The 143,284-nt window shown below is 44.8% G+C and overlaps 5 protein-coding genes and 1 long non-coding RNA gene across 16 annotated transcripts; 3 read left to right on the forward strand and 3 right to left on the reverse strand.

Moving 5' to 3' along the window:
* Positions 1-36,334: 36,334 nt before the first annotated feature.
* On the forward strand, positions 36,335-40,638 carry NXT1 (nuclear transport factor 2 like export factor 1). The gene is made up of 2 exons (XM_002830018.4): positions 36,335-36,921; positions 39,847-40,638. Exon 2 carries the CDS (start codon positions 39,908-39,910, stop codon positions 40,328-40,330), a length of 423 nt encoding a protein of 140 aa, XP_002830064.1. The 5' UTR covers positions 36,335-36,921; positions 39,847-39,907; the 3' UTR covers positions 40,331-40,638.
* Positions 40,639-42,426: 1,788 nt separating this feature from the next.
* LOC129052089 (uncharacterized) lies at positions 42,427-44,139 on the reverse strand. Its single transcript, XR_008516847.1, has 2 exons — positions 43,795-44,139; positions 42,427-42,976 (listed from the first exon to the last, which is right to left on the reverse strand). It is a non-coding gene; the product is annotated as an uncharacterized LOC129052089 (long non-coding RNA).
* Positions 44,140-48,225: 4,086 nt separating this feature from the next.
* Positions 48,226-58,551, forward strand: GZF1 (GDNF inducible zinc finger protein 1). Of its 8 annotated transcripts, none has more exons than XM_024238594.3 (6): positions 48,226-48,490; positions 50,618-52,005; positions 53,265-53,359; positions 55,035-55,202; positions 55,862-56,019; positions 56,370-58,551. In XM_024238594.3, the coding sequence occupies exons 2-6, from the start codon at positions 50,639-50,641 to the stop codon at positions 56,715-56,717; spliced, it is 2,136 nt and encodes a 711-aa protein (XP_024094362.1). In that variant the 5' UTR covers positions 48,226-48,490; positions 50,618-50,638; the 3' UTR covers positions 56,718-58,551. The 8 variants fall into 8 exon arrangements, with proteins under 8 accessions (XP_024094362.1, XP_024094365.2, XP_063576754.1 ...); XM_024238597.3 differs by having other exon boundaries at positions 48,258-48,490; positions 56,416-58,551; XM_063720684.1 differs by having other exon boundaries at positions 48,259-48,490; positions 55,841-56,019.
* Positions 58,552-60,709: 2,158 nt separating this feature from the next.
* Positions 60,710-107,643, reverse strand: NAPB (NSF attachment protein beta). Of its 3 annotated transcripts, XM_054541396.2 has the most exons (12): positions 107,480-107,551; positions 91,940-91,991; positions 89,085-89,164; positions 83,192-83,308; positions 81,260-81,306; positions 81,043-81,120; positions 76,347-76,402; positions 76,084-76,168; positions 67,402-67,506; positions 66,028-66,096; positions 65,606-65,656; positions 60,710-63,654 (listed from the first exon to the last, which is right to left on the reverse strand). In XM_054541396.2, exons 3-12 carry the CDS (start codon positions 89,131-89,133, stop codon positions 63,544-63,546), a joined length of 768 nt encoding a protein of 255 aa, XP_054397371.1. In that variant the 5' UTR covers positions 89,134-89,164; positions 91,940-91,991; positions 107,480-107,551; the 3' UTR covers positions 60,710-63,543.
* Positions 107,644-119,445: 11,802 nt separating this feature from the next.
* Positions 119,446-124,991, forward strand: CSTL1 (cystatin like 1). The gene is made up of 4 exons (XM_003779295.3): positions 119,446-119,868; positions 120,206-120,548; positions 123,991-124,101; positions 124,827-124,991. Exons 2-4 carry the CDS (start codon positions 120,330-120,332, stop codon positions 124,908-124,910), a joined length of 414 nt encoding a protein of 137 aa, XP_003779343.2. The 5' UTR covers positions 119,446-119,868; positions 120,206-120,329; the 3' UTR covers positions 124,911-124,991.
* Positions 124,992-130,431: 5,440 nt separating this feature from the next.
* Positions 130,432-132,902, reverse strand: CST11 (cystatin 11). Of its 2 annotated transcripts, XM_002830019.3 has the most exons (3): positions 132,610-132,902; positions 131,839-131,943; positions 130,432-130,607 (listed from the first exon to the last, which is right to left on the reverse strand). In XM_002830019.3, the coding sequence occupies exons 1-3, from the start codon at positions 132,835-132,837 to the stop codon at positions 130,524-130,526; spliced, it is 417 nt and encodes a 138-aa protein (XP_002830065.2). In that variant the 5' UTR covers positions 132,838-132,902; the 3' UTR covers positions 130,432-130,523. The 2 variants fall into 2 exon arrangements, with proteins under 2 accessions (XP_002830065.2, XP_009231644.2); XM_009233369.3 differs by lacking the exon at positions 131,839-131,943.
* Between the last annotated feature and the right edge of the window lie 10,382 nt (positions 132,903-143,284).

Raw genomic sequence — 143,284 nt, forward strand, 5'->3', positions numbered from 1 at the left:
TCTCCTGCCTCGGCCTCCCAAGTAGCTAGAATTATAGGTACACACCATTGCTCCCAGCTAATTTTTTTTTAGAGACAGGGCCTTGTTATGTTGTCCAAGCTGGTATGAGACCTCAAGAGATCCTCCTGCCTCAGCCTCCCAAAGTGCTGGAATTACAGATGTGAGCCACTGTGTCCGGGCAACAGCAGCTAAATTTAGATTGTCATTTATTTACTTACTCTCATACAGAGTAGTTGATGCTGCTGTCAAAGTAGAAGAAATGGCCCCGGAGAACCTTTCAGCCACTCTCAATAAGTTGGTCTAGTGTCTGTCTGTTTCAATTATCTATTGCTGCGTAACAAACCAACCCAATGCTTGTGGCTTAAAATAACAATGTACTATATATATCACAGTTCTGTGGGTTGCCTAGGCAATTCTCCTGTACTAGTCAGGGCTTGCTGCTGTGGCTATCTTCAGCTGATGGCTGGGCTGGGCTGGGCTGGACAGCCCAGGATGACCTTGCTCCCACGTCTGGCTGGCACTGGTGGTGGCTGCTGGCTGGAATGTCTCAGTCTTCTTCCCACAGGCTGCACCATACTTCCACCTGTCATGGAGGTCTCAGACTCCAAGAGAGTGAGAATGGGAGTTCTCGAGACCAGGACTAAAATGTCATTCCTCTAGTCTGCTGGTCAAAGCAATTCCCAGGGCTAATCCAAATTAGAGGCTTCACTTCTTGCTGGGAAGAGCAGCAACATCACGTCGCAGAGGGGTATAGCCCTAAGAGGCTTCGCTGGGAACCATTTCACTATAAGCATGTGTCACAGTGCCAGGAAAAGCACAAAGGAACCTCAGGATGTGCAACATTTAGACCTCTGCTAAAGGTTGAAAGGAAGGCAGATATTCCCCAAGAGATCCTCTGATGCTCAAGGGGACAGGCTGCTACACGTGGGAGGGATGCCTGGCTCCCGTGTCAAAGCTGCACATTTGCTATGTCTCATTAAGGTGTTTCCTTCAAATTCCTGGGGAAATGACCATCGGCATGTCTCCCTATGGCCTTCGCTAGAAAAGCTTTTTCACTCAGAAATACAATTACAAACAAGCATGCACCCAGGGAGTACAATCCCAGCCGGCATGTGTCAATGCATCAGCCGCCGGTTCAGTGAATAGAACTATGAGAAAACGTGTTTTTCTGGTCTCACTTTGGGCTGAAGGTCAGTTTCATTCCTATTCAAAGAGAGCGTCGGGTCACCCAAGGCTCCTCCACACCCTGGCTGATTCAAACAAACATGCTGTTCTTGGCAGACCAAAACCCCTGTCTCTGCAGGATTGCTCTCTGGAGTCCAGCATTTTCATGCTCCATCTCCAGACTGGGGCCACGAGGGAAATTGCTCAAGACACAGAGTTTTGATCAGCACAAAATATACCCCTCCTGAGAACGTGAGCACACATGGAGAGCCATGTATACCAGGTAAGAACCAGCTTCAGTCCCATCTCCGTGCCCTTTCCCATCAGCCAGCCCTGCCCAAGCAGGGACATTCGCCCCACTTTCCAAACAAGCTAAACTGAATTCAACAATATTCTGGCAAGTCATGAAGAGCCGGTGTCTCATTCATTTTGGTCCACCATCACCTGGCAAAAGATTTCAGTGTGCTCTAGCTGCAGGCTCCTCCTGCTGAGATCATTCCTGTGTATCCCCCACACATCCACCCTCATTCGTTTCCCCTGTCCTCACAGACCAATCCAGGGTACCTGGAACAGTCAGGGACCTTGTTTGCAAGCAACAGAGTCTGAAGCTGTCTAATGCAAGCCAAAAGGGAAATTTCAATAGAAAGCAGCCTAAGAACTCACAGAATCAATGCACAGTTTGGCAACCAGTCTTACATGCTCCTCTGGGTATATCATGCACCCCTAATGTGGCTGAGAGGTTCCAAGAAGCCTCTGCTGTTTAATAATATCTACACTGAGACCTGGGAGATATATAAGACTCACCAATGCAAGGTATCAGGAGGATCCAGCAGAGCCACTCCCTGCCAGCCTCCCTCAGTTTCCATCAGCTCTCTTGCACTAGACTTCACTAGGCTTCCAGACCTGACGCCACATAGGGATGTCCTAGTCTGGTCTTGGGGAAAGAGCGCTCCTTTGGGAGTCAGGAAATGGAAATATTTTTTCCTGCCCCAGGATCCAGGGAATGACACTGCTCAGCTATGGGCTTAGTTCCTTCCAGATATGGAAGCATGTGGACTTCGTGACTTTGAAGGCCCACCCAGTCTTATGTTCTATTTAGGAGCAGAGAATCCCAGCTTCTCTGTGTTCTACCTCCAGCTTTATAGAATCATGGCATGTTTTGCAGAGTAGTCACTGTGACTACTACTGCTTACTTAGCACCTAGTCAACCACAGGCTGTGCCCTGAGCTTCACAGCAACCCTGAGCCAGAGGACCCTGGACTCCTGTTTACCTGTCCCCCAAATGTCTCTGGGCTACTAAACTCTCACAGTACAAATTATCCCAATGTGCAAATAAAATGGTTCCAATCCCCACTCCGCTCCCAAATGGCAACCATACCTGAGTCCACAGGCTATTCAGCAGCCAGCACAGAGTGTCCACGATGCTCCCTGTCCACTCAATGGCTGTTCCTTGTTAACTTCTGCTGTCCACAAACTACCTGCCACTTGTGCCTGTCACAGGCACACCACGCTCCACATCCTGAGCTCTCCCAGCTATTTGGATGTTGAGGCAGGGCTGGGCTCTGTGTAGGGTGAGGGGTTCTTCCATCATGTATGTGGTCCCAAGGCAACTTGGTCTTCATCCAGATGCCTTGTGGGGTTATTTTCTCAAGGCCCATTCTTCCAACTCCGCCTTGCCCAGACCCTGTCCACAGCACTGAGTTCAAATGTCCTGCCATCTTCTCTAAGGGCCACCATGCACAGTCACGTTGCTTTTTCCTCCTTTGAGTAAAAAACCAAAGTTCCAGACAGAACAAGTCACATAATCTGCAGGGCCCAGTGCAAAATGAAAATGCAGGTTCCCTTGTTCAAAACTGACTAAGAATTTCAAGACGATGACCACAAAGCATTAACCTAGCATGGGGCCCTTCTGAGCCCTGTGCAACTGCACATACCATGTGCTGGGAAGTCAGCCCTGGCGCCAGGCACCTGGGTGGCCATGCACGGGTGGTGAGGAGGATCTAATGTGCATGTCAGAGGCCAAAAGGTCCCATGAGGGAAAACCAAGATGCTCTATGTTTGTGCAACTTTCCCATGGCTTTCTTCCACTCCACCCCTCCAAAGTGCTCAGCAAATGAATTTAACAACTGAATGAAAGCAGGGAGGAACAAACCTATGAGTTGGCAGGAAGCAGGACTGGTGCTTGGGTTTTCTGGCTCCTTCCTCATTGTTTCCATTCTTCCCAACTGCCAACCCTGTGCTGTAGGAGTTGTTTGCCTTAAGGGAAAGGTATAATTTTAAATTTATAACTAGGTCAGAGTAACCCAGAAACTTTTTCTACCCTTGCTAGGGAGCTCGTGCCCCACCCTCTTGAGTGACCTTCTCAAAATATTTTGCAAATGTCCTCTCCAGTTTCCAGATTCGCCTGTGTCAATACAAGATTGGTAAATTAACCAGAAAGTATAGGACCCAAACTCAGATGCTCAGATTTGAGGTCCCTGCTTGAAAGTGAGAACTCAAGCACCCTCAAAAGGGTCATAAAGCAAAATCACCCGGCTGTCCTTCCATCTCCATGGGGGAAGATATTTTTGGAAGGGCTTCAATGATTTCCCTACAATATTTTTGCCGTGTCACTACAGGACTGTGTCCTAAGCCCAAGCAGAAGCCCCTGTGAGAAGCTGCAAGAGCAAAACTATATGGTATAGAGGGAACCACTTGCAGACAGGCTTGTTTTGCAAACTACTTGTATTTGTCTTATTTTTTATTTATTTTTTTCACGACGGAGTTTTGCTTTTGTCACCTAGGCTGGAGTGCAATGGTGCGATCTCTGGTCACTGCAGCCTCAGCCTCCTGGGTTCAAGCAATTCTCCAGCCTCAGCCTCCCAAGTAGCTGGGATTATAGGCATCCTCCACCACACCTGGCTAATTTTTGTATTTTTAGTAGAGATGGGGTTTCACCATGTTGGCCAGGCTGGTCTCAAACTCTTGACCTCAGGTGATTCTCCTGCCTTGGCCTCCCAAAGTGCTGGGATTACAGGCATGAGCCACTGTGCTCAGTCCTTTTTTTTTTTTTGTCTGCCCTATTCCTCTACATAAACAACAATTAAGCTAACAGCAGCGAGAGGATAAAACCAACATAATCTCTTCTGTGTTCTTGTTGCATCCAGACCTTGCAGGCACCATGCACCCTGAATTATGCTTCTTCATCCACCCCTCACCCTTACCAACTGAACACATTATTCCCCAAGGTGAGATGCAATGTTGTAAATGGGTCCTAGAGCGATGAGCGGCTGAGCTCTGCAGGAGAAGCCCACACAGGGAGCTGTGCAGAGGGCGGGGGCCAGTGCTGGAAGAATTCTGGTTTTCATTAAGTTTAGGCAAAGTTAACCACATGGACGTATTCTTTTCTGCCAATTTCAGACATTCTGAGTTTTAAAGTGTGAACTAAATGCATTACATATCTAGAAGATACTGGAAGAAGGCAGAAGGGATATAGTCTGTTGTGGAAATCCAGTAGTGGACTTCCTCAAAGGGCACATGGCAATGCAATTATGGCAAAGCATGGCTGCTGGAGGATGGAGCTCTTTAAAGCAGTCCCATGAATCTTGCTGTGCCAATGTCAATCTTCACCTGCCTTCTTTCCCCGCCCCAGCCCTGCCAGGTGTGTTTTTGTAAATCTTGATTTTCGTGTGAAGCAAGACCTTGTTAATTAGAATGGAAACAGCAACAATTTTCAAACGATATGTTTTTTGGTTATTCATCTATCAGAAAGAAGAGAAGTTGACATCTGGGAATAACTGGGAACAATTCATGTTTGGGTTTTCCCTATAAAATGGAAGAATAGAGCTTCAGTTAAATAAGCCATCGTGGAACGGGAAAGGCCATGGTGAATGCTGTGTTGTGGTTTCCCAGACTCCCCTCATCCCCTAACAGACCACGATGGTGGCTGCCAAAGGCTCCCTGCTAAGCCCCTGTCTGGGAAATTTCCTTGGTCCAAAGACAGCCACATGGCCCAACGCCCACCCCTCCACCTGAGTTCCATGTTGTCTACCTTCTGATGTGAATTTCCTTTATTCATTCTTAAAAGAGGTTTCACGGTAGAGTAAGATTACAAAAGTCCAGTGACAAGGCCTAGAGGTGGGGTGTGGAGGGGAGCAGAGGTGGAGAGAGAAAGAGATAAGAATGCAATAAACCAGTACGCCACACACTTGGGATACCCAGTAAATGTTTGTTGGGTTATTGATCTATTTATGGAAACACTTGTAAATAACTAAGGACTGATGATCCCGAAAGCAAAATATAGTCTTCCTCCCACTTCTCCTGAACTTGAAGAATCTCACAGAATTCTGTATTCATACCAGCAGCATATAATATGATTTGCATGCTGTGATTTCATGAGATGTTTAAACCAGACTTTCTCAATCTCGGCATGATTGACATTCGGGGCTGGCTAATTCTTTGTTGTGGGGTATTGTCCTGTGCATAGAAGTATTTTCTAAGTAATGCCCCTGACCTCTACCCACTCAATGCCAGCAGCACCCCCAGTCCCAGTGTGACCAGCTGTCTCCAGACACTGTCAAATGTCCTCTGGGAGCAAAATGTCCTGCCTTGAGAACCACTGATTTAGAGCAATGACCCAGAAGAACTAAATAATTATTCAAGAAAAGAACTCTGAATTATTTTGACTCAGCTCTGCAAGAAACTTTTTATTTTTTTATTTTTTTATTTTTTGAAACAGGGTCTCACTCTGTCACCCAGACTGGAGTGCAGTGGCATGATCTTTGCTCACCACAACCTCCCCTCTCTCAGGCTGAAGCAATTCTCCTGCCTAAGCCTCCTGAGTAGCTGGGATTAAAGTTGCATGCCACTACCACTAGGCTAATTTTTGTATTTTTAGTAGAGACGGGGTTTCACCATGTTGGCCAGGCTGGTCTCGAACTCCTGACCTCAAATAATCCACCCGCCTCAGCCTCCCAAAGTGCTGGGATTACAGGCCTGAGCCACCATGCCTGGCCTGCAAGACCCTTTTTCAATAAAAATTGGCCAGCTGGAAACAAGATCCCAGACTCCACAGTGATCTGTTCCAAGCATCCTGGTTCTCCACGGTTGTTGTGTCCTCCTCCCCAGAAAAGCCAGGAGCCCCTCTCATGCTGCTTATTTGTTCCTGCATTCATCTAGCTGAGCACCTGTTGCACATCAGGCACTGCTCTGAGTAATGCGGATAAAGCTGCACACAAGATGGAGGCTAGCCCAGCCTCAAAGAACTTTCCCTCTAGTGGAGAGGAAGGGGACAGCACACAAGGAAATGAATATACAACTTCAGTGGGAAGTCCACGTGAAATGGAAGAGTTCCCTGACCCCCCTCGCATGACACACAATAGGGGTGTGGCTCATCTGTTTGGCCAGCTCACCTGCGCAAACCCCTTACAGGAAGGGGAGCATGCAGACGAGTAGGTGCAGGAGCCAGGGCAAGCATCTTGGGGCTCCAACCCCATGGTAGCTTCTAAGGGTGGGTGCCTGCAACTCCCAAAGCCCAAGTAGGCATGTGTTACAGTGCATTCTTTTAGCTTTGCTGCCTGCAGATAGCTTAAGTGTTAACCAGCTCAGTGCCCTCTTGGTACCTAGGTCCTCCTCCGGCATCCAGGAAGAATCAGGTCACACACAGACTTGAGGATGGTGAATGCAGGGTTTTATTGAGTGGTGGAGGTGGCTCTCAGCGGGATGGATGGGGAGCTGGAAAGGGGATGGAGTGGGAAGATGATCTTCCCCTGGAGCTTGGCTGTCCTGTGGTCTATGTCCTCTCTGACCTCCCCCAGCTGAATTTCTCTTGGCGTTCAGATGGTCCCTCTCTTCTCTCTGCCATGCCATTCTGCTGTTCTTCTGTTCTGCTCGTTCCCTCATCTGCTTCTGGAGCCTGGGGTCTGGGGTTTATACAAGTACAAGATAGGGGAGCATGGCAGGCCAAAAGGCAATTTTTGGGCTTGAAAATAGGAATGTCTGTTCTCATTTAGGGCCATGGGTTTCCAGGCTTGAGGGTGGGATCTTTGCTGGGGAACTGCCCACTTCTACTCGTATTTCCCTGTCTCCTGTCCTTATCACATGTAGAGAAAAAAGGCACTCAGCTAGAGAGGGATGGGGAAGGTGTGAGCTGTTTTAGGTAGGAGGGTCAGGGAAGGTCTCTCAGATGAGGTGACATTTGAGCAGAGACTAGGATGAAAAGAGAAAGCCAGCCCTGTCAGTGTCCTCTGCAAGAACAGCTAACCCCTAACCCTCAGCCCTGGGAAAGGAGCAAACACAGCTTGCTCTGAGAACAGCAAACAGGGCACTGGAGCTGAATTGGTGTGAACAAGGGTACAAGGGGGAGAAGATGAGGTGGGGAGATGGGGGGTGCATGCCATGCAGGGACTTGGCTTTGATTCGATTTTGGCTTATAGTCAGGGTGAGTGGGAAGCCATAGGAGGGTTTGAGCAGGGGGGGACTGACAAGTTTCTAAAGAACCACTGTGGTTGCTGTGTTGGAAATAAACAGTGAGGGGGTTGGGTAAGGGCAGGGGCAGGAAACTATATCAGAGATGTAGCTAATTAGGATCAGCTGCATGGGGCCAAAATTCCCAAATAACAATGACTTCAGTAACACAGATGCTTCTCTCTCTAATGTAAACCAAGTATACAGATAGCCCAATTGAGGCTGGTAATAGAGACCTTAAATTTTCTTCCAGCCTGCTTCCCCACCATCCAACATTGCTGCCTCACAGTCCCAGAGGGTGGTTCAGTCCCAGCCAGCACGCCTGCATTCCAGCCAGCTGCCGTAAGGAAAGGTCAAAGAAGAACCTGTTCTGTCCTTTTAAGTGTATTTCCTGGAAGTCGTATAGGACACTTCTGTTTATTTCCTATTGGCCAGAGCTCCAGGAGAGGCTGGCAAATGCAGGTCTGTATTCTGAGCTACCATGTGCCCTCCCACTTCAAAATAATCAGGAGTTCTGTTCCTAAGGAAAAAGGGAGATGAATGTTGGGGAGACCATTAGCCATCTTTACCTTGGAGGAGACTGCACCAGTCCAGGTGAGAGATGATGGAGGGTCAACTGGGACAGGGAGAGTGGGGGTGGGGGTGAAAAAAGAAAAAAACTTATCTGAGGAATATGAGTCTTTTTAAATGTCAAGCCCACAACAAGCATGTTAAAAAAAATGGTTAACATCACTAATCATCAGGGAAATTCAAATTAAAACTGCAATAAGGTACCACCTTACTCTGCAAGAATAGCATTAAAAAGTCAAAAAACAATAGATGTTTGTGTGGGTGTGGGTGAAAAGGGAATGCTTATACACTGCTGGTGGGATGTAAATCGGTATGACCTCTGTGGAAAACAGTATGGAGATTTCTTAAAGAACTAAAAGTAGATCTACCATTCGATCCAGCAATCTTACTCCTGGGTTATCTAAACAAAGCAAAATAAATTATTGTATCAAAAAGACACCAGCACATGTATGTTTACTGCAGCACAATTCACAATCGCAAAGATATGGAACCAACCTAAGTGTCCATTGACCAACGGGTGGATAAAGAAAATGTGGGATGTATGTGCCATGGAATATACTACACAGGCATTAAAGCCAACAAAATACTGTGTCTTTTGCACCAACTTGGATGGAGCTGGAGGCCATAATTCTAAGTAAAGTAACTCAGGAATGGAAAACCAAATACCGCATGTTCTCACTTATAAGTGGGAGCTAAGCTGTGGATACGCGGAGGCACACAGAGTGGTGTAATGAACACTGGAGACTCAGAAGGGGGAGGGTGGGAGGGGGATGAGGGATGAAAAACTACATATCGGGCACAATGTACACTACACTACTCAGGTGACAGGTGCACTGAAATCTCTGACTTCACCACTATACAATTCATACACGTAACCAAAAATCACTTGCACCCAAAAGCTATTGAAATTTAAAAAATAATTTTTAAAAATAATCATAAGTTGAGGGTAAGGGAGTACATGGATCTCACTGTACTTTCTGCTCAGTTTTGTTGTGAACCTAAAACTGCTCTATGTAAAAGAATAAAATCTATATAAAAGAATTTTTAAAATAAAAATAAAAATAAAAAATAGAAATAAATAAACATCAGGCCAGAGAGCTATTAAAATGAGACAGCAATCACGTGCTACTTCTGCCTTGAGCTATGAATTTATCTCCTGAAACTGCTTGCTATTGCCACAAGTAGCTATAACGTCTTATGTAGCTAATTAACATAATAATGCTTCAGCAGACACTATAACCCACACTCTATAGCTTAACAATGTGTAGCCAATCAATCACTAACCAATATTATTGCAGTTAAACCAATAAGAATTCCTAACAAACAACTTTGTACTGGCCCACTCCCTGTCCCCCTTTTCTGCCTTTGAAAATCCCCTTGTGAGTGCTGCTAAGGGAGTATATGTATTCAGGCAACTTGAATCAATGCTCCCAGGTTGCAATCCTCAAGGTTGGCCCGGATCAACTCTACTTATATAAATTGTGCCCCAGCTTCTTCTTTTTAGATTGACAGTGGATATTTAGAAGTGGTGAAATTCTGGAAATATCCCGGAGGCAGAGCTGACCTGTTTTGCTGATGACTTAGGTGTGGGTGTGAGTGACAGAGGGGAGCCAGGAACCAAAATTGTTTTCGGTTTCCATGGCTGCACAACAAATTACCAGAAACCAGTCTCTTGAAACAACACAGATAAAGCAAACAGTCCTCTAGAAACCTGGTGCAGGTCTCACTGGGCTGAACTCAAAGTATGCATGGGGCTGGGCTTCTTCTTTGGGTTCTAGGGGAGAATCCTTGCCTTGCCTCTTCCAGTTCTAGAGGCTGCTTGCATTCCTTGGCTCATGGCCACCTAACTCCAGCCACTCCTTCTGTAGTCACCTCCCCTTCTCTGACTCTGATCCTCCTGCCTCCCTCCTATCAGAACATCAGGCCCACCCAGACTGGGAAGCCAGGATCATTGCCCCATCACAAGATCCTCAACTGAACCACACATGAGAGGTCTCATTTGCCATGTAAGGTCACGTAGTCACAGGTCCCTTGGATTAGGACATGGTCATCATTAGGGGGCATTATTCTGCCTCCACAGAAGTTTTAGCTGAATAAACAGAAGACTGGACTTGTCATTTAGTGAGATGGAGAAGAAGGTTTGTGGGGAGGGGCAAGAGTCAAGCCCTGGTTTTGGCGGTGTTGATTTGGGACATCCTACTAGGCACCCAGTGAAGAGAAGTGGAGCTGGCTGGTGGGAGGTTGAATATGAAATTCAGGGATCTGAGCAGGAAATGTAAGTTGTGGGGTCAGCAACAATTGGATAGGATGTGCGACCCCAGGACAGGCTCTGTTTATATTGGGAATGGAAAGAAAGTGGTATGGGAACTGAACTCTGAATGCCAGTGCTTAGAAGACTAGGCCATGAGGAAAAACCAGCACAGGAGACTGAGAAGGGGCTTCTGGTGGGGAGAGGGAGACCCAGAGAGTGTTTCTTGTTCCTTTTATGAGTTTCACTGGGAACAGTAAGAAAAAGGGCTCCCGCTCTGGCTTTTGCCCAATACCCTGCCACTGCACCCCCTGCTCAGGAAGAAATGCAATAGGTTGAGGCAGCAGAAACAGGACAGAGGGCAGCTGGGAGGTTGAATCCACCTTAGGAGTGAGAAGGGGTAACAAGGTCCTTTGGGACTGACAGCTCCTGCCTTTTGGGTGGCAGCAGCGTCTTCCCTGGCACCAGGTCCCATCCTTCTCTGCAAAATAGCTCTTTCTGTAGGATGTTACCTTTCCTGCAACAGTGGACCTCAGCCTCAGCTATGCAGCTTTGAAAAATGCTTATGCTTGGGAACCACCCCAGAATTTTGGATTTAATTGATCTAGGATGAGGCCCAGATAGGGCAAGCTTAAACGGCTCTCCTGCTGATTCCAGCATGCAGCCTGCTCTCCAGCTACAGCAAACTCTCCATCCACTGCAATCCCTGCAGGAGACTGTTTTGCTAGCTTATACCTCAGATAAAGTCCTTTGTGTTTTAACTGTTCCTATGAAGTCCTGGTAAGGACGTGGAAGAACAAGAGCTCTCATGCTGTGCTGGTGGGATGTAAGATGGTGCAAGTGCTTTGGAAAACTGGCCATTCCTTAAGGAGTGAAATGTTCACTTAACCACAAGATCGCAATTATACCCCTAGATACTTACTCGAGGGAAATAAATGCTAGGCACGGTGGCTCATGCCTGTAAACCCAACACTTTGGGAGGCCGAGGCAAGTGGATCATTTGAGGTCAGGAGTTAGAGACCAGCTTGACCAACATGGTGAAACTCCATCTCTACTAAAAATAAAAAATTAGCTGGGCATGATGGTGGGCGCCTGTAGTCCAAGCTACTGGGGAGGCTGAGGACAGCAGAATTGCTTGATCCTGGGAGGCGGAGGTTGCAGTGAGCCGAGATCGTGCCATAGCATTCCAGCCTGGGCACATGGGCACAGAGCAAGACTCTGTCTCAAAAAAAAGGGAGGGTGTGTGGGGCAGGGGAAATAAAAAGATAACACCACAAAAAGGCTTCTAGACAATATCCCCTAGAAGCTCTATTTGTCCAAAACTGGAAACAGCCCACAGGTAAATAAAGAGATTGTGGAACAGCCATACATGGAACGCTACTCGGTGATGAAAAGAGACAGACCATCAATGCACTGAACATGGATGAGTCTCGAAGATATTATGCTGAACAAAAGAACCCAAGTGCAAAGGATCACATATAAATGCAATTCCCCATGGGAAGCTCTAGAAGAGGCACACCCAATCCACAGTGACAAATGCAGGCTGTCTATCAAGGAAGAAAATGGTCCCTCAATATCCATTTTCTCCATCTCCAATATTCCTCTGAGCACATGGCCACTCAGCATAAAAGCCACATTCCTCAGCATCCTTTGCAGCTGTGCATAGCTATGTGCCTAATTTCCAGCCAGCAGGAAGTAAGCAGGAAGAAGTGTACAACTTCTTTAAAAAGAAGAGTTAACAATTTTGCCATCTAAGTGATGATGAGGACGTTTCCAGCCGCCAAGAATGCTGATGCCGAAAAAGAAGAGCTGTCTCCCCTTTCCTTCCCACCTTGGTCAAAGTATACCATCTTGCTTGGGTCAAGAAGATAAGGAATAGGACAAAAAAGTACCAGACACCGTGGACCATCACATTTGCCTGGGCTTCCTACACCTGCACTATTACATGGAAAGAATGCAAGTTATGCAAGTTATTTCTTTGTGGAACCTCTCTTATTTGGGGTGGCTATCAGAGCAGACAAATCTAGGTCCTAACCAATTCAGGTTCAGGGGATGAAGGGGACTGAAATCACAGATTCTCAGGAGGTTATCACAATGTAATTCCTCATTCAGAGGACATGAGGAATTAGCAGACAAGCTGTGGGGAAGGAATGGAGCCTCCCTGTCTCCAACCTCCCTGTCCACCAGGGCAGCCACTGGAAACCCAGGGCTTGGTATATCCCACAAGTAAGAGAAACACATGGTGTCCTCCCTCCCGAGCCAGGCCTCTCGCGCGCGCTGATGATGGCAGCAGCCATACTGCTCTCAGGACCAAGGAATCCGTCCCACAGCCGCTGGGAGGTGTGTCGGCCGATACCTTCAGCTGTCAGCTCTGTCCAGGAGCTGCCTCAGCCCAGCTGAGTCCACATGAAGTCTTGTCTCTCCTGGGAGCAGCTGCACCCAATACTGATCCACCTGGAGGGTGGAGGCCCTCCCCTGAGCTGACCAGCTCTGAAGAGCCATTATAGCCTGACAGGTCCCCAGGGGGTGGCTGAGGCCTCTGTGGAGACACCTGCAGTCTTGTTTTTCCCCGGTGAACCTCCTGCTCTCCAGTCTCAACGCAGAGCTGCTCCCCCTATGGAACCAGCCAGTGACAGGCAGACAGCTATGTGTGGAACACAAGAACCACTTGCAAACATTCTCTCCACACATGCCCACAAGACCCCACAGGCCACTGCTACTGAGGTCAACAGTGGGTTCTACCAGTTTTTTAAAAATTAGATGAGGCTGGGCATGGTGGCTCACGCCTGTAATCCCAGCATTTTGGGAGGCCAGGGTGGGCAGATTGCCTGAAGTCAGGAGTTCGAGACCAGCCTGGCCAACATGGCGAAACCTTGTCTCTACTAAAAATACAACAATTAGTCGGGCGTGGTGGTGGGCGCCTGTAATCCCGGCTACTTGGGAGGTAGAGGAAGAAGAATCGCTTGAACCTAGGAGGTGGAGCAGTGAGCCGAGATCATGCCACTGCACTCCAGCCTGGGTGACAGAGCAAGACTCTGTCTCAAAAAAAAATAAAAATAAAAATAATAAATAATAAATAAAAATTAGATGAAATGAGGAAGAGCCAGTGTCCTGGGTTGGATGTCATCCATATCCCAGATGAGGCACATCATCTTGGGGGCACATCACGAACTTACCCACAATCTTTGCCTAAGTCACAGGAGGGCTGTAAAGAGAGCCAGGAGAGCCCCAGACACACAGAGGAGGCTGCAGGCTGGGAAGGCTTGAGGGGAGACCCTCAACCAGGGCCACGGGGCAGGATAGTGGGGATGGCTTAGACGGCTAAAGCCTGCTGAATGACAGAAACACCCTTGTCTCCCCAGACGGCCTCAAGAAGATATCATTTCTCAACAGTGCCATAGCAAGGAATTTTTTTCTGGGAATTAAGCAGTGCAGCGCAAGGGAAGAGGGAACCGTAGGAGGCCATAGGATCCCAGCAGAAGCCTGGGGATTTCAGCATCACCTGCATCTGGAAGGCAAGGACCTGAAAGCTGTATACCGCTCTGGCCGCTGGCCACCATCCGAAGGTCTCCCCAGCAGCCAGCACCCTGCACAGGGTTCACAGGAGGCTCAGTGTCTGCACAACACAGACTGCGGCAGGATCAGCGGGACACCACACTGGCACCAGCCACTGGGCCTCAGTGGGCCCCTAGAGATTAGATTTCTCCCTTCTGGCAAAAGAGCAAAGTGGCCGTCTCAAGCTGCAGGTCAAAAAGTTCTCCTATGTAATTGTCCATTTCTTATATTTAAGAACTCAAGGTAAAAACAAATTCTGCTGTAATTGACAGTCAGACCTCAGGCTGCTTGATGTTCACAGTTCCCAGACCTGAGCCACTGCTGGTCAGCACGGTTGGTGGTTAAGAGGACAGGCTGGACCTGAGCAAAGGAGGGCCATGCCACGCCGGGACCTGTTGGACATCTCTGCATCTGTCCATCGCCATATCCGACCTCAACCATGCTTGAGAGTGACTACTGCCACCTCACTGCAGCCTCCTGGATCTCAGGCAAGTTTTTCTTTGGCCAGCTGTAACCTGGAGCCATGCAGGGAAGGGGTTCAGGTCACAGAGCTTGGCCAGGTCGAAAGACACCATCCAGCCAGAGGCCTGAGGTGTAGCTGGCTGGTTCTTCAGGTGTGTGCAGCCCCTCCCTGGAGTCCTGCCCCAACAAAGAGCATGACGCTGCTTCTCACAGTGCCCCAACCTCATCTCTCAGCCTTGGTTTCCTCATCTGTACAATGGAGAGAGTCATAAAACCCACCTGACAGGACCATTGCAAAGATCTTCAAAAACTACAAAGCCATACCCAGATGAAAGCAGTCATCACCATTTAAGATGAGAAAATCAGCAATTAACTCAGAATCTTAAGAACAACGTTCAGTTTGGAGCATCAGTTTGCTTTTCCCTCCCCCTAAAAAAACTCCACAATTTAGGAGCTGCTGCCAATCATGAATCCTGACAGTGAATAATGATAATTTTGCAATTGTTTTACACAAGTTATTTAAAATAAAATATCTGATGTGATTTCCAAATTACAGGGCTTGTTCCTAAGCAACAGCACAGGCTTTAAGAAATATGCACAAGAACAGAGAGAATCCAGGGCTGTGTTTTAGCAGCAGCTGTGCTGGGTGAGGGTAAGCCTTGGCCGAGGATGTCTGCCTTTCCCTCACCATTGCCCTCTGCCTTAGGGATCTCAAGAAGAAAGTGGCCTTCTCCTCTTCTCTGGGGAGGCAGTTGACTCCTGACACATTGGCCTGGTGGGCTGGCTTCTACCCTGGCTGCCCTACTGCTCCCAGCCATTGGGCCTTCATGAAACCCCCAAGGTTCATGTACCACATTCTTATTCAGGGCTGGGAGTGCAACTCTGCAGGCCCTTGCACCTACAAAGGGCAGGTGGCCAACTTCTGGCTTGTTGGGGCCCCTGCTCTGCACACACACATGTGGGTGTAACTGCCCTCCTGAGACCTCTTGGTTTTCATGGACCATGGTACCACCAAGGCATTTCCCCTTCTCAGCCCAAGCCTTTAGAACCCCACCTCTTCCTCATGCCTGTAGTTGCCCAGCAGGCTCTCATTCAGTCCTTGTCCACTCTTCTTGGTGGGCCCAGACCCATCTCTTCAGTCTTTTTCCTTCATGGTGCAGCCCATAAGACATGGGGCCAACTAGACCCCACTGGGGCTTGCTGTTGCTATGGTTAACAGTGGGCTCTATCAGTTTTTAAAAATTAGATAAAATGAGGAAAGCCCAGTGTCCCTGGTTTGGATGGATACCATCTCTTTTGCTGAGCTGCTACCTAAACGAATGCCTTTATTTGCCATCTGCTAGAAAGATTAGGTCCTTGAGAGCTGAAACGACTACCCTAGCTGAAGAATTGTATCTGATAAAGTGAGATGCTGTTCTTTGCTCCATAGTGCCTATTGGAGTCATTCCTTGTTGCCACCACCCAATGATTAAGATTGGGATAATTTCTCCATCAAAGGCAATTTGTGGAACTCAGTCTGCTTTTGCATGGCTGCACCCTATTCTCAACAGTCAAGGATATAATAAAACTTCACCAAGTGTGATGGTTGTTTTGTGTGTCAACTTGACTGGGTCACGGGGTGCCCAGATAGCTGGTTAAACATTTTTCTTGTGTATCTGTGAAGCTGTTTCCAGAAGAGACCAGCATTTGAATTGGTGGACTGAGTAAAGCCGATGGCTCTCCCCAGTGTGGATGGGCATCATTCAATCTGTTGAGAGCCAGAATAAAACAAAAAGGCAGAGGAAGGGCAAACGCTTTCTCTTCTGAAACTGGGCCATCCATCTTCTCCCATCCTCAGACATTGAAGCTCTTGGTTCTCGGGTCTCCAGGCTCAGCCAGGTCTTAGCACATTGGCTTCTGAGTTCTTGGGTGGAAGAACTGCCTGACTGCTTGAGTTGGGACATGGATGTTCTGCCCTCTGTGCTTCTAGTCCTCAGGCTTTCAGACTGGACTGGAATCCACACCATTGGCTCTCCAGCTCTCGGGCCTTTGAACTACAGCACTAGCCTTCCTGAATCCCCAGCTTGCAGATGGCAAATTGTGGGACTTCTTGATCCCCCTAATCATGTGAGCCAATGGCTTATAATAAATCTCCTTTTTCTAGATATATATCTGGAAATATATTTATTCATATAATTCTTATATTTATAATTTATATTCATATATCATATTATTATTATATATTATATAAAACAGCACCCATTGAAGATATATAGATTTATATCTCCACTATCCTATTGGTTCTGTTTCCCTGGAGAACCCTCACTACTGTACCAAGTGTAGTAGCATTCTGGGTAGCTGACCATATCCCAGGATGATCACCCACATATATGCTACAACTGCCCCTTTCTTGGCCTTATTTTTTTCTCTCTTTTCTTCCTTTCTTCCTTATCAAATATTTATGACATAGGATTACTTATACTCAGAGATAGGGCCAAGCTTGTCTCCCACAAAGATGAAAGAGTTGTATAAACTCACCTCAAAGATGCTCCAGAAAGGAATCAAAACAGGTTCAGAACTTGAATAGGAACCAGGAAAGAATCAGTGTTAAAGTATATTTCTCAAAATACAAACCACCTAGGGTGGGAGTGGGGGCTTGTGGAAGTGCACATTACCAGGTCCTGCCCAGATGGACTGAATCAAAACACTAGGGATGGGTCTTGAGTTCAACATTTTAAGCAAACTTGCATAATTTGTTTGCTTGTGGTCGCACACAAGTTTGAGAACCAATGCCATAGATATTCAGGAACAAGGACATATGCAGGAGCTGCATTTTAGAAAGCTCAGTCCAGCAGTTTATGTAATATGCACTAAGGGGAGGGGGTGCTGGACACCTGGAGAAGGTCAAAGAAGGATGGAGGCACTTGCAGTAATCCAAGTGTGAAGGCAGAGCCTCGAGTCAGGTCTTGTAGAAGCAGAGCCAGAGACAGGGGTGTGGGTGCCCATGACTGGAGGGAGGACTCAGGAGGAAGAGAGGGAGGGAAGCAGAACAAGTCAGGGAAGGAGTGAGATGGCCTCATATCCACTGCAGTCACACCTCAGCCTGGCTCCACTGGGGGCTCTGGAGCAGGGTCTGCACTGTAGCATTGCTCCACCTTGACTCACAGGCACCATGTTGGTAATGTGGCTATTTCCAGCCAGCACACACAACAGCTGGGGGTGTGACCACTCAGTAAAACGAATTGGGCAGGGCACCAGCAGAGTTATAATACATCAAACCTGGAACAATACACACCCCTTCGAATTTACTGACAGGCCAAGTTTCAAGCCAAAAATACAGTCCCCAAAAGGGTGTCAGTGGCTGGCCAAGGGAGGTATTATTGGTGTTAGAAGGAGAAAAGGAATCAATCCCTAGAGAAGATGCTGCTTCTTCAGGGTCTGATGATTTCATTTGCAAGCATTTTTATTGGTGTTTTTTCTAAGCAAAGTTTACTGGAAAATACTAAAAGAGACCCATGGCAGGGACTGGAAAGGGAAGAAGAAGAAGTGACTAAGCTGATGTTTTACACATGACTGACTGGGACGATAACGGTATCAGTAACAGAAAGGACCACATTCAAGTCTTCTTTTCTGTTCCTCAGATGTTCGCTAGAGCCATATCTGACCAACCAAGGTTCTTCAGGAGGGACTCAATCCTGAGATCGTCAATTCATCTTTCTCTCACAATAGCTTCATTAAAAATCACCACAACTCAATGCTGACAAATCCCCATTACTTCCCATTATAAATCTTAAAACCATAAGAATCAGCGTCTTCCTTACTACATAAACTTCCAGCCCTCAAATCTCACCTTTTTTGGGTAAGGGTGAGCTATTTGTTGACACTTGCACAAACCTTTGCCTGGCAGAAAATTTTTAAATAATTTCTAAAGAATCATTCAAATAAAACACCAGACCCAGGAAGAAATAACCATTTCACTCACTAGCAACAATAATGTCTCCCTCAACCATCTATCCACACACGTCCAGGCACATCCCTTTTTGGTTTGGAACCGATCAGGTGTGCACTGTGAAGGCATGACAAGTTGCTTCAAGAAAAGGAAGATCAGGTGCACAGGCTGAGGTAGGCAGACAGGCTCTGATCTTTATCCCCAGTAGATCCATCACAGGGCATAAGTGCAGCATAGCTCTTTGAGTAACTGGTTTCTGTGCAAGCAATATATGACATTTCACAGACATTAGGCTCCCTCTGGGAATTCTTCTTCTGCATGGCTCCTTTACAAAACGAGATCCTCTTCAAGACTGGTTGGTGCATCTTGGTCAATAAGAAGAGCATCAGCTCTATCATCATCTAATCCTTGAGGGTTTTCATTTAAATTATTGATTACTACCCACTATTGTAAAACGGCCTTACTATATCTCGAGTAAAATGCCACTTTTACAACCCTTGGTCTCTACTTTATATTTTTATTGTGAGCTTTTCAGATCCTCCTGATATGGATTTAACTTACAATGGTCAATGAAAAACAACCCAAACAACCAACACGTATGAATAAAGACAAAACAAAAAAATTTAGAACCCAGAAGTCATTTGGCTTTCACTCTGTCCAGTGCCAGCTAAGTCCATTTTTCTTGTCCTATTTTCTCTGCTAAATGAGCCCCCAAAACTTGTTACAGAGAAGTGAATAAAATGCATGACTCAGGATTCCCATCTCATTTATCTGCTGCCTCATGGAACCAGAAACCCCTTTTGTCCTCCATCAACCCCTGGTTAAATAATATTCCCACCTGCAATAAACTCTTTCTTCGGTCTCCACCCAAAGGCCAACCCGCTGCATGCACCAAACTTCGCTGAGGGGTTCGGGGTCTGAGAAGTGACTGGCTTTGCCCTTCTATGCATGCTTGCTTTATTACTTAATATTATGACTTAATGCTACTTAATGAAAACCCTGGCTGGCGGGTCTGCACAGCAATGCTTCAGAAAGGGCTCTGGATAGATAATCACCCTTTGCCAGAGCCCCTCAGCATTCCCAGTGCCTCCTTTCTTTCTTTTTTTTTTTTTTTTTTTTGAGATGGAGTCTCACTGTCGCCCAGGCTGGAGTGCAGTGGCACGATCATGGTTCACTGCAACCTCCACCTCCCAGATTCCAGCAATTTTCCTGCCTCAGCCTCCCAAGTAGATGGAATTACAGGTGTGCACCACCATGTCTGGCTAATTTTTGTATTTTTAGTAGAGATGGGGTTTCACCACGTTGGCCAAGCTGGTCTCAAACTCCTGACCTCAGGTGATCCACCCACCTTGGCCTCCCAAAGTGCTGGAATTATGGGCGTGAGCCACTGTGCCTGGCTGGCCTTTTTTCCCTTCCGTCTGCTTTCCCACTCCCTACTGGTGCTCCTGAGCATCACCTGCAAAATGATTAAGTAGTTCATTGTTAGGTCAGGGAATCCATTCTGAGGTCAGGGAGTTCATTCTGAGTTCAGAGAGTTCATTCTGAGGTCAGAGAGTTCATTCCTAGGTCAGGGAGTCCATTCTTGGGTCGGGGAATCCATTCTGAGGTCAGGGAGTCCATTCTGAGGTCAGGAAGTTCATTCTGAGGTCAGAGAGTTCATTCTGAGTTCAGAGAGTTCATTCTGAGTTCAGAGAGTTCATTCTCAGTTCAGAGAGTTCATTCTGAGTTGAGAGAGTTCATTCTGAGTTCAGAGAGCCCACTCTGAGGTCAGGGAGTCCATTCTGAGGTCAGGGAGTCCATTCTGAGGTCAGGGAGTTCATTCTGAGGTCGGGGAGTTCATTCTGAGGTCAAGGGTCCATTCTGATGGCAGAAAGTTCACTCTTAATAAAGAAGTTCATTCTGAGGTCAGGCAGCTCATTCCTAAGTCAGGAAGTTCATTTTTAGGTTGGGGAGTCTATTATTAGGTCAGGGGATTCATTCTTGTGTCAGGAAGTTTATTCTTAGGTTGAAGAGTCTATTCTTAGGTTAGGGAATCCATTATTGCTTCTGGAGTTCATTCTCAGGTTGGAGGTTCATTCTTAGGTGGGGAATTTATTCTTAGGTCAGGGGGTCCATTCTGAGGTCAGAGAGTCTATTCTGAGGTCAGGTAATCCATTCTGAGGTCAGAAAGTTCATTCTTAGGCCCAGGAATTCATTCTGAGGTCAGAGAGTTTATTCTAAGGTTGGGGAGTCCATCCTGAGGTGGGGGGTCCTATTCTTAGGTCAGGGAGTCCATTCTGATATCAGGAAGCTCTAACCTAAAACAGTCTTTAGCTGGAATCCCAGTGTGGCTACTTAGTAGCTGAGTGGTCTTGAGTAAGTCAGGACCTCCAGGTCCACATGATGATCCCACCAGGTAGGCTCGTTCCCTGGGCAAATCTCTCACTACTCAGCACCTGCTCTGCAGCAGAGATCCTGAAAGTGCCCACGTGTGGTGGGTGCTCAGTGCCCTCTTCAGATTCTGCTCCAAGGCCAGGGTACCCTTTCCCTACTGGTGGCTGAGCCCCTTCTGCATCCTCACCAAACCCCTGCTGGTCTAATGAGCAGCCTATGGAAGGGACATGGGGAACCCTTGCCTCAACTCTGCAGGCTTCCAAAGCTCCAAGCTCCCCAGGGGCCAGTGGAGGCCTCTGTTGCAGCAGCATCAAAGCCCCACTACTCTCTTACCCTTCCCAGGTGGGACTCCCAAGATCCCCTCCCCAATGAACCCCTACATGCAAATCTCCATCTCAGGGTCTGTTTCTAGGGGACCCAACCTGAGACGTACTTCATAATGTTGCTGCAATCATCTAGGACAGAATAATCATAAATAGCAAAGCTCTGAAAAACGTTAAAACATAAGTAGTAGTAGTAGTAGTAGTATTTTGTTATTGTCAACATTCTCATCATCAGGGTCTTATGGCCTGGACTCTGGCCTGTGGGTCTCAACCCTCCCATGGCCTCCTGCAACCATCTCTCTCCTACCCCTCCACAGCACATAGCCTTATAGATTAAAATGTTCCTAATGGCCCCCAAACTGGTTGTGGCTCCCCCAGTGCTTGGGGGATTTCAGAGGGGCTGGGGAACAGTTTGGCTTCTGCAGCCATTTCTGAATTTCACTTTTGGTTTGTTCATGCTGTGCTGATGCTTCAGGAGTTGACCACAAAGTAGCCACCAGCCACCAAAGTGGCACAGGCTGGCCTGAGGGTCATGAGCCGACCCACTGGGCCATGAGTAACAGAGGCGAGCCGGCTACTTGGTTTCCCCTCACATTTCAGACCCATTAAGCCAGGCAGGGGTGTGGGCATGCTGAAAGAACGCTCTTATTCTCAATCTCTTTTAACTGGTGATGCCAAGAAGAAACTTAAAAAAAAAAAAAGAAAAACTGACCAGGCGCAGTGGCTCATGCCTGTAATCCCAGCACTTTGGGAGGCTGAGGCGGGTGGATCACTTGAGGTCAGGAGTTCGAGACCAGCCTGGCCAACATGGTGAAACCCCCGTCTTTAATAAAAATACAAAAATTATCTGGGCATTGTGGCAGGCGCCTGTACTCCCAGCTACTCAGGAGGCTGAGGCAGGAGAATCACTTGAACCCGGGAGGTGGAGGTTGCAGTGAGACAAGATCATGCCACTGCACTCCACCCTGGGCGACAAGAACAAGACTCTGTCATAAATAAACAAATATATAAATAAATTAATTTAATTAAATTAAATTAAACTGAGTTGGGCCAATGTGCAGCTTGAGGCAGTATTTCTCTGAGCCCTTTGTTCTCTAAGGATAAATCTTCCAATGAGCGGCCCTCACATGGGTGGTCCAGATGAGGTAGAAGAATAGGGTCTGGAGGCAGGGAACCTAAGGCCATTTCAAGCTGACTTCCTAGAACTAAATTCAAAGCAAAGCCCTAACTTTCCACACCTTAGTAACAAAAAGATCAGAAACTATTCCCTTTGCAAACCCTCACCTTTTCTGTGCAGCAGATGCGAAACCGAAAGTACCTCTGATTGGTTGCTTTTTGCAACCAATCAGATGTTGCATAGGAGTGTAACTTTGTAGCTTCACTTCAGCCTCTGATTGGTTGCAGAAAGCAGGCCGCCACTTCATTTACACCGGGTGAACACCAAGTGGCCAATGGGAAACCTCTAAGGGGCATTTGGACTCTGTACATTTTATATCCTGGACCTTGAGCTGCTGCTCCACGCATTCCCACACTGTGGAATGTACTTTCATTTTCAATAAATATCTGTTTTTGCTCTTTTGTTGCTTCATTTTTTCCTTGCTTTGCTGTGCGTTTTGTCTAATTCTTTGTTCAAAACACCAAGAACCTGGACAACTGGCAGTCAAGACCAAGACCCTCTACTGATAACACAGGTCAGATATTTCACAGCCTGCTACTGAGAGATGCTGTGGAGCTTCCTGGGCCCAGGATCCTTGTTGGATCCACAACTTTCCAAGTGGCCCTCAGCACTCTGCAACCCCCACGTGGCAGCCTCCTCCCAGGAAAGACTTCTAGCCTGTATTAGCTTCATGCCAGCCTCCCTGTGTGGCTGCTCATACAATATGATGGCTGTGTTCCTTACCCAAAGCCTCTGTTCCCCATGGGCAGGAATGCCCTTGGAAGAGGAGCACCAGCAGGGGACAGGCCAGACATAGGGCAGCAACCTCATTAAATCTCATCCTCAGGGTCTTTGCTTTCTCTCATTTGGCACTTCTTCTACCCAAATCTAGTCTCACTGGTAGATCCTGAGAAGACACCCATTTTTACATGCCACAGAGCCCTTTCCAGCACATTATTCTTCCTCTGAACCCCCTGGGGTAGCTTTGGTTTGGCATGCTGACCCAGCACCCCATCCTTTATCTGGGATCTGAGTTGACTCCACTAGTCACAGAGGTGGTTGCAAGAATGGGTCTCACCAATTAAATTACTTCATGCACTGTCACAGCTTAGTGCTTGCTGCCAACTCTAGCTGCATAATAAATATGCATTTGAAAAGGGCACAGCAGAGCCTGCTGAAGTCTCATCCATTGCACATCTGACAACTGATGTTTGCTGTCACTGGGGCCTCACTCAGCTCGTCCCCAAATAGGCCTGTCCATGTCCTCTTTCCAGCTGGCCTAGTCCAGGTTTCCTCACAGCATGGTAGCTGCATTCAAGGGTGAGCAGAGAGAGACAGAGATGTGGGGAGTTGGAGGGAGAGAGAGAGAGACAGGAAAAAAAAGAAGAGGGAGTGAACACAGGTGAGCTGAGTGGAAGCTGCATCACGTTCTATGACCCATCCTGGGAACTCCTCTCTGCCCAGATTAAAGGGGAGGAACATAGACACCACCTCTCAGTGAGAGCAATGTCAGTCATGTTGTTAGAGCAGGAGGTCTGGGACATCTTTAATTGTGCAGACGCCTTTGGGCAATGCAATCTGCCACCAGTGACATGCACTCAGTACCTACCTGAAGTCAGGCACCATGTGTGCATCAGGTCATAGCAACCCTTTGATCTTGCCAAAGCCTTGAGGCAGATTAACTAACTTGCCCAAGATCATGCAGCTGGTAAGTGGCAGAGCCAGCGTTTGAACTGAGGATGCTCAGCTCCAGAGGTTTCTATGGACTTGAGTCTGTTCTCATAAATTTTGAGAGGTAATTGCATTCCTTACATATAAAAAGGAACAAGGCAAAAAGTACAATAGAAGAACAGAATACTAGAAAAAAGGACCAGTCAGGAACATGAGATCATGAAAGGAAGCTTAGAAAATAAAGATATAATTGGCAAGATAAGGCAAATAATAAGTCAATAGAAAGGATACACAATAAAGTTGTTTGTTTTTAATTCCCAGGGCACAGGCAAAAAAAAAAAAAAAAAAAAAAAAAAAGAAAAGAAAAAAGAAAAAAAGAAAGCAAGCAAGAGAGAGGCCAAAATTGCAAAAACAAAAGAAAGAGGAGAGAAAGTAAATGGGGGAAGCCATAAAAAAAAATAGAATAACTTTTCCAGTGGATGAAGGAAACCCATACAGACTGGAAAGGTCCAAGGATCATTAGGGAGTGACTCCAGGGCTAAAGGGCCTTTCAAGCAATGAGGGGTGCTCTGGAAAGGCTGGCCCACGAGATGAAGGGATTAAGGCACATTATTTTGTCAACAGCAAAAGCAACAAAGACAAAAACAATTAGGAACTCCAAGAAAAACAAGATCCTGTTCCATAAAGATATAGCCGAATAGAAAGTAAACTAAAATAAGCATGGTGTAAGGAGGGTTGGAAAAGAGAAGGCTGTACACTGGACTTTGAATCTGGGAAAGTCACCCTTTAGTGGGTACAGACATCGTGGGACAGAACAGAGCGAGTCCTACATGTGTGTGGTTCTATAGTAATCAACAGTTAGGCCTAATAGTGAAAATGCTGCTTATTTCTCTTCAATGCTTAGACTCAATCTAGACAAAGAATAAACCTAATCATCGCTGTAGAACAGAAGGTAAATGTAGTCATCCTTGATGTTGTAAATGTGAAGACAGTTCTTACTATATTATCTAGAACAGTTTTGATGGCATCTAACTGATGAGCTCAAAATGATGTAAACAAAATAGACTTGTAGTTCTCACTTGCCTAAAAGAGAACTTATCATAGCTCTATGAAATAAAGGGAGCCAAGTCCTTCCACCCTCCTCTCCACCATCCCTAGGATCTGGCCCACATCTGCATGGTCCAAAATAGCAGCCAAAGTGCCAGCCATCACATCTGCATTTCAGGCAGTTGAATGAAGACATGGGAAATGGCCCAGCCTCCCTAGTTTTAGGAAGTCCCACACAACACTTCAAACTACATCTCATCAACCAGATGAGGTATATGCCACAGCTAGTGGGAGAGAAACTAGGAAGCATGGTCTTCAGGCTGAGTGGCCACACGCAAGTCAGGGTTCTATTTCCGCAGGTGGAGGAGAGCATGGAGGTGACAGTGGCTCAAGGGTTAGTCACAGAGATGGGACTTAGGAAGAGATGGTTGAGAGAACTGTTATTCCCATCCGAGAGGGCAGAGAGTTAGACAACAGTCTCTATCACTGATGGAATAAGAAGCAGAGAGGAATTATGTATTTAAAGCTATAAAGGTCATCACTAGAACTAAATCTAATGAAATTAGCTGAGACTATTTTGTAAGATTCCATTGTAACAGCCATTGAAGACTGTCCAAAATTGATAAGTCAAGCAATTGAATTACAAGCTCATTATTTAGAATTACAGAGGTAACTGCCAAAAGAACAAAAACATAGCAACAGTTGCAAGTGTTTACCCCACAAGCCTGAATGTGAGGGAAAGCAAGGGGCAGGACAAGAGGTACCTGCTCTCCTTACAAACCTTCTATGCTCTTGGATTTCTGTACCACGAGTTGGAACTTTGGCTTAAATTTTTAAATTAAATTAATGCAGCCTCTGCTTCCACTCGAGGCTGGGGACAGAAGAGTTGCCAGAAAGAAGAGAGAACCACTTGGCCTGTTGCTGACAGCTGCCATCCCCCATCCCCATGAAGCCAGGGTCCCCAAGGAATGCAGAGGGCAAGGCTGGGGAGGCTTGGGGCATGGCCAGCTCTCCTGTCAGGGTGCCCCTTTCAAACCCAGCAGGGATGAGAATCCTCATCACCCGGAGTGCCCTCCAGGGGCCCACAGCTGGGAGCAGGAAGGGAGACTGGGAATGTTCTACCTGGGATGACCCTCTGACGTCACGGGAGAAGGGGCAGGGTCGTGGGGAGGGGCAGGATCTTCTCCATGTCCCCACCCCTCGCTGGTTGTAGGCACTGGCTGGCAAGACCGGGCTGCCTGGGGCCCTGCGCCGGCACCCTGAACTGATCCCCCCACCTGCCATCACGCTCATCCCATTGTACACTGTACATTCATCGGAACCATCCCGGGACCAAGTGCCAAAGTCAGCCATTAGACCAAAATGCTCACCAGGAAGCATTTTTGAGACAGCACCTCAGAATTTGAAAATAGCACCACACTAAAAGCTGTGCTGCTTTGGAGAGGCAGAGACATCTGCTTTCCCAAACCGTTTCTAAAATCTCCTAGGGAAAAACAAAAAAGCCTCTCTGAGCAGTCACCTGTCAAGACAAAGATTTTCTTGGACTTTTTAAATGCCCTATGTTTGATATAGGGAAGGAACACTTTGGTTTCTTGATCAGAAAAGATGTCACTCAGATCCTGTCTACAACGCAAGCAGAGCGGCTCTTGTCAAAGGCTAGACCACCCTCGTGTGGCTGCTTCTGTGAATGGCAATTCAGATTCGAAGAGCAAGACAGATCAGACAGCTTCAAAAGCGGGAAAACTGGCTGGGCGCGGTGGCTCATGCCTGTAATCCCAACATTTTGGGAGGCCGAAGCGGGCAGATCACCTGAGGTCAGGAGTTTGAGACCAGCCTGGCCAACATGGCAAAACCCCATCTCCACTAAAAATACAAAAATTAGCTGGGCAAGGTGGCACATGCCTGTAGTCTCAGCTACTCGGGAGGCTCAGGCACGAGAATTGCTTGAACCCAGGAGGTGGAGGTTGCAGTGAGCTGAGATTGCGTCACTGCACTGCAACCTGGCAACAGAGCGAGACTCCGTCTCAAAAAAAAGGAAAACTAAGCTCAAGAGTCAAGCCTGAACTAATTGCAGAAGAGTGTAAAATAATAATTTACTTCATTAAATAAGCTGCAGAGCACTTTTCAACCCAGGCTACTTTTATTCTCTAGTCAAGAGCAGTTGTTTTCAAAGTGGGGTCCCGGGTATCCAGCATGCCTAGAAATTGGTTAGAAATGCAAATTCTGGCCTTGCCTGGGCCCTGCTATGTCTGAAACTTTGAAGCTAAGGCTCTGGCACCCTAGTGTTAGCAAGGATTCTGACGCTCCCTCACTTTGAGAACTGTAGTTAGCATTAGATTTGTTACTGTCTGGCACCAAAAGAGAGCTGTTAGCCAAGGCATTGACCCTTCAAGGGACCAGGAAAACCCATCTAGACATTCTTCAGGCATTTTAATAGTGAGAGAAAGTCCTTTCTTTGCTCCCTAGCTTAGAGAGAGTCCCCAGCAGCAGCCCCTGAGACAACAATTGCATTGCAAGCCACTTATTTGAGAGGTGATCCCAGGGGCACCTGTTGGGGTGTGGGGATGTGAGGCAGGGCAGGGGGAAGCCAGTACAGGGGCAGCACTGCAGGTGCCTGGCTCAGTCCCTGGGGAGCTCCGGGATGATGCAAGGTGTGCCTCAGAGATGTCCTGCCTGAGGGGTTGGAGGGGTTGGAACCCTCCAATTCCCATCTGTCCTTATTGAAGGATGCTCTTGGGTGTTAACTCTGGGCATTCCTGCCCTGCCATGAGTAAGGTCCAAGACTGTGGCCAGAAAACCCTGGTCTGGAAAGGAGTGAAGAGGGTACCTCACTGTCTGCTCCACTCAGCTTTCCAAGGCTGCAGGGGGAGACAAAAAGTGCTTGCCGCTCACTTCTGAGCTCTCAAGACTATTTGATTCCTTATTCAAAGCCCACTCATCAATCAAGGCCTCTCTCAAGTCCCATCTTTGCCAAGCACCTCAGTGTCTCCCACTTGGGAGCAGCCTCTCTCCGCACACAGACCAGCCCTCAGATCCATGCATCACTAAAACGTCTCTGCTGATGCTGTGCAAACCAGGGCCTGGCCCTGAGCCCACACGGCCTGGCTGAACACTGGAGACAGAGCGAGAAATGAATGCCACAAAACGGGCACAGGAATGTTCAGAGGGGGGAACACCACAGACCTTTCCACAAAGTGGGATGGCTGTAAAGAGAAGGTGGCATCTGAGCCAGTTCCCGTAGGATAGCGGAAATGTGTGCAGAAATGGGGGCAAGGTACACAAGGCAGAGAGGGCAGCCTAAGGACTGGGGCAAGCAGCATGGATTCAGCGTGGCCGAAACATGGGACGGGGGAGAAATGGTGAGAACTCAGCTCATGTCTCATTATGGAGGGCCTCGGGTCTGGGACCCTAGTCTAGGATATGGGGAGCTCACAAGTAGGGATACTGCAGAGTGACAGTTGTGCCCCAGCCAAGTCCCTTTGAGGAGCATGTGTGGATTCAGGACCAGAAAAGTCAGTGACCCGTTAAGAGAGGAAGAGAAGATGGGAATGGAGTTGGGGTAATTGTGCCACAAGAGCTGCACCCACTACTCAGACATTGTTCAGCTATCTACATGCCAACATTAGGGAGCAGGTACTCTGATTTTACAGGCTCAGAGGGTTAGATCATTTACAGGAGGTCACGCAGGTCTATCTGACTCCAAGTTCACATGCTCTTCCTGCACTATCCACCAGGATTGTTCAAATGGCCCCAGAGAAAGAGAGCTGAGCCCAAACTCCAGACCCATAGTAGGAGCTGCAGGGGCATAAGCGACTCAGCAAGGCTGAAGTAAGTGTGAGCCTCAGAGTGTGAGAGGAATGGCAGGCCCCAGCCCCTAGTCCTGAATCAGGATGAAGGGACACAGACACTGGCCCCAGCCCTCAGCTCTCAGAGTCAGGAGAAAGGGACATATGGCAGCTGGGAGACAAAGCATCTAGAAGCAGAAGAACCCAGTGGCCATGAGATCACAAAAGTCACCTCCAGTTACTTGGACCAGAAGACATGCCTTTGGGCAGCTGGCATGTCAACTAAGCCTCGAGGAAAGAGAATTTTTTTTTTCTGTTTAATAATTTCTTGAGGTGAAGTTTATATAAAATGGGCTATTTTAACACAAACAATTCAATAGCTTTTAGCAGTTTCACAATATCATCCAACCTCTATCAGTTCCAGAACATTTTCATTACTCAAAAGCCTGGTACCCATGAAGCTGCTTCTCCCCATTCCTCCCTGCCCACAGCCCCTGGCAAACACCATTCGGCATTCTCTCTGCAGATTCACCTATTCTGGATATTCCACAGAAATGGAATCCTACAACAGGTGACTTCTGTGTATGGCTTCTTTCACCACATTTTCAAGGTTCATCTACATTGCAGCATGTATCAGTACTTCATTTATTTTTATTTATTTTAGAAATGGGGTTTCTGTTGTCCAGGCTGCAGTGCAGTGGCATAATCATCGCTCAATGCAGCCTTGAACTCCTGAGCTCTAGAGATCCTCCTACATTATCTTCCCAAATAGCTAGTACTACAGGTGTGACCCACCACAGCTGGCAAGTTTTTTTTTAATTTTTTGTAGAGGCTAGGTCTCATGATGTTGCCCAGGCTGGTGTGGAACTCCTGGCCTCAAGCAATCCTCCTGCCTCAGCCTCTCAAAGCACTGGGACTACAGGCATGAGCCACCACACCTGGCCAGTACTTTATTTTTCATGGCTGAGTAATATTCCATTGTATGGGTATACCATATTTTGTTTATTCATTCATCCATTGGACATTTGGATTGTTTTCAATTTTTGGCTATTATGAACAATCATGCACAAATACTCACTTGGGTACCTATTTTCGATTCTTTTGGGTATCTACCTAGAAGTAGAATTGCTAGGTCATATGGCAGTTCTATGCTGAATTTTTTTTGGACTCATCAAACAGTTTTTTACAGTGACTGGACCATTTTACATTCCCAACAGCGATGCACAAGGGATCCAATTTCCCCACATTCTCACCAACATTTGTTATTTTCCATTTTTTTATTCTAGGCATCCTAAGATTGCAGAACGGCGCCTCATTGGGGTTTTGATTTGCACGTCCAGAGGGCATTCCTGGTAAACAAAGCAGCACAGGCCATTTTACAAGGCCATCATTCCCTAAGAGCCTCGTGTTTGTAAGTGTCATGCCCTCAGCTCAAAGCTCAGCTCGAGAGCAGGGAGATCATACATCTTACCTTTCCTTTGTGTCATCAGCTCCGAACACCCATGGCTTAATGAGGTTCACAGGCCCTTTCCACTCAGATCTACAGTTGGCCTGCATGGTTGGATCAATAGGAATAGCCACCTCCAAGGCTATGCCCAAGGTCACCACAGGGTTGCTTGTGAAGCACACTGAATGTGCCGGGTCCTCCAGAAGCTGCTTGTGCAACCACTTACAATGCCTGCTATGATTGACACCTTCAGTGCCTGTCTGGGGCCTGGTACTTCCCTTTCAGGGGGCTCCAGCTGATTTCCAAATGACTAAGGGCTTCTTTTCCAGGCTAGTGGAAGAAAAGCTTCTCTGCCCCTCTTGCCAGACAAGAAAACAACACCTCCCCAGCAGCCCTCAACTCTCAGGAGTTGTGTGTAAATTCCACAATTCCCACACGCTCCGGCCCTCCAGGGGGAATAATTCTGAAGCATGTGTTCTATGCTGTTCTATGAGGAGCTGCACAGCATGATGAGGATCCAGTCACCCACAGTGGTAGCAGCCTGGGTAATCTACTCCTCACCCATCCCAATTCCCCACACCCCTATGCCTAGCAAATCAATGACTTGCACCAAAATACTTGCTTCGGATCAGCTTCTTGGGGAATCCAAACTAAGACATGTACCATGTGCTAGGCACTTCCTACACAGTATTTATAAAACTGGCTTAGAAGCAGAGAAATAACAGTGTCCTTGAGAGTTAAAAGTCAGTAAGACTTGGAACATACTTATGCAATGTCACCTTTAAGAGAAAAGAGGCTCCCAGCCCATGAGGTGAACAAATTAAAATATCCACCACCAGAATGTGGAAACACCCAAAAAAAGGGGTGGGGTAATTCACAGGGGCAAATGTGGGCAGGGCTGGTGGGAAAGGAATATGGTCACCAGACTCACTGTGGGGTATCTGGTCTCCCCGGTGACCACGTTCCTTCCTGAGAACGTAGATCCTTCAGGCCCTGTCAACTTCTGCCCTTGGCCACTGGGATCATGCCATCTACTGTGTTTCCTTGTTCTGACCCATGCTCTTATAGCCACCCGCACCTGCTCACATAGAGAGCACACGAACACATGCTGCTTAGTCCCTGGGAAGTTGGTTCTGGCTGTAGATGAACCAACCAACACCCGCTCTGGAGCGCAGCCTTGTGAGGTTCTTCCTGTGACTGTTCCTAGCCAATGGACCCATTTTCAGAAATCAGGACAAAGCCAGCCTCAGGACTGTGGTGAGTTCGTTGAAGTGGCATCACTACGTAAGGCATTGAGGGGCCTCCTTTTCTTTTCTTTTTTTTTTTTTTGAGATGGAGTCTCGTCGCCCAGGCTGGGGTGCAATGGCGTGGTTTCAGCTCACTGCAATCTCCGCCTCCCGGGTTCAAGCAATTCTCCTGCCTCAGCCTCCTGAGTAGCTGGGACTACAGGCACATGCCACCACGCCCAGCTAATTTTTGTATTTTTAGTAGGGATGGGGTTTCACCATGTTGGCCTGGCTGGTCTCAAACTCCTGACCTCATGATGTGCCCACCTTGGCCTCCCAAAGTTCTGGGATTACAGGCATGAGCCATTGCACCCAGCCGAGGGGCCCTATTTTCAAGGTTCCATTAGCAGCAAGTGGCAAACCCAGGTCAGACATAAATTAAAAAGGAGTTATTGCCAGCACTAGGCTATTCCCTGGAGCCTTGGGGCAGGACCACAGCAAGGACTTGGAGAAGGAAAGTATTAAGAACTCTGTCTTGCTGCATAGCAGACCACTACAAAACTTAGTGGGTTAGCATGACAACAATCATTTATTTTGCCCACAAATCTGCAGTTTGGGTGGGGCAAGGTAGGCTCATTTCTCTTCAAGCCTTTCCAACCTAGGACCACGGTGCTTCACACAAGCCACACAACTGGCTACTGCTGTGGGGTGGCTCAGCTGGAGCTGGGCTTTGCTTGCAGCACAGCACTGGACTCCAGGCACATGTATAGCTAGAGAGCAGCACCAGCCGTATCTCCTTTTACAGGCCAACCTTGGCAGACATGTAACACCATTTAGCCTGAGCTCACACAGTCACAAAGGCCTGCCTGATCAAGGGAAGGACTCAACACCATCTCCTGATGGGGGGTGGCAAGGTAAGGTTCCAGATGAGGACATGGGACCAGAAATTTATTTTATGTCCATTTTCAGAAAATGTAATCCATCATAGTAAGGAATCAAGGCAACCACTCTCCATAGCTCGTGTGTATGCATGTGTACATGTAAGTGTGCATGTGTACATGTAAGTGTGCATGTGTACATGTAAGTGTGCATATGAGTGTCCATGTGTGCATGTGTGTGTGCATACATGTCTTGCTCCAGTTCTCTCCTCTCTCTGGTCACATGACGTTGACCTCTGCTTCATCCTCTGTCTGTGCTCATGGCCTCAGTTATTCCTGCCTTCTCAGAATCCCCCCTCCTTCCTTTGGGAACAGCTCCTCCACACTACTTCTTTTGAGAAACTTCCTCCCCAGGTGTTTTTGGCAGGACTGTCCCTCAGGCCACCCATCCCTCCTGGGCAGCAGAGGGGTGGCACATGACTGAAGTTGGGCCAATCCAACTCTCTCCTGAGAATCTGACTTTAGTGGAGAATCCCAGGTGCTAGACACTGGTCACAGCTCTGTCAGTCCAACTCAGCCCCTGAGGCATCCACTGCCCAGTTCTTGCTCCCAGACTAAAAGAGCCACCTTAACAGTGCCTTCTGTAGACTCTGCAAACATCCTGCAGTCTTCCATTAAATACTGATAAATATGCGTATTTAGTTCCAATTCCACATACAGGCTTTGCAGCCGTCTGACCTCTCCCACAATTCCAGATGGCTGGTGGCTGAGCTGGGAAGAGGGCTGAGATTCAAACCAGAAATGATCCGTACAACCTTCTCAGACAAATGGCATCACTGCGGGCTGGGCAAATGCTCCAGATGGTGCCTCCTTTATACACTGCCATTTAATGTCTACAGTGTCCACACCCCCATTTTACAGAGGCAGTAACTGAAGGACAGAGAAGGCAGAGCTCAGATTTCACAAAACACTGTCTAACCCCATAGGGTTTGCTCCTTCGGTAAACCTCAGAATCTCCTCAAAAGTCAGGTCCCCAACTGCCCTCCTGGAAAAGCAGCCCCAGCTCACTTTGAACTGGCAGTGGCTCAGATGATCCTGCTAAGGCTGAGAGACAGAAAAAAAAGTGTTTTTGGTGGCAGTACATTAGAGTCACAACTGCTTTGCTGTCACCGTAGATTGACTGGCTCCAAGTCATGCAGCCTCTCATGGCAAATACTGTTAAGATCCTGCGCCAGAGAACAACATTGACAATGAGGGAAAAGATCAATTCTGTGTTTACAGACTTAAAGATCCTTAAGTCAAGCCTGTCATCAGAGCTGCCAAGGACTCTGCCTGTGTGACCAGATGTGCCCTTCCTCCCTGGACGGACTCCACGCTGCACATGGGACCACTGGGCTCATCTTCAGAAGGGCCCATGCAATTTGGTGACAAATCCCACCAATTTGTCAATACACTTCTTCCAAGTTTAAATGCCAGTCATTGGAGGGATTGTTGGCAAATAAGGAAGTTGCTGTAGATGCAAAATGTCAAAGCATGATTCTGCTTTCCTAACGCTTTCTGGATGCTACTTCATGCTCGGCCCCATATGAAGCACTTAGCATGCATTGTTTCATTCGCTCCTCACGTCAGCCCGAGGAGATGGATATGACCGTTGCCCCTATTCTACAGAGGAGGCAGCTGAGCCTCAAAGAGGCTAACTCACTTGCCACAGCCACCCTGCTAATGCTTAAGCCACACTAGTCAGGTTGCAAATAACTTTATATTTATGCCCAATTTTAAATAGTATAAAAGATAAAAGGATTTCCTGGCTCTTGAAACTGAAAAGTCCAAACTTGAGGGATGGCCAACATAGTCACCAAGAGCCTGATTTCTTCCCAGCTTTCCTGTCTGCCTCATCAAGGGTCTACCACTCAGGGCAGCAAGATGGCTGCAACAGTGCTATCCACACACTGTGAGTCCAGAAGGAAAGGGAGAAAAATCTCCTTCCCCAGAATCCCTCAGCAAACACCTCCAGGCTCAGTGGCCCTAATTGGGCCTCCGACCACCCTCAGCTGTGCTCAATGCACACAGTGCCAGTCGTGTGTCCTGTGGAACCAGGGATGTCTCTGACCTCCCCAAACTCTAGGATCATAGTAAGGGAGAAGACCACCCCTCATATTGTCTTATGCCCAATTTCTGCCTCCAAAGAAAAAAGTAGTAAAAACTAAAAGGCAGAAATGAAATCCACAAGCAGACAGCCTGGTGCCACACCTGGGCCTGGTAAAGATTGACTCCTGACCTAATTGGTTATTTGCATAAAAAAGACACTGTGAAGATCCCTGTCCTGTCCCGTTCTAATTACCTGTGCATGCAGCCCCAGTCACGTACCTACTGCTTGCTCAATTGATCATGACCCTCTCACGAGGACCCCCTTAGAGTTGTGAGCCCTTAAAAGGGACAGGAATTGCTCACTTGGGGAGCTCGGTTGTTGGAGACGTGAGTCTCCAGGCTGAATAAAGCCCTTCCTTAACTTGGTTTCTGAGGGGTTTTGTCTGGGGCTTGTCCTGCTACAATAGGGGGAATAAAAGCCAGGGCTGCTTCCAAAGAGAGCAGGGAGTGAGTGTTGAGGACAGATCATCACAACTATGCAGTTGAGGAGCAATGATTTGAACCCAGGCTTGTCTGTTCATTCAAACAGTATTTATTGAGCCCCTGCTTTGGGTCAGGCATAATTTTATATGCTAGAGACACAAACCTAAAAGGACCCTAACCTAAAAGGCAGACCCCACAAACCTAAAAGGCAGAACAGCTGCCTCTCAAGGCTAAAGTCTCGCATTTTTAAAGGGCCTTGGAGCTGCATTAATGTTCTTCTAACCAGCTTTTCTAGGTATGAATCGCCCCTGTGACACCAGGATGGTTCTTTGTCAGCCTCCTTGTCTATAAAATCAGAAATAATGGTACCTCCCCCAATAAGTTATGTGAAAGAAATTAAAGGGGCTTATTATATAGGAAACAAAAGCAGAACAACATCCAAACTACTGAGCATGCAGTAAATCAACTCATTCCCACTTCCATTCCATCCACGCTGATTTAGATCAATCCAAGTATCACTGCCTTGGGGTTCAAAAAGCCATTTTAGTTCATAAAGCCCCGAAAATGCTCCTTCACCCACTCTGCTCAGCCTCCAACGTGTCTGTTTAATAATCCAAACTTTCCACCTACTTAACTGAAGTGTGTGTGTGTGGGGGGGGGGTGCGGGGGGAAGGGGTGGCCTATACTAAATAGCCCAACTGTTTTCAACTTATCCTGAAATCTGAGACCAAGATTCTCTTAGGAATGCAAGCAAAGGGAGCCGACGGGACGCCAAGAAAGCACAGGTTAAACTACCTCACTTCATCTAGCCCCACTTCTCTCCTCGCTTTGCAATTAATTATTCAGCCTCAGACCAGCAGATGGAGCTGAAAATGTTGTCTAAAGAAATGAGGTTTTTCTTTTAATTTACAAGCTATAGTTTCTCATGCTTCCACACTGAATGGTTACATCCTGTTGAGCCTGTTCGTAAAGTTCAGTAAAAATCCAGTTCTCATTATAGAACAGCTGAATCGTAGCTAGGGACGCGGAAGAACAGAATCCCAATCCCAGCCGGGCCCGGGTTTCCCGGGGCCCCTCAAGCCTCAAGGCAGTGGGGAACCGCCGTCACGCCCCCGCCTCACCCACGTCCCACCCTCGCCCCAGTCTCCTCCCACTTTTAGCTACTTTTCCCATCTGATTAAAACTGGCTCCCTCCGTGTCCACCAGGACGTCGCCTCTAAGTGGCCTAAGCTCCTAAGGAGCGTGATCGGCTCAGGCACTCCGCCACGCGGATTCCACGGGGCGCGGCCCGCGTTGCCCTCGCCGTGGCCTCAAGCATTGCGGCGCCTCACATGTTGCCGGACGGAAGGCCTCGGCGGGGTCAGGCAGCTGCTGCTGGCCGTGACTACATCAACTGGTGACGTTTCACGAGACTTTTAACTGAAATCACTCCAATACAGGCGCATGCGGGACAAGGGGAAAGCATCTCACCCGACCCCACAAACCTTCCCCTCCCTCTCCAGACAAGCGGCTTCCGCGCACCGGAAAAAAAAGCGGACGCCACTCCCAGCTCTAGGTGCGAGACCTGAGAGGTTTGGCCCAATCAGGCATCCCACCTAACCAGACGGGCCGGGTCTGTGACCCGGTTGGACCAACGAAAACTCTACGGCGGATTTGCCGGGATTTCTGGGAAAGTGACACTCCCGGAAGCTACCGCCTCTTATAAGCCACACATGGGCGGAGTTAGCCTTCCGGCTCGCAGTCCCACTGACTGACTTCGCTGCCCGTCACGGGAATGGGGGAGAGGGCGGGGCCGGGGCGCTCGCGTCTGCGCGGAGCCCGGCTGGCCGCGCGCGGGAAGCCGCGGAACTGCGCCGCAAAGTCCCCCGGCTCTGGGGCCCCGGTGATCCAGAGTAAGCCTCCAAGAAGGAAGAGGAGGGGAGAAAGGCGTCTCTTCCCGTACCCCTACCCGAGGCTTCGGTGGACCCACCTTGTGACCTCCGCGGCCAGCCCCTCAGTGGAACTGCGGCCCGCGCGGGGGGCGTCCCGACCGTGGGGGCCGCGGCCCGCCTGACCCTGGACGTCGCCGCGCAGGTAGGTTGCCGTCCCCCGGCGGCCTGACCCCCGAGATAGCCCCTTGTGCATACCCCACGCCCTCCTCCATTGTCGAGAATGAGACACGGCTGTGCCTTTGTCCACGTGGTAGAGTTGCCGCCGGCGTGAGGCTCTCGTCTGTGCAAAAAGCGTGGCAGCGAATTCTCGTCAACGAGGAGAGGCGCGTCCCCTCACAGAGCAGCTCTCGGGTCTGAGGAGGGCCGGGCAGGGCGTGCGTTTGTCTAGGTTTGAATTAAAGGCGACTCACAGCAAATAAGGCCATGCCACTGTGGCAGCTTCTCCCGTCCATCTCTGGACACTCGACGGTGTGGGCCGTGCGAGGAGGCGGCGGTCTTCACAGCCTCTTACTCTAATCATCACGGTCAGGTTCTTTTTCTGATTTGACACAGACAGCGGGACTGACGGCCCCATAGGTAGCTGAGAACCATAAGTGGAGATGGTCCTTCTATGGGGTGTGGGGGCGTGGCCAGTTGTTAGATTGTGTTTGGAAAGACAGCCAGGGGCGGAGAAGAGGGTCATTTCTGAGATGATGGGGGGGACTGGTGCCGTGGAGGGAGGAGGAGTGAGGTGGAGATCGGGAATTCCAGCCAAAGAGAAATGGGGTCCCTGGGAGAAAATTCCCACTCCAGCAGTCCTGGAGTCGGGCTCATGGAGACTTGCTTACGCGAGTACAAACAAGGACAGCGTCGTCTTGACAAAATTTCAGCCCTCAGTCTAGTCTTGTAAATGATAGATCAGGAGTGTACTTAACCGTCGTTACCTTGATCCAGCCCTAGGTTTCCCTTTTCTCATTTGTAAAATTGTTATAGTAATACCTTTTTCATCCATTTGTGGTAACATTTAAATGAGGTAATTTATGTGAAGCCCTTAGCAAACACAGCGCTTCTTATTCGTGGGTTCCGCGTGGGGTGGACTTAACCAACCTCAAATCAAAAATATTCTTCAGAAAAAGAAAAATGTGTTTGTACTGCACATGTAGAGGCTTTTTTTTTCTTGTCATTATTTCGTAAACTACACAGTATAACAACTATTTACATCTCATCTACATTGTATTAGGTATTATAAGTTACCTACAGATGATGAAGGTATATAGGAGGATGCTGCGCATAGGTTATATCAAACAGTACACCATTTTATCAGGGACTTGAGCATCTGCAGGTGTTGGTATCCTCGGGGATCCTAAATCCAGTTCCTCACAGATACCGAGGGACCGCTGTACTCAGACCAGAGTACAGTTGAGGCTTAACTATGAGGTCTGTGGAGGGCGTGGAAAGACCCACTTCTGAAATTGGCTCTTAACTGCTCATTTTTAGGACAGCTTCCCTCCCAGCCAGCCCTTTAGCAGAGGCAATGCACCACCTTTGCAGCCGTTATAAGTACCTGGCTCTTTCCAGCCCTATGTGGAATGTTTTATCTATTTCATAAGCTAATCATTATATATAAAAAAAGTGTTTTTTCTGAAATGAAAAAAACTGTTCACTATTTAAGTTTGTAAGTATAAACTATTTTAGTAATGCCCTCTATTTTAGTAATGTCCTCTTTTTTTAAGTGAAATATTTTAATTATGGAGAAAAGAACATAACAGTTGTACCTGTACCCTGAAAAAAGTAAATGTCAATTTTTTAAATGCTTTTGGATTTTTTTATTTGGGGGACAATGTGACATTTCAGCTATAGTTCATATTCTGTGCCCACACACCCAAGAGCTTTGAAATCTAACATGCCTTTCTGTGGAGGCACTGTGGCTCCACAGGACTTATCTGGTGGATATTAGTACCTGTGTAAGCTGGGTGTCCTCCCTTCTAATCCCCACTCACCCAAGAGGTTTGCTGCTTCCAGCTTATCATGGGGATTATGGCTGCCATTTTGGTTCTGTCCTCATGTCATTTGTGTTTCTACCCTCTTAAGAAACCTGCCTTCTCTGACTTCCCAGTTCCTCCTGAGTGAGCTCATGATAGACTTTCCCAGACTCAGCAGCTGAAGAGTATTTCATTGGTTTGGTTGGCCTTTATTGGGCCAGTGACCACTCTTCCCTTCAACATGGTCCACTGTCTTTACCAAGGGGCTGTCGTGTCTGTTGCAAGCATTCAGGAAAGAGTGGCCTTCCATAGTCAAATGTACTCTATTTTATAAAATGTGATTTAAAAAATCGTGGTCCAATCAGGCCTCCTTATCCTCTGGGAATTGATTCCAGCAGCCCCCCTACCCCCACAACAGACCAAATCTGCTGATGCTCCAAGTCCTTGATACAAAATGGCGTTAAGGCCGGGCATGGTGGCTCATGCCTGTAATCCCAGCACTTCGGGGGACCGAGGCAGGCAGATCACCTGAGGTCAGGAGTTTGAGACCAGACTGGCCAACATGGCGAAACCCTGTCTCTACTAAAAATACAAAAATTAGCCAGGCTTGGTGGTGGGCATCTGTAGTCCCAGCTACTTGGGAGGCTGAGGCAAGAAAATCGCTTGAACCTGGGAGGCGGGGGTTGCAGTGAGCCGAGATCACACCACTGCACTCCAGCCTGGGTGACAGAGTGAGACTCCGTCACAAAAACAGAATGACGTAGCACAGTCAGCCCAACGTATTTGCAGGTTTCGCCCTGAGGTTGGCTGAATCTGTGGATGCAAAACCCTCAGATATGGAGTGCTGACTATAACTAAATGTTTTTAACTAAACACTTAAGGTATACTGTCTCAGTTTGCCACAGTGGGAATCCCATCTTAACAATGAGCAAACTGAGTCTTAGTAAAATTAGGCATTTAGGCGTTGGGTACTATTTGAGCCTACAGTCATTGTTCTGCAGTCTGTAACTATTTTGCCAGTAGTAGAAAAGGAGGAATGTTCTATTGTCAGGGCAGAATGAACTTTGGCATTCACATGGCGTCTCTTCAACCTTACTTCCCTGCAGCCCCTGGTTCCCCAAGGCAGAGGAAATACCCTGGTGGAGCCCTCCTTCCATAGAACCAGAGATGGCATCTGTGGATTTCAAGACCTATGTGGATCAGGCCTGCAGAGCTGCTGAGGAGTTTGTCAATGTCTACTACACCACCATGGATAAGCGGCGGCGTTTGCTGTCCCGCCTGTACATGGGCACAGCTACCCTGGTCTGGAATGGCAATGCTGTTTCAGGACAAGAATCCTTGAGTGAGTTTTTTGAAATGTTGCCTTCCAGCGAGTTCCAAATCAGCGTGGTAGACTGCCAGCCTGTTCATGATGAAGCCACACCGAGCCAGACCACGGTCCTTGTTGTGATCTGTGGATCAGTGAAGTTTGAGGGGAACAAACAACGGGACTTCAACCAGAACTTCATCCTGACCGCCCAGGCCTCGCCCAGCAACACAGTGTGGAAAATCGCAAGTGACTGCTTCCGCTTCCAGGACTGGGCCAGCTAGTGGGGGTGGCAGAGGTCTCTTTGCTTCATTCAGCCCTAGCTCTGTAGAGAAATGCAAACCTTGACTCTCAAGGATGTGAGGAACACAAGTTCATTTCTGTTGTTGCGGAGACACTGCAGACTCCACTGTGCTGAGGTTGAACTCTTTTTTTGTTGCTCAAGTTCTAGGAGTCCCTTTCCTGAATATATACTTGTTTGTCATAGTTTCCTTTTCAAAGTAGTAAACTTTTCTATTTTTCTACTTGCCCAGTAGAGACTCTGATTCTGGAAATTCTGACAAATAATTTAATAATACACGTTTCTTCTTTCCCCCTGTCTGATGTGTTTGATCAGGTTGTGAGGGAGGAGGAGGGCTAAAGGCAGAAAGCATAATAGGAAGCACCCGCACAGGGGTGAGGATCAGGGCTTAGTACCTACCCCAGGCACCAGTGTGCACATAGTTGACCCACCTGGAGCTATGATTCACAGCCCCATGCACACTAGAATCCCTTGGGACACTGGAAATTACCTATGCCAAGGCCATACTCCAGACCCAACCATGCTTGAGTCTATGTGTGTGTGTGTGGTGGTGGGTAGGGGGGTTGGTTTTGTTCCAGGCTGGAGTGCAGTGGCATAATCTCGGCTCACTGCAACCTCCATCTCCCGGGTTCTAACAATTCTCGTGCCTCAGCCTCCTGAGTAGCTGCGATTGCAGGCACATGCCACCACATCCGGCTAATTGTTTGCCTGAATCTTTGAGGATAGGGCTGGGCATGGGCCGTTTCTAAAAGCACCCTAGGTGTCTTTTAGGATAAATCACCTTAGGATACAGCAGAATCACCTAACAGATGGCTGGGCCCTACCTTAGCACCTTAGCTGAGAATTAAATGATGAGAACACATGAAATACTAGAGTTAGCTAATAATTGCTTATAAATGAAGCCACTATATTAAACTCATTCATAAAGAGAAAGTGAATCAGCACTGATTCTGAGAGGAAGAAGCACTGAAATTGGGATGGAGGACATCAGAACTAGAAGCTGCTGTTACTGATCCTAAAGGCCAAACCCAGTTGCATTTCTTCAATGTGAAGAATAGAAAACCCTGTAGTAGTTGGACCAATAGATGATGTGCCTGCCATGCTGCAGCTTCCCCAGTTAAGTTGTCTTTGGTAAGAGTGTGCTAGGTTTGGGATAGGGTAGTCAAGATACTGGAATGGGAAATTTTGAGAAGGGTAAGAATCCTGATAAGCACAGTGACACAGGTAGCCATTTCCCCTTGACACCCCTTCCCTTCTCTATTATCTGAAGCCCAGTGTTTTGAGAAAAAAGGGACCCACCTTAAATACTTGACTTTCTCATTCAATTTGTAGCTAGGCCTGACGTGATTAAGTTCTGGCCAATGAAGTAGGACTGAACTTGGGGGAATTTTCCTTCAACAGACCCTTCTTTCTTTCCCACTCTATCCTGCTGCCTGGAAAGGTTATGCTGGCCTGACCACAGGCTCTGGCTCAGTCTTGGCCAAGAGAACAGCTCAACTATACCCTAGAAGTAGGATAGTGCTGAGCTAAAAGGAGCCTAGGTCCCATGTGGAAACACCAAAATAGCCCCCGCTCACTCAACCAAAGACTTCTTTTTAAATGAGAAATCCCATCTTAAGCCATTATCAATTTGGGGTGTGTGACACTGACACACAGCAGTAATCCTAAGTGAGGAAAAGGATTTGAATGGGGCAGACTGTGTTCACTATAGGGTCCAGAAGACGCGGGGACGGCCCCAACTACTGCTCCTCAGGTCAGGGCCAGACCCACAGTGGGCAGGACGGGTAGGGTACAGGGCGTGTGTCCCTACCTACACTAGCCTGGTTGCAGGCGGCCTCCAAGGGCACAGCGGGAAGCTCCGCCCTTGCCACGCCCCCGCCACCCGGGAAGGCAAGACAAGTGTGCGTGGCACCCTCCTCCTATTCTGGGACACATCTCCACCAAGCGGCCGTTCGGCAGGTACGGCCAGATGGTCCCAGCTCCTCCCTGCGGGTGGGGTTTCCCACCGGCGGAAAGCGCAAGCCCCTCCCTTTCTGTCCAGCGCGCTGCCCGCTGCCTTAATTATAAGGCAGATGAAGGTGAAGAGTTTACTGGTTTTTATTTTTTGCAACTTTTTGTAAATTTTAAATTATTCTAAAAAGTTTAAGAAATTAATTATGCTGAGGAGTATAATCAGCACGCAGTGCGAGTTCTTATAGTGGCCACGTCCACAAACCCTGTGGTGTGGAAGAACAGAAGGCGTTCTGCTTTCTGTGTTTCGCCGTCTCTCCCTCGCTTCAACTTCCAGGTCCCGGAGTAGTGGTGACAGCAAGGTCTGTTGGTTTCTTTGGTTTAGGTTTGATGAAAGGCCACTCCAGTGGGGTAGGGGGTGGGCAGGGAGAACAGGGGCCAGGGTGGGAGGGGCAGGAGTTGGGGCCTGGGGGTGGAGGAGATGAAGGGGAGAGTGGCTTGGAGAAATCTTGAAGAAGAGACATTGGAAGGCCGGGGGAGGTGAAATGGACACTGCGTGAAGCTGAGGAGTCCTAGTGAACCATGTTACCTCTGATCCAGATATTCCCAGAACACCAGGAAATCAAGAAGCTTCTGAATGTGGTCTGTTGCAAGCTTGGAAGGTGCACACCTGTTGCTGCTAATTTGGACAATTTGGGGGAAGAGCAAAGATTTAGATGTTGCTTTGGTCGACCTTAAACACCAGCCCTGCCTCCCCTGCCACCTTCCCAAATTAGGGCCCAGTCTCTCTAAAGAGCAAAGAGAAAACTGCAGAAAGTTGCTTTGTCCTGTAGACAAAAGGCTGGGACTAGGTAAGAGGAGGGACCCAGGATGCAAAATTTAAGACCAGCCTGGCCAACATGGCGAAACCCCGTTTCTACTAAAAATAGAAAAAATAGCTGGGCGTGGTGGCGGGCGCCTGTAATCCCAGCTACTCAGGAAGCTGAGGCAGGAGAATCGCTTGAACTCAGGAGGCGGAGGTTATAGTCAGCCAAGATCGCGCCACTGCATTCCAGTCTGGGCGACAGAGCGAGACTCCGTATCAAAAAACAAACAAACGAACAAAAAATCTTAAACATCACCAACAAGCATTGTCAGAAATGGTTTAACGTTGTGAGACCTTGCCCAATTTTAAGGCAGGTAAAGGCGTGTGTTAAAACTCAACTCTTGAACTGAACCCCAGCTGCCCTTTAGGGCATGCTTAATTTGATGTGGACTGTAACCTCTTTTGCAGCATTGTAGAGATTTGCAATCTGCACATTAGGAAGAGACCCCACAAGGCGGTGGCGTTCTTTCTCGTTCGGAGCTCACACCCCTCCTGGGGCGCCCTCTCCCAACCCGGGCTCCCGGTGAGCGCGGTCGCCGCTCCTCTGAGGGCTGCTCTTCCCTCGCTTCTGAGCCGAGGCCCCCGCGACACGAACGCCACGCCCGAAGCAGCTCTCGCCAGGACGTACTGACCGAGGGTAGGCTGCCCAGCCGGGTGGTAATGTTGAGGAAAGGACAGCAGCTTCGCAAAGGAGCTGGGTAAAACCACAGCCCAGACCCCGCTGGCCACCAGCCCGAGACCAAGACGCAGGGGGTGGCGCCGGTTTCGCACTCAACCGCAGGTTCCAGCAGCCTCAATACGGCCGACGTCATTACCCTGCGACCGCTCAGGACACGTCGGAGGACTCTTTCGACAGCTAGCAATCGCGCGGTGGCGCGACCACGTGACTCCGGCGCCCTAGCCCCGCCCTCCGTCTCCAAGGAGCCCTGGAAGGAGCTATACCAGCGGCTCCAGAAGGCGGGGAGAGGCGGGGCCGGACTCCGGGACAGCCAATGGGCAGGGAGTGCCGCCCAGCCTGACCCACCAGCCGCTCCCTCACGAGCCTGTGGGCGTGCGCCGGCTGTGCAGGTGAGGGGCAGTGAGGGCGCCTAGTGGGTAGGGCGCCTAGTGGGTAGGGCGCCGGCGTTGCGCGTGCGTCAGTGTTTTTCCTAGTGCAGTTTAGAATTTGATAGATTTCTTTCCAGTCTATTTCTATAGATTTGTTTTCAAATCAGATCAGACCCTGTGTAAAATAGTGTAGCCGTCTTTACTCATTATAACATGGTGAGCATTTCCCCAAGCTATTACACATATTTTTAAACATCGTTTTAATGACCGGCATAATAATCCAGTGCTTGGATATATCAAATTATTCGGCCATCTCCTTATTGGTGAGATTGTTTCCAAAGTTTCACTAATGTAAGTGCACTGCAGTGAACGCCCTTACGTAAAAATTGTTCACTCCCGTGTACTTTTCTCGTGCAGAGTTCTACAGCATGAAACACTATATTTAACTTTGTCAGGTTGATGTTTATCAGTGGTTTATTATTGTTTTTATAGTATTCCATTGTCAGTGAAGTATGCCATTCACACTGTCAAGTGAATTGTCTATTTGTATTATTAAAAAAAAATCACACACATAAACTTAGAAAGGAGAGCTTTATTTCTTTAAAGGGTGATAACCTGCAAGGTGGCCCTTCTGACAGGCTGGGAAGCATAGCTTCTGGCAGAAGCTCAAAAGGCAGGCAGCTGGAGGGAAGGGGGCCTAAGACAGGAATTTAAGCTGAAGGACTTAGCCAAGTACACATATGAACAGGCCACAGGAAGAGTTATGAATATTCATGAAACGGGTCCTGACCCATGCTTACTGGACAAACGTGCATGTTACAGGTGACCTATGTTTACTTTGGGGTGGACTCTTAGCATTTACATGTATTCATGTATTACATTTAGACCCTATAAGTTGAAAGATCTTTTCAGGACACTGATGCACTTGTGTGCAGCCTCTGTAAACCACCAGAATCAGCCCCTGTTCGGTTGTTTCCCATCAGGAAAAAGCTACTGCAGTCAGTCTCTGGTCCAATCAAAGCAGTAATTATTTGTGGAAGTGGTGGGGCTGGGGTGTGTGGCGTGTCAGTCAGCATGTGGAGGTGGATGAGAAGCACATTGTTTGAATATTGCTTATCTAGAGGCCAGTGCTTGTTTAGCTGCTAGAGAATAAAAACCTTGTGGCAGTTAAGGCATAGTTTCTTCTTGAAGTGTAGAGGTGCATGACAACCCTTGCCAGGCATGGCCCTTCATTCTTTATCATTTAATATTGCCACAAAGAGTCTGTGAGTCTTATGACCTCTATTTTAACCTTAATGCTAGGATGGGTGGTGCACGGAAATGAGGCCTGTCCAACCTCTTGTTCCATCATGGCCAGGAACTCAGTTTTTAAGGTTTCTCTGGGGTAAAAAAAAAATGTTTTTAAGGTTTGTTTTCTCCCTCTTGGCCAAGAGGGAGTCTGTTCAGTCAGTTGAGGGGCTTAGAATTTTATTTTTAGTTTACAGTATACTTTGCTACTTTTGTGTTAGGCTGGTGTTTTTTACCTTGATTTCCAGAAGTTCCTTTGAATAAGCTTGTTGTAATTTCTACCTTTGAACCTGATCTAGTTTATAAATTCCTGTAGCATTTCTAAAGATAATTTTAATATAAAATATATGATTATCATATGCCTTTTCTTTCTTTGGTTAGGCATTAAAGCTATTAAGACACTCAACTAAAGCAAGACTTTCAGCATTGAATGCTAGCTAACATAATCGGAGACGGAGTCTCATTCTATTGCCCAGGCTGGAGTGCAATGGCATGATCTAAGCTCACTGCAACCTCCATCTCCTGGGTTCAAGTGATTCCCCTGCCTCAGCCTCCTGAGCATCTGGGATTACAAGTGCCTGTCACCACTCCCGGCTAATTTGGTTTTGTTTTTTTGAGACAGAATTTTGCTCTGTTGCCCAGGCTGGAATGCAGTGGTGCAATCTCCGCTCACTGCAACCTCTACCTCCCGTGTTCAAGCGATTCTCCTGCCTCAGTCTCCTGAATAGCTGGGATTAAAGGCATGTACCACCTCGCCCGGCTAATTTTTGTATTATTAGTAGGGAAGGGGTTTCACCATGTTGTCCAGGCTGGTCTTGAACTCCTGACCTCAGGTGATCCGCCCACTTCGGCCTCCCAAAGTGCTAGAATTACAGGTGTGAGCCACCACACCTGGCCTAATTTTTGTATTTTAGCAGAGACAGGGTTTCACCATGTTGGCCAGGCTGGTCTTGAACTCCTGACCTCAAGTGATCCGCCTGCCCCGGCCTCCCAAAGTGCTGGGATTACAGGCGTGAGCCACCGTGCCTGACCACCTTTTTGTAATGCAAAACAAAATCATAAAACACGATTCTGGGCCTGCTGGAGCCATAGGTGAAAACTGTATTCATTCCAATTTCTTCAAATCATGGAATGCAAATATAAAGAGAGTCGGCCTAAGAAAGATTTCCGTCACTCATCTATTCTTCAAATATTTATTGAGCACCTACTATGTGTGGGAAGCTGGCTCCTGTTCAGGAAATATAATTAAAAGTACAATCTCCCAACCCTCTTCAGAAAGGTAGTGGAGAAAGAAAACACTTTGTAATTGAATAAGCATTAAACTAGAATGTGATACCCATCACAGGCAATCCACTAAGAGACTGCAAAGACAGAACGAAATCTCACTCTTTTGTGCAGCCAAGCAATCTATTACACACATTTTCAACATAAACAATAACTAGTTCTCAAGGGAACTTGGCAGCATTTTTCATCACACACAGTTCATCTAACCTGATATTTGGGGTGATCCTCTGTGTTAGCCAATTGGCTTTATCTAGAGGAAAGAGAAACTTTTATCTTTATGATATGAGATAATTTTGTAAGTTGGAGCAAAGGGCCCACTGAAGTCAGGCTCCTACTCTCCCATTAAAACTGGGAGATAGGGGCATTAACTCCCTTGATACTTAAAGAGATGGCTCCTAGGTCCTAGAAAAAGACTTATCTAGGTTATAAAGCGGACAAAAAGGCCTAACTAGTCTTCAAAAGGATTTATATATTTCAAAGAGAGGAAAAAGTACTTAAACTAATTACCAATTTTCTAAAAGTAAATTTTCAAAGAAAAAGGGAGGGAAATCTCATATTTTCAACAGGAAGTAGTAAACCTCTTAAATTTGTATTTGTCCTGACAGTCCCCAAACATTACAAACTCAACCTGTCGATAAGACAAGGCTGAGTTAACTGCTGGCCACAGTAAAGGACAGCACGACCTGGCAAAGCTTTACCAATGGCTGGGAGCAAAAGGCAAGGTCAGTTTATGGAGAACTGGAAGTCTGACTCAAGGAAGGTGTTTCAAAGCGGGCTTTAGTCAGTACTGAACAAGAATTGGTGGAAACAGCAAGATTTCGAGGAGTCAGTGAATCTTAGGGAATCAATTGTGCTTTCCCCGGAAGAGTGGATGGGTCTCTGGGGTAGTTCTGTAGTGAACAAAGCCTTCGCCGGAATGGGAACTCCTGGAAAAATAAAGCCCTGCAGTAAAGACGGCAGGGTGCAGTCCCAGCTCCTGGCGCGTCGAGTTCCCCAGCAGGGCGGGGGCACCGCGGAAGAAGCGCCCCAGAGGAGAGCGCCGCACCCCGCCTGGCGCCAGTTCTCCAGCGCCCGTGGAGGCATCTGCGCGCGGCTGCGCCCCTAGTAGCCACGGTGAGTGCCAGCTCCAAGCCCGACTTTCCGCGAGGTCCCTCGCCTGGCCACGGTGCCCTAAGGGTGCGCTCGGCCTCGGGGACGTGAGCAGCTGTTAATAGGAAGCGAGCTGCAGGCCACGCCCTGACCGCAGGCTGCTGGGGCCCGGAAGCGTTGGCGCCTTGCGGCCAGAAGCCCTGAATGGACGCGAAAGTGACCAGGCGAATCTGACGCTCACGTGACTTTTGGCGACTGGCCCCGCCCCCCTGTGGCGTGCCGCAGCGCAGACGTCGCCGTCTCCTGCGCAGGCGCAGGCCTTGGCTCGCGGCGGGTGGCGCAATGCGGCGCGTGACGCAATCCGGCGCGTGACGCAATCCGGCGTCGCCAGTAAGTCGCGCGGCCAGATCAGGTAACTGCCCGAACCGCTCCGCCGCCCGACGTGTGGCTCAGCCCCTTCCTCAGCCCCGCCAGGGGCGGGGCCGGCCGCGGGAGGGGAGGGGCCTACAGCTACCAATCGGCGGTGCACGCGCAGGGTGCTACGCCACGCCCAGCCAGGCCGGCCGTTCCTACCGGCCTGGTCCAGCGGACAGCGGCGGCACCGGGGGCGCCGTCTGGGAGGTGAGTGCTCAGCCCGCAGGCCTGGTCCCGGCCCCTTGCCGCCCGCCGCCGCCCCTCTGTCCGCGCGCCCCGGCTGGTCTGTGGAGCTGCGCGTCTCGGGGATGCGGGAGCGGGGACAGGGGGCGGCCCGAGGGCCTCATCCACGCGGCCCCGGATGCCCGCGTCGGGAGGCGGCGCGTCGAGCCGAGGAGGGGCTTCTCTGTGGCTGCAGTAGTTTGTTCTCCGGGTCGTCTTTGGAGTGGCCGAGCGGCGTCCGGGCGCTGGGGCGGCCAAGTGGCGCGGGAAGGGTGGGAGGTGCCGTGAGGGCGGCGAGGACAGCGGCGGCTTTAAGCCCCCCTGGAAACCCAGGCCCTTGTGGCCGTGGACTGGGCTGCCGGTAGCAGCGTCTCCTGGAAGGGCTCTGGCCCCGTGAGTCTCGGGGATTCAGGGGCCGCCGACGTTGGTGCAGATGCCGGGCGCACTGGGAGGCGGTCGGAATGCCAATGAGATTCGGCGGATACGCAGCTGTCACCGGCCACAGACGGCCCTGTCGCCACCTCCAGTGCCTGCACTCCAGTAGCCAAGCAACATGGGAAATCGCGCTCAGAACCCACTTTGTTGATTGAGAAATCAGGTCCCCTCGAGGGCCTTGTTGGCAGAGGTCTGGGGAAGTCAGGGCTGGCCGTGCGTATGGGCATCAGGCTGAGAGAGCCCTCTGCAGTCTTGTTTCCCCAGGCTGGGGTTGGGACCACTGAAACCCTGCCCCACTCTTATAGATCCCTTGCTTAGGCTTTGTCAGTGTTCTCACAGTTTACTGTGGCGTCTCCTTCAGGCGACATTGATCAAACCTCATAGGTACCTGTTTACAGCGGAACTCCCAGAGGGCAGTCTCTTCCATGTTTGGGGGACTGGTGGTTGTGGGGAGCGGTATCATTGATGAGACTGGAGAAGGGGAGAGGGGTGGGACTAGTTTTTCAGGGAAGATGATGACAAGTTTTTTTCTAGACATGTTGAATCCAAGGTGACATCTGTGGTCTGGCCGAGGGAGGCTAGAAGGAAGGCATGTGCTTTGGATGGATGGAAACAGGAATCAAAGAGGAAGGTAGATTCAGGAGCTGAAGGGCAGGGAGAAAACACATTCAGGGAGTTTGTGGCAAAGCAGCAGAAATGACGATGGGGTGAATGTATCTGGAGGCCTTAGGTGGGGTTGGTGAAATTTGCATGCCCGCTGCAGTGGAAAGATTTAGGGGCTAAAGATAGCCCTTTGCCTTTGGCAAGGCTGAGGGGAAGAGTGTGTTGAGTAGTTTGAGTTGAATCCGGGCACCAGGCCCTGGCTCAGGTCCCAACCAGCCATTGACTGTTACCTTGATAGATCTTCATCTATGAAATGGGGATCACTGTAGCATCTTGGCCTATGTGTGGGAAACCAATAACAACTAGCCAACAAGTTTCAGGATCATGGAACCCTGGTAACAGCCGGTCAGCCTTCTTCAGAGGAGGAAATGGGTTCAGAGAAGTTGCTTGCTCAAAGTAACACAGCTTGTAAAAGCTGTGGAACTTACATTATTTCAGTAGAGTAACAATAATTCAAATTATGAGGAGTTTAGGATGTCAGGAATGGGCGATGAATTGTGAACTACTTTTCCAAGAAATTTTCCTCATGGAAAGTAGTTATTTAGTTGGTTCTTTTTAAAGGCAGAAATGATTCCCTATGGTTTTGGATTTGCTCCCAGATGGTGGTGGCTATGTGTTTTAATTATCTGGTTTCCTGATCAGAGAACTAGACATTATTGTTGCCATGAATTCTTTTACAGTTTTGGGGACTATGTAAGCAAATTGGTCACTACCTTGGTGAGCAAATTACTGTGTTAATGTATTTCACTAATCACAACTTCCATCATTTGTTTATCACTGGAGGAAATCTTAGTATACACAATTTTTTCATGCCAATTTATTACCTTAGGAAAATGCATGAGGAACTTCACTTTAGAAAACTGCTAAGAAGTAAAATGTCATTCGAATCTTTACCTGAGTAAAGCTAGGTTGTTAATGAGTCTATATCCTCTCAAGTACTGAAGGAATCCTCATAAATTTTAGTCCTTTTGCATCAGTGGTTGCTCATGCATAATTCTTGTTTCTTTTTCAAAGCTGTTTTTGGAAGGAAGAAAGATGGAAAGCGGTGCAGTTCTGCTGGAATCCAAATCCTCCCCATTTAACCTACTGCATGAGATGCATGAGCTTCGCCTCCTGGGTCACCTGTGTGACGTGACAGTCAGCGTGGAGTATCAGGGCGTCCGCAAAGACTTCATGGCCCACAAGGCAGTGCTGGCTGCCACCAGCAAGTTTTTTAAGGAAGTGTTCCTTAATGAGAAGAGTGTGGATGGTACTAGGACTAATGTCTACTTAAATGAAGTGCAGGTTGCTGACTTTGCTTCATTTCTTGAGTTTGTCTACACTGCAAAGGTACAGGTGGAAGAAGATCGGGTGCAGCGAATGCTGGAAATGGCTGAAAAGCTGAAATGTTTGGATTTATCAGAAACTTGTTTTCAATTAAAGAAACAGATGTTAGAGTCGGTACTTTTGGAGTTGCAAAATTTCTCAGAGTCTCAGGAGGTGGAGGTGAGCAGTGGCTCCCAAGTTAGTGCTGTTCCTGCCCCCAGGGCAAGTGTGGCCACCGATGGCCCTCACCCCAATGGTCTCACAGATTCCCTGGGCTACCCAGGAGAGAGAGCCAGCAATGGCATGTCTTCAGATTTGCCACCGAAGAAGTCCAAGGACAAACTAGACAAGAAGAAAGAGGTAGTTAAGCCTCCCTACCCTAAAATCAGGAGAGCTAGTGGAAGGCTGGCTGGGAGGAAGGTCTTTGTGGAGATCCCTAAAAAGAAATATACGAGAAGACTCCGAGAGCAGCAGAAAAGTGCTGAGGGTGATGTGGGGGACTACAGGTGTCCCCAGGACCAAAGCCTGGACAGGGTGGGCACGGAGCTGGAGCCGGTTTCCAAAAATGAGGGTTGCCAGGCAGGTGCTGAGTTGGAGGAAGTGTCAAAGAAAGCAGGGCCGGAGGAGGAAGAGGAGGAGGAGGAGGAGGAGGATGAAGAAGGGGAGAAGAAGAAGAGCAACTTTAAGTGCAGCATTTGCGAGAAGGCATTTCTGTATGAGAAGAGCTTCCTGAAGCACAGCAAGCACCGCCACGGCGTCGCCACCGAGGTGGTGTACCGCTGCGACACCTGCGGCCAGACCTTCGCCAACCGCTGCAACCTGAAGAGCCACCAGCGCCACGTGCACAGCAGCGAGCGCCATTTCCCATGCGAGCTGTGCGGGAAGAAGTTCAAGCGCAAGAAGGACGTGAAGCGGCACGTGCTGCAGGTGCACGAGGGCGGCGGCGAGCGGCACCGCTGCGGCCAGTGTGGCAAGGGCCTGAGTTCCAAGACAGCGCTGCGGTTGCATGAGCGCACACACACGGGAGACCGGCCCTACGGCTGCACTGAGTGCGGCGCCAGGTTCTCGCAGCCGTCCGCGCTCAAGACGCACATGAGGTACGCTGGGAGCCGTCCAGAGGGGTCCCTGTGCACTGGAAGGGTGTGTCAAGCACTGAGGTCGTCCTGGGATTTGATGTCTCACTGCTTAATTTCTCCGCTCCAAACCTGGGGGCTTATTTGGAGACAGCGTTGAGTTCTCTGTCAAGGTACAGGGGCTGCGAGTGATGGCTCTGCTCCCTTGTTCTGAGACCCCTGGGGCGCCCCTGCTGGCCGGGACGTCCCCCTGGTGGGACTGCGACAGCGGCCACGGGCTCGCCCCACCGTGCTGGAGGAAGAGTTGGGCCTCGTTACCTTTATTTCTACTTTCCCGACTCTTCATTCAGATCTTGGGGTTCTGTGACCCTCCGGGTCCCACAGTCTCAGTAGAGACCTCAGTGAGATGCCATTTCAGGCTTTAGGACTCGTCTCTGGTCTTTTGGTTCTCAGGCTTGGAAGGAGTGCCATCTGGGCAGTCTACACTCCAGAATCAGGACAGACAATGCTTTCTGTTTCTTAATATGTTTCTGAGCTGTAGGTGTGTGGTGATGTTTTTAAATAAGTTTCCTTATAGTTCTTAGTATATTTATTCTTGAAATCCCAACAAGCAGTTGTTTTCTCTTCTATTCTAGATCTGCCCTCAAACCTAGGTCAGTCTTGGGTTAGCAGCATGGTGTTCATTTTTTACTCTATATAATAAGTTAAAAATACTTGGTTTAGGAAGTGCTCAGTAAATTATGTTTGATTGCTACTTCATACTAGTTGTGACATTAAAATGCTTATGCATTTTAAAAATGCCACCTTCAGCAATTTGAGAACAGTTCTCATTTCTCTACTGGTGATGTCATATTAGGAAATGAGAGTAACATTTTTGATCATGTGACACTTAATCAATCAGCAGTAGTTCCTAAGGTGTTTGTGGCTGATTATTATGTATGAGACAGCTTTACAGATATTAGATTGTGGTCTTTAGTGTTTTAAAAAATCTGCAAAGGCCTGGTCTCTACCTGCACATGCCTTATAGCATCAGCAGTAGGGCTTGTGATCAGGTGTAGATGAACATTCCAGTCAGTGATTTATGGAAAATGTGTGGATCCATTGACCTTGTGCAGAAACTCAGTTTATTTTGGGATGGAGATTATGGGCTCTTGACCTGTCACTACAGTCATTCTCATTAGGTCTCTTGGAATAAATGATTTTTGCAGGATAGAGTGGAAATTGTATTGCAAAGTGAGCTTTGAAATACATCCTAAGTTATCATCTGAATGTTGTACTTTCAGAATTCATACAGGGGAAAAACCTTTTGTCTGTGATGAATGTGGTGCAAGATTCACTCAGAACCACATGCTGATTTATCATAAAAGGTGTCACACAGGTAAATACCCATGCTGTTGTGATTGAATGTCTTTCCTAGATCTAGAAGGAAATGCAATTGATTAATTTTGAAGTTGGCATCTACCAAGGTGGTGCAGGTTAAAGCCATGATATAGCTTTTCCATCTAGTAAGTGAGCAAAATGAATAAACATACACCCATTGCCTTGTTGCTAGTGTGCACATGGCCATGGCTTTTATACCACCAGGCCATAGGATCTGGCATGCAGGTCTTAGGTATCAAGAGATATAAAATAGTTCTTTTGTAACCGAAAATTTTTTTTCTAAGACTCTGTCCTAAAAAAATTGTCCAACATATGGGAAGAGCTGTATGCTATTATCCCCCTTCTTGCTATTTTTATTAACTAAGAATGGGAAACAGCCTGATTGTCCAACCACAAGGAAGTGCTCCAGTAAACTCTGGTAAATCTATACCCTGGCTTATGACCCGGCTATTCAGAGTAAGGGCTCTGAATGGCATGAAAAAGTCTGTGCTTGGATGTTCAACTTTAAAATGCACAATTAAGCATACAGTTAACCTCAACTATATTGAAAACCTGCACATAAAAGACTAGAAGAAAACAAGTTGTTATATGATACATTAAGGTAGTAGGATTATCTCATTTCTGTTTTCCAAAGTCTTTATGATTTATTATGTGACAGAGAAAATTTAAGTTGGCTTTATTCTGCTTCAGCACAGTAACCCTGAGGTTTAGAATCTTGTGGAAGATACGGAAGCATACAGCATTGAAGTGTTCCTATTCTTCTCAGTTTCTTCTTTGCTTGCATATTTTATTCTTACTTGTAAACACCGGCTTACAAGCCTCAAGTTCAAATGCATGTGAGACAGAGATGACATGTCTCTGACTCATTAGACACCACATCTGTGTGATTAGACACCAATTCTGCTCATTCTGAAGTTATAATTCATGTCATTAAATGAAAAATCTCATTTAATGTCATGAAATTAGCATTTAATGACATGAGTTTGACTACAGAATGAGTAGAATTGGTGTTTAAAGAAAGCTTGGGATTGGGGATAAGGTCAGGTTATAATGAAGGATTAAGTTAGAATTGGTCCTTTGATAAGAATATTAACATGGTAAGATTTTATTAAAGTCGCTATTTTTATTCTGATGTCTGTGAAATCGGGCACCGCTAATAATTTGGTGAGTCTGATTGGTGGGATTAAACTACAAAAAGTGAGATGATATTTAAAACTTTTGTCCTACAATTCAGTCAAGTTGATTGGAGTTGCTACTCTAGAATAGTGATACATATCCATTGTCAACTTCCCCTTTATTCTGATAAAGATCCATAAAAGTGTTCCTTTGAAAATAATCCAGCAGTTCCTCCAAACAGAAGTTGTGAAATTATTTTCTTGTTTGGAATGAGTAAATTTCTAAAATGTGAGCCAGCTGAACAAACAATACCTCTTTTATTCTAGTCAAATGGAATTTTTCTTGCAATTTCCAAGGATATTTTACACCAACTTTCAGTAAGTAGCAAGCATCTTACATGAATACATATTTTATGATAGTTTTTACTAGAAAATGTAACATGCTGCCTACCAAGGCACTTTTGAGGAGTTCACGTGGGTTTTAACAGTGGAGACCTACTGTTCCATGTGTTTTTAATGCCTTTATTGTTTATGACTTTGTTTCATTTTTTCATGTAGGTGAAAGACCTTTTATGTGTGAAACATGTGGCAAGAGTTTTGCTTCTAAGGAGTACTTAAAACACCACAATAGAATCCATACTGGATCCAAACCCTTTAAATGTGAAGTATGTTTCAGGACTTTTGCCCAGCGGAATTCACTCTATCAGCATATTAAAGTCCACACAGGTATGGTTGGAATGTCCCAGGGAAGGGAGTTTAGTTTGGCCAAAAAAAAAAAAAAATTCCAAAGCTTGTAGATTTACCAGTAAATTACTTGGAACTAAGCTTTTGAAGAAAACTGGCCAAACTTTGTATGTCATAATAGCATTTCTTTAGAGATTGTTTCTAACTGTGAGAAACTGAAAAGTGGGAGCACTTTTGTGTGTAAATGGGAGAAGACTAAGTCCCTTTGCTACATGGAGTTTTTACTGAAAAGGACAGACAGCTTAGTCATGGTGTGAATGTAGGAAGTGGATGTGGATGTGTGGACATAGGGATAATGATCTGTACATGTTAGTAAATGCACACGCACACATGCATATTCAGTTGTTAGGGGTCTTGTAATTTTATACTCCATTACCGTGGAAAACAGGTGTCATTCCTATAGTTACAATACCTGCTGCAGGCACATGTCCTGGTCCCTTTTTGGTGTAGGCCATAAATTCTTGGTATTATAGAGATGATAGATTTGTAGCCCTTAAGTTGTTCCCAACATAACCTTCCTTACGTTGGATGCTGAGGCTTCCCAGTGGTTTGCAACAGCATCATTCATTCAAGTGTGTATTCAGAATTAAGCACAGTAGGCCAAAGGGACCCACCAGCAGTCTCCTCTCTCCCTGCCTCAGGGGAGCGTCCCTACTGCTGTGACCAGTGCGGCAAGCAGTTCACCCAGCTCAACGCCCTCCAGCGCCACCGCCGCATCCACACAGGGGAGAGGCCATTCATGTGCAATGCGTGCGGACGGACATTCACCGACAAGTCCACTCTTCGGCGGCACACCTCGGTAAGCAGTGGGTTGGCTTATTTGAGAAACAAGCTGCTGCCCTTAGATACACGGAAAGAGAAATACCTACCACCATTCTTCAAGGTGGTTAGAGGTTGAGACAACAGGTACTTTCTCCTTGGGTTGTCTCTGCAGTGGAACACTCATGGAGTGAATGAAGTGGAACAACCAAGCCCCAAGGCCCAGGGAAAGCACAATCCACGATGACTACTCTGTAACAGTGAGGGTGGTGGCAGGCGGGTACTTATTAGTGAAAGTTGAAAATTGAAGTTGTAGAGGGGCTGTTGTTTTAGAAGATGCACTTGTCCAGAGACACATTCAGTGACTTTTGTTTTGTGTTTAACTTATAGATACACGATAAGAATACTCCATGGAAGTCTTTCCTTGTCATTGTAGATGGCTCGCCCAAGAACGATGACGGACACAAGACTGAACAGCCTGACGAAGAGTATGTGTCATCCAAGCTTTCGGATAAATTGCTGTCTTTTGCAGAAAATGGCCATTTCCACAACCTGGCTGCAGTCCAAGGCACTGTACCTACCATGCAGAACAGTTCTGCAGACACAGCCTGTAAGTCAGATGACTCCGTGGTGTCCCAGGACACCCTGCTGGCCACCACCATCAGCGAGCTTAGCGAGCTGACCCCACAGACAGACTCGATGCCCACACAGCTTCACTCTTTGAGCAACATGGACTAAGAGCTTCAAGCAGTTCCCATCCTGTTAGTCTGCGTGTATGGTAGCTGAACTCAAGATGATGTGGGGCTAAGAAAAATAATTGTCCATGTGCAAAGATGTGGGCAAGAATGGCCTCTGCAGATTTTCCTGAACTTCTGCTAACTTGCACGGCTTTATCACAGCATTTTTAAAGCTTTCCCTCAAAAGTCCTGATCTGCATGATCTCAGCTACTTTATTGATAAACAAGGCAGTGAACATAACCTCACTTAATTCTGGTGTAGGGTGTATGTGTTAATCGTTCTAATTCTTGATTATCTAGTTTAGATAACTGCTGGTCTTAATTGCAGAGTACAGAGCACTGAACCAGCTCCTGATATTGTCGTTAGCAGTCTTCCTGGCTTCTCACCCTGCCTTATATTTCCATGTGGGTTTACTTCTCTCATAACTACTTTCAAGGTATTTTTCTTCCAAGCTGAAATAAAACTGGGGCCACATATTTTCAGCCATTTCTTCCCTGTTGAATTGAAGCAAATCAGATTTTCTGTGGGGACCCTCAAATGCAACTGAAGAAATCGATGGTTGCGTTCATTCCTCCCCACCCCCCATTTGTAGGCAGTAAACAAGGTATGACAGATTGAACACCTGCAAAACTGCTAGCGTAATCTCAGCACATATGCAGCTAGGAAGTTTGTCATAAAATCAACTTAGAAATGAGATGAGGCTGTTCAGTTTCAGTCTTAAAAAAAATCAGATTAGGTAAAAGCTGTCCTACCAAAGAGTCTAGCAAAACAATATAGTATTTTTCTGCAGAGGCGTGAAAAATTAAGACGCTTTAGAGTACTTGAAAGTTGTGTAGTCATTTTATTTGCAAAATGAGGTGACTATGGCAAATTATAGAACACAGAGTATTATTATTTTTGCCAGGTTTTTCTGACTTGATTTCTGTAATTTCCAGAAACCCAGACTTCTCATTTCCACACCTAGAGATGGAAACAGGCAAGTAACTGACATGTCTATTTCCTTGGGAGCATGTGAGGACATAGCAGTAGGGACCAAAAGTCTCAGCACACTTACCTCCGATTATGCCTTAAAGAGTTGATTGTGAAGACCCAGTAACTTTGTCTCAAATGCTTCTTTGGCTGTTTCATGCAGGACTTAATTATTGCTTTAAAAAATTCACAATGAAAAGACGATTCTGCTGTATTTGTTAAACGTTGACATTTGGTTCTAGGGCCTTGAGTATGTGCCACGTGCTTGTGAAATGCTTTGATTCACATGTAACATTTAAACATTAATTTAAAAAGGGAACCTTGGAGAATTCTGTTGTTCACTAGTTCCTTTTTTCTCTACATTTTTAATTTATTAAACTTGCTGTGAAAACATTTTGATTTTCTAAGAGGAAGGTACTTTGTCCTTCAGTTCCAGGATGAAGATGTAGCTGCACTATGCCAGAAATTAATGAGGGAAGACTTTCTTCCTAAGTGCTTACGTTTTAACTTATGTTAGTGAAACCACTACAAGGTGTTTCAGGCGCTGATAACATGTTTCACACCTGCCCTTGGAGGTCACAGGACTAATTTACTTCAAATTTAGTTATGACAATGTCACTGTATCCTAGTTATGTTTACAGAACAAATAAATAATGACTGTCACACATCCAGAGGAGACCGAACCTGCCCAGCTGATGTACTGTTTTATGGAATAAAGTCACTTGATCAGAAGGAATTGAAACAATAGATCATTTTGTTACCTACTGGAGGGATTTTTGTCTTGAATTTGTTTCTTTAGAAATTCTACAAAAAAATATTGTTAATAAATGTCTGCTTTATAAAAGCAGTTTTGCAATTTTTTAAAGATCTATTTCTGTTATAATTTAGGTTCTGCAGAAATACGATTCTTAATTGAAACATATAATTAGCTTAATTACGTGAATAATGAAATGTAAAATCCGGGTCCATAAGCCTTTATTTCATACAGTCCTAGGATTAAGCTGTTTAACTGCTTGGATCCCAGTTGGTCTCTGGCAGTGGGATCCTGGAGAGGAGAAATCCTGGCCTCTGCTCATGCGCAGGCCGCAAGCAGGCTGGAAGTGCGGTTGAGCTCTCTGCCACTTTCTTCAATGTAAAAAGAAGGCATCAAAGATGACTTCTACTATATACATTTCTCTGTCCCTGAGAACAGAGAAACCTAACCCTGTAGGGGACTGGTTACAGAGGACCTCCTGGAGCATCTGCCCCATTCCTCCAAGTCCAAGCACAGCCATGCTGAGTGGAAGCGAGGCCACCCTCTGAGTGGATTGGTCCCAAGTGTCTAATGAGGAAAGTGGCCAGGTGCCAGCACAATGCCTCTCCCAGAGCCTCAAGAAGGGCCATTTAGGAGCTTACTTCAACCATTTTCCAACCATTTTCTGTGAAATACTGTCAGCCCAAACTCCAAAGGGATGTGCAGCCTTTCGTTTTACCAAATTCTTTGTTGTCATTTGGAAAAAATGGGCCATGTGGTGGAAACCTTTATTTAAGGTGATTTTTACAGAAATGTGATTTTGCTGTAGGTGATTACCCAAACAAGTAAATTTGAGTGTATAATTTAAATTTTAACCTGTTAAATAAATCTTATCACTCCAAGGAGTTCATTTTTGGGAAACAAGATGGGTACTTGTCAATTTAACCAAATGTCATGATATTCATGTACTCAGGAGTAAAAATATTTCACTTGATGTGACTGAGAAAGCCACACAGGTCAAAGGATCATCTAGCACAGCAGTCCCCAACCTTTTTGGCACCAGGGACCACTTTTGTGGAAGACAATTTTTCCATAGGTGGGGGGACAGAATGGTTTCAGGATGATTCAAGCGCATTACATTTATTGTGCACTTTCTATTATTATTGCATTGTAATATACAATGAAATAATTATACAATGCACCATAATGTATAGTGGGAGCCCTGAGCTTGTTTTCCTGCAACTTGACAGTCCCATCTGGGGGTGATGGGAGACAGCAACAGATCATTAGGCATTAGAGTCTCATAAAAAGCATACAACCTAGATCCTGTGCACGCGCAGGAGTAGCTGCAAATACAGATGAAGCTTCACTGCCTGCAGCTCACCTCCTGCCATGAGGCCCAGTTTCTAACGGGTTGGTGACCCCTGATCTATCACATCATCCTAAATGAGACTCAGAAAATCATCTGCATACCTTTGGCAATCCGTACGTGGACTCAGTTTAACTAAGGCTGACAAAACTAAGCTTTTAAACTACCATGGTGGCATCTTCATTAGGAAATTGATTCTAAGAAGAGCCACTTGATTTAGGCTTTGAATGATCAACAACTCAGAATGCCTAGATGGGGACAGCTTGTTCTACCATTTAAAACATTTTGCTTTGACTTACCTGAAGTGTGAATATACTTTAGGACCTGAAATCAAGGCTCTATGATAGGATGGTAGGATGAGCCAGTCTGCACTACCCCCCATGGGTCCTCTTCATCAGAACTCCAGGCCTCAGTGGTCAGTGGGACTGACCCTTCCCCAGGGGCATCTCCTCTCCCTGTGCAGATACTTTGCAAAATTAAGATAAATGCCCACATTGACCAGATAGTTGAATGGTACTTTCTTGGGGTAGGAGAGTGTCAGGCTTAGGGGTGCCTCACCTCCCCACCAGTCTTCCAGCAACCATGCCTTCCTCAACTTTGCAAGTAACTGTAGACCCTAAAGGATTCAAGGAAGGGATGAGAATGTGGGGTCTGCAGGGTTATCATGTACTTTAGTGGACTGCATCAACAGAAGTAACCAGGGTTTCCTTCTAAACCCTCAGTCTGCAAAATCATTACGGTGCCCTGGAATTCCCATCAAATGGCCAGAGCCTAGAGAGTATTAACGTCTCTTGCCTTAATCTTAACGGGAACAACTTGAAACAATGGAAGCTACTTTTGACCTATGCCAATTTATCAACAAGACTTGTCAAAATATTACTGATAATTTCCACTTTACAGGTTAAAATAAAATAAACATACTTTTTCTGCTAAGGTAGATTTATTGTTACACATGGTTAGTTTTCATAATGTAATCCCCTGCCCCAGAGCAACTCAGGACTCCATGGAACAGGAAGCCTGCTCTTGGTCATAGCTCATACCACAGCAGGCAGGTCACGGGGGCATGCTGTGCTGCCAAGTCCTCCAAAGGAAGTCACAAAGGTTTGCATTTGGACATTTAAATGCACAAAATCAGGAGAAACAATAAATGCACAAGGGCTGGTGCATATACTTTGGTTACAGTGACGCCACCACACACGGTCACGACTGTGCAAAAATACTGCTTTCAAATCATTAAATAAAAGAAGGAACTCACACAAGCTATAAAAATGTTGCCACAAAAAGCAAAACTTTCCTGTAAGAAATATTAACTGACTTTGACTATGAACTAACTCCAGATTTGCTAAAGTACAAGAATCGTACCATAAATAATTACATTTTGTTCATAAGTAACATTCTATAAATCTTGAAGACCTAGCTCACAGGCATCTTGAAACATGGCACTGTCCTACATCCATGGGACATTTAAAGGAAGTAAGTTTGCACACCACTGACTGGGCTTTTCTCTCATTCTTTTTTTTAAATCTTCTGGCAGGTCTCTTCTAGCCATTACAATTACTTTGATTCTTTTCATGTGAAATATTAAAAACAAAAATTAATTCTTAACCCCGGAACTGGTCCCAGTGTTTATTGCAATACAAACAAGTGACCTTCTAATTGACACATCAAGATGTTACAAACATTATTGTTAAAAAAAAAATACCCCTTCAGACGGGTCTGTTGGAGTATCATGATGAAAGCTAAACATAATTGCCCTAAAATAAATCATGTGGTTTTTACTTTAAGTGGTCAGACCAAAAGATTCTTTAAACAAGTAGAAACAAACTAACTTAAAACCAGAGGACTCAAGCTGCAGAACCACTCCTCACACCTCATCTTCACAAAAGTGCATTTGGCTGGTGGTAGGATATATTATTAGGTAGGGAAACAAAACCGCACTTTTCTCTCTGATCATTTTTTCATAAGAGATTCAAAGAGGGAGTGAAAAAGTACCAACTGGACTCCATTCCAGGTCTTACCTCTAGAGACAGCCAGCTCTCATTTAAGAATCACATTAAATTCTAAGGCCCAACAGACAGAGTGTCTTCATTGCCACCCCCAGTAGTGGGGACTACAGTGCACCTGTAGTCCCAGTGGATGCTCTGACATCACAGAGCTTCCTGCTCTACCAGCCCACCTCATGCATGTCACCACCATAACTATAGCCTGCAAGTCCTCGTGGCCACCTGATGTGGATCCTCTACAATCTGTCCTTGGCTGGCCCTTCCCACTTCCTTTCCTGCTACTTTCTCTTTCTTCCTAGACTGACCTACTCATCATTTCTCAAACAACCTGCACTCGACCCTTGGCCTGGAAACACTACCAATTCCAGTTGAGAGCCACCAAAAATGAAAACATCATTCCAATACTACTCACTACTACCTGACATAACATAGGAAGTTTCGTTACCTGTCATCAGTGAAGCTCCGTGATGTCAGAGTGTCTGCTGGGTTAAGTCTGGCAACACATTTCAAATATAAATCATTTAACTATAAAATATGCAGAGGACATTCAGGAGACAAGCATATGTCTAAAGTGCAATATCAGCATATAAAATAATAGAATCAAGTTCATGAATCAAGATAGCATACATATATTATATAAACCAATTAAACATGACAGAGTTCAAACACATAAGCCAACATATTCCACCACCTAAGAGAACAATCAAGTCCCCTGAGAAACAAGTTGGGGTTCTTGCCCACTTGGGCATACAGGACATTCCTGTACCACATTCACCCCACCTAACCCATCATGTACAATAAACAGGAAAATTACATACATTTATTCATTCTCAAGCTTGACTTAGATAATCTATCCAGCCCTGACCAAGATTTCTAGTCACAGCACAGAACACACCACCTCAACATGGGAAAGTGTATAAACATGAAAATAATGAGCAGACTGTACCAATTAAAATACTTTAATGCAAATATAAAGGGATTTCCACTCCAACTAAAAGTGAAAACTATCTCCAGAAAAAGAGAAAAATTCCATTTCTAATAGATCTTGTGATATGTGTGTGTGTGTGCGTGCACGTGTGTCCAAGGACAAATCAAATTCACTTTGACACTCATCCATACATGAAGCAAGTACTTCCAGAAAGCTCCTTTCCTCACAATGTGATGCCTACAGACCCTGGCTGTTCTAAATTTTTGCCATGCACATGTTAGCATACGGAACAACACAAAAAGCAAAGAAACTAGTCACTAGCACCATCAAAATAATCACAGGATAACAAAAATAGAAATGATTTCTAATAAAGTTATAAACTCATTCCTAGTAACTGTCCTAAACTAAACACACATTTAAAGAACATATCCAGATGCCAAAGCACAGAGAAAATGCAAAGCATCTATGAGAACAACTGGGCTGAGTACTCAAGTCCAACAAAAAGGACATAAAAACACGTGGCAACATTAAACATAGGCTCCGCAAATACCAATGAAATATGAGGAATGAGATTCTGAAGTACTTCTCAGAAAACGCTGGGGGTTCTGATAAGCATGAAACAACCCATCATTACCACAAGATGAACAGGAGCTTCTCCTTCATTCACTTCACAGCAACACAGACTTGGCGAGCTTAAACAATACACAGGCCGTCTGGCTCATATGCAACAAAATTAAGCCATTAAATAGGCATCCCATAAAGATCACTTGACCTAAGACAAAACTAAAGAGGAGTTAGCTGCATGCCACAAAGACAAAAACATTTCATTTTAGGTCTCCATCTCCTTCTCCATCCCCTTGGATGGACTTTTTGATGCGAAGCAACATGGTGGTCAGCCACTGATCCAAGCGAGATATTGAGTCAAATTCCTTCACCTAGTATAACGAAAGAGGAACAGGAATTACCCCATGTAAATACATTAAAAACACAAAATAATAGTACCCCAAGCTGTTTATACCTTTACAGCCATAATCTACTTTCTTCATCATTTGAAATTAATCATTCCAGTTTATAACTTTCTTCATTAAAAAATTGTTTATTTTTTCATTATCCTGTTACTATTTTGATGATACTAGTGACAAGTTCCTGGGCTTGACATTTCTCTGTTTTCAAACATGTGTAAGAAAAAAATTCATTAACAGTCATAATTATTGTGGCAAAAGAAACTGGACATTGTATAAAAAGTTGAAAGGAATATGGAAAATTAATACTCACTGAACATGGGAAAACATTAATTACAGAGTTAGAATATGTATGGAAGCGAATTAACACATTTCAATGCATTACCCAAGAATAAAATTACAATAGGATGAAAATGATGTGGTAAGCAAAAGTTAGACAGGAAAACATTCCTTTCCACTAGCACTCCTGAGCTGTGATGAACATGTTACAGGAGGCTACTGAGAAATTTGCTTGAGGCTGGATGTAGTGGCTCATTCCTGTAATCCTTGAAGTTTGAGAGGCCAAGGCACATGGATAGCTTAAGCCCAGGAGTTAAGAGACCAGCCTGGGCAACATGGTGAAACCTTGTCTCAACAAAAAATACAAAAAAAAAAAAATTAGCTGGGGGTGGTGGTGTGCACCTGTAGTCCCAGGTACTTAGGAGTCTGAGGTGGGAGGATCACCTGAACCCAGGAGGTTGAGGCTGCAGTGAGCTGTGATCACACCACAGCACTCCAGCCTGAGTGACACAGTGAGGCTCTGTTTCAAAATACATTAAAAAAAATTTTTTTGCTTGATTCTAAACGTGAGACGGCAAAAGATGGAAAAACAAAAAGTATAAAGAAAAAAACCCTCATTTTTCTAATATATATATTTTTATTTTTTATTTATTTATTTATTTTTAAGATGGAGTTTCACTCTTGTTGCCCAGGCTGGAATGCAATGGTGTGATCTTGGCTCACTGTAACCTCCACCTCCTGGGTTCAAGAGATTCTCCTGTCTCAGCCTCCCGAGTAGCTGGTAATTACAGGCACACTCCACCATGCCTGGCTACAATTTTTGTATTTTTAGTAGAGACGGGGTTTCGCCATGTTGGCCAGGCTGGTCTCAAACTCCTGATCTCAGGTGATCCACCCGCCTTGGCCTCCCAAAGTGCTAGGATTATAGGCGTGAGCCACCGTGCCTGGCCACCTTCCATTTATTTCATGCCACAAATACAGCAAATTCTCACTACTTAGTTTTTATATTTTAAATTATATTTAATTTTTTTTTTTTTTGAGACAGAGTCTCACTCTGTCACCAGGCTGGAGTGCAGTGGCGCAATCTCAGCTCACTGCAACCTCTGCCTCCTGGGTTCAAGCGATTCTCCTGCCTCAGCCTCCCGAGTAGCTGGGACTACAGGCGTGTGCCAGCATGCCCGGCTAATTTTTATATTTTTAGTAGAGACGGGGTTTCACCATGTTAGCTAGGATGGTCTCGATTTCCTGACTCATGATCTGCCTGCCTCGGCCTCTGAAAGTGCCAGGATTACAGGTGTGAGACGCCGTGCCTGGCCTTAACTAATTTTACTTTATACTTATTTATGGGTCAGATTATTTTCAAAAGAAAAAATTAAAACAGCAAATTATAAGAATATAAATGGAATATTTGCTCCTGAACTAGTCTCACAGCTAAATTAGTTTTGAGTATAAGTCGAATCTCAGCATGGCTAATGGAACTGTTTAATTTGTGTGATATATAAAAGGTGACGTTTGGAAAATACAACTTAAGGTATGCTGGAGTCATGTTCAAATAAATGTTTAGAATTTACATAATCAAAAAGAAAAGAAGTTTCTTTAACTTAAATCTTCAAATAATGTACCATGTCCCAAAAGCATAACTTACTGCTTCAGTGTAAGCTTCACTGTTCTGTTCTTCATGAGCTTCTAGGAGTTTCTGGTAGCATAAAAATATTTTAAAAAACAGTTCTGTAAGATGAAGTCCCATTTCTAAATATATACTTTAAGTATAATACCAATGTTGCCAAATATTGCACACAACTGAGGAAATACTCGTATACAAGTCAAGAGCCAAGTTAGGGATCTAGCTTTTGTACTAACATTTCTCAGGTGCCTATTTCAGAACACAACTACATGTTTCTGACCTTAATTGCATTTGAACAGCGATAATGCGAAAGCAGGAAAGTACCAGGGCCCCTCAGTTAGCAGACTTTATATATTAAAACTTCACTTCATGCCCAATCCCACTTAGGTGTTGTCACCTGACAGAACAAAAGCATTTTTCTTCAAAGTTCTAATATTACTTACTTTCAATAATTTACATTCTCTTGAATCAGTAAATGCTGGAAACATTTCCTCATATTTCTCAAGAGCAAGCTGAGAGAGAAAAACCACTCATTAATTTCAGACTTACTAAACAAACAAAGCTTTCAACATTCTATCAGCTTCAAATAAGATCTACCTGTATCCTATTAAGTGTTGAAGAAGTATGTAGTTAAACTCAACAGCAGAATCAACATAGAAAATCTGTCTATTCTGAATTTTCCATTTCAATAAAGAAGAATTTCTAAACTACTTTTTTCTGAGTTAGGCTGCTGCCGAGAAGACAGTGTAAATGAAAATGAATTCTTAAACACTCACAGACCAGGTATCTGTATCCATCCATTAAATGGAGAAGTTCTTAATACAGTGCAGATTCCAAATAAATTACATTTAGCTTCCTGCTCGAAGCTGACAGAAAGAATAGTTTCTCTTACTGGCTTTAATTCTGCTCTTCCAACTCCAGACACTGGCCACGCCAAGGCTGCCTGTCTTTTTGCCTCTTGGCTCCCAGTGCTCACTGTGCTTTCCAACTTCTTCCCAGTCCTCACTCCAACACCATTTCTGAGCTTGCCTGTTGTTTTGGTTGTTTTTTTAAATGGATATTATCTTACTCTTATTGTCTCCTCCCTTAGTTCCTTAATTGCTTTCTTTTTTTTTTTTGAGGTGGAGTCTTACTCTGTCACCCAGGCTGGAGTGCAGTGGTGCGATCTCAGCTCACTGCAACCTCTGCCTCGCAGGTTCAAGTGATTCTCCTGCCTCAGTCTCTCAAGTAGCTGGACTTACAGGCACCCGCCACCACACCCAGATAATTTTTTTGTATTTTTAGTAGAAACGGGGTTTCACCATGTTGGCCAGGCTGGTCTCGAACTCCTGACCTCAGGTGATCCACCCCACTTGGCCTCCCAAAATGCTGGGTTTACAGATGTGAGCCACCATGCCTGGCCCCCTTAATTTCTTTAAAGCAAAACTACTGAAAAAAAAAAAAGGTGGCTACCAGTGAACATATACATATATTTAAGCCTATAGCACTAAGTATTCCCAGGCAGTACCCCCCATTCAAGTACCAGGCTCTACACTGCTTAGCTTCTGAGATTAGACGAGACTGGGTGTGTTCAGGGTGGTATGACTATAAACTATCAGGGAACTTTTGAGAACAGCTTTGACAGCTGTTAAAAGATTACAACTGGGACACATACCACAGAATAATACTTATTTTTAATGTACCCAGTTTATTCTTGGTACTAACATCAAAATGAAATGATACCAAGAACAAGAGAGAATGTGTACATATTCTTATGGGTGAAATCAGTCAATCAGTGCTCAAGGAAATCAGTCAATCAGTGCTGAAGGACTCCTTACCTTGGCATTCAACTCGTCTACTATGAAGTGGCAGAGGGCAGCTTTGAAGAAGTAATCCTTTGCACTGTATTTCAACAAAGGATTATCCATTGTGTTTGCCCCAACCTAGGCACAGAACGCAGAGTTAAATTTAAAAGGTTTACCCTCTTATATCAGGCAAAGTCATTCTCATCTGTTGTCCTTTAGAAAATAATTATGTATCTTATGTTAGTCTAGCCATGAAATACATTATTTTATCCCAATACCATATAGTAGAAATTTTACTAGACAAGACCGTTAAATACATGAAGTCTTAACCAGTTAAAAACAGCTCAGAAGAATTCTGCTTCCAATAAGATGGAGTAAACATCCTTTCCCCTAATCCTCCCACTAAGCACTACTAAAAGCCCAGGTCATTTTCTAAAAAACAAACGTTTCCCAAGGGAAAACGTGGTGGTGGGTTCCCTCGGTTTTCTTTTCCCTTCCTATATCCATGGCATGAAACTGAAGAACCAGCAACCCAGAAATGCCAGTATGCGCAGATCAAAAGAGAAGAGACAAAAGCCTGCTCTCTCTGGCCAAAGGACTAGAAAAGGGGCAGCCCAGCAAGAGAGAAAACACTTAGACAATAACTGCTCTACTCCAGCCAAATACCACAGAAAAACTGAGGCCCTAACGCCATTTACATCATCAAAGGCTGAAGAAGGAGTCCTAAAGTCCATTCTTGAAAGACTGTAAGAAGGACCCCAATACCTCTGCTTAGGAGCTTCAGAGAAGGCCAAATAGGGAGCTGAGGCTTGATTCCCACCCAACCCCCTGCCACTAAGGCGGTGCAGACCACACTGCGAGCCTGCATCCTGTCTCTGTCCAGCAGGAAAGAGGTTCCCCTTCTTTCTCCAGCTGGTGTGCTGTCAGAAGAAACCAAGAACAAACCAGCACTGTGCTGGCAGAAACAGATAAGGAGAGGGGATGCCACTTCTGCCCAGGGCTGACTAGGCCCCTCAGGTGTCAACAGAGACCTCGTGGGGAGCTGACACCTCTACCTCCACCTGGCAGTAATGAGGTAACATCCCCACCTTCCCCAGCCAGAGGAATGTCAAAGAAGACCAACTGAAAGAGAAGGTTTAAACAAGACCCAGTCTCATAACCTAATGTGCAATTGCCCTGTTTTCAATCAGAAATGACTTGTAATACCAAAAAGACAGGAAGATCTCAAGCTAAATGAAAAAAGACCATTAACAGATGATGGTTCCAGATGACGGAAATGTCCAAAATATCCCACGAAGATTTTAAAGAAGCCCTCATAAAAATGCTTCAACAAGCAATTACAATAACACCTGAAGCTAATGGAAACATGGAAAGCATCCACAAAGAAAAAGGAAGCCACAGGAAAAAAGATATAAAGTAAAAACAAATAAAAATTTCAGAACTGAAAAAAAAACAGTACCATACATAAAAAGTGGGTGGGCTCAACAGCAGGATGAAAGGGACAGAGGAAAGAAGCACTGAATGGAAGACAACAACAGGAACAACAGAGAGAAGACAAACTGACAAAAAGGAATGGAGCATCAAGGACCCATGGGATAATAAAACAGTCTCACTTTTGTGGCATCTGTGTTCTAGAAGGGGAGGAGAAAGAGAAAAGGGCTGGCTGGGCATGGTGGCTCACGCCTGTAATCCCAGCACTGTGGGAGGCTGAGGCAGGCGAACCACTTGAGGTCAGGAGTTCAAGACCAGCCTGGTCAACATGGCGAAACCTTGTCTCTACTAAAAATACAAAAATTAGCCAGGTGTGGTGGCAAGCACCTGTAGTCCCAGCTACTTGGGAGGCTGAGACAGAATTGCTTGAACCTGGGAAGCAAAGGTTGCAGTGAGCCAAGATCACGCCATTAAATTGGCACGCCTGGGCGACAGAGCAAGACTTGGTCTCAAAAAAAAAAAAAAAAAAAAAGGGGAAGCTGAAAAAGTACTTGAAGAAATAACTGCTAAACAATTCTCAAATTTGACAAGAAACATAAACCTACAGATTCTGTAAGTTTAGGGAAACTCAAATAGCTTAAAACCAAATATATCTATCCAAGCCACATTATAATTAAACTTCTGAAACTAAAAGAAAAAAATCATGAAAGTGTCTAGAGAATAACACCTTTTTTATAGGGGAAAACAAGTTGAATGACAGCAGACTTCTCATCAAAAACAATGGAAGCTGACTGGGCGCGGTGGCTCATGCCTGTAATCCCAGCACTTTGGGAGGCTGAGGTGGGTGGATCACTTGATGTCAGAAGTTTGTAAAACCATGGAAGCCATGAAGTGCAAATTTTTCAAACTAAAGGAAAAGAACAATCAACTTAGAATTGTACTCTCAGGAAAACTATGTTTCAGAAATGAAGGCAAAATCAAAATGTTTCCAGATAGAGGAAAACTAAGAAAATCTGTTGTCAGCAGACCTACCCTAAAAAAATGACAAAAGGAGCTTCTCTAAATAGAAAGGAAACAATAATCTTGGAACATCCAGAAGGAAGAAAGAACACGGTAAGCAAAAATATGGGTAAATATAACAGGCTTTCTTTCTTGAGTTTTCTAAATTATGTTTGATGGCTGAAACAAAAATTCTAACATTGACTCATGTGGTTCTAAATGTATGCAAAGGAAACATTAAGACAACTATATATTGAATAGGGGGAGTAAAAGAACAGAAAGGGAGATAAGGTTTCTATATTTCACCAGAACTTATAAAATGATGACACCAACCTAGAGCATTTAACCACAAAAGCTACACAAAGATATATACCATTGATTCTCCAACAACACTGGTTTAAACTGTGTGAATCCACTTATATACGGATTTTTTCAACCAAATGTGGATTGAAAATACGGTATTCTTAGGAATTCAACACACATATAAATGGAAGGCCGACTTTTTTATAAGTGAGTTCCACAGGGCCGACTGTGGGACTTGACTATGCACAGATTTTGATATATAAGAGAGGTCCTGGAACTAATCCCCTGTAGACACTGAGGAATAACTGTACTTAGAAACACTAGAAAATCAAGTCGGCTGGGCGTGGTGGCTCACGCCTATAATTCTAGCACTTTGGGGGGCTGAGCTGGGCAGATGACTTAAGCTCAGGAGTTCAAGACCAGCCTGGGCAACATGGCAAAACCCCATTGCTACAAAAAGACTTGAGCTCAGGAGTTCAAGACCAGCCTGGACAACATGGCAAAACCCCATCACTACAAAAAATAGCCAGGTGTGGTGGTGCATGCCTGTAGTCCCAGCTATTCTGGAGGCTAAGGCTGCTTAGCCTTAGTGGGAGGTGGGAGGACTGCTTGAGGTTGGGTGGTGGATGCTGCAGTGAGCCAAGGTCTCACCATTTCCCTCCAGCCTGGGTGACAGAGTGAGACCCAGTCTCAAAAAAAAAAAAAAAAGAAAAGAAAGAAAAACAACCCATAAAAAGGTTGGAAAAAGAAAACAGAGAAACAAAAAGCAAAGAATAGAAAGCAAAAACTAAAATGGCAGAAAGCAGAATTAAGCCTTAACATATAAATAACTGCATTAAATGTGAATGATCTAAATACACCAATTGAAAAACAAAGATTGGCACAGTGGATTAAAAAACAGGATCCAGGCTGGCTGTGGTGGATCATGCCTGTAATCCCAGCACTTTGGGAGGCCACGGCAGGTGGGTGGATCACCAAGGTCAGGAGTATGAAACCAGCCTGGCCAACATGGTGAAATCCCATCTCTACTAAAAATACAAAAATTAGCCGGGCGTGCTGGCACGCACCTGTAATCTCAGCTACTTGGGAGGCTGAGGCAGGAGAATTACTTGAACCCAGGAGGTGGAGGTTACAGTGAGCCAAAATCACTCCACTGCACTCCAGTGTAGGAGACAGAGCAAGACTCTGTCTCAAAACAAACAAACAAAAAAAACAGGATCCAACTACAAGAAACTCACTTCAGTTATAATGATACAGACAGGCTGAAAGAAAAAGAATGGACAAACATACCATATAAACATAATCAAAAGAAACCAGGCAGGACTATAAAGTGGATAAAGTAGACTTGAGCCAAGAAAATTACCAGAGACAGAGAAGGACATTATGTAATGATAAAAGGGTCACTCCAGCAAGAATAGTAATCCAGAGCTGCAAAGTATGTGAAGCAAAGACTGACAATGAAAGAAGAGTCAGACAAATCCACAACTACAGTTGGAGATTTTAACACCCAACTCTCAATGGATAAAATTAGAAAGAAAATCAAAGGCCAAGCGCGGTGGCTCACACCTGTAATCCTGGCACTTTGGGAGGACAAGGCAGGCAGATCATTTGAGGCCAGGAATTCGAGACCAACCTAGCCAACATGGCACACACCTGTAATCCCAGCTACTCGGGAGGCTGAGGCACGAAAATCATTTGAACCTGGGAGGTGGAGAGTTGCAGTGAGCTGAGATCAAGTCACTGCACTCCAGCCTGGGTGACAGAGCAAGACTCTGTCTGAAAGAAGAGAAAGAAGAGAGAGAAAGAGAGAAAGAGAGAAAGAGAGAAAGAGAGAAAGAAAGAAAGAAAGAAAGAAAGAAAGAAACAAAGATCAGCAAGTATATTAAAGAACTCAACAATGCCATCATCCAACAGGAGCTAACCAACATTTATAAACATCACCCAATAACAGCATAATCATAAAACATATGCCAAGACAGACCATATTCTAGGCCATAAAACAAAACAAATTTATAAGAATTGAAATCACGCAAAAATATGTTATCTAACCACAAAGGAATTAAAAACAAGAAGTCAACAATAGAAAGATTACAGAAAAATCTCTGCTAGACACTTGGAAATTAAATAAAACACTACTAAATAATCCATGGGTCACTGAAGTCTCAAGGGAAATCAATAAATCCAACTAACTGAATAAAAATAAAAGTATAATGATATAATAAAATTGGGAAGTAGCCAAACCTATCAAACGGTAACTGATAACACTAAAAATGCATACACAACAAAGGTGAAAATCAGCAAGTTAAACTTCCACGTCAAGTACCCAGAAAAAGAGCAAAACAAATCCAAAGAAAACAAAATGGAGGAAATAACCATAAAAACAGAAATCAGTGAAAATAAAAACAAAAAAAGAGAAATAATTGAATTCTACCAAACATTTAAAGAGGAATTCACACCAATCCTTTACAAACTCTTCCAAAACACAGAAGAGGAAGAAGACATCCTAATGCATTCTGAGACCAGAATTACCTTGATTCCAAAACCAGACAAAGACACCACAAGAAAACCAACGATCAATATCCTTTATGAATACAGACATAAAATCCTCAACAAAATGTTAGCAAACCAGTTCTGGCACTTACAAAAAGTAAAGTCAGCCACAAGGGTGGTCAACATCTATGTCACTGGACCCCAATAAAAACTCAGAACACCGCATTCAGGGTAGCTTCCTTGGTTGGCAGCAGTCTACGCTTATTTTCACTTATTACTGTAGGGGGAAGTAAGTGCTGTTTACATAACTCCACTGAGAGCAGACAACTGAAAGCTCTTCCTGGAAGTCTCCTAGACCCTGCCCTATGAGTCTCTCCTTTGACTGAGTTTAATCTGTACCCGTTTGCTGTAACAAACTATAATTGTGAGTATAACAGCTTTCAGTGGGTTCTGTAAGTTTGTCTAACAAATTATTAATAAACTTGAGGGTGTTCTTGGGAAACCCCTCAAAGTTTGCAATGACCAAGTAGAATTTATTCCAGGAATGTAAGGTTGGTTCAACATATGAAAATCAATCAATGTAATCTACAATGTTAAGCTGATTAGGACAAAAACCATATGCTTATCTCAACAGATGCAGAAAAAAGTTTGACAAAGGACAAAAACCATATGTTTATCTCAATAGACACAGAAAAAAGTCTGACAAATAAAGGACAAAAACCATATGTTTATCTCAATAGACACAGGAAAATCCCTGACAAAATCCAATATGCTTTGATGATAAAAACACTCAACAAACTAGGAAGAGAGGGGAACTGCCTCAAACTGATAAAAGTATTTACCAAAACCCTACTACCGATATCTACCGATATCATACTTAATATGAAAGACTGAAAGTTTTCCTTACAAGATCAGCAACAAGACAAGGATGTCTGCTCTTGTCACTTCTATTCAACACTGCACTGGAGATTCTAGCCAGGGCAACCAAGAAAATGAAGTAAAACACATTCAGATTGCAGAGGAAGAAGTAAAACTATTGTTATTTGCAGATAACATGATTTTGGATATAGAAAACCTAAGGAATCCACACAAAAAAACCTATTAGAGCTAATAAACAAGTTTGGCATGGTTGCAGGACAAAAAATTGATACACAAAATTCAACTGTATTTCTCTACACTAGCAGTTAACAATTTTAAAAGGAAATTAAGAAAATAATTCAATTTGTAGTAGCATAAAGAAAAAATAAAATACTTTGGAGTATATGTCACCCAAGAAGTACAAAACTTACACACCAAAAACTACAAAACATTGTTGAGCAAAATGAAAGAAGATCCAAATAAATATAAAAGGGACTCTGTATTCATAGACTGTCAGATTTAGTATTGTTAAGATGGCAATACTCTCTGTGATGACTGATTTTATGTGTCAACTTGAGTGGGCTACAGGGTACCCAGATATTTGGTGTTATTCTGAGTGTGTCTGTGGGGTGTTTCTGAATGAGATTAACATTTGAATCAGTAGGATGAGTAAGCAGATTGCCCTCCCAAATGTGGGTGGCCTCATCCAATCTACTAAAAACCTGAATAAAATAAAAGGTTAAAAGGAAGAATTCATTCTCAATGCCTGTCTTAGAGCCAGGACACTGATATTCTCCTGCTTCAGACTTGGACTCAGACTAGAAATTACATCATCAACTCTCCTGGTTCTGAAGCCTTTGGATTTGGACTGGAGCTATACCACTGGCTCTCCTGGGTCTTCAGACTGCAGATCTTAGGCCTTCTCAGCCTATATAATCAAGCAAATTAATTCCCTCCAGTAATTTCTCTCTCTAAACACACATACACACTCACACACACACAAACACACACACATACACCTACACCTCTTATTGGTTCTGTTTCTCTGGAAAACCCTAAAACCACTCCAAATTGGTATGCACATTTCATACGATCCCTATCAAAATCCAAGCTGGCTACTTTGCAGAGATTGACAAGCTGATCCTAATATTCGGATAAAAATGCAAGGGATCTGGAATAGCCAAAACAATTCTGAAAAAGAACAAAAAGCTGGAGGACTCACACTTACTGACTTCAAAACTTACTGCAAAGTTACAGAAATAAACAGTGTAATACTGGCATAAAGATGGATAAATAGATCAATGGAATAGAGAGCCCAGAAGTAAGCCCTCATATTTCATATGGTGAAATAATTTTCAATAAGGGTCTTAATACCATTCAATAGTTGAATAAAGTTGGACCCTTACCTCATACTATATACAAAAATTAACTCAAAATGGATAAAAGACCTAAACCTAACAGCCAAAACTATACAACTCTTAGAACAAAACAGAAAGGAAAAGCCTCATGATATCAGATTTAGTGACAATTTCTTCTATATAACAACAAAAGCCAGACAAAGAAAAAACAGACAAACTGGGCTTCAAAAATATTAAAGACTTCAGTGAATCAAAGGACATTAATAAGAGTCCAGAGACAACCCACAGAATGAGAGTAAATACTTGCAAATCACATATCTGATAGGGGATTAATATCCAGAATATGTAAAGAACACCTAAAACTCACCACCAAAAAACAAACAACCAAATTAAAATCCGGAGAAAGTACTGGAATAGACATTTCTCCAAAGATATACAAATGGCCAATAAGCAAATAAAAAGATGCTCAACATCACTAGTCATTAGGGAAATAACAATCAAAAACAGAATGAGACAACATTTCACACTCATTAGGTGACTATTATTTATAAAAAACAAAAACAAAAACAAAAACAAAAACAAACCAAAACAAATATTGGTGAGGATGTGGAGAAATTGGAACCCTGTGCATTGCTAGTAGGAAGGCATAATGGTGTAGCCACTGTGAAAACGTCTGGCAGTTCCTCAAAAAGTCAAACGTGGACTTACCACATGGCCCAGCAACTGCAATTCTATTCCCAGGTATGTAACTAAGAGAACTGAAAACATCGCCACAAAAACTTTAGCACAAATGTTCACAGCAGCATCACTGATAATAGCCCCAAAGTGGAAAAACCCCAAACATCCATAAATTGATAAATAAACCATGAGGTATTAGCCACGAAAAACAATGACATACTGACATTTGCTATGACATGGATGAACCCTGAAAACAATACACTAAGTGAAAGACGGCAGTCACAAAAGGCCACATGGTATGTGATTTCATATATATTCAAGGTTCAGAATAGACAAATCCATATAGACAGAGAGTAGATTGTGTCTTCCAGGGACTGGGAGGAGAGAATGGACTGCTGGGCTTCTTTTGGGGATGATGAAAATGTTCTGGAATTAAGTAGTGGTGATAGTTATACAACTTTGTGAATAGACTAAAAACCGGTGAACTGTACTCATTGCGTGATGTGTGGATTATATCTCAATAAAAAGAAAAATAAAAAGTTTAATTTAAAAAAATTATTCAGACAACTTCTCCCCAAGGAAACAACAGTATCCTCACCTGCTCATAGATCTCAATGGCTTTCTGGTACTGCTCAAGCTGGGCAGCATATGCTGCCACCTTCAGCAGACACTTGTTTGCTGAGCTGAAATCAAGAACCAAAGCAGAGTGAGTAACAAGCCAACGGAAAAATAAAAGATGTGCACTGGGCCTCAGTACATCTTCATTTGGTATAGTCAAATACACTCACAGAGTATAAAGAAGTATTTCTTTATCATACATAATAAAACCCATTAAATCATATTAAGAAAAGTAATACTTGCCTGTTGGATTCTTCTCCTTTGTAATAATCAGCAGATTGTTCATAATGTGCAATAGCCTGAAAACATACATATTTTTTTCACACACAATTTATTTGGAGAGCTGCATTTTAAAACTACATTTGCATAGGTATTTTTCCATAAATAAACTAGCAAACTTTTCACAACTCGGCCTACTTTCTTTAGGAAATACAAGAAAGCATGCACCTCTGGAAGCAGAATGCTTGCTGACCATCAAAATCTGTTTCCCCCTTCCCACATGGCATATGCCCAGCTACACCACTTCCTCAGCTTCCTCTATAGTGAGGGGCAGCTTATGACTAGCTCTCTCCAGTGGAATGTAAACAGACATGCTGGGGGCCACTCCCAGGCTTGGGCCATATATCTCACTTTGCATCCTCCTCCAGGCCTTCCACTTCCCATGAGCTAGGATGGCTATGGCCAAGTCCAGAGTGACACTGTAAGCTAGACACCAAAATGGCAGAACTGTCAGGCAGGTTCCTAAGTAACTACAAAGGACACAAGGTACCTCCAACCCCAGTGTCTCTACCACTGTCAAACCCTTAGCAGCCACACTGGATTGTTAAGAGAGATATGAAGCCCTAATTACACTTATTACTAATTATTAATTAGTGGGTGCACAGACTGCACCCACTAACATCTTAAGTGTCACCTAGAATAAGGTTGTTGCCGTCAATCTAAAATATATGGCACCAAGTGGAGAGCAAACAGAGATCACAGGCCAGAAAGCTAGAAGTCTTTGTCATGCTGTGGTGGAAGTTAGTGAAATCAAGCATGTGACAACTCAGAAAAAAGAACTGGTGTCGGCCAGGTGTGGTGGCTCATGCCTGTAATCCCAGCACTTTTGGAGGCTGAGGCAGGTGGAATACCTGAGGTGAGGAGTTCAGGACCAGCCTCGCCAACATGGTGAAACCCTGTCTCTACTAAAAAGAAACAAATATTAGCCGGGTGTGATGTGGGCACCAGTAATCCCAGCTACTTGGGAGGCTGAGACAGGAGAACTGCTTGAACCCAGGAGGCAGAGGTTGCAGTGAGCTGAGATCGTGCCATTGCACTCCAGCCTGGGCGACAAGAGTGAAACTCTGTCTCAAAAAAACAAACAAACAAAAAAATAGGTGTCTACCGGAGTCCAAAACTAAGCAAAATGGCTGAGAAGAGCCAGATGATAGTGTGTGCTGCTGTTTTTAGCACAGTTTTGTAAGAGCTGAACTCTGCAAAGAATCAGCTGGTTTGTAGACAGTGGTAGACAGCCTTAGAAATAAGGCTCTCATAAAATTGAAAAAACCTTCTATACCCCAAATAACAAGAGGTAAGTATGAGCAGTTATTTAAACCAGGGCTCTAGCCAAAGTTTTTCTCTAACAGGTCAGACAAGAAATATTTTAGGTTTTGTGCATCTTTGTTGCAACTACTCAGCTCTCTTGTGGTAGCATAAAAGAAGCCACAGACAAGATATAAATGAATAAGTGTGGTTGTGTTCCAATAAAACTATATTTATTAACAATGAAATTTCTAATTTCATATAATTTTTACATGTCGCAAAATGTTTTTTTCTCTCAAGGATTAAAAACTGTAAAAACCATTTTTAGCATGCAAACATACAGAAGCAGGTCGTGGGTTTGCAGGATACTTGAATGACAAAGGTTTTCCAGCAAATGCAAATGAGGGAGCTAGCAGTCTCTGAAAATCAGATTAAAGGTGCTTCCTTTCTGCCCAAGCCCATTAGTTAAGTAACTTCAAGGCAGCTCCTAGTGAGTTAGAAGAGAGCCGCAGGGACAAGAAAACAAATAAAACAAAACAGGCCATGGAACTATAGGCAGCTTTCATTTGTGATGCACTTTGTCTTCATTCACTTAGCATCTGTTACTGAGCACCCACTTCGTAAATAGTCATCATGCTAGGCTCAGGGCTGTGACGGTGAGCGGAACAATTATGGGCCCTGCCCTCACAGAGCCCACATTTTAGAGGGAGGAGATGTACCTTCATCAGGTAATCTCACATGTGTGTATATGACAGCTCTGACAGGTGTTCCAAAGAAATATTTTCTTCCAGACTATTTCTGTATGTGACTAAGTATTTGCAAAAAGAGAACCATAGTATACCTATTCTTTTATAGCTGCATTTTAAAATTCAGTATTCTGTGAAGGTCAGGCATGATGGTCCATGCCTGTAATCTCAGCATTTGGGAGGCCAAGATGGGAGGATTGCTTGAGTCCAGGAGTTTGAGACCAGCCTGGGCAACATGAAAAGATATCATTTGTATGAAAAATTAAAAAATTAGCCAGGCATGGTGGCACATGCCTGTAGTCTCAGCTACTCAGAAGGCTGAGGTGGGAGGGTCACTTGAGCCCAGGAGGTTGAGGCTACAGTGAGCTGTGTTCATGCCACTCCAACCTGTCCAGCCTGTGCAACAGAATGAGGCACATGCCACCATTCCTGGCTAGTTTTTTTTTTATATTTTTAGTAGAGATGGGGATTTCGCATATTGCCCAGGCTGGTCTTGAACTCCTGGGCGCAAGTGATCCTCCTGCCTTGGCCTCCCAAACTGGTAGGATTATAGGCATCAGCCACTGTACCTGGCCTTTTTTTTTCAAGAGAAAAAAAGAGTATGTCACATTTCATTTTATCTGCTCTCAAGTTTATGGAAACCCATGTGTTGGAGACCATGCCTGGGCAGCAGAAATGACACAGCACTGCAGGCTCCTGCCCCAGAGTGCCCTTCTGACTACTGTGAAAGAAGAAGCTGGAACAGGAGCCTCTGCTGGCAAAGATGCTCTGCGCACAGTGCTCATCCCCGCAAGACTCACTCAAACCTAAATAAAGATACTGTGGCCATCCCAGACACCCTGACCAAATAAACACCCCAGCCACACCAGACCCATCTCCCTCCTGTTCCATCATCAATTCCACACCAGGGAACAAAGGAGGTTCAGGTCCAGCTCCATCACCTTCCTCCAGGATCCACAGATAACCTTCCAAAGAGAAGGCTCACACCCACATGTCAATGCACAGGGTGGCCCTGACTTGATCAAGATTAGGGAGTATCCTCAGAAAAGTATGGCAATTATAAAAAAAGAAAGGTCAAATAATAAATTTATGTAACAAATATGAGCAAATTTTGTGCTGAATAACCAACAGGTGGAGGTCACACAGTCAAAAGAGTGAACATTAACAATGCCAGTCCAATTTCAGCAATGCCTAGCAGATCTTTCCCCAGACTAGGAAGACTCCATTTGGTATGGTGGAGGTAGGGGTAGCATTTGTTTATTTAGCAAATATTTAGACCCCACTAGGTCCCAGAGTTCTGGGCTCTTGGGACACATCAGCAAAGCAGAGACAAAACTCTCTGCTGAGACATGTGCCCATTCTGGCGGAGGGAGAGAGACAACCAATATGAGAATGATGAGGAAGCATATGAGAGGGCATGTTGTAAGGAGACATCTGCTCAGCAATACAAGAAGTTAAGTGAGGTGTGTGGGGATCTGCTATGTCTTCCTGGGGGGCTAAATTAACTAGGGGGATAAAATAGGCCTCATGGAAAAGGTAATAAATGAGCAAAAATGGAAGGGCATGGGGAAGTTAGCTACGTGGACTTGAAAGATGTGAGGAGTCAGCCAGGTGGACATCTAGGGAAGAGCTTTGCAGACAGAGGAAATGGTGGATACAAAGGTCCTGAGGCAGGAGCGCTCATCTGGCATGTGTGCAGAACAGCAAGGAGGCCAGGATGGCTGTGCAGGGTATGCAGGAGGAGAATAAGAGAAAAGAGGAGAGGCCAGGCCACACAGGTGCATGGGGAGTGTGGGGCTGGGAGGAAGCAATTCAGTGGAGCCATGAAGGCTCTGCACAGCTCCAGCTGTTCCTCTTAGTGAAAGGGGTCTAATGAAAGGCTGTGAGCAGTGGAGAAACAGAGTATGATGCAATGCTTAGAAGGCTCACTCTGGCTACTCTGTGGCATGGGGATGTGGGCTTGGCAAGGTAGGGGGAGCAAAAGCAGGGAGACCGGTTTGAAGGATCCTGCAGCGATCAAGTGGGAGCTGGAAGACAAGGTAGTGAGTTGTGCCAAGACTTGGGAGCAGGAAGGACACCACTCACAAAAATTGCTCACAGGTTGTAGAGAAAGAGAAAAGGCAAGGAAGCCTGTAGTTTAGGGGGGAACACTGGGTTGGGGACAGGGCATCTGAGAATCCAGTCCCAGACATGTTGGGTTAGAGATGACTGCTGGACAAAGTGGAGAGGTCAGCAGGCAGGTGGATACAGGAATCTAGCATTTGGAGAGAGGTCTGGGCTGCAGTCAGATTTGTGAGTCACTGGCACACAGATACTTAAAGCTGTGATGCTGACTGAGTGTACAGAGGTGACATCTTACACCTTCTTCACTGGGCCTTAGAGTACTAAGCAATACGGCTGAAGGTTATTTTGGCAATGCTAATGTTCTGACGTAAATCAGAGAGAGTAGAAACAACAGGTGAACTCTGTAAATCTTAACCAGCTCTCATGTCTTAGATGTCCACTCCAGGAAAACAGCCCATCTACTTAGCCAGCTAGACCCTGAAAGTCTCCAGGCAAGGCCATCTATGACCACTCTACACCTACGATCACTCTCAAACTGAGGAGAAGAGAGTTCTTTGAGTCAGCTTATCTGCCTGCTTCACATCTGAGGAAATGTGCCCACTGCTTACCTTCTCAATGTCTACAAGTTCAGTCTCATAGATCTCTGCAATAGTAATGTGGTGCTTGGCTGCAATTGTAAACCTTCCCTAGGGGAAAAAAGAAGAAACAATCACACACCCATTTTACCTATCTGAATGCCAGTTTGGGAACATAAAAAAGAAAGATAGAATTCTAAGCCATCTCAAGGCTCCACCCCACAGCCACTCAAGCAATGCAATGTCTTACCATGTCTGTGTAAATGTCGATGGCTGCATTTAAGCAGTTGATAGCCTCTGAAGCGTAGGCATTTAAGAAAAACAATGAAAAGTCCATTCAGTCAAAGAGGGTTCAGGTGTGGCTGTCTTCTTGGCTGTTATTAGAACGTTAATGAAGTATAATTTTGGAGTGGAGGGTGGGCAGGTTAGTGAGAAGCAAACAAAAATCATGCACAAGTCCAGATTCATCAGCATGGCTTTGTTCCCAGCAGCTACAGTATAATTTAGGGAACTGTAGCTGGAGTAACATTGGCTTAGTTACTCTTAACCTTAAAGTGAGGACTCCACCCAGGCAAAAGACTGTATTATAAAGAAAATAAAACCATAGAGGTTGTCACCAACACTGATAAATTATATCTGCTAAAATATGAATGCCAACATATTCCTCATTAATACCATGCATATATATTAATTTTGGAACATGGCACCACATCACAAGAACAATCACCTCAATAGATTCTACTCTCCATGCAGCCAAAAGCAAAAGCACTTTGAAATGCCTATTCAAACAACCCATAAGCAAAGTCAACATTCTGTATAATGTTCAAAGATGCTAAATTGTAGCATACTAACAAAATGAAGAAACAAATCTAATAAATAATAATGCTAATAAATTATACTAATTTTCTAAAAAAGTGAGCCAAAAAATTTTCCCTATCATAAAATGATGGTGTTTATAATGCTGGCATACAGTGACAGCTCCAAGTTTATTACGTTTGGTTTAAAGAAGCAGCAAAGTAGAAAGGCCTGACTACAAAATTAGAAAGGTAAGCAGATGAACAAAAATTGAAACAATTTCCCTCTAAACTACATAAAAAATGTGGATCCCTGTTACACCTTTTAAAATAGAGAATATAAAGAGAAAAATAATCTATCAATAATCCCACTCAAATCCATTGTTAGTACTCAAATGTACTTTTCCTTTGTGTTTATTAGACACATTTCTATGTGCACAAACTTTTTTCTCAAAATGATATTATACAACATTCAGTCTCATGTGCTTCTTCAATTGATATGTAAACATTTACCAGGTCACTGAAGATTCTCTGAAACCAGGGATTTTAATGCCTGCACCATATTCTAAAGTACTGATGCATTATAATTTTACCACTCTAACAGCTCATTTAACCTGTGTCCAGTTTGTCACTTTGGGAAATAAACTGTGATTAATCCTTATACCAAAGGTCTTGAAGATACCCTATTTCTTTATGACATATTTATTCTCAAAATTTGGGATCTGTGTGTTAAACAAAATGGACTGCTAAAAGAAAAAGGAAAAACAAAATTTCGGCTGTGCACGCATGCGGAAGGGAAGAAATTAATACTTTTAATTACACTCTTCTAACTAAAAAGAAATAATCTTTGCAAAATTTTACCACATTAAATATCCAATTGCATTCTTTCCTCAAAACAAATACTTTGAAAAACTTTTTAAAAAACCAAATGGATACTGTATGAATAAGACTTTTTAATGATTGAATATTACAATCTCCCATTAACTGGATCTGAAAACTCCTTAGGTATTTAGGAGTAAGGGAACATAAGAGTTTCCTTTTATGAACAATATACATTTTCACAAAATTAAGATATAAGAAGTCTTAGATAAAATTAAAGGTAATTTCCAAAAAATTCTCTAAAATGCAATATAAATGGAGTTTAATTAAATGATGCTATAAACTAAACAGCCAGTAAAAATTTAACATAATTTCGCCTCATAAAAGCCCCCAAATGATTAAAAAAGAAAAATCCCTAAGGTTATCAAAATTTCTCTATTATTCCAAAATACAAAAATTCCTTTTTACCAGGACTTGAAAGCACACCAACACTGACCTTAACGTTGAGGGAAGTACTGACTGGTTAGTTACACACAGAGATAGGCATGCTACATGCCTGGCTGTCTTACCTTGGGGATCTGCCTTTTTGTAAGCATTTCCAGCATCCACAAAGCTGGTAGCGGAGTCATGTTTGCTCTGAAGCTGCATGTGGAGCTTGGCTGCCTGACAAAATGCATTTCCTGCAGCTGAAGAAGACACTACAATTAAACACAGAGGAACAAGTCCCCCCCCAGAGCAGCCCATGCTCTAAGTACTGGACCTCCCTAGAAAAATTATATTCCACTGAAAAGAAGCATTCTAGTCAGAAGCAAAAATCCATGTGGTCCAGTGCACGTCGGGCAAATATAAAAATAACCAGAATCAAGTCAAACAGCGATGAAAGCTTCTCCACCTCAGCTCCAGCAGACTTTCCAAGTGTCCCTGGGCACTAAGCCACCATTCCCTGATCTGGCCATTCAATACCAATAGCCAAGTCTTGGGCTACTCAATTCAATTCCACTAACATATAATAAACACCAGCTAAGGGCTTCAAGCCACAAATGATTAAAGAAAGGTAAAACACTGAGAGCAAAGATATTTGCTCACTTTTCAATCTTAGTGTCTCCTACACTTAGCTGTCAGTGTGGAAGAAACTGCTAATGAAGGCTTCATGGATAAAGTAAGTTTCCTAAAGAGTGAAAATCAGACCCACAATTTTGAAATCCAAAAAAGTCTAAAAATCCAATTTTTTTTCTTTAGTTTATAGCAAAATCTGACTGAAATTTATATGAGGTTTAATTTATTTTACCACATTTAGTGTGAGAATTTACAAATTTCCCTGCAGAATTACTGACGGATCTGGTTGTGGGGTACTGCCCAGGTCTCCAACTGGGACACGGTACAACATATAAGGTACATGAACTAATCTTTTTCAGAAAAGGTGTTGGATCAGGGACCATGGATTCTGGAGTGCTGGAAAAGAAAGAGGGAAGGAATCGCTAGCAGAGGAGTCACAGGAACACAGAAGAAATGCTTGAAGGTAAGAAAGGGCTGGAAGTGGAGGCCAGTGACAAGCCTGCCCTGACTGGAGGAGGCCAGTGGAAATCAAGGCTGAAGCTGCATCAGGCCACTTCCCAGAGGGTTTAAACATCAACATGCGAAACTTCCTGAGTTCAGAGAAAGCAACGCGGCAGAGTGCCTCTAAAAAATGAGTCACATTGGGGAAGTCAGTACAGCAGAAACTGAGAGGAAAGAATCTGATCTACCAGGAAAAGCATGGTTAAGAGTATCACAAAGCCTTTAGGTTTCTAAAAAAATTATCATAAAGCAGTACTCACTGCTGGTATTAAACATTTGCTATGAATTTTTTTGTGAGAAAAAAATCCAATTCTTTTCTTTTTATCGAGACAGGGTCTCAATCTGTCACCCAGGCTGCAGTGCAGTGGCGTGATCACAGCTCACTGCAACCTCCACCTCCCAGGATCAAGAGATCCTCCTACCTCAGCCTCCTGAGTAGCTGCATGTGCCACCACACCTGGCTATTTTTTATTTTTAATTCTTAAAAAAAATTTTTTGGCTGGGTTTGGTGGCTCAAGCCTGTAATCCCAGCACTTTGGGAGGCCAAGGCGGGTGGATTACCTGAGGTCAGGAGTTCGAGACCAGCCTGGCCAACATGGCGAAACCCTGTCTCTACTAAAAATACAAAAAATTAGGTGGGCATGGTGGCAGGTGCCTATAATCCCAGCTACTTGGGAGGCTGAGGTAGGACAATTACTTGAATCTGGGAGGCGGAGGTTGCAGTAAGCTGAGATTGTGCCACTGTACTCCAGCCTGGGTGACAGAGCAAGACTCTGTCTCAAAAAAATTTTTGTTTTTTGTAGAGACAGGTTCTACGTTGCCCAGGCTGGTCTTGAACGTCTGGGCTCAAGCAATCCTCCAGCCTCGGCCTCCCAAAGTGCTGGGATTACAGATGATTATACCTGGCCATAAACATCCAATTCTGCTAAAGCTTCAGCTGCATCTCTTGTTCCAACTCCCCCTCCCCAGAGGAAATGCATAATTCTCACATAGGTTTCTGAACCTGAGGGCAAAGGGACAGTACAAGCTCTGGAGCCCACCTGCCCAGGTTCAATTCTTGCTCTGTACCACAGTTTTTGATGAAAAAGAGTACCCAGGCATCTTTGAAAAATATGTAACCACCAGCATGACATGGGTAGTGCTATGAACTGAATGGTAGTATCCCCTCAAAATTTGTATTACTGGAGCCTGATATCCAATTTGACAGTATTAAGAGGTGGGGCCTTTCGGGGAGTGATGAAGTCATGACAGCGCCACCCTCATAAATGGGATCAGTGCCCTTATAAAAGAGGTTGAAGAGAGCTGCCTTGCTCCTTCCACCACGTGAGGACATAGCAAGAAGGCGCCATCGTGGAAGCTGAGAACAGTCCTCACCAAACACGGGATCTGCTGGCACCTTGATCTTAAACTCCCCAGCCTTCAGAACTCTGAACAATACGTTCGTTTTCTTTATAAATTATACTAAGGTATTTTGTTATAGCAGCAGAAGAAACCAAGGCACTGAACAATCAGAGTACATGCCAGCCTCAGGGCTAGAGCTGGAACTGAAGAAGCCCTGCTGGCCCCTGGTGAATCATGAGAGGCTGGTGGGTATCCAGAAGGGGCAAAGGCCACTGCCAGGGCAGTGGCCAGGCACCTGGGATACTTGGGGCAGCACTTAACCATGAAGTGGCAACTCAGGAACATATCTGGCTAAGTGGAAGCTTTGATGGGCTCTGCCTCAGAAGAACGTAGTAATAGCTTGGACTTCGCAAGTAAAGTGCTTAGAAGGGCCTGACTCACATTACACACGGTGGCCACTTTCATTATTACATGCAAATCTAGCCTTAGATCGTATCTGTAGTTTGGCATATTGAAATGCCATCATTTTTTTTACAACCTACATCCTTGCTCTCCTGCTGGCATTTCATTTTTTATAACTTATCTATGTTTCCTGTCTCAGAATCAGTCATGGGCCACCCTTTTCTTGCTCAGTAATACCACAACACCCAGGCTCTTCTGGGCTGCCTCCATTTCTCCAGACAATAGTAAATGCTTTAATTTTACATTTTCACATTTCCACATTCCAAAACGAGTTGCTGGCTTACTTTTTCACTCTGACTATTCATTCCAATCACTGACAGCAAATGCTAGCTCGGTCTATCTAAACTTGGAAGTGTCGGGCCGGGCACAGTGGCTCATGCCTGTAATACCAGCACTTAGGGTGGATCACGAGGTCAGGAGTTCAAGACCAGCCTGGCCAACATGGAGAAACCCCATCTCTACTAAAAATACAAAATTATCTGGGCGTGGTGGTGCATGCCTGTAATCCCAGCTACTCCGGAGGCTGAGGCATGAGAATCGCTTAAACTCAGGAGGTGAAGGTTGCAGTGAGCCGAGATCGCGCCACTGCACTCTAGCCTGGACAACAGAGCAAGACTCCATTCTCGGAGGTGGAGGGGGAACTTGGAACTGTCTTTAAAGGATCATATATTAAACTAAATGGCCTCTGGGAAGCCACACAACTTAGGCTAAATTTCCTCACCTGCAAAACTGGTATAATACCTGTGAGGATGATCTCTCAAAAGCTGAGTAGCAAACAAATTAGCTTAGTCATTATGAAAGAACTTTTAAAACTATAAAGAGATGCAATGCTGTTATGATCATCACCAATGCAACATGGATAGAACTTCAAGGAGTCTAATATTCATCCACTCAACAAATATACTGAGCACCTATGACTTTGCAGGTAATAATCCAGGGCCTGGAGATATAGCAGAGATAAAACACACAAACATGGCCTTCCAAGGTTTACTTTCTAATGAGAATCACCATATAATAAAAACATGTAAATATAAATGAATAAAACATGATGTAATTTATTTTTGCTAGATGGTGATAACAGCGTTGGAGAAAAAAAAAAGTTTCCAGGAAGGACAAGATTGTTATTTTTAAAAGGGGTGGCCAGAGAAGACCTCACCAAGAAGATGACATGTGAAGAGGGAGCTGAAGGGACCCAGCAACATTCTGTTTGGGGGAAGAGTAGGGAGACAGAGGGAACAGTACATGCAAAGGCTCTGAAGTGGGAGCTGGGTGCACAAGGAAGGGGATAGTCTTTGAGGGCCACTACAGGGACGTCAGCTCTTATTTGGAATGATATGACCTTACTTAACTTGTGTTATGTTACTTCATTAACACATTTATGCCTAGTGTTCCTTTACTGGAACACTAAGCACGTGGGAGTTATTTATATCCTATCTTACTACTCAAGGTCATCGCCAAGGTCTGATTTCCAAAATTCAAAAAATTGCGACCTCAGACATAAATGGAAACAGACTGGAAAAGTGCAGCCATATGGCAATGTCAGGAGGCTAGAGCATCACCCCAGGCAACAGATGACGGGGGGTGCACATACAAAGCCTCCTTAGTTACATACATGATCAGTGGCCTCTCTAAAATGGGATTTCCAAAGGTTAGAATACCTGATCACCAGATACAATAAGTAATAAGTGGTCTCAGCCGGGCGCAGTGGTTCATGCCTATAATCCCAGCACTTTGGGAGGCTGAGGTGGGTGGATCGCCTGAGCTCAGGAGTTCCAGACCACCCTGGGCAACATGGTGAAACCCCGTCTCTACTAAAATACAAAAAATTAGCTGGGCATGGTGGCGCGTGCCTGTAGTCCCAGCTACGCGGGAGGCTGAGGCACAAGAATCGCTTGAGCCCCAGAGGCAGAGATTGCAGTGAGTCAAGATTGCACCACTGCACTCTAGCTTGGGCTACAGAGTGAGACTCTGTCTCAAATAAATAAATAAATAAACAAATAAAGTAAGTAAGAAAATAAATAAGTAAGTAAGTAAGTGGTCTCTTCAGGTAAGATCACTTTTTACTTATAAGACCTGAACAAAATAAAAGAAGGAATGTGAAACAAACTGTTTTCTCCTCCATTTTAAAAATACAATATAATTCAGGCATAAGTGTGTTTTGAAAAATAGCATATCTAAAGCCTTAGCTAAAACTAAACTTCTTATACAGATCTTTAAAGCCAGAAGAGACCTTTTAGATTCATCTAGCTCAAAAGCATTTTCTCCTTTGAAATGGTTTTAAAAGTGTCTGCCTTAAAACAGCTTGTAGAGGGCGAGTCCCACTTCCAATCCCACAGCAGCTGTGAGCCAGAGCACAACACCCACGTCCCCTGCTCTGGTCAACGGTGGTCTCCATTTTCACTACAGAAATATCCCATCACTAAGGCATGAAAGATCTCTTTTGCTGAAGGGAGAGGGATGAATTTCTCTCAAAGAGCCGTCCCATCTCAGACCAATGAAAATAATAATCCTGTGAATTTTGTTATGCCTGGTCTCACTGGGTAGAAAGCATTATTTTAAAAAATAACCATGAGTCTATTGAGGTTAATGTAAATCCATTTCCCCTCAAACCCCACTGTCATAGTTCTCAATGGAATCACAATCAGTTATTGCATAGCAGGAAATGGTCATTCTCAACCAATGTTCAGGTAAAGAAAACCAGGCATTTCTCTTTATCCCACTAGTTTTAATGACTTTTATTCCAACTTTCATTCCTTATGGCACTGTATTTATTTGAACATATTAGTAAGAAGCAAAGATTACCCTAATTCCAAGTAATTTTAACTATTTTTAGTTACCACATGCCTACTGTATTAAGAAGTTTACAGAAACTAAGACAGACACTGTCCCTGTGCTTGAACTTAAGCCAGGCTTTCCAGCTTCATTCACTTAGAGCACACCCCTTCAGTCTCCACATGTCAGTAGCAGCCACACCAGTTATTCAGCACTGACACCTGTCTCTGGGGCCAATAGTCTTGCTCTTCAAGGGGAAAACAGTCATTTCTTCCTTCAAAGTGATTTTAAACCATTTGCCTAAAAAACAAACAAAAACTTTGTACATACCACTCCAATTTTTAGCCATCTTGAACATATTTGCAGCTCTGGTATACATTTCACAAGCCTCTTCTATTCTTGTGTTTCCTCTGAGAAAAAGTTAAAAATTAGGTTACATTTTAACAACCATCCACATCTCTAATTCTCCCTCCCTCAAATGATAAACATTTAGTATATACTTGCTATGTGCCAGACAAGCATTACAGAATCTTAACCTCTATTTAAAGGAGATACTCTTACTATCCCTGTTTTCCAGATGAGGAAACTGGGGTGTTAACTGGTAAAGTAACTAGCCCGAGGTGACAAAGAAAGGATAGCTCAGAATTAAGACGCACACACAGGGCAGGGCATGATGGCTCATGCCTGTAATCCCAGAACTTTGGGGAGGCCAAGGCAGGCGGATCACCTGAGGTCAGGTGTTCGAGACCAGCCTGGCCAACATGGTGAAACCCCATCCCTACTAAAAATACAAAAATTAGCTGGGCATGGTGGCATGTGCCCGTAGTCCCAGCTACTCAGGAGGCTGAGGCAGGAGAATTGCTTGAACCTGGGAGGCGGAGGTTGCAGTGAGCTGAGATCGCACCATTGCACTCCAGCCTGGGCAACAAGAGCAAAACTATGTCTCAAAAAAAAAAAAAAAAAAAAAAAAAAAAAAGACTCAAACACAGATCTGGCTGACCCCAGAACCAGAGGTGTTACAAACTAAAGATGTTATTCTGATTACATCTTTAATCAGAGTCCTTCCCATCTATAAAAGCTGTAAGTTTTATATCACTCTGAGTAGTTAAAAGTACATTTTTCAAAGGAGATTAAATTTGGAAGGATAAAGACATCTTTACCCTGTTATCTCCCAAGAGTTCAGCACTATGTTTATTTAGAAGCCACATCTTATGAGAAAGTGGCACGACATTCTACAGCTGTATGATGTCAACTCTGGTAAGGGCTAGTCCCTCTCCAACCTGGAGGAGGCCTCAGGGTCCAGCCCAGTTTAGAAATGCATTTTGCAACACCCTGAGAAATGCATTTTACAATACCCTGAGAGAAGGGTACCTCCACTGTTGCTTGAACATAAACAGTTCTGCAAAGTTCTTCACCAAGCAGCTGATTCCACTGAGGGACAGCTTTAAGCTACTTGGAAAATTTCTTCTCACATAAAAGCCAAAATTATCCTCCGTAATCCTCCCAGAGTTAACTTTGCTTTTACTACGCTAAGGCCCCTCCATGAAAGATGTTTATCTATCTTATCTATTTATAATCATAAAATAACCAGTGGAAAACTGAGATGCAGTAGACTCTGTACAGTACACATAACAAGGAACTCAGTGGGGTATGGACATAAGGACTCAGAGACAGGAGAGGTCAAGGCTGACACTGGATGCTGGGCCTGGTATGAACACATGTACATGAAAGAGTGCACACACACGTGTTAGGAACTCCAATAAACTCCAAGCTCCAGCAGAGGAGCTTGCAGCTCCCCGTCAACACAAGTCCTAGTGCAGAGCAGAGGCTGCGCATACAGCAAGGCTCAGGTGTGACTCAGACCTTAGGCAATAACTACTAACAGTATGGCCCTGGACCAGTTCTTTAACTCCTTCACACCTCAGTTTTGGCATGTGTAAACTGAAGATAATATTATGTATACCTAGGAGTTATTATGAAGATCAAAAGAAATAATCCATATACAGCTGCCACTGCAGAGCTTCACCCAGAGTAGGTACTCAATCAGAATGGTTATCATATCTAGATCCATGTATGGAAGGCACAAAAACTTTTGGGAATATTACATTGTATGTCTCTTAAGGAACATGTATGTATCTAGAATAAATGCAAATCAAAACCACACATGTAATACCACGTGGCTCCTGCTAGGCTGGCTAGGATGGGCTACTGTCTGTCAAAAGACAGAAAATAACAAGAGTCAGGGAAGACGTGGAGAAACCTCATATACGACTGGGAGGAATATAAAAGGGTGCAGCCACTTTGGAAAATGTTACCATATAACCCACCAATTCCATTCCTAGGTAGTACACACCCAAGAGAAATGAAAACACATCCCGGAGGGGCGAGGAGGCTCATGCCTGTAATCCCAGCACTTTTGGAGGCCAAGGCTGGAGGATCACCTGAGGTCAGGAGTTCAAGACCAGCCTGGACAACATGGCAAAACCCCATCTCCACTAAAAGTACAAAAACAATTAGCCAGCGTGGTGGCACATGCCTGTAGTCCCAGCTACTTGAGGGACTGAGGTTGCAGTAATCCGAGATTGCACCACTGCACTCCAGCCCACCAGTCTGGGCAACAGAGCGAGACTTTGTCAAGAAGAAAAGAAAGAAAGAAAGAGAGAGAGAGAAAGAGAGAAAGAAAGAAAGAGAGAGAGAAAGAGAGAAAACGCATATCCACACAAAAACTTGTATGTAACTGTTCACAGCAGCATTAATCATAATAGCTAAAAAGTGGCCAGGCAGAGTGGCTCATGCCTGTAATCCCAGCGCTTTGGGAGGCCGAGGTGGGCGGATCACTTCAGGGCCAGGAGTTTAAGACCAGCCTGGCCAACTTGGTGAAACCCCCATCTCTAGTAAAAATACAAAAATTAGCTGGGCATGGTGGCGGGTGCCTGCAGTCCCAGCTACACGGGAGGCTGAGGCAGGAGAATCACTTGAACCTGGGAGGCGGAGGTTGCAGTGAGCCGAGATAGTGTCACTGCACTTCAGCCTGGGTGACAGAGCGACTCCGTCTCAAAACAAAAAAAAAGCTAAAGAGTAGAAACAACCCAAAAGTCCATCAACCGATTAACAGATAAATAAAATGTGGTATACACATACAATGGAATATTAATGCGCAATAAAAAGAAATGAAGTACCAGTACCTACTACACCATGGTTGAGCAGTCACAATGAGATTCCATTTATATGACAGGTCTACAGTAGGCAAATTTTTAGAGACAGAAAACAGGTTAGTGGTTGGTAGTAATATGGTTTGAATGTTTTTGTCCCCTCCAAAACTAACTTAAAATTTAATCCCCAATGCAACAGTGTTGGGAGGTAGGGCCTACTGGGAGGTGTTTAGGTCATGAGCCCTCTGCTCTCATGAATTTATTAAGGCCACTAATAAAAGAGCTTGTGAAAGGGAGGTTCCATTTTCTCTGGTTCTCTCTTCTACCATCTGAAGACAAAGCAAGAAGGCCCTCACCAGATACCAGATGCTGGTGCCTTGATCTTAGACTTTCCAGCCCCCAAAACTGTGAGAAATACATTTCTGTTCTTATAAATTACCCAGGCCAAGGTTACTGTGTTACAGCAGCGCAAAGCAGGCAAAGACATCTAGAGGTGGGAGTGTTGGGGAAAAACAGGGAGGTGAGGGAAAATGACAGCTAAATGGTACAGGGTTTCTTTCTGGGGTGATGAAGATGTTCTAAAACTGCTGTGGTTGCATAGCCCTGTGAATAGGCTAAAAACCTCTGAATTGTACATTTTAAATCAGTGAATTGTATGGTATGTGTATTAAATCTCAATAAAACCTCCTCCCCAACACACACACAAAAAATCAAAAAACAAACAAAAACCTTTGGGGACTATGTTACCCAGTGAAAGACAGAATGGCAACAAGCCATACCAAAAATGAAGTGTCAGAATAAGCTACAGCTTTCTCTCACACCTTCATGTCCCTTTCCCTCCACTTCAAATCTACATATTAAAAAAAAGAAAAGAAAAACAGCTAATAAGTTTCCCAAATGGAAAATTCCTGACATGAAAACGTTCTCAACCGTAGCCATACCTCCCTTGGCGTAAAGTCTTGCTACTTTCTTGGGTCTTGTTTTTCTAAAGAGTACTGGGAATCTTGAACTGTAATTATAGTTCAATCATTCTTATTAAAGGTTTCTAAATAAAACTAGCTTAATTAAAATGTACTTTATCCACTTATTTTCAGAGACAGGATACAGCTAGAATTAACAGAGTTCCTACATTATTCTAGGTTTTATGCTAGATATTTCCATATATGTTATGTCATTTTCATTATTACAACCATGAAAGACACTATCTCCATTTTACTGAAGAGAAAATGGTATCTAGAGGTCAATGGCTTATCCAAGACTACCCAGCCAAGGTCAGTAGTGTACCTGACACTTGACTTCAAGTTCAGTGATCTTTGAACTTTGCTAAACCATGAGATCCTCATGTCTCCTGAAACAGAATCGCCAGAGGTAGCCTCACTTTAAAAACCCATTTGTCATAAACCGACCATAACTTTAAAACTTCCTGAAAAAAGGTACTTTTGAAATTACGCCGGATGCTTATTTTGTTTTATGTGAAAGTTAATTTTTTGTAAATTTTATGGACATGTATTCAGAATTTGCATTCAAAGTAACAACTGTTATCCAGAGGTCTCACAGTGAGGCAGAAGATCCTTGGAAAAAATATTCTGTGAGGAATCCGTATTACGCAGCGACATAAGTTAAATACATGGCACTCAATTGACATTAAGAAGCTAAACTGAGCTAAATTAACTTTTTTTTGTGTGTTACAGGAATCTGACTTGGAAGAAGAAAACATTTTCCCCACTGTGAAAGAAAACACTGCCCAGCTAGCACAAAAACCACTGCCACTTGGCTGGCCCAGCTGAACCACCCCTGCATTCCAGAGGCAAGGCAGACTCTCTTCTTCTTGACCATACTTATTCAGGAAATATTTACTGAGATCCATAAGTGCCAGAAAACACTAAGGAAATAAACTTCTTGCCCACAAGGAGGTCACAACACTGAGGAAAGAATATCAAGCTTCACGGCTAGAAGGGTCTGAGAAAAAGCCTATCAATTCCCCATGTTCCCCTGAGGAAACATTGTCAAAGCCACAAATGTCCCACCAGGAGCCAGTGAACAGCAGAGCTGTGAAAACCAATTCATCTTCAAATAATCTAAAATCTTGATTTCCCCCATCCTGAATAATAACTATTTCAGAGCATCGTAAAACTATGACAACTATAGGCCGTACTATTTTAAAGCTGTGGGTGGGAGGAAGGAGACATCGTAGAATTGTGAGAACTAATGACACACACATCATGAGATGTACCTCAAAGAAAAAGGCTGACAACTCCTGAGATAGAAATTAAGTTGCCTCTAAAATCACAAGATATTAGAGTAGAAATACCACAAAAAGTGACAGTGACAGTACTATGAAGATAAGCACGTAGAACCAGAGGCAAAATTCAGCTCTAACATCAAGATGCCATGAAGGGATGTGTCAAGCCACCCCAAAAGACTGAAAAGGGACTTGCCCAGTGTGGGGATCCTGGGGGATCCCCACAAAGCATGGTACCTCCTTCTTATTATTTACCAGCTGTATCTCCTTAGCCACTAGACTGATGCTCTGGGGAAGAGGAAGCAGCACAGGGCCTGGCACACAGACCACAATAACAAGGCTGACTGCTTAGTGTCTGGATGGAACAAACTGTCCACATTAATTTTTTAAGGTTTCCCATGTATGCCTCAAAATAATAAGCAAATGTAGAAAGAATCCAGAAGAGAGGAAAATTCAAAATCTGTCTGAAAGTGCCTCTGCTATATAGAACTACTCTGTGATATTATAGGCTCTACAAACAATTTATTTCCACCTGATGCTTCACTTCTGGAATCTCCACAGATTCTAAAAACTTGGGGCTTTCCTAGGTAAACTTAACCCTTCCAAGATTACTTTATTCCAGGGCTTAATATATTTTAAAACAGTACAAATCTTTTATGTGATGCAAAAGTAGAGATTTCTTCAGTGGGGGAGATGCAGAGGCCCCAGGAGGACACAAAACAACTGGAAGAGATATTTTTACATGTCCTCAACACAAAGAAATGATAAATGCATGAGGTGATGAGTATGCTAACTATCCTGATTTGATCATTATACAACACAGACATATATCAAAAAATCAAATTGTACCCCATCAATATATGCAATACAATGTGTCAATTAAAAACTATTTTTTTAAAAAAGGTAGGAGGGAGATACTCTCCAGAATGCTAATTTGAATTCTTACATCAAAAGGCAGCATTTAAATGTTTCACTGTTCTTTTATAAATCGGTAATGCAGAAGCCCAAGGTATGGTGGAAAGGCCCAGGGCATGGGATTGAGTCAGACCACCTACAAATGAACACTGTCATTTATTTACCAGCCTCCAGCTCCCTGGAGCAGCCAGGCCTGTCTTGGCCTTGGAGAGAAAGAAAAATTCCACCAAGCCAGCTAGCACTGTATCAGTAAGGGGAGCGCTGTCTCAGTGGCCTTGAACTTTTGGAATCAATTTTCTAAGAACTTTTCACTTTACTTCTGCTTAATTAAGGACAAAAATCATAGATTCTCAAACAGAGAAAATAATCAGAGACATTTAAGGACTGTGACGAAAATATTTGTGTTTAAGCACAATTTCCTGAAATAAAGCTTATGAGAACAAGTATAATAAAGAAAGCTAGTTAGACTTTATTTTGACAATAGTTTTCTAATGCCTCAACTTTATATGGGGAGTAGTCATCTTTATAGAGAAGAAATAGGTATAGACTGGACCTATTTATAAAACAAAACAAAGATATTTAAATACTTAAGAAAGATAATGGTAACTGCTAGATTAATTCAGAAATGGCTGTTACACACAACCTGATTGACCAAGAACAGTTTTTAAATTGAATTTCAGTCTTTATAAAAATTTAAGCTGAATTTCAGTCTTCAGAAAATACTGATGAGACATGTGATTCCCAAAAAATCATGGTGGCTGCTTACAGATAAATATATCCACACATCCTCCAAAAACCTTACAGATCAACAAAAAGCAAACACAACCACCCATAATCCGTGCCTACAGCAAAAGGAGGCAGTATTCAGCAAGCCTCCATTAAATATAATTGAGGAAATAAAAAATCCAAAACTACCAGAGCTAGCAACACTGCCTCTGCTGCCAGTCAGAGGGGCGTCTGTGGACAGGAGAGGGGAGTTTAACCTGGCAATCACTGTCCAGGGAAGAACTCTCAGCAAGGAAGTGCCCTACCAGGGTGGGCAAACACCCCAGACCAGGTGGAAGACCTGGCAGGTTAGAGCACTGCAGTTGGGAACTGAATAGAGGGGCTTTGCCACAGGCGGCAGTTTCCAGAAGACACTGCCTCTGGGAGAAGGCAACTTAGAAGGTGGGGGCAGCTCTATGGAGGCTTGGCAGTGAAAGTAAAGAAGGCAAGTGATGGAAATACATTCTTGAAACAAAAGAGTATCACAGAATTAGAAGTCACACAAACCTACCCCTCCACAGCACCATTCATTAAAGAAACCACACTTAACTGTACCTACACGAGGCAGCATTTAAACTAAGAAACCCATGAAGTCAAACCCCTCATCTCCTGTCACAGAAACACATGCTATTGTGTGTCCAAGAAACTCTGTGACTGTCTACACTAAACAGAAAGGAGAAACAGCATCCATATGAAGCTACTATATAAGAAAGAAGATCCTAACTGGATTAATGCAGGAATAGAAAACCAAATACCACATGTTTTCACTTATAAGTGGTAGCTAAACACTGGATACCCATGGGCATCAAAATGGCAATAGTAGACACTAAAGACTCTAGAGGGGTATGGGGAGAGAAACAGTTGAAAAACTATTGGGTACTATGCTCAGTATCTGGGTGACAGGATCATTTGTACCCTAAACCTCAATATCACACAATATACCCAGTTAACAAACCTGCATATGTACCCCCTGAATCTAAAATAAAAGTTGTAAAAAAACAATAAACATTAAAATAAAAATGAGTCATACCAAAAAAGCCCCAAAACAAAAAAGAAACAAGAATTAAAATACGTTCCCTAAAACAATCACAAGGCACAGGAAAACAATTCCATATGACTGAAATATTATTAAACAGATATGAAAGTATATCATAAGGTAGAAATTTAAAAATTCATCATGGAAATACACAAAAAAATAAGATGATGAACTCTTGTTTCAAATTCTAGAAGGATAGAAATAAAAAGACAAAATGATCTCGGAAATAAAATCTCTGTTATAACATACCTAAGGGGAAAGCAGATTCTACTGACAATAAGGAAAACTATGAAAACAGCCAAGAGAACAAAAATGAAGAGAAAAGGATCTAAGTAAAAGTAATACAGGATGGGCAAAGAGCCAACATCCATGTAATTAGAGTCCCTGAAGAAGGGAAGAAAAAAACCCATTTTCACAATCTGAGAAAATTTTCTGGAAACAAAAGGCATGAATCTAAATACTGAACAGGCCTACACGTACTTGGAAAACTGACCCAGAATAGTCTACTGTGAAACATATCCTAGTAAGATGACTAGATTTTATAAATGAAGAACATTTCTGGTCTTCCACATAAAAACGCAAAGTTACTTATAAAACTAAGAAAATCAGGCTAAGACTTCAACAGCAATATACAGAGCAAAACAACAGTGGAACAATGCTTTACTGGAAACTCAAGGGGGAAAAAAGTGTAAGCCAAGGATTATACAACCAGGCCATCCATCACGCACCCCCCAGTGTAAGCCAGGACCCAAGGGATAACTAAGAGATGACTAGGAAACATAGCTGAAATGACTGGTAGTGTCACTGCATATGTTGTATTGTAGATCTAAGACAAAATTTAAGGACAAGGGTAGAAAAATAATAGGGAAACACTTCTGTGTCTGACAAAGTACAAACAGCTTAAAAAAAAAAACAGGCATATTAGAGAACAAGAGATGTAGAACATGCTCACTGAGAAGCACATAGGTAACAGGAGTTTTCTGGAGTGAACAAAATAATAGGCGCCTAAGTAAGGAAAAGGAGCTAAGGATATTTAAAAACATTTATAGCATAAAGGTAACCAGTAGAACAAAATTACAAACCTTCCTAAATAAAAAGAGAGACGACATGAAGACAAATAGCAATGAAAATATAATATACAGTAAATAGAGTAGTATGACAGTTAAGAACCAATCATATACTTGTCATTTTCAGATCTGCTCAAAAAACAAAACCCAACTTTGTGCTCAATACAAGAAACACAACTAAAATACCTATTCCGAAAGGCTTAAAATAAAGAGATGGTCAAAAGTATACCAAACAAATCAAGCAGCTCTTGTTAGAGCTGTCATAACAGCAAATAACCCTGACATCTCCCAAAGGCTTCTCTCAGTCACTTGACTTGTTTACTGCAGACTGGCTGTGACTGCTGGCTCTTTCTCCGAGTGTCATCATTCTCTACTCTGGAATGTAGCATTTATCCAGTATATATACTCTTCTTAATTTCTTACAGGAGGGTAAAAGTCATGGCAGAAGTGCCTTCCACTCATACTTCATCAGTCAAAGTCAGTCACATGGCCACAAGTGGCAGCAGAGGGCACAAGGTAACAGACAGCATGTATGATCCTCTTACATAATACAGTCCTAAGGAATGCAAACACAAGCAATAAGAAAACAGAGATTGCTACCCTGCAATGAGACAAAGTAGAATTTGGGCTCAAAGGCCTTAAATGAAATAAAGAAGTTCACTTCATAATGCTAAAAATATAATTCATAATAATATTAGCTGTGAAAATCTATGTGCCAAAAACACAGTAGCCCCCTTTATAAAGCAGAAGTTGCAAACGTAAAAAAAGACAGAAATACACTTATAAGAAAGCAGATATTAATATGCCCCTCTAAGTCCAAAACAGATCAAGTGAACAGAAAACACAGACATGAAAGACAGAGACAATATAATCAATAACTAGACAAGAGGGATCTCTATCAAAATTTGATAAGAAAATATCCACCTTCTAAAGTATACATGGGAGCTTACAATCCCAGCACTTTGGGAGGCCAAGGCAATTGGATCGTTTGAGGTCAGGAGTTTGAGACCAGCCTGGCCAACACGGTGAAACCCTGTCTCTACCAAATATACAAAAATTAGCCAGGTGTGGTGGCGCATGCCTGTATTCCTAGCTACTGGGGAGGCTGAGGCAGGAGAATCGCTTGAACCTGGGAGGCGGAGGTTGCAGTGAGCCGCACCACTGTACTCCAGCCTGGGTGACAGAGTGAGACTCTGTCGCCAAAAAAATAAAGTGTACATGGGGGCTGGGTGCAGGTGGCTCATGCCTATGATCCCAGCAGTCTTTGGGAGGCCAAAGCAGGGGGATTGCTTAGGCCAGGAGTTCAAGACCATCTTGGGAAATACAGCAAGACTCCGTGTCTAAAAAAAAATTTTTAAATAAAGTGTACCTGGACCATTCATGAACACCAACAATATATTAAGTGGCAAAGAAAATCTCAGTAAGCTCTCTGATCATAATGAAAAAAAAAAAAAGTTTAAGTAATAATATACAAAGAAAGGCCATTCTTTCTACCTGGAATGAAACCTTTAAAATAAAAACATCTTGGAACAAAGGGGAAACAAACTAAGATAAAAACATTATGTAACAGGATCTATAAAACACAACTGAAGCAGTTTTAAGAGAAAAAATGTATAGCCATGAATATTTTAATCCATACAAATAAAGTAATGAAAACAGTGAATAAACACCTCCCTAGAAAAATGAACCAGAGGGAAAAACAAAAGAAGCCAAAGAAAGCAATAAAGATAAAAGTATAAGTCAGTAAGACAGAAAACACAAAACCAGTAGAACAAATCAATCAAAATATTGGTTGTTTAGAGAAAAAGAATCAAAAGAATCAAGGAAAAAGGGGGAAAAACACAAATACAAAAATAAAGTGACAGAAGAAAATTACTAAAACAGAACATTTTTAAAAGCCAGAAAAGACTACTATGCACAATGCAAATGCATTTTTTAAAACTTAGATAAAATGAATTATTTCCTAGGAAAACATAATTTACCAAAATTGACCTCAGTAGAACTAGAAAATTTAAACATTACAAACTCCAGAGACAAAAACACGAAAGTTATCAAAGAAATACCCATCAAAAGCCCCAATGGTTTCACTGTGGTGTATTCTTAAACCTTCAAAGACCAGAGTCCAAAAAAAAAAAAAAGAAAAACATCCAAATTATTTTTAGGAGGCACCTGTAACAGCAATACTTCAAGCTAATAAAGTAAAGCCATATACAAATGAATTGTAGATAAAACAATCCTAAATCATGTATGTAAAAATAGAATCTAGGCCAGGCACAGTGGCTCACACCTGTAATCCCAGCCCTGTGGGAGACCAACCAGGCAGATCATTTGAGCCCAGGAGTTTGAAACCAGCCTAGCCAATATGGTGAAACCCCATATCTAATAAAAATACAAAAATTAGCTGGGCATGGTGGCCTGTGCCTGTAATCCCAGCTGCTGAGGAGGCTGAGGTGGGAGGATCACTTAAGCCTGGGAGGTGGAGGTTGCAGTGAGTAATGAGCATATCACCGCACTGCAGCCTGGGCGACAAAGTGAGACCCTGTCGCAAAAAAATAAACAAATAAATAAAAATAAAAATGGAATCTACATTTAAAAATATATTATAATCCTGAGAAGTTTACTCCAGGAGTGCGAGTACAGTACAATACGAGGCCTCATATTTACTAATTAACATATAATAACTCTAAGGAGAAAAATGTTCATCTCCACAGATATTCAAAAAGGCCTTCAAAATACAACACTAATCCCTAATGAATACACGGACTAAAACTGGAATTGACAGACAAGTCCTCACCATGAAAAAATATACCTTAATTCAAGAAAGTACTGACTTATTAGATTTTGTTATTACTTATAAGTTCCACTTAAATACAGAAATAGTTAACATTCTGAAACTCTACTTCCAAGTTTCCTTACTGTGAACTTTATTAGTCACTGAAAATTCTTTGAAGGTACAAAAGCTTTACTGATTTTATCATCCAATCAAATAAACACAATGTGAAAATCTAAGAAGAGTATATGAAGTCTGTAACTAGGGTGATTCTGTGTCCTCATTGCATAGATATGCTTGACTTGTACCCATTTTCTTAGTATCTCAAAAATATCACAATTTGGACAATATATTCTCTTTGACTCCATAACTCATAAAAATAGAAAAATATATTAAAAAATTTTTAAGTATAATATTTTAATTAGCTTAATTATTCAGCATTCATTCATATGATGAATTAAGATTTAAATAAGCTGTTTATATATAAAAGGTAAGATTGAGACATAACTAAGTAAAATGAGGAAGTAAAGGGGAAAATGTAAGACCATGTAAGTTATAATAAACTCTTCATCATTTTTAGCAAAATCAATAGATACTGTCTAAAAATCAAGATATCAGGAAGTAGAAGTGCTCTAAAATTACTTAGAAATATGGTGGTAAACATCAGAAAAACTATTGAGAAAGTTAAAAATGGTTGCTTCTTGGGAGTGAGATTATGGAAAAAGAAGACTCAGAGAACTTTACTTGTCAACTGAAAACTCTCTGCGCTGGGCACGGTGGCTCATGCCTGTAATTCCAGCACTTTGGGAGGCCGAGGTGGGCGGATCATGAGGTCAGAAGTTCAAGACCAGCCTGGCCAACATGGTGAAACCCCGTCTCTACTAAAAATACAAAAATTAGCTGGGCGTGGTGGCACGCATCTGTAATCCCAGCTACTCGGGAGACTGAGACAGGAGAATCACTTGAACCCAGGAGGCGGAGGTTGCAGTGAGCCAAGATCACGCCACTGCACTCCAGCCTGGGCAACAGAGCAAGACTCCGTTTCGAAAAAAAAAAAAAGAAGAAAACTGTACTCCTTGTACTTTTCTACCGTGTACAGCTACAATGTTTATAATAAGCAAATATTTAAATAAAATGCCTAGTACAGTGGCTAACACCTGTAATGGCAGCACTTTGGGAGGCTGAGGTCAGCAGAGCAGATCGCTTGAGTCCTGGAGTTGGAGACAAGCCTGGGCAACGTAGCAAGACCCTGTCTCTACAAAAAATACAAAATTAGTCACGCATGGTAGTGCATGCCTGTAGTCCTAGCTACTTGGGAGGCTGAGGTAGGAGGATCTCTTGAGTTCAGGAGGTCAAGGTTGAAGTGAGCAGATATCTCGCCACTGCTTTCCAGCCTAGGCAACAGAGTGAGAGCTCGTCTCAAAAAAATAAATACATAAATAAAACGAAGAAAGCGACTTAAACTCTCCTTTACTTGGTATAGCTTTGCTCTTGAAAACTAGGTAAGAATAAAAGAAAAAACATCAGCATTTGTATTAGCATTAATACATTCATTCTCTCCACCAATATTTACCATGTGCCCACCGCATGCCTCAGGCTGGGTGAGGTGTTAGCCACAGCAACAAAACAGGTAGACTTCCAAGGAGACACACATGATCACTGGCCCTCCCTCTCTCTCCAGAGTAACTGCACCTCACAGAGAGCTCACAAGAATGAAGGAATATGTGGAGAAAACTGCAAAAATGCAACAAGAAAAAGGCCAGTCTGGTAACAGTTTATCATTTGATACCAAGCTGTAACAACCTAAAATCAGAAAACCAAACAATTATAATAAAGTTATATAGCTCTGTGTAACTGAATAAGCATTCTGACCTCACTCAATCCTTAACAATCATGAAAAATAGATTCTGTCCCTCTGCCCATCTGAAAACTAAAAAAAACAAGTTCTGAATATGATTTACTTGACTATGGTCACCAAAATAGTAAATGAGAGAACCTGAGCCTCCACCCGGTCTCCCCATGAATAATAATATAATTATATTTCTTATGTATATTATATAATTTATAAAAATAATTGTTCAATTTATAATCGATTTCTTCTGAGAAAGATACACAAATATACGTATATATTTCTTATACTGTATCACCTGTCTCTGTAAGTAAACCTGAACCTAATAATTTTTTTAAAAGTATAATCTGCATTTGAACAAGAACTGTAACTGAGGAAAACCTAAATGCTTCACCTATGTTATCACATGGCCCCACCATATTTTGGCCAAACTTAAAAGCAATCTTTCTTGAAATAAACACAAGTGAAGAATACTGATAATTTACAGTCTACAATGCTTAAGAAATATTCACAATTTTCACAAACAACTAATAAATTATAGATTCATAATTATTTCAAGATAACCCAATGGGGCCTTTCATCAAATTTACATTGACATTGCCAGATTTATAGCTCTTGTGTAAACTCTGAGACTAAACACTGAAAGGCAAAGGAAGACAGCGTTAACCATAAAGAACATCTTTCCACTGGCATTTTTTTTTTTTTTTTTTTTGAGCCGGAGTCTCGCTCGGGGGCCCAGGCTGGAGTGCAGTGGCACAATCTCAGCTCACTACAACCTCCGCCTCCAAGGTTCAAGTGATTCTCCTGCTTCAGCCTACCAAGTAGCTGGTATTACAGGCACCCATCACCACGCCAGGCTAATTTTTGTATTTTTAGTAGAGACGGGGTTTCACCATGTTGGCTAGGCTGGTCTCAAACTCCTGACCTCAAGTGATCCACCCGCCTCGGCCTCCCAGAGTGCTGGGATTACAGGCATGAGCCACTGCACCTGGCCTCCATTGTCAGTCTTAAGCACTTTCTTCTACGTGCATTGTGCAGGTAGGTTATTCCCAATCGGGTCTCATAGCAACAAGATGGAGGGGATAGTATTATAAGAGGCTTTTCCAATTCAAAACTATCTTAATGTCAGACTCAGGCCAATTTAAAATCATACCAGTAGTTCATTAACATTATAAGTGGAATTTGAAATTAACTACAAAATTCCATAGCTCATCCCTGGCAACAAACTAAAGGACAATACAACTCCTTTGGAAGTAGTTTTACTAAATGTACTATACTACAAACTTGAGAAAAAGTTTTAATTCCACAACTACAAAAGCACATCACTGCTTAACCGGTAATTAAGCAGAAACACAAACCACCACAACAGTGGTTTCCTGCAATGTTTGCATCCCTTGTCAGCTCTTTTCCTGGGGAGGAAGGTGGGGATGGGGAAGGAATATTGATACCTTACCTATCAAGCAGATAAGGCAGAGGATTTGTGCCTTACACAGAGAAGAAATATTTGACTGACACATTCTCATAAATACATATGCATATTTTCATCTAATTTTACTGAAAGCAAGAAACAAAAGCTATAGAATACTACTAAGAATACAGTATTGCCACAAAACCACTGTGAGTGCTAAACACTAGAGAACTCATGACAGGCTTTAATCTGCAGATAGAGCATTCAGAACGTCTGTGATGTGAAATATCTGCAATATGCCAAGCACCTTTTAACGACTGCCACAACCTCAAAACAGATGGCTTATCCTCTTTAAAGCACCAGCTAGTCAGCTCTTAAACACATGAGCTCTGATGATATTCAAGTCAGTATGTGTGTTTTATTAATTTTGTGTTACATTAATTCTGGAGTCTGACATAGAGATGGATTACCCTGCGTTTTAAATAAAGGATTACATGTAGACCTTTAGGAATGAAAATGGGGACATTCTATAGCTAAGAAGGCAGGGGCAGGGTAGAGTAACATGTATTCCAGTCTATAAAGGTGATGATACATGCCATCTATAAGGTAGGATTCTAAACATCTAAAATTGATACAGAATCTTAATTGTCCTACTGTCACAGAAACACTACGTCTGTTTTCTGGCTTCAATAATTATACATTACTAAACTCCTAAAACTCTAAGTACTCTTCTTCCTGCAAGCTTTCCTGGAGCAAGTATTACTAGAAATAACAGTCTTCAAAGTATAAATCACACTTGCATGGTACATTAATGGTTAAAGCTCTTTCAGATATTTTATTTCATTAAAAGATCAATGAGGCTAGGTGGTGGCTCACGCCTGTAATCCCAGCACTTTGGGAGGCCAAGGCAGGTGGATCACGAGGTCAGGCGTTCGAGACCAGCCTGGCCAACATAGTGAAACCCCGTCTCTACTAAAAATACAAAAAAAAAAAAAAAAAAAAAAAAAATTATCCGGGCGTGGTGGCGGGTGGGTGTAATCCCAGCTACTCAGGAGATTGAGGCAGGAGAATTGCTTGAACTTGGGAGGCGGAGGTTGCAGTTAGTTGACATCGCGCCACTGTACTCCAGCCCGGGCGACAGTGTGAGACTCCGTCTCAAAAAAAAAAAATCAATGATGCAGTCTATGGCTCTGAAATTCTGGAAAAGTGATCTGTTTGGCCTACTGCTTCTTTGATAAATAACTGGAGCTGATAATTTTGATGAATATGCTAATTAATATCTCATGGTCACTGTCTCCAACATCCATGGTTCCAAATGTTTTACAAACATAACCTCACCAAACCCCCATAAATTTTGAGATATACTATTATTGTCTCCATTTTATACACTGGAAACTGAAGCACAGAGAGACTAAGTAACTTGCCCTAGGTCCCAAAGCTAGATAATAAACCAACCTGTTGTACCCAGGTAAGAGCTAAGATGCATTAACTTTTGTGTAAACTGAGTGTGAATGGTGAAGATTGGTCTTCGTATATGTCCTGTCAATAACATAGGTAGCAACATTTAAAAGGGAGATGTTTCTTTAAAAACAAAGGCTTTTCAAAATCCTTTAAGGATTATAAGCTCAAGATTTGGCCTAGTTTCCTAAAAACATCGAAAACCTCTTTCCCAAAAGGAGTGTTCTCCTGAGACAAGCACCAAGTGCTGTCATGCTTTTTCCTCTGCCAGTTACAGACTCTCCCACAGGGAAGCACTTCCTGACTTGAAATAATGTTGTAACATTAAAATAACCTCCTGGCATGAGGTACTATGACATTAAATTTTATCAGAGTGAATTTTAAATGTTATGTGAATCAAAACATTTAAAAGGAGTTAGTGTGGCGCTAGCACTTGACGGTACTGTCATAATTTTTAAATGCAAAACAAAACATAATTCATAGCTATATCTCCTACATATCACATGAGAAATTTAGAAACCAGCTGTGATAAATGTCCTCTGAGAGGTCCCTGAGGACAGGGACTCTTTATCTTCTTGCATTTTTGCAGCCCTTTATGCATTTCTGCAGTTATGCGTACTGCATGAAACTTGTCCTTAAGCATTTCCTAAAGATGTATCAATAGTGGTAAAGTATTATAATTTATAGCCAAAAGAATGAAGTTGGCAAAACACGCTAAGAGCCCATTATGTCTGTCTTCTGAAATAGAGTCTGAACTGAATGTGTACAGAAATAAAATCGTGTCTAGTCATGCAATGGGTTAAGTTATCTGCTCTTGGTAACAGCAAAGGATCTTTCACTTTCAAAAGAAAACAACAAAACAGGCACACACAAAATTTCTGCCTTTCTTATCCTAAACAGCTGAATCATTCACATATTCAACAGCCCAGAATTCTTCCGGACTGTCAGTGCGGGCTCTGCTTTTTGAGAGGTTGGAATTTAAAATCCTCCTTAGGAGAGCACGGAAGAATTACAGGAAATTAAAGGGATTCCCAAAGGGCGCTGACTTAAACAGGAGCAGAGTTACCGTTAATCAAACAGGAGGCCCTGGCTGTCAATCAATCTCTGCAGAAGGAAAAATACTATGCTGAGAAAATATATTGGTTCATTATTCAAGTATTTACTAAAGGTGCACTCGGCGAAAGGCCCCTGGAGGGAGGCCAACAAGCACACCAGCTCTGGATCCCGCGCCGGACCGCCCCCTCCCCCGCGGGGCCCACCTGCAGGCGGGACGCCCCCAGATGCGTGTGCCAGGCGGCCGGGGGCGGCCCCTGCACCGACCCCTCCGGCTCCACCAGGGCGCGCCTCACCCGGACTGGTCTCCGGAGCGATACCGGCTTCAGCGTGGCGAAATGCACCAATACGACTCGCCACGCACTGAGAAGGGGGGCCCACGCGCGCCCCGAGCTACTGCGCCCGCGGGCCTCAGGGAGCCGCTGACCTTCTAGGTCGTGGGACCCCCGCACCAACCCGGGCCAGGGCGAGGGGGGCGATCTGGGGTCTCCAGAGAGCGCGTGGGGCTGACAGCCCCCCCCCAGAGTATTCTAGGGGCTTCGTGGGGCGCTTGGGGGGCTCTGGGGGTCCTAGGGGTTCTCTGAAAGGCGCGTGGGAGCTGAGGGTCCCTGTGAGGCTCTGGGGATTCTAAGGGGGCGTGTTAGGGGATCCGGAGGGCGTGTGGGGGCTGAGGAACCCTGGGGAGTTCTGCCGGCCCTAGGGGGTCTCTAAAGTGCGCGTGGGGGCTGAGAGCCCCTGGGAGGATGCGGGGTTTCCAGGGACCGTGGGGGGCCCTGTGGGGTCTCTGGAGGGTGCGTGCGGACTGAGGGCCCCTGGGCGTCCTGGGGGCTCCAGGGGGCGCTGGGGGACCCTACAGGATTTCTGGAGGGCGCCTGCAGGCTGAGGGCCCCTAGGCGTGGTCTGAGGGCCCCAGAGGTTGCGTGGGGGCTCGGGTGGTCAGCCTGAAAGGAAGGGGGCCAAGTACGGAGACCCCCCCCCCCACCCCAGGGCACGCACGGTCTGGCGCTCACCCAAACAGCCCTCGGAGGAAGGAGTGGGAGGCCTTGACTCGCTTCTCGGCCTCCGCCATCAGCTGTACTGCCTCACGCTCCTTCCCCGCGTTGTCCATGTCGCCCGCCGCGGCCGCCACAGCCCCCTCAGCCGGCTCGCTGAGCGCCCAGGCGCCTTAGCCCTCCCTCTGGCGGCCGCAGGGGCGCAGGCGCAGGCGCGACGCGCGAGGCCTTTCGGGAGCTGTAGTCCGGGTCCTGTCATGGCGGCGGGGATTCGCGACCCTCCTACTACAGTTCCCAGGAGGCCCCGGGGCGGAGTGTGTGTGAGCCGAGCTTGCGTACCGCTAGCTCCCCGGACATCGGCGCAGGGGGCGTGACCCCCCCGCCAAGGGGTCCTGAGCCAAGGTGAACTTTAATTTTGTATGTATGCAGAAATGGAAAATGATCCGTGGCCTCTAGTAAAGATCACCTACTCAGTAAGACTCGCATGGCAATGGGATGGATGAAGGAACAGGGGATAACAGATTGCATGGAACCCACACCCTACATGCAAGTTCTGCAAAAGAGAATCTGGTGTAGCCACCAAAGCATCACATGCTTGATACCGCCCACCAAAAAACGAGCAACAGCTGGCAATAAGAGCCATTTTTATCTCCAAGAGCAAGACGTCCCCAATATAAGTTCAGTTATTTTTAAATCTCCCCAAACTGTAACTTTCTCTTGGTCCTCTCTTCCTTGATTATAAATGAGTTGCATATATGCAATATATGCATAATCCACTATTTTGTTGACTGAATTATATTCAATGGATGTGAGCCATTGAACTCTTGTCCTTTACATAATACTGGCCATAGTGGATGGATCTCCAGGGACAAAATGTTTGCCTGCCAGGAAGACTTCTAATCTCCTAGGAGAAGTATCCATAGATAGATGGGATCCTGTGCCAGAGACTTTCAGGCCTGTCCCAGAGGGAGTTATTTTTGAATACAATGTCTAGACCATTCAAGCTTGGCAAGTGCTAAGGCAGAGATGCTGAAACTAATAAGAAAATCACTGCCAAGTGAGATTTATGAGAGTTTCAAACTGTTAATAAATACACTCTGGGCACTGGCATGCAAAATTTTGGAAAATGAAGACTGTCTGTAGAGGGCAAGGCAAGAGGGGTCAAACTCCTAGAAAGAAAATTGACTAAAGCACATGTCACAGAGTTCATACATTTCAGGACTCTGTAGAGATAGAAAGAAATCTCAGCTCTTCATGCAGTTTATTTACAATTACTACATGCATTATTCTAACTTTGAAAAGCTGATCTGTGTGCTTTTGGAGAGGGAAGGAGGCAGGAAATTGGAGGTGACCGTAAATGCAGGGGAGACCAGAGAAAAACTGTAAAAAGTGAACATAAGTATTTGGAAAGCAGAGCAGTCTATGGGGGCTTAATGGAGTGAGGCTAAATCAAAAGCTCCTAAGTAAATCAATGTGTTGATTAAATCAGTTCCCTAACGTGGTTCAATGCAGAAGCTCTAATGGATATTTAAGAAATACTGATTCCTAGGCCACTGGGTTTTGGTATCAAGGTCTCTTGCAGCTGGGGTCTAGAAAATGCACATTTTGAAAAGAACTCTCCATCCCTATTCTAAAACACACAGTTCTAGATTCTCATATCTGTAGTCAGTTGAAAAGGAACTGGAACAGACTGCCTCCTCGAAGCTGCTACTTGCAATTAAGAGAGACATTTTTGGTGGTTTCTGGTAATTTCCTTCATTCTCTTCTTTGTCACAGGAAATTTGTGGGCACTCCCACTGTTCTGTCAGTCCACACCAAAGTGGGAGAAAACCTTCAAACCTTAATTACTGGGTAGAGCTAGTGTTTTATTCTCCCAGAGGCTGGGGGAGGAAAGGAGGCAGGGCAGAGAGATGAACCTCACAGAATAAGGCCTGACTAGAGAGACAGCTGAGGAATCCTTGAAACAAGAAGGAAAAGAAAAGGAGAAGCACCCCTGCTGTGGATCAGGAGAAGAGTAGAAGTCATCTTGGAGAAGAGCCAAATGACCCACTGCCCACACCTGCGCTGCCCAGGATGGAGCCACTCACCACTGGTGGCCATTTACATTCAAGTTAAATAATATTAAATAAAATGTAAAGTTCCATTTCTTGGCTGTACGAGCCACATTTTAAGTGCTCAATAGCCACACATAGCCAGTGGCTACTGAAAGAGTTAAAAATATAGCATCCTGGTGGATTGACTAAGTTAGACACTTGGTGGATTGACTAAGTTAGATACCTGAGGGCGGTGGCTCACACCTGTAATCCCAGCACTTTGGGAGGCCGAGGCAAGCGGATCACTTGAGGTGAGTAGTTCAAGACCAGCCTGGCCAACACAGTCAAACCCCATCTCTACTAAAAATACAAAATTTACAAAAAATACAAAAATTAGTTGGATGTCGTGGTGCATGCCTGTAATCCCAGCTACTCAGGAGGCTGAGGCAGGAGAATCACTTGAACCTGGGAGGTGGAACAGAGGTTGCAGTGAGCCGAGATTGTGCCATTACACTCCAGCCTGGGCGACCGAGTGAGTGAGACTCTGCTCAAAAAAAAAAAAAAAGTTAGACACCCGAGAAACGACAGGTGCAAGAAGATTACTTTGACTTTTTCTTTTCTTTTTTGCATACAGAATACACACTGGACACTTTGACCTCTTGTTTCTTTTTTTTTTTTTTTTTTTGAGACAGAGTTTCGCTCTGTTGCCCAGGCTAGAGTGCAGTGGCGTGATCTTGGCTCACTGCAAGCTCTGCCTCCCAGGTTCACGCCATTCTCCTGCCTCAGCCTCCCAAGTAGCTGGGACTACAGGCGCCCACCACCACACCAGGCTAATTTTTTGTATTTTTAGTAGAGACGGAGTTTCACCATGTTAGCCAGCATGGTCTCGATCTCCTGACCTCGTGATCCACCCGCCTCGGCCTCCCAAAGTGCTGGGATTACAGGCGTGAGCCACCGCTCCTGGCCCCAACCTCTTGTTTATTTAAAGGCAAGAGATGAAATTCCCATATGAAAGATGTCCTTCTTATACTAGAACTAAAGCCACATTCTTATCATCAAAGACAGGAAGTTGAGGCCAAGAGAATTCTGTACAAACCCGGTTAAACTAACCCTTGTCTTCTTAGTCACTTTTCTATCCAATTAACTACCCTAGCCCAAGCCCCTCTGCCTCATCACATTTTCAGTTTACTATTCTTTGTCCAATTCAGTAAATAAGTAACACACTCTCACTGCTTTTTTGGGTTTTCATTTCCTTATGAGGCCTCTCATGTCATGTAAAACTTGTATCAAATACATCTGTGTGCTTTCCTGCTATTAACTCGTCTTATATAAGTTTAATTTTCAGACTCCACCAGGAGCCTAGGTGGATGGAGCATGAGATGCCCCCCTACACTACTATATTGGACTGCACAGACAGATAACAATTTTATCATTGCACAAGTCCTAGTGGATGGCACTAGCCTCTATGTGCTTTGCTTTTCAGAAGCTCTGGACACGTGTAAGAAAAGAAGAAAAAGGCTTCAGGGAGTTTCTGAGAAGGCAGAGCAGGAAAGGAGCCTGCAGCCTGAACAAGGCAGAGCCAACAGTACTGCTGGCTTTTCCCTGTGAGCAGATTGAGGTGGACACCTGGACGCTCAGACTGAATCAGCACATACCCCGAAAGATGATCCATCAAGACAGGGCTGAAGCTACTTGAGAACCCCAACACTAAGAAAGCCAGAGTCAGAAAAGAACAGAATCGATATGGAGAAAGGGTGTAGCCATCTGTGCGTGTTCACAGAAGGGGAGAAAGCACCAGGCAAAGATCCAGTATGGAAAGTTATGGGACATCACTGCTGCTTCACTGAAGCAAAGCAAGAAGGCTCACCCACATTAAAGCGGAGGGAAATGAGACGACATCTCCTAATGGGAGGGCCTCTGAGGATTTGCAGATGTTTTCACACCACAACAGCTAGGTTAGTGGGAGTCCGTGCTCACCCTGGTCCACTCTGGTTGCATTGACACAGTTGGGAAGCTGGAGCCCCTACGCTGGGGTTGGGGGACAGCCCTCAGCTCACATGGCCCTGCATGGCATGGCCCAAAGGTCCCTGCCAAGGTCTGCAGTGGCCCCCTCTGATGACATCTCAGCCTTGGTTCTGCCTGAAATGCTAAGCGTGGCTCAGAGTCATCGGACAAGGTCAAACCATCTAAAGCAGAGTGTTCTGCTTCAGAAGGCAGGGAAGGAAGAAGTCCATTTCAGGAGGCTCTTCACCCAAAATCGTTAAAGGAATGCATTAATGAAAATAAGTCTTCCATCTGTGTGGATGAGGTTGTGCAATTCTAAGGATAGAATTTAATTGTTCTGTTTACAGTGATTCTTTTTGTTTTTCTCATAGACTAACAAAACCCACGAACATTTGAATGGCACATTTCAGAGAAATAATTAAACAGCTTTTGTTAATCTCTAAAAAACTTTTTGAAACAACATCAGTTTATCTGTTTGTGTGTTGTGTGTGTGGGGTGACATTTCACACCCTGTCAAAATTGTTACAAGTTTCCCCAAATGTAACTTTATTAATCTTACTTAACCTTTCCTTAAAAAATTACTCTATAAAATTCAGACCAAAAAGTTAGAAAAGGTAAAATTAAATATCCACAAATATCTGTTACGGAAAACAAAAAATGGTAAATTAAGTTAAAATAAATGCTTTGAGAAAATATATATTATTGTCATTAGTAAGTGTTCTTCTTCTTCTTCTTCTTTTGTTTTTGAGACAGGGTGTCGCTCTGTTGCCCAGGCTAAGGTGCACAATCAAAGCTCACTGCAGCCTAAATCTCCCAGGCGTTAAGTGGTCCTCCTACCTCAGCCTCCTGAGTAGCTGGGACTACAGGCATGTACCACCAAACCCAGTTTTTTTTAATTTTTATTTTTAGTAGAGATGAGGTCTTGCTGTCTTGCCCAGGCTGGTCTCAAACTCCTGAGCTCAAGCAGTCTTTCCATCTCAGCCTCCCAAAGTGCGGGGATTACAGGCATAAGCCACTGTGCCCGACCAAATATTCTTCTTTTTATTAGTTGATGTAAAAGTCTACAAACAAGTTTTGAAATTAACTTGATGCCTTTATTTATGGCAAATGGGCATAAGATCATTTTGACAATTTTTATTTATATTATATATTCTAGGACCTTTCTTATCTATGCTTAATATAAGTTATGGTTGTGAGCCACAGACACAACTGCTTAAAGGGAAAAATGGTTTATTTCTCACATACTCTTTGAATTCCTTTCACATGATTATTTAATATTACATTAGGAGAAATTTTAGGGAAAAAAAGTTGCTCATAATTCTACCTACCCAATGAAACATTTTTAATTTTTTATACATATATAGTGCTATCTCATTTTTATCCTTCAAACTCACACATGTGTAAGTATTATTAGGAGTATGCTTGTAGTTTGTATTTTTTGTTTGTTTATGAAACATATATTTTCTCTGTTGCTATAAGTGTTTGTAATTTGTTGTTAATGGCCAATAGTTGAATGAATCAAATTTCACAAAACCTTTTTCCACTGGGGCATATTTGGTTTGCATCACATTTGGCTCTTATGGAAACATCTAAGACTGTCTTGGAAAGTGAAATAATTTCCCCATCACTAGATTACACCATCCCAGGCTTATTTAGGGTGCGGTGCTAGCATTTCTTCATTATCAGGTGGGAAGAACTGGGTCTTCACAAATCTACTCTTAGCATGGTAGTAACTGGCTTTAAAAACACAGTCAACCCTTATTATTCATGGATTTCATATTTGCAAACTCACCTACTTGCTAAAATTAAGTTGCAATCCTAAAATCAACACTTGTGGCACTTTTGCCGTCATTCACAGACACTCAGAGTGGGCAAAAATGTGGGTGGCCTGACACATACGTTCCAAGCTGAGGTCAAATACAGCAGCAATCTGCCTTCTTGTTCCAGCTATTGTTGTTTTTGTTTGTTTGTTTGTTTGTTTTTGAGATGGTGTCTCACTCTGTCTACCAGGCTGGAGTGCAGTGGCTCGATCTCAGCTCAGTGCAACCTACACCTCCTGGGTTCAAGCAATTCTCCTGCCTCAGCCTCCCAAGTAGCTGAGACTACAGGCACATGCCACCATACCCAGCTAAGTTTTGTATTTTTAGTAGAGATGGGGTTTCCCCATGTTGATCAGGCTGGTCTCGATCTCCTGACCTCAGGTAATCCACCTGCCTTGGCCTTGAGCCACCACTCCCAGCCTTGTTCCAGCTCTTATATTGTTAACGTGTCCTTCTTCACAGCCTGTTTAGTGCCACGTTTCACAATTTCGTGTTGGTTTTTTTTTTGAGGTGGGGTCTTGCTGTGTTGCCCAGGCTGATCTCGAACTCCTGAGCTCAAGTGCCTTCAGCCTTGGCCTCCCAAAGTGCTGGGATTACAGGCATGAGCTACCACATGTGGTTTGAGTTTTGTGCTTTTTGGTTGGTGATTTTGCTGTTTAAAATGGCCCCAGGCATAGTGCTGCAGTGCTAACTAGTTCCTAAGCACAAAGGCTGTGAGGTGCCTTATGGAGAAAATGTGTCTTAAATAAGCTTCATTCAGGCATTTACAGGGCTGTTGGTGATGAGCTTGACGATGATGAGTCAACAATATATATTTTAAAAGACACCTCTAACTAGAGACACACATAAAACGAGGTTATATATTGATCAATTGACAGAAAGTGTTGTAACCAGAGACTCAAGGAAACCAAACCTTGTATTTTTCCTGGGCACGATGGTTTAGCATTTACTACTTCTGTGTTTGCAGAGATTTTATAGAAGATAACTTCTGCAAATGATGAAAATCAGCTGCACATTGGGAGAGTATCTGGATAAAGAAATGAAATGAAGTCAGATCATAGAATCTCCCTTTCCCAAACCCTAAAAGAAATGGGCAAAAAGGTAAAAACTAGCAGCTCTTCAAGAGAACTAAGACAGAGGGAAATTGTCTGGTGCTGGCTAATTTCTGTTTGCCCCCTAGCCCCACGTGCTCACCTTCTGTTATGGTTAATTTTATGTGTCAACTTGACTGGGCCACAGAATGCCCACTCTCTGTTGAATGTTATTTCTGGATGGGTCTGTGAGGAGGTTTCTGCAAAAGGTCAGCATTTGAATCAGTGGACTGAGTAAAGCAAATGGCCCTTCCAATGTGAGTGACACCATCCAATCCAATCCACTGAGTGCCCGAGTGGCAGATGGTTGAATTAGCTCTGCCTGGCTGTTTGGACTATGACATCAGTCTTCTCCTGCCCTCAGCGCTCCTGGTTATTAAACCTTCAGACTCGGGTTGGAATCTACACCCGTGGCTCTCCAGCTCTCAGGCCTTCCAACTATACCATTGTCTTTCCTTGGTTTCCAGCTTGCAAACAACAGATGGTGGACTTCGAGGCCTCCATAATTGTACAAGCCAATCCTTTATAATAAATCTCTTCATATCTCCATGTTTCTCTGGAGAACCCTGACTAATGCACTTTCTCCATGCTGCTCTCTGCTTCACAACACAGGTTGCTATGGTCTCCATCCGTGGAGCTCTTGTGCCCTATAACTTCTGCTTGTATTTGACAACAAGATGCCTAGGAATGAGGTAGAGGACAGAGGGGATTGACATCATGGTGTTTGTCCCCTGCTCCCTCCACAAAGTGCCCAGCTGGCACTCCAATTCTTTCTAGATTGTTTGCCTCATCTTTCAGGCTTAGGGTAGCTGGCATGGCTGCTGCGGACACTTGCCCTGTGTCCCAGGGTTTCTGTGTCCCTGCACCATTGCACAGTGCCCTGTATAGAAACTGCCCTGAACTCTCCTGTTGCAAGTGTGCCTGTGCTGACTGTGGAGACCCAGACTGACATGCTCCCCAACCCGTTGGATGAGGCCAGTATAACCTTGAAACCCAAACCAGGAAAGCACAATATGAGAAAAAACACACAGGCCGGTTTAACTCATGAAGATAGATACAAAAATTCTGAAGAAAACATTAGTAAATATACCACACACAAAAATCTAGATGGATTATGGACGTAAATGGGAAATGCTAAACTTTAAAAATTTCAGAAAAATATTTAAAAGTAGCTTTATGACCTTGATTTCCTAAATAAGACATAAAAAATGCAAACCACAAGAGAGAAAAATCAATACATTCTTTCCATTAAGATTAAGAATATTTTTTCATCAACATGCCATAAATAAAATGAAAAGACAACCATAACCCAGAGGATAACATTTGCAAGAAGGATAAATAAATCCTACAAATCAATTGAGACAACCAAACAGAAAAATGGGCAAAAGATTTGAACTTGAAGACTTAATTACAGATTTCAACAAACTCTTGGCCCTCTTCCGCTTTTGCTGCTCATTACTTCAGTGGGAAGAGCATCTGCTTACAGAAAACCAGAAAGATCACAGGAGAAGGTGGAAGCAGGAGTGTCGCAGCCTGCAGAATCCACCTGATTTTTCTTTGCTTTCAAAATGGAACCTGATGACTATTTAAGAGCTGGTAAACAGATATCGTGTTGTGGAAAATGTCTGCAGAAAGGAGACCAAAGGCTGGATGAGGACGATGACCTCCCCACAAGCCCCTCCACCCTGGGCATCCTTGGCCTCTTGTGACACGCTCTGACTTTTTAAGCCTTGTGATTTCTCATGTTTCTGTGTCTGGAAAGAGAAAATGTATCCTGGGACCTTTGGAGCGATGCCAGTTTGGAGCCATCTGTAGCACCGCCTTGTTTGCTGACTTTCTGTGCGCCTGCTGCTGGCCTGCTCCCCAGAATCAGAAGGCATTTCCAGCCGAGGTCAGCCATGTTCTTCTGCTGCTGCCCTGGGGGCGAGGGCTCAGGGCTGCAGTGGGAGCTGCTGCTGGCAGCATGGACTCTGCTCCCCTACCCCCGCCCTGCAGCCATGGTTGGGAGATTCCTCAAGCAGGCACAGACTGCTGACCGTTCCTTCCTGGGCCATGTTTGGAGGGTGCCCGGCAGCAGGTGGGTCACAAATAGATTTGCTTTCTGCCTGGGTTATATCCAGGTCAGCAGCCAGCCTAGAACAGGATTATTTAGGGGACAAAGAAGAGCTTGTCAAATAGTGCTACATGCAAAAAAAAAAAAAAAAAAAAAAAAAAAAAAAATTAGGGAGTGGAGAGAAGAAACCAACCGAGATCAGCCGTGTTGTTGACAGAGGATTATTTGTTTCCCCAGAGTGATGAGAAAATTTCAGATAGCAGATGTCGGCTGATGAAGAGAGTGTCACAGTGTGACCCTTTCCCAGCACCAATGCTATATCTACTGGTGAAGGAGTGATGAAAAACTACAGCCAGGAAGCTCCCTGTCTGCAGGTTCCTCAGCCCACACAAGCAGAGCCTGCTGGGATAAAACACATCATCATGTTCTTGTTTATTTCCTGCTTCTCCTAGGAGCTGGACTGATAAAGAAATCCCGAGCTTGATCGTCAACAGACAGAACCAGGAAGTTGTGCAGCTTATAGAGGGCCTCTGTGGGACACACACCATCTCGCCCACACAGCACCCAGCCACGGGTTGATCCAACAGGAATCCCACACTTGCCATCATGCCTGGTCCAGCAGTGGCCTGTTACCAGGTTCAGCTTATGAGACAGGAGGTCCGGTTTGCTGGACTCCTGGGAAACATACTTTTTCTTTCTTTCTTTTTTTTTTTTTTTTTTTCAGACGGGGTCTTACTCTGTTGGGCAGGCTGGAGTGCAGTGGCACAATCACAGCTCACTGCATTCTAGACCTCCTGGGCTCAAGTGATCCCTTCACCTCAGCCTTCAGAGTTGCTGAGACTATAGGCGGGTGCTCCCCGGCTAATTTTTGTGTTTTTTAGTAGAGATGGGGTTTCACCGTGTTGGCCAGGCAGGTCTTGAACTCCTGGCCTCATGTGATCTGCCCACCTTGGCCTCCCCAAAGTGTTGGGATTACAGGTGTGAGCCACGGCGCCTGGCCAAATTGCACATATTTAAAGTGTACAATTTGATGAAATTTGTCGTACGTATGCACCTGTGGAATTATCACTACAATTCATACAAGAGACATATGTATCACCTGAAGTTTTCTCATGCCCTTCTGCAACCCTTCTCTCCTATGCCCCTTATTCCACAGACATGAGCAGACCCCACATTTCCTGTTATTCCATGGTCTAACCAGAGCTCATATTTTTCCTTTCTTTTATTGGCAAGAACAGGGCTCCTATTTGTTATAGCCAGCACTCCTAATTTACTCTTGTTCCACGGAAATACTCAGGCCCCTATTTTTCCATTATTTCACGGCAGTAACCAGACAACAACTAAGTCCTCTATTTCCCTTTGTTCTGTCGCCCAGGCTGGAGTGCTTGGTGCGATCTCAGCTCACTGCAGCCTCGACCTCTCCTGGGCTCAGGCGATCCTCCCACCTCAGCCTCCAGAGTAGCTGGGACTACAGATGTGTGCCACCATGCCTGGCTAATTTTTGTATTTTCTGTAGAGACGGGGTTTCACCATGTTGCCCAGGCTGGTCTGGAACTCCTGGGCTGAAGCAATCCTCCTAGTCTCAGCCTCCCAGATGTCATCCACTGTGCTCTGCCCCTATTCCATGCTGTAACCAAGCTCCCTGTCTCCCTTTATACATGTACCTTACCAGAATCGTATTTTTTTTCCTGATTCCATGTCCACAGAGTCGGAAATCGGCGTTCTGCTGACACAAGCTAAGGAATGCCAGTGTGACCTGTGAGGCCCCTCACATCTCCTTCTGTGGCATAGTCAGGGTCTATGTTTTCCTTTTCTTCAATTAAAATTGCCAGTGACTCATTTTCCTCTTTATGGACACAGCCAACTCCCATATTTCTTAAGCAGATTTATTGTTTATGCTTTGAGCCCCACATCCATGGGGTTTCTAATATGGCCCACCCAATGTTATTTTTCCTCTCTATGGGCCTCAGCCTGATGGGGGTGTCCCAGGTGTCTGGGGCGTGCTGAGATGGCCCAGGTCTGAGTGGCTTCCCTGACTACTCGGAATCCTTCATTATCTATTCTACAGCAAGTGGCCCTTGGCAGCTCAGGCTTAGGGAATTTCAAACGTATCACCTCCACTGGCTGGACAAGTCCTCTCAAGACAGGCTCTGGGGCCAAGGGAGGATGTTGTGACAGGTGCTAGCAACATTGTCATGATGGAAGGTGGCCTGGCTTCTGGGACAGGAGGGACCTGACAGGCCATGGGTTAAGTGTGGGTTCAGAGTCACAGAAGAATCACGAAGAAGACATTCTTATGCACCCGACATCTGACTTGGGAGCAGGTTCTTTGCCTACATCCAGTTATTCTCTACCACAATTCAAGTAGAGTCTTTCTCCCCATTCTCATATTACAGGTGAAGAAACCCAGCTTAGGGAGATGAGGTAACTCTCCCAGAGTCCCCAGCAAAGGACTTGAGCCAGGACAGTTGGATCCTAAGGCTCCTGCTTCCCCTCCCTCAGCACGCTACTCCTCATAGAACAATGCTTTATTTAGTTTTGGACGTTTTAACCTTTATTTTGGAATAATTTCAGACTTACACAAAGGCTGCAAAAATAGCATAAAGCATTCTCGTATACCCTTCATTCCACTTCCCCAAATGTTAACATATTATACAATCACAATACAATGGTGAAAACTAGAATATCAACATTCACACAATACTATTAACTAATCTGCAGATTTTATTCACATTTCATCAACTATTCCACTAATGTTTTTTCTGGTAGGATTCCATTTAGGGTGTTTTTTTTTTTTTTTTTTTTTTTTTTTTTTCCTGAGACAGAGTCTCGCTCTGTCACCCAGGCTGGAGTGCAGTGGCACCATCCCGGCTCACTTCAGCCTCCATCTCCTGGGTTCAAATGATTCTCCTGCCTCAGCCTCCGGAGTAACTGGGACTACAGGTACACGCCACCATACCCAGCTAATTTTGTATTTTTAGTAGAGACAGGGTGTCACCATGTTGGCCGGGCTGGTCTCGAACTCCTGACCTCTGGTGATTCACCCACCTCAGCCTCCGAAAGTTCTGGGATTACAGGCGTGAGCCACCGCGCCCAGCAAATGTTTTTAAAATAGGGCATTCATGGGCTTTTGGGGGTGACACCTAATCTTCAGGGGTCTGCAGGATAATTTCTAAATGGAGCTCACAGCTTATTACTCCCTCATAGGGAGGCTGCAATTACCTCACAAAGCTCCACTAGGGTCACAACAAGATAGCAAAAGCCAGTGCAGGGCCTGCAGGTATAGGGGGATCCCGCAGGCAGAAATCTGTGGTGGGCGGGCGGCAGGTGAGCAAGGAGAACGTGTCTCTAAAGGAAGCACAGGGAACAGGTGGTGGCTTTGTAAGACAGTTGGAACCCAAGGAAGGTAAGAATAATGTACCACCCCTTGCTCCATATGACTGCTTCCTTATATCTCAGTTCAGATATTACCTTCTCCATAAGGCCTCCTCCCTTCCTGTAAGTGATGCTTCTCTATCTACGACCCCGGCTCTTATTACAGAGCACGGTAGGGGCTGTTCTGGGGGCTTTCTTCCCTGAGACATGTGAAGGCAGGGAATGGGGCTTGCACGCCTTGGCAGGGGTTTAAAAATTTTGCTTGCCTGGATCACCAAAGAACTGAATGGGTGGTGTAAATGGGTAGAAAATGAACTGGCTGGAAAGTGAGTGACAAGGTTCAGGTCTGAATCTCTGTTTGAATGCAGGCAGGCCATCCCCCAGGAAAGCCTATGTTGGTGAGGGTTACGGTGGGAGAACGAGTGAGCTACAGCCTGGCACCACCACACCCTGGAAGGTGCAGTTGGGAAGAAGGTTTCTGAGGCTGTAGACATGAGGATCAGATGCTGGAGAAACCCCCTGCTGCTGCTGATTGCCCTGGTCCTGTCAGCCAAGCTGGGTCACTTCCAAAGGTGGGAGGGCTTCCAGCAGAAGCCCATGAGCAAGAAGAACATGAATTCAACACTCGACTTCTTTATTCAATCCTACAACAATGCCAGCAATGACACCTACTTATATCGAGTCCAGAAGCTAATTCGAAGTCAGATGCAGGTTTGTACCTTGCTCTCCCCAGACATCAGCAGGCCCTGTTCTTGCCAGTTCAGACATGTGAGGATTCTGGGGTGGCTCCCAAGAGAACCAAGCGGTGGTCCTCCGTGAGGTCCCAAGGGAGAAGCATCTTCACTTGTAGCAGTTACATTGTAGAGTTGTTCAGATCCCAGAATGTCCTTAGCCACGCTTCCAAAATGCTTTCCTAAGGACTGGCATGAACTCTAACTCCATTACACTTAGAGGCAAAAGTGTTCACTGAGGATTAAACTTTTTTTCTTTTTTTGAGATGGAGTTTCGCTCTTGTTGCCCAAGCTGGAGTGCAATGGCATGATCTTGGCTCACTGCAACCTCCTCCTCCCAGGTTCAAGTGATTCTCCTGCCTCAGCCTCCCAAGTAGCTGAGATTACAGGTGCGTACCATCACACCTGGCTAATTTTTTGTATTTTTAGTAGAAACGGGTTTTCACCACGTTAGCCAGGCTGGTCTCGAACTCCTGACCTCAGGTGATCTGCCCACCTCAGCCTCCCAAAGTGCCGGAGTTACAGGCGTGAGCCACCACGCCCGACCAACTCTTTTTCCTTGGGAAGAAATGCCTTTCATTCTGATATTTGACCCTGCTGGAGTGACAGCAAGGATAATTTTGCTCCCTTTAAAGTTCTCATTTGGCAAAATACAAATATTCTCTGTAGGCCTGTAGCCCCCAATATTTTTTCAATGTGTAGGGTTGTAAAATTCAAAGCTGGGTGTTCTGTGTTATACAAACTTCCAATTACACAGAGGGTTTATTCTGGAAGTGGAGGGGATGTGAGAGATAGGGTTCAGCCAGATCACCTCACCTTCTGTTTTACATATAAAATTTCTCTGAAATATATCAATTGAAGGATAATAGAAGAAAGAAAAGTTGTTAGGGAACTCCTTTTATTGGTACAACATTTCCTCAAGGTCAGATAATAAACTATACAGTAACCCTTGGTGTCCAGGAGGAATTGGTTCCAGGACCCCTCAGGATGCCCACATCCACGGATTCTCAAGTCTTTTATGTAAAATGGAATAGTGTTTCCACGTAACCTATGCACATCTTCCCACATATGGTAAATCATTTCTAGATTAATTGTAACAACCGGTACAGTGTAAATGCTGTGTAGATAATTATTATGCTGTATTGTTTAGGGAATAATTACAAGAAAAAATGTTCAGTATAGAGGCAACCATACATTTTTTTTTCCTGAATATTTTGATGCACAGTTGTTTGCATCCACAGATATGGAGCTCATAAGTACAGAGGGCCGACTGTAGAAGTTGGGGCAGCAACAATGCTACGTCCTAGTTCAATTAGCTGGATTTGGGAAAACACAACTGGCTATGGGAAAGCTCTCTGGCCAGAGAGCAAGGCAGCTGGAACAGAGAGAACCCGCAAGGCAGAAGGGCAGGGTGGGGAGGACCAGTCAGCACAGGTCAAATCCTCATCCCAATGCAGACTGTCCCGCAGGCAGGCTCAGTGAGGCACTTCTACCACAAGATGGCGATGTTGCCCATTTGGTTCTTGGTTCTTCCAGGATTGGTTAAGACCCCAAGGAGGCTTGCCTTGTGAAATCAATCCATCACCATTAAGTTAGCTGTTAAAGAATAATGATGAGCATTTGATGTCATTCACATTGATAAGCAGACAGAGCAGGAGTGCCTCCTGGTAGCTGGGTGATCTTGGCATGGGCCTCTGGGCACCCCCACACCCATATGACCATTGTGTCTGTCCTTACACCTCACAGAGGGGACAAGAGCAGGCATGGAGGGCTGCCAGGTGCCTCTGGGGCTTCACGCCCAGCTCCTCCCAATTGAGGCTCTTGGTTAAGTGACATCCAGACTCTCCAGACCTCAGTTTCTTCACCTGCGAAGTGGCTCAGAATAGGAGGGAAGTACTTAGCACAGTGCCATCATCTAGTAGCACTTGTAAAAATCTTTGCTGTTATTATGACTACTCCTGTCATTATCGAACAAGTAAGTCTAATAACGAATAACACTTTGCACACTGGAATGTCAGTTACAGTGATGACCGGTGGTTTAGTTTTTTCTTACATTCTGAGCGTGCTGAAGGTCAGCGTAACCATGCCTGGGGCAGCCGTGCAAATGCCCATGCATGGATGGCCCCCACATGCTTGGGTGTGGGGAGGCTGGTACTGCCCTCAGGCCTAGGCTCCCTGCTGCCCTGTCCCAGTGTTTGCTAAGGGTGTCTTCCTCCCAGGAGCAGTGTGGGCACTCTCTGCCTCAGTCACCATCCCAGAGATGACCAAGCCCTCTCACTGGGCTTGACCAGTGACAGGGCAAGGCAACAGGGAGCCTCCCAGAGCTTCTCCTGCACCGGTGAAGATCCACTAATCCACGTATCTACTCGGGAATCCAGCTCAGAACTGGACAGGGAACCATAACCCCCAAGCTCTCTGTTAGAGTCTCCCTTCTGGGTGTAGGACCTCCCTGCCCACAAGGGCTTTTCCAGGCTCCAACCCCTGCAGGCTTCATGGCCTCACACTTGATCACAAGTGAAAGAGCCATGGGGAAATCCCTGGCGTGCTTTCTCCATGGCTCGTGTACCCACCATGCCTCCTTCGTTCATTTCTGTACACGCTAGGAGGAAACTGGCATTATTCTCCTCATTTCCTAGAGGAGGAAACTGAGATTCAGGAAAATTTACAGAGTCTGCCGGGGTAAAGCCAGATTTTGTGTTCTGTCACTCTCTTAACACCGAATCTGCTTCGAAGTAACGCTGCAGACACTTTGCTAAAAGATTTAATAACTTATAATTATGAAAATATTTAAAATTTATTTTATGCATTAAGGGAAATGCAAGCTTCCATTTAGCCCACATAACAACTCCACGGGCAGGCACAATTGTGGTTTGTAGTTGGTAAGTGAAAAAGCTGAGGATGCTAAGTAACTTGCTCAAGGTCACAGTCACTAAATGGAAAATGCATGCCCCAAATCAATTCGATTCCAAAACTGTTTTTAACTGTATTGCTAAGCTGCCTTCCGCTAGGTTGGTCAGGAAGGATAGTAGGGAGAGAGGAAATGGCAGAAGGGACTGGGGGGGTGGGGACAAGATGCTGGCTCTGATGCATTATGAAGGCCACATCTGCCAGCCTGGGAGTGGCCTGTGGTGGCCAGGCAACCCAGCTTGATGTTGCCTCTTCTGTCCTGAGGATGGGAGGGAGGCAGGTGAGAAGCTTTCTGTGGCTGCTGCAGCAAAACCAACCTATGACCAGGGGCTTTGGCTGCCATTGCCCTCCCTCCAGCCAGAAGTAGGGAGAAGGGAGCCATGCTTTTGGTGGGTAAGCTCCGGGAACAAGGACTGTGGCTCTGGGGGCATTACTTTCAGTCCTAGCTTCTCCAGGAGAGGGTCAGCCACTGGATGCTTGGAGTCCACACTAACAGCACAACTGATTCTTGGCAGCTGACGACGGGAGTGGAGTATATAGTCACTGTGAAGATTGGCCGGACCAAATGCAAGAGGAATGACACGAGCAATTCTTCCTGTCCCCTGCAAAGCAAGAAGCTGAGAAAGGTGTGTAGTGGAAGTCATCCCAAAGGGACTTGTGAAGTGAACATTTTAAAAAGCAACAGCTAAAAGTTGGCAGTTTTTCCTCTTGTGTGGATTGGGGCCAGCTGGGGCCCAGCCCTGGGGCTGCCTGGCACCTCCTGAGGCACCTGGGGGAAGGAGGGAGGCTTTATATTTGGGCTGGTACAGCCCTGCACCCAGGCCTCTGGTCGCCTGGACCCTTCTCCAACCTGGACTGCTCCCCAGACCCTCTGCGTGAAAGCAGTGTTTCCCTTTCCTTGGGGTCCTTCTTCTGTTTCCTCTCTCCCTCTCCAGGTCTCTATGGTTGTCCAATTTCCTCCTTGTTCCCTTCTATTTTTCCTGGTCCCTGGGTGACACCCCTTGAAAGCTGGCAGATACAAGGGGCTCCCCCATGCCTGGGGAGGTGCAGGAGGAGGAGACCATGCTATTGCTCCTTGCTGGCCTGCCTGGCCCACATGACAGGGTCCTGCCAGGCCGCAGGCACCAGGTTCACCTGCTGTGGGTCCCAAGTGGCTGGGTAGGGGGAAGACAGGGTGACATTCCTGTTCCAGACTGGCCCTCCTTTCTGTTCCTGCCCTTGACTGTAGGCAGCTCCCCTCTCTGCCCATGGGGTTCATGAGCAGCCACAGGGACAGACCTGGGGAACAGGCGCCTGCTGCTCGCCTTTGAAAAATACTTCCCCAAAGTCTGTTTTCTTTCTTCTTCCACAGAGTTTAATTTGCGAGTCTTTGATATACACCGTGCCCTGGATAAACTATTTCCAGCTCTGGAACAATTCCTGTCTGGAAGCCTGAGCATGTGGGCAGAAACCTTGGATGAGGGCTCAGACGATTGAGTTGTGCACTGGCTGTTATTAAACTGTAAAGGATCATGTATCCCTCATTGGGGTCTCATTACACATGCACATACACACGAGTGTACACGCACACACACGTACACACTTACCTTCACAACCCGCACACACAATGCTCACACTCACGACACCCTCACACTCTCACCACTCAACATACATGCACACTCACTTTAACAGCCTCACACACTCATTCACCCGCCCACCCACTCACTCATACATGTCAAGCACATGCACACTCACTGGCACACACATTCAGTGGTCTTCAGGGGTTGGTGCAATCTTTTCTTTCTTTTCCTTTCTTTCTTTCTTTCTTTTTTTTTTTTTTTTGAGACACAGTCTTGCTCTGTTGCCCGGGCTGGAGAGAAGTGGCGCAATCACAGCTCACTGAAGCCTCGACTTCCCCAGGCTCAAGTGATCCTTTCACCTTAGCCTCCCAAGTAGCTGAGACTACAGGTGCACACCACTTTGTCCAGCTAATTTTTTAAAACACTTTTTTTATGGAGACAATATCTCCCTTTGTTGCCTAGGCTGGTCATGGACTCCTGGGCTCAAGTAATCCTCCTGCCTCAGTCTCCCAAAGTGTTGGGATTACAGGCGTGAGCCACCGCGCCCACCCAGCTGATGCAATTAGAACAGAATGTTCATAATCACTGGGGAAACCTCATCATTCTTTCTACACCACCCCACCTCTCTATGGCTTTTCTGAATTTAGCATGTCCCTGAGCTCTGACCCTAGCGTGGGGAGCCCTATTTCTTCCCAGCACACACACAACACTGTGACTCACACACATTTTTGTGAGTGTGTCTGAGATTCCCAAGACCAAATTCACATTGAGTGACTCAGTAGAGGACTCACAGGACTTAGCCTAGAGTAATTCTCATGGCTGTGATATGACAGCAGTGGGACCCAGGGCGAAACCAGCAAAGGCAAAAGGTGCATGGGGCTAGGTCAGGAGAAAACCAGCCAGGAGCTTCCAGAGTTCTCTCTCGGTGCCATCACACAGAGCACGCTCAATTCCCCCAGAAGTGAGCTGTGACAGTATGTGTCACAAGGAAGCTCCTTAAGACCCAGCAGCCAGGGTTTTTACTGAGGGCTGGTCATGAAGGCAGCCTCTGCCTGGCACGTGCTGAAATTCCAGACTCCCAGAGGATAGCAGGGGTTCAACGTCAACCTCACTGCTGTACAGAGAATGTAGACACACTGAGGCCCTCTTATCATGCAGGAAAAGTTTTCTATCAGTGTAGGGAACTGTTGACCCTCCAAGTTCTCAAACTCCATCCAAGGCCAGCCTTGCAAGCAGCCTTTCTTACTTTTTTTTTTTTTTTTTGAGACGAAGTCTCACTCTGTCACCAGGCTGGAGTGCCGTGGCACGGTCTTGGCTCACTGCAGTCTCCGCCTCCCAGGTTCAAGCAATTCTCCTGCCTCAGCCTCCCTAGTAGCTGGGACTACAGGTGCGCACTGCCATACCTGGCTAATTTTTTTGTATTTTTAGTAGAGACAGGGTTTCACCATGTTGGCCAGGATAGTCTTGATGTCCTGACCTGGTGATCCACCCGCCTCAGCCTCCCAAAGTGCTGGGATGACAAGCGTGAGCCACCGCATCCAGCCTGCAAGCAGCCTTTCTAAGGACAGCAGTTCAGGTGGGCCATGCGAACTCTTTTCTGTACACTGAGTCATTGAGCCTCCCATGTTCTGATGGCTGCTGAAATAAGACCTGTGTCTTCTCCTCTTCTCTGGCTGACAGTCGATTAGAGAAGGTGCATGTTAGACCAGAAATAGTCTAATAGCCACAGACAATGGCTGACAGTGTGCCTATTGTACCACTTGACCATTCAGCCTCTTCCCAGGCACCAGTGCCTCCAGGTGGTCATAATGGCAACTTGAGGGAGTATTGCTAAAGGGGAAGAATAAACACACAGCAAGAACCTCAAACTTGACAGCAAGGCCTGAGGGAGAAGAGAGGATGGAGGAAGAGAGTTAAAGGAGGTAGAATTCCTGCGCAAAAAAATCCCACAAAAACAACCTCCCCACAAACATCACAAAAACAAAAAGGCCAGAAAGCACCCAGTTCTGCAAATCTAAGCTAACTGAGGGCTGACTGGGTGACCAGCACTGGCCTGCTGCCCACATTATCCCATTTGATCATCATGACCACCCTACGAAATGGCAACTTTTTCTCCACTTTATAGATGAAGAGCCTCCAAAGGCAGCCTCTGTCCAGATTCTAACATCCTAGCTTAACACAGCTTGTTGGTTGCATTTTTAGAAATGGAGTCATACAATATATATTCTTTTGTTTCTGGTTTCTTGAATTCAATACATCTGTGTTGTCGTGTGTAGTTATAGTTCACTTTCTTTATTGTATAGGATTCCTTTGTGTAAATATATCACAATTTATCTATTGTACTGATAATGTACTTTTGGGTCGTTTTCAGCTTCTAAGAACACTAGCTATTAACAAGCATGCATGTGCCTGTCTAATGCTGGACACATTACATGTACTTCTTTTCTTTTCTGTCTTTCTTTCTTTTTTTTTTTTTTTTTTGGTGAGACAGAGTTTCGCTCTTGTTGCCCAGGCTGGAGTGCAGTGGCACGATCTTGGCTGACTACAACCTCTGCCTCCCAGGTTCAAGTGATTCTCCTGCCTCAGCCTCCCAAGTAGCTGAGATTACAGGTGCCCGCCACCATGCCCAGCTAATTTTTTTTTGTATTTTTAGTAGAGATGGGGTTTTACCACATTGGCCAGGCTGGTCTCGAACACCTGACCTCAGGCGATCCACCCGCCTCAGCCTCCCAAAGTGCTGGGATTACAGACATGAGCCACCGTGCCTGACCACATACATGTGTTTCTATTGGATATATGCCTAAGAGTTAGTGGGTAATAGAATGTGCTTACATTTAGCCTTTAGCTATTTTTTGCTCAAGACTTTTAAACATTGTTTGTTTTTTACCTAATTTGTTTTTCTAATGTTACTTACTTATCAATTTAAATCTCGTTCAACCTCTAAGTTCTTACTTTTTGAACATCTTTTATTTATATGGTCTAATTGTACTATTTCTATCTTTTTTTTGCCTTCCAACTTTAGAGTCATCTCATTATTATTATGGTTATTATTATTTTATTTTAATAGGTTTTTGGGAACAGGTGCTGTTTGGTTACATAGAAAACTTCTTTTGTGGTGATTTCTGAGATTTCGGCACATCTCTCACCTGAACAGTGCACACTGTACCCAATGTGTATTTCTATCTCTTTAAACACAATTTCATATCGACACTCTATTCTTTTTATAATGTTTTACCAAACTTTATGGCATTACTTTGAATTTTTTAAAGTGAACTCTCGCACCCCACCCGCTCACCTTGCTTTCATAGTTGGCAAACAGGAAGGGTGGGCCTCAGCCAGCATTGAGGCAGGAGCGGGCACCCAGGCCCTGGCTGAGTACAGGGAGGCAGCACAGCAGAGCTCTCCGGCGATGGAGCAGTGCTGTGTCTTGAGCATGGTGCTGGTTACACGAATGTACACATGTGACTAAATGGCACACACACAGTACCAATGTTGGCTTCCTAATTGTGATATTTTTCTATGATGTGATAAGATATAGCCATTAGGGGAAACTACAGGAAGGACACAGGGGACTTCTCTCTACTACCTTTGTAACTTCCTGGAAATATATACTAATTTTTAAAAAAACTTCAAAGAAAGCCCCCACAACGTTGGCTGAGAAATCCAAGAGATTAATGGGCACAAATGTTCCACCTTCTCTTTTTAATCTCCCCAAGAATAGTAATGCCTGCCTTGGGGATACCATAGCAAAAAATGTCAGAAAAGTGTTGAATGTTGACTGGTATTAAATTACTACCACTGCCACTGCCAGCGTTCTTACTAATGGTTAATATTTATTTGAATGCCTGCTTCATGTTAGGCACTGTGTTAAGCAATTTATATGCATTGTCGTCATCAATCTACAACTGCCTCAAGGAGTAGGTACTGTTATTCTCAGTTAAGGATGAAGACATTGTAGGTTAGCATCATCCCAGGCAGTTGGCAGAGGGAAACCCCACGTGGGCCCGGCTGAAACAGGGTTCTGGGCATTCCAGCACTTCAACAGGGAGAGTAAAAGCCAAAAAAAAAATGATTTGTTCTTTCAAAGCCAATCCCATCTTGGTGAGAATTGGTGTTGCTGACGTGCATCTCAGCTCACAGTTCACACGTGCAGGAGCTCTCCTGTCCGTGCTCTGCCTATAATCTCTCAAATCCCGCACTTTCTGTGCATGCCAGCTTAACTTCCCTGTGCCCCTTTATCTGTGCACTGTCTCTGCTGCTTACTCTGCCCTGGAGCTGCCTCAGGCCAGAGGTACTAGGGAATTCATGCCCCCTAAGAGCCAATACTGATGGGAACTGAACTGTTGGATGAATACCCCAACTCCCTCTCCCCGCATGGAAATGAATGCCGTAATGCCGTGTGTATGTGTGTGTGTGTGTTTGCTATGGTGTCCCTAGACCTCGCCTGTTGTATTAAACCCAGGGCTTTTGCTTGAGCTCTTGGGAATAAGATCTTCCTCCCTTTCTTACTGGATGTGAAGGAGGACACACCTAATCCATTGAGCTGCTGGCAGCCTCCCTGTGACCACATGGAGGAGGAAGTGGAGTGGGGTAAGCCCGGCAACATCATGTGAGACCTTGAATCAGGCTGTGGAGTTGGGGGATGCTTCCTCCCATGGCTTCTGTGCCTTCTGTGGAAAGAAAGCCCCTTGAACAGAGGACTCCTGGCTTCTCCCTGTCCTCAGGACTTCCTCTCCTGCTGGGATTAATCTGACTGGTCTGTTTGGGAAGAATGAACTGGGCATTGTCACCAGGTCTGCCTCATTCACAGGGGGCACATATGTCCCTTTGCTCCTCTAGGAGAGGAATTTATTTATAGACAGACCTAGTTTGGTCCAGTGTTGCTCGTGCAAGGGGGCAGAAGTCTAATTCTGGAGTTTGCAATTAGAAAGTGCACTTGCCTGCAAAAATAAGGCACATCTCTCAACCTGGTTATCGTATCAGTAGCAAAGGCCTTGTCTTTCTTAGTTCTTTGGTGATTTCTTCTTATTTCACACTTTAGGCAAGGAGAGAGGGTGATCTTCAGTGGGCCCCTCAGAGGTGCCATCATAGGCCATACTTGCAAATGTCTCTTGGCTGTTCAGTTGCTTTGAGCTTCTTCCCTCTCCTTATTCTGCTTCTCAATTTATCCATACTATTTTAAAATCTAAAGAATCTTAAAATCTTGCCTGATATGAGAATGAAATTGAAGTTCTGCTACCATGAAGGCGTAGGTGATAAGGTCAGGAATAATGTAGGTCACCTCATTTGGACCCCCAAACTGCCCTGGCCTAGCAGACTTTCAGATTATTACTATGAGCTGAAGAATTTGGATAAAAGGAAAAAGAAAAAAGGTGGAATCATGATCTTAAGAGAATGTGTTGACAAACATTTATTGCCTATATTAAGGATTATTGCTCATTGCAGGATTCTCTCACATGCAGTGGCCACAGGCGTACATTCCAGGACACCTAGTCACTGCTGCAGCTTTTGTTCAAAATTTTGTACTGTTCAAACCAGGGTACAGCAAACACTGAGAAGAAGCAGTTGACTTGCTAAAACAAAAAACAAAGGCAATATTTTAAAAGATGCAAGGTGAAATTTAAAAGGAGAAGGAAGAGAATTAAGACACGAAGATGGAGAAAAGGCCACCACCTTCTCCACCCCTACAATCCTATTTGACCACAAACAGAAGGACATTTTCTGGAATGATCCCAGCAATGTTACTATCAAGCGGCTGAACTCAAAATAAATATCAAACAAGATATTTAGAAATAAAGTGTCTGCGCAGCCCATATTCACCATGGGTACTGCTGATTCTTTTTTTCCCTCTTCATTTTTACTCATTTTTTTAAACTTCACTTCTTCCCTTACTTGTCCTCTCTTGGCTCCATTTATTCATCCACCCGTTCTTCCAACCATCTATCTATCCCTCCATTCATCTACCCATATGTCCATCCATCCATTTGTCCATCTATTTATCCTTCAATCCATCCCCCATCCATCCATTTACCCATCTGTCCACCCATCAACCCATTCATCCATCCTTCCATTCATCCCTCATCCATCTCCATTCATTCTTCCATTTATCCCTCCTTCCATCCACCCATCCATCTTTACTTCCTGACTTTGCTTCCTCTCCCTCAGTGCATGCAGCCTTGCTTCATTTCTTCATCCATCTGTCCATTGCACCATCTCCCGCAGATGGGCCAGTGCCAGGTGGGATGAAGGCCTGTTGGAGCTGGAGCTGCCTTCGGGGGTGGTGGCTTCCCAGCAGAGCACACGCATGCAAGTTTGTGCCCCTCACCAACCCTCACCCACCAGTCGAATCATTTCTGCACTTGTTTCCTCACCTCCTCCTCCCCCTGGATGAACACAGCTGGATGAAATGAGAGAGGACAGGAGCCCAGCACTTGTGCGGCCTTGTCATGTTGACTCTGAGGTATTCAGTCAGTGCACCTGCCAGGTCCCTCCCATAGGCTGCTCTAATATTAGGAATTGTCTGCTTCCCTCGCCCCAGAGTGCACCCCTGCAGCTCGGCCACCTCAACTCCTCTCTGTGGACATGTTCAGCCTCCTCACACTCACTCCTTCCAGCAACAAAGGAGCAGCATCCCAGCCGTCTCCACCTTTGCTTTCCCTTTCTGAGGAAGGAGGTGTTACCCATGCATTCTTTTCAAGCCAGCTTGAGTAAATTCCAATTAATTCTTCCCAATTCATTCTAAAGCCACAGAAAAACCTCACTGAAAAGGACTTCTGTCTACGTTAAGGTGCTTTTACCCAATACCTTGTGAAGCTCCCCTTCCTGGGGGACACAGTTCGTGGTCTCTGGCTTTTGGCAGGTGGTCCGCTGCATTTCCACGTTCAGGTGATACTCCAGGTGGTCAGTGATCTGCGGGCAGCAGGCGTGGGAGAGGAACAGCTTGTCTCCTTCTCCGCTGTCTGTGGTTTCTGTGCCTGGGAGCTCCGCTACCCTATGTCCAAGGGCAAGGAGCTGGTCCTGGGTGGATTAGCGGGCTCCTCTCTCCTCTTTCTATTTGACTCGTGATTGTTTTTGTCATTCCAAGAGAATTAACCAGAAACCACCAGAAACATGATCTTTCCCCCGGGCAAATCTATCCCTTGGATAACGCAAGTGACGCTAGTGGTTCTGGATAGGGGTCTGTAAACTTTTTCCGTAAAGGGCTACATAGTAAACATCTTAGGTATTATTGACCATGCGGTCTCTGTAACTACTCAGTTCAGCGTGAGTGTGGCAGCAGCAAGCAGTGGCAGACAAAGCACGGGAATGCTCATGGCTAGGTCACAAGAACACAACTTACAAAAGTGGGCAGCAGGCAGATTTGGCCCTTGGGATGTAATGTGCTGAGGATCCCTGGTCCTGGGTTTTGTTTAAGTGCCTTAACTTTATCACCCTAGTGAATTTATGCTTCTCTTAAAGTGCTCACTTCAAACTAAGCAAGGTTGAATTTCCCTTAAGTGGGACTATTCCTGACACCAGTGGCCACCCGATGTGGGCGTGTCAGGCCTGGGGAGAGGCTGGAAGTCATACACTCACCTGCCTCTGGACTTTAAGGACTCGGAAGATCCTGAAGCGGTACTTGTCATCACTTTCCTTGTTATACTGGTCGGTGATCCACTGCAAGCTGTCCTTCGCATGGTTTTCTACTGCCGTTACTTCACGGACGCTTAGAAAGGTTTTCTTCCTTGCTTGGTAGGGGGGGGCCATCAGAGTCAATAGAATGGCCAGCAGGAGCTGTAGGGCCTGCCAGGGCTCAGCCATCATCCTTCAGCTGCAGAGGAACAGGAAGAGTCCTCTTTGCACTCCTCAGGGACAAGTCGAATCACACTGACCATACCTGCCCTGGCAGGATTTAAGAGCAGCTGGTGGTGGACACCCACAGCTCTCCTCTCCTCCTCCTCCCTCTTCATCAGCAGCTGAACTCGAGGGGAGAGCAGCAAGAGACTGTGCAATGGTTTTTGCATAAGTTCATGCCACACACACACAGGCTAACACACACATTTTCTCTTTTGAGGGGCTGCTCCCTCAGCAACACACAGGCTTCTGTGGGCCCAGCATTATCTTGGTGAGAGCCAGGCCAGGGCCCCTGGGAGTCCTGGAGGATGGTACCTGCTGGAAACACGCGGAGACTGAATGCCAGGACTGGCACATGCATAGGTGAGCAGTGGAGGATGGGCACTGTGGGGAGGGGCCGCCTGCACCGGAAGCCACTCTCCCCCAACCTGGTTCCTGGAGACGAGTTCTGGAAAATCCCCTCCCTTAGAGGACAAAGGAGCAGAGGCACCCTACAGAAAGGTGTGAAGGGAGGGAGAGTCAACTCTGACACGGACGATTCCCCAGTACTGCCAAGTCCTAGAGTAGCCTCTGCTGGACTTGGATGTTTTGGAGGAGGAGGCAGTGGGGAGGAAGCTTCAGGTGTGAGACACAGGAAGCTTTCTGGTTGGACATACTGGTCTCCTAAAGGTCCCATCCTGGGGACCTGATGGGAGTCCCCAGACTTGGTGGCCAGTTAGAGAAGGAAGAAGCCACTGCTGGGTGGAGGCTGGAGCTTGTGTCCCACGGCACACAGAATGCAGGCTTGGTGCGGTTGTGTTCGATTCCTAGAAGGCCTGTTATGGTGTCTTTTGGGAAGATGCGATATAAAAATGTGCAGTGATGGCTCCTGTGTGGGAACCCGGGGAGGAGCCCTGGGCACATCCAAGGCCTATTTCGAGGCTTCCTCATGTGCCTCCAGGGGAGGCCAGGAACCAGGAAGCCAGGGCCTCTTTCCTGACACCCCTGCTCAGCCTTCCCTCACAGACACACTTGCTGCATAGCCACATTCACACCCGAACACACGGACACACAACACATACACATACCTACACACACAGTCACACTCACACACTGAAACACAGACACACAATACACAGAGACACATACCTATCCACACTCACACTGAAATATACAGACACACACACCTACATGTATACATCCACATTCACACTGAAAAGCACAGACACACAACACACACACATACCGCCACACATGCACACATACACACTGAAACACACAGACACACAACACAGAGACACACGCACCTACACGTACACAACCACACTCACACTGAAACACACAGACATACTACAGACATTTACACATATACAATGACACACTAAAACACATAGACATACAACACACACCTACACGTACATGCCCACACTCACATTGAAACACACAGACACACAACACACACACATACACACACATACATTACACACCTACACTCACACTGAAACACACAGACACACAACATACACACAGACACATACCTACATGTACACACCCACACTCACACTGAAACACACACACAACACACACAGACACACACCCCCACGCATACATACCCACACTCACACTAAAACACACAGACACAGTACACATACAGACATACACACCTGCACACACACACACTCCCAAAACTCATGGACCTCAGGGTTCACTCCTTGGAGTACAGTGGAGCACACGTCCTCCACGCCCCCTTGATGGAGGGTTTGGCGTCACCGCAGAGTGAACACTGGAAGGGCTCTGTCTCCACCTCCTGTCTGTGCTTCTAGGACGGCCTCAATTTGTCTAGTGGCACAAAGGCAAAGTGGAAAAAGGTGAGAAGCTGGGCATCAGTTGGGCCTAGTGTGAGGTCTGCTTGGCCTCTGCCCTGAGCTCCCTGAGCGGCTGTAAGTGGGATATCAATGCTCTTTTCATTGGGTTACTCTTGTACTATAATTAAGAGCCTATGGGGAGAGACTGCTCATTTTATTTTCCTCAGTAACAGAGCTGCATTTTTGTTTAAGTATGGGACTGCCTGCAATAAAGACTGCATTTCCCAGCCTTCCTTGCAGTGGGGGTGGTCTCATGACCAAGATCTAAGTGAAATTGTTGTTTGAGACATAGAGGAATTTACTCTGTAAATTGCTGACTCAGTTGCAAAGAGTCATTTTTGCCTTATCTGCCATTGGGAATGAGGACATGATGGCCGGAGCTCCAGCAGCTCTATTGGAACATGAAGTAATCTGGAGAACAGAAGCCAGCTCTGAGGATGGGAGAGAAAAAGATGAAAGGATTGTGGTGCCTTGTGCCCTTGCCACTTTTTGGAGTGCCAGCCCTATATTGCCATCCCAACTCTTTTATAGTAAAGTTTATTTTCTTGTTTATATAAATAAGAGTACATTTTCAACTCCTGTGTGCTTAAACCACCATAGTTTTGGTCTCTAATTCTCATGGCTGGCCACATACTACTACTAATTGAAACAGAATCTGACTCATAGTAAGTGCTTAATATGTAGTGGGATTATTGTGCAATTGTCTGAACAGTATTTACGAAATTTTGTTTTTTATTGTCTGAATTAGGTTGTTCATGGCATAGACATATTTACCACATGTCTCTGGCAGAGTTGCTGTAAGACTAGGAATAGTATATGTAAGCATCCAGCACGTGGTGGGGCAGGATGGTGGGGCTCACAAAGAATCCCTCCTGTCAATGTCTGTGGGGGTCTGACTGTGGATCCCCTCCCATGTGTGCTTTGCAGTTGTGCAGAACTGGCAATGTTCATCTCTGACCTCAGCGGGCAGCCCGTGGGCCTTCACTTCTATCAGTGCAAACATGTCTTGCCAGTTCCCTCAGGCCCCAGGTAGCAAGGCAAGAGGGCGGCACCAAAGAAGCCAGGCCAGGAGGTGCAGGTGGTCGATCTTCCGCAGGGTTGCACTGGCAGCATTACCTCTTGGTTGATCTCGTCAGTGGCCCGTGGGTTCTCTTCCTGTCGCCCACCCACCCTCCTGGCCCTGCATGGGGAGGTGAGCAGTGTGAAGAACACCACGTCCTCCAGCCCTCTTGTTCTTGTCTTTTTTCGCCTCTGCTTTTTCTTCTTGTTATTCCCTCCCCACTCCCCTGCAGGCTGGAATACAAACTCTTCTCCAAGCCCAAAACTTGACCTCCTCCTCTGTGTTCATAATTCTTTACCTTAGCAGATACAAGAATCCCCTTTGAGAAGCTGATGGAAGCTGTGGCCCACTCCCCCGAAAACAGAGAATGTGCCCCTTATGGGGAACAGGCTTCACTTGGAAGTGTCATCATGGTGTGGCTTTGTCCTCACTTCCTACTGTTCCTTTGCATGGAATCAGCCATGCTATTTGTCCTCTGTGACTTTTCAAGTGACTCCCAGACAATATACACAGTCTCAATCCAGTTATTGAAATGCTAGTTTTTGGAGATGGTCAAAACTTTGAACGTGCTTTAAAGTTGCGCTTCTCCCTCCTGGAGGCTTGCATTTGGGGAGGAGTGCTTGCTTCTTTCTCTTTTTCCCTATGCACCACATCTCCTCTGCCTCTTCCATCTCACCAGCCATGGTTTTTAGGGCCCCTCTGTGTCAGAACGAGCAGAGGTGGAAGATGTAGAGGACTGGAAAATTCCTACTTGGCTGCAGCTGCTGTGCTCCCCAGCCTTGGCAGAATTTTATTTTATTTTATTTTATTTTTTTTATTTATTTATTTTTATTATTATTACTATTATTATTATTATACTTTAGGCTCTATGGTACATGTGCGCAACGTGCAGGTAAGTTACATATGTATACATGTGCCATGCTGGTGCGCTGCACCCACCAACTCGTCATCTAGCATTAGGTATATCTCCCAATGCTATCCCTCCCCCCTCCCCCCACCCCACAACAGTCCCTGAAGTCTGATGTTCCCCTTCCTGTGTCCATGTGTTTTCATTGTTCAGTTCCCATCTATGAGTGAGAATATGCGGTGTTTGGTTTTTTGTTCTTGCGATAGTTTACTGAGAATGATGATTTCCAGTTTCATCCATGTCCCTACAAAGGACACGAACTCATCATTTTTTATGGCTGCATAGTATTCCATGGTGTATATGTGCCACATTTTCTTAATCCAGTCTATCATTGTTGGACATTTGGGTTGGTTCCAAGTCTTTGCTATTGTGAATAATGCTGCAATAAACATACGTGTGCATGTGTCTTTATAGCAGCATGATTTATCGTCCTTTGGGTATATACCCAGTAATGGGATGGCTGGGTCAAATGGAATTTCTAGTTCTAGATCCCTGAGGAATCGCCACACTACTTCCACAAGGGTTGAACTAGTTTACAGTCCCACCAACAGTGTAAAAGTGTTCCTATTTCTCCACATCCTCTCCAGCACCTGTTGTTTCCTGACTTTTTAATGATTGCCATTCTAACTGGTGTGAGATGGTATCTCATTGTGGTTTTGATTTGCATTTCTCTGATGGCCAGTGATGTTGAGCATTTTTTCATGTGTTTTTTGGCTGCATAAATGTCTTCTTTTGAGAAATGTCTGTTCATGTCCTTCGCCCACTTTTTGATGGGGTTGTTTGTTTTTTTCTTGTAAATAAGCTTACCAACCAAAAAAAGTCCAGGACCAGATGGGTTCACAGCCGAATTCTACCAGAGGTACAAGGAGGAGCTGGTACCATTCCTTCTGAAACTATTCCAATCAATAGAAAAAGAGGGAATCCTCCCTAACTCATTTTATGAGGCCAGCATCATCCTGATACCAAAGCCTGGCAGAGACACAACAAAAAAAGAGAATTTTAGACCAATATCCTTGATGAACATTGATGCAAAAATCCTCAATAAAATACTGGCAAACAGAATCCAGCAGCACATCAAAAAGCTTATCCACCATGATCAAGTGGGCTTCATCCCTGGGATGCAAGGCTGGTTCAATATACACAAATCAATAAATGTAATCCAGCATATAAACAGAACCAAAGACAAAAACCACATGATTATCTCAATATATGCAGAAAAGGCCTTTGACAAAATTCAACAACCCTTCATGCTAAAAACTCTCAATAAATTAGGTATTGATGGGACGTATCTCAAAATAATAAGAGCTATTTATGACAAACCCACAGCCAATATCATACTGAATGGGCAAAAACTGGAAGCATTCCCTTTGAAAACAGGCACAAGACAGGGATGCCCTCTCTCACCACTTCTATTCAACATAGTGTTGGAAGTTCTGGCCAGGGCAATTAGGCAGGAGAAGGAAATCAAGGGTATTCAAGTAGGAAAAGAGGAAGTCAAATTGTCCCTGTTTGCAGATGACATGATAGTATATCTAGAAAACCCCATTGTCTCAGCCCAAAATCTCCTTAAGCTGATAAGCAACTTCAGCAGTCACAGGATACAAAATCAATGTGCAAAAATCACAAGCATTCTTATACAGCAATAACAGACAAACAGAGAGCCAAATCATGAGTGAACTCCCATTCACAATTGCTTCAAAGAGAATAAAATACCTAGGAATCCAACTTACAAGGGATGTGAAGGCAGAATTTTAAAACCGGCTGTTCTGGGGTCCCTTCCTGCCTCGGCCCAGCCTCCATTGTCAGCAGCCCCTCCCCTGCAGCTACCCTGGCAGCTGTGCTCATTTCCTGTGGCTGCTGTAACTAGTTACTAACAACAGTGGTTTAAAGCAACACCCTTTTATTATCTTGCAATTCTGGAGGTTATCAGCCCTACAATCAAGGTATTGGCAGGGTCGCATTCCCTCTGGAGGCCCTAGGGGAGAAACTGTTTTTTCAGCTGCCAGCATTGCGTGGCTTCTGGCTCCTTCCTCCATCATCAAAGCCAGCATGGAGTCTCTTCAGTCTCTCTACTCTCTGGCCTCTGGTGCTCCCAGCATGTCTCCTTCTCTGACTCTGCATCTCCCTCTTCTAAGGACCCTTGTGATTAATTACATGGTGCCCCTTCAGATAATCTCACCATCTTAAGATCCTTAACTTAGTCACATCTGCAAAGTCACTTTTGTCCACAAGGTAACAGGTTCACAGGTTCTGGGGTTAGGATGTGGACATCTCGGGTGGGGTGTTATTCTGCCTGTCATGGCAGCACAGAGGCTCTCCCTTCTGGCTGCCGGTTGCTCTTGCCTCGGCCAGGACTGCTCTGGTTCTTTTGGCTGAGATATGTGGAGCCCTGTTGACATCCCTACTACCTCAGTTCCTTCTCTGCTCTGGACCATCTCAACCCAGCTGCTTCTTGGCTGCCTGGCCAGAAAAGCAGGAAGTCAGTCACCACTAGCTTGGGCGAGGGTCAGGTAGATCACCTCCCTCAGAACTTCCTCTGTTCCCGACTCCTGGACATTTCATTTTCTCAACATGGGTGAGCAATTCAGGTGGCTTCTGTATCCACTATGAAAAATTTTATGTTCTTCTCTGGCACCTGATTTTGAAACTTGTCCTAATAAAAAATTCCATTTAACATTCAGTAACATTTACATAAAATGTTGCATATGACTTTAGGGAGGTTACAGGCCCCTGAATCCAATCCCTTGGCATGGCATAATATGTATGTATGTATATATACATACATATATATATATATATATTTTTAAAGGCTGGTCAAGTGAAGCAGTGGGAGTGGAGAAAGAACAAAGGAATCTGTAACTGTTTGTGATCAATAAGTTGTAAATACCATTGTACTTTCACCAGCCTTGATGCTATTTTAAGAACCCCTTTTCTACAGTCTCAGTTACTAAAAATTTGGCCACATTCAATGCTCCTATAGAGGTGACTCCCATATAGATAACTTCATTCCAAGTTCCCTTTTTGAAGTGTGATTCTATATTGCTACCTGTTTGCTGCAAATTCCTTTGAAAGTCCCACTGTAAACTGAATCTCCTCCAGCCAAAGAAAGGCTCATTGTCTTGACTCCCTTCCACCGCCTCTCTGGGGTACCCTATTTTGTCTCTTGGGAGCCCCAGAGTTAGCCACCAAGTCCTCCAGTCATGTCTCAGTTCCACACCCCATCCCCTATGGCTTCTTCTTGGTAACATGGATCCATGGCTCCGTGGATTAATTGCTAGGAGACATCCATCCACGGATGCAATATTGTAGCATGTTTATCTTCCAAAAAAATCCTTCTGACTTTCCACATCCTACCAAGAGTTGGTTAAGATGCTAAAATTAAAAATAGAATGGACTGCCATTTCCAGCTGTCAGAAAGACTTCCTTTCAACCTGGTATAGAATACTCAGACTGCAGTTTGTGTATATTTGCCCAAAGTTCCTGCAGCCACAGGCATGGAGTTGCTCTGCTGGAAGGTGTTATCTGGCCACCAAACTGTCATCTCACATAGATGAACATGCTGAGGAACTTGCTGGTTTCTAAAATTTTCCAGGCACTCTTCAACTCCAGTGGCTTGTAAGTTTTCAGATTGCGATCAATGAATGTTCCTGCCCTGCTAAAGCTTCTTCACTGTTCCGTATAGCTCAGGTGGATGTGTCTCCTTGCATGTTGATTCTTGCTTGCTGTTGTTACCTCAGCTTTCATGTCTCATGAAAACTGTTCTCCCAGCCAAATTGAACAAATGCAGCGCCCTGGACTCAGAGAGGATTGAGTGTGCAATTAATCAGGAGGGTTCCAGTCTCCCAGGAGAACCAGCAAATATCACTGAATTATGGTGAGGATGAGAAAGGCACATTTATCAGTACTGTTCCCAGGAAGGAAGGCCCCTGGACCATTGGAGGTGGCCCCAGTTTCCTTTGGGACTTTGGTTAAGGTGGGTTTTGTTTTGTGGGTCTGGGGCCAGAGGAGTTGGAATTGCAGGGCCTCAGAGGAGAGGCTGAGCTTTTAGCCAGAGACTCCTTTTCCTCACCTTCCCTGGACCATTTGGTCTCTTATCTCCATTAAAGTGGGGTCAACATTTAAGAGATGTAGGTTTAGAGGATTCCAAGTTCATGAGCTTCCTGGGGCAGCCGAATTCCCTCCTACAAAGTCTCCAGCATACATGCTGTAGCTCAGTCTTGGTAGGGGATTCCCCCCTGCTGAGCACTCTTGTCCTTCTCTTCTTTTTGTTAACAGCTGCTCATATTCTTGGACTCTGCTGAAGAGCAGTCTCCTCCAGGAAGCACCTTCTGATTGCCTGGCCCACCTTCTGCCCAGGCTAACATGGATGCCACTGCTCTCTGGCCACACTTCTATCAAAACATACAAGCTGTTCTTCTTCCACTGCTCTTTGGCTCTGCCTCTGAAACTTCACTTTGAATCCCTTGGGACAACAAAGTCAGACTGGCTGGACTCACATCTGGCTCCACCATTGACCAGCTGGGTGGCTGTGGGAAAATTACTTACATTCAACGTGCCTCAGTCTTCTCACCTGCAAAATGGGTATAAAATAGTTTCCATTCATGCTAATGAAATGAGATAATCCAGGCAAAGAGCTTATAATGGTTTTTTTTTTTAAAAAGTTCAATTATTATTGTTGTTGTTATTATCATTTGTTATTTTCTGTACTTCTGACAAGTAGTGTAGTTCTTGATGTTGAATGAACCACTGACAATGTTCACACACACACGCACATGCATGCACTTGCCCAAATGTTAAACTTTGGTTCTCTCCTCTTGACTCATTCTTTGTACCCAGTCAGTCATAAGGTCCCATTGGGTCATTCTTCAGAACACCTGTCAAAAACCACTGGCATGGCACAGGATTTAGTTTTATTCACAACTGTATCTCCAGGGCCTGACACAAAGTCATTGCTCAAAAACATGTTGGATGAGTGAAAGCATGAATGGATGACTGAATGAATAAAATCCTTTTCCCTGTAGACTGCATTTCCACAGCTGCCTTCCAGCCCACTCTTCACTGACTCCATCCAGATTCCTGTAATATCCTGACCATTCCTGCACTGTCCACTCTGGCCTCTCCCTGCACAACACAGCTAGTTTTATACCACTGCTGTGAGGTTTTCAACTGGTTCCCAGTGGTTTAGCAAATAAGGAACAAGCTCACAAGACAGCTAGTGTTTATAGCATCACTTCTGTTTATATTTCCCCCGCTTGTACTTCTGCCAACATTAGATGAGAACGCCTTTTCCACAAACCCTGCTGGCCTCCCCAAGTCCTTTATAAGCACCTAAAATGCATTTATACCATTCTGGGAACAAATATAATGGAATCCTGCTTCACAGCTCAGAAGGCAAATGGTGGCTGCCTAACAGCTGAGCTCCCCAAATGCCCTCACCAACAGGAAGTCTGGCTCCTTCTCCGCATTCAGCCAGGGTTCTCTTGTAGCCTCAGTAGAATCCAGAGATTCATGGGGTGGCTGTCCTGGCTGCCAGATGAGCATTCAGAAGTATCCCTTGTACTTGTTGATCCCATCTGGAATTTGTGTTGGTGGAAGGAATGCCCTGGGGATTGAACTATGTATTTATTTATCTATTTATTTTGCAGATGGCTATCTAGTTTTACCCACCCCATTTGTTGAATAGTCATCTTTCACTTTTTAATTCATAAATTTTGTAATCATGGGGTTGTCAATCAAGGAAATTGGCGAGACAAGTCTCAATCGTTTTTGGAGATTTATTTGCCAAAGTTAAGGATGCACCTGGGAGACAGGTGCCTTTCTCTGAAGATGATTTTGAGAGCTCAAAATTTAAAGGGGAAAGTGTGGGATATTGAGAAGCCCACAGTTTTCACATAAACAAAAGGCACACAAAAAATGTCGGGAATCCGCATTTTACTTAAGATAACACAGACAAAATGGGGTAGGGAAACAGTCAGATACACCCTGTGAAAGGAAATTAAATTTTGGGACCCCAAGCTCATTTAGCCAAAGGGAAAAGTCAAGCTGGGAACTGGGTCATGCAAACCTACCTCCACCTTTTGGTTCCTAAATAAGATGACTACAAGATGAAAAGCTACTCGCCTCCCCCATATTCTGCCCACAAGGAAATTCCTGGTGAGATGTTAAAACTTCACCGTGGCAATGCAAATTGATAGCTTATCTTTAAAGGTGCAGTCACCCTGGCCAACCAGACACAAACTTTATTGTTATCTTATTTTCAGAAATTGCCACAGCCACCCCAACCTTCAGCAACCACCAGTCTGATCAGTCAGCAACCATCAACATCAAGGCAAGACCCTCCATCAGCAAAAGGATTATGACTCACTGAAGGCACAGATTGTTAACATTTTTAGCAGTAAATCATTTTTAATTAAGGTATATATATTGTTTTTATACATGATTCTCTTACACACTTAATAGACTATGATATAGCATAAACACAACTTTTATATGCACTGGGAAACCCCCAAAAAATGTGTGACTCACTTTATTGCAATATTCACTTTATTGTGGTGGTCTAAAATGAAACGCCCAATGTCTCCGAGGTATGCCTATGTAAGAAATCGC

This window comes from Pongo abelii, chromosome 21 (genome assembly GCF_028885655.2).
Source record: "Pongo abelii isolate AG06213 chromosome 21, NHGRI_mPonAbe1-v2.0_pri, whole genome shotgun sequence".
Lineage (NCBI taxonomy): Eukaryota > Metazoa > Chordata > Mammalia > Primates > Hominidae > Pongo > Pongo abelii.

Bases quoted from the DNA above. Each gene is read 5' to 3' on its own strand.
- CSTL1 (XM_003779295.3), top strand. From the start codon at position 120,330: ATGAGGATCAGATGCTGGAGAAACCCCCTGCTGCTGCTGATTGCCCTG. The intron at 120,549-123,990 runs GTTTGTACCTTG...GATTCTTGGCAG, and splicing joins TAATTCGAAGTCAGATGCAG to CTGACGACGGGAGTGGAGTA. The intron at 124,102-124,826 runs GTGTGTAGTGGA...CTTCTTCCACAG, and splicing joins AAAGCAAGAAGCTGAGAAAG to AGTTTAATTTGCGAGTCTTT.
- GZF1 (XM_063720684.1), top strand. From the start codon at position 50,639: ATGGAAAGCGGTGCAGTTCTGCTGGAATCCAAATCCTCCCCATTTAAC. The intron at 53,360-55,034 runs GTAAATACCCAT...TTTTTCATGTAG, and splicing joins TCATAAAAGGTGTCACACAG to GTGAAAGACCTTTTATGTGT. The intron at 56,020-56,369 runs GTAAGCAGTGGG...TTTAACTTATAG, and splicing joins CTCTTCGGCGGCACACCTCG to ATACACGATAAGAATACTCC.
- CST11 (XM_002830019.3), bottom strand. From the start codon at position 132,837: ATGATGGCTGAGCCCTGGCAGGCCCTACAGCTCCTGCTGGCCATTCTA. The intron at 131,944-132,609 runs GTGAGTGTATGA...TGCTGCCCGCAG, and splicing joins TCCTTAAAGTCCAGAGGCAG to ATCACTGACCACCTGGAGTA. The intron at 130,608-131,838 runs GTATTGGGTAAA...TTTTTGTTTTAG, and splicing joins AGGAAGGGGAGCTTCACAAG to CAAGTCAACTGCTTCTTCTC.
- NAPB (XM_054541396.2), bottom strand. From the start codon at position 89,133: ATGTATACCAGAGCTGCAAATATGTTCAAGATGGCTAAAAATTGGAGT. The intron at 65,657-66,027 runs GTAAGTAATATT...TTATGCTACCAG, and splicing joins GAGAATGTAAATTATTGAAA to AAACTCCTAGAAGCTCATGA. The intron at 63,655-65,605 runs GTAAGTTATGCT...TCGTTATACTAG, and splicing joins GTGAAGCTTACACTGAAGCA to GTGAAGGAATTTGACTCAAT.
- NXT1 (XM_002830018.4), top strand. From the start codon at position 39,908: ATGGCATCTGTGGATTTCAAGACCTATGTGGATCAGGCCTGCAGAGCT.